The 144,179-nt window shown below is 40.6% G+C and overlaps 2 protein-coding genes and 2 pseudogenes across 2 annotated transcripts; 3 read left to right on the top strand and 1 right to left on the bottom strand.

The window, feature by feature from the left end:
* Positions 1-34,976: 34,976 nt before the first annotated feature.
* LOC149180947 (uncharacterized) lies at positions 34,977-84,203 on the bottom strand (annotated as a pseudogene).
* Positions 84,204-93,495: 9,292 nt separating this feature from the next.
* Positions 93,496-127,053, top strand: LOC149180946 (zinc finger CCCH domain-containing protein 48 pseudogene; annotated as a pseudogene).
* Positions 127,054-127,693: 640 nt separating this feature from the next.
* Positions 127,694-133,089, top strand: LOC149180945 (zinc finger CCCH domain-containing protein 17-like). Its single transcript, XM_089414041.1, has 4 exons — positions 127,694-127,778; positions 127,900-127,962; positions 128,449-128,534; positions 132,013-133,089. The coding sequence occupies exons 1-4, from the start codon at positions 127,694-127,696 to the stop codon at positions 133,087-133,089; spliced, it is 1,311 nt and encodes a 436-aa protein (XP_089270167.1).
* A 430-nt stretch (positions 133,090-133,519) lies between these two features.
* On the top strand, positions 133,520-139,002 carry LOC149180944 (zinc finger CCCH domain-containing protein 48-like). Its single transcript, XM_089414040.1, has 5 exons — positions 133,520-133,604; positions 133,726-133,788; positions 134,275-134,360; positions 137,837-138,709; positions 138,865-139,002. Exons 1-5 carry the CDS (start codon positions 133,520-133,522, stop codon positions 139,000-139,002), a joined length of 1,245 nt encoding a protein of 414 aa, XP_089270166.1.
* Positions 139,003-144,179: the final 5,177 nt, after the last annotated feature.

The raw sequence follows: 144,179 nt of genomic DNA, 5'->3' as shown, positions 1-144,179 counted from the left end.
CTGCCCATGGGACATAAGAGAGTGCAAGTGTATGAAGAGAAATCCATGGACATATCATGGTGTTGTGCGACACTGTATGGAGCTTTGAAGCATAAGCACACTATTGACTGTGACGTGAAAGCAAATGAAAGAAAGAAAGACAACTTGTGCCGTGCACGTGTTCTTGCAATGTAATATTCCTCCAATGCATGAGAGATAGGATCATGCAGTTCGAGTGGAGGAAGCATGATCTATGTGTGATATTGATCTTCCATGCATATAGATGAGTGATGAGGAGCCTTGGGTGATTGAACAATTTCTTGATCGGAAGTGAGGCTAACCACAAGAGAGCGAGGGCTGACATAACCATCAACTCGAGCTAAAGTGCCTCGACAGTCTTGTGTGTTTCAACTTCATCGTTAGATAGATCATCATAAATTGGTGGCTTCAAAAAATCCACTGCGATAGAAACCTGATCGTGATCGAATATGGGAGTAAATGGATCATGATAGCCATGATTAGAAAAATCAATGATTTGATCAGCATCCACGTGATCAGATGAATCAAATAGAGGGGTAGATGAAAAGAGAACAAACTCATCCTCTGTGTTTCCAGAAATTGCAGATGAAAGGTCAAGTGGATTTTCAATGAATAAATTATCCTCTCCATTGTCGAATGATGGACCAACATCCGGTGTGTCCTAAGAGTGATCAACAATGGGTGCATCCGTGGATGCAGATACACATGCAAAATCATGGATGGCAGGTTCACCAAATATGTGAGGGAAGAAAGAAGGAGGCTCGGATAGAAGGGAGTCATTCTTTGCCGAGTGTTGATTCTCAAGCTCACACCCATACTCTTCATGAAGGAAAACGCATGTTGGTTGTGCAACACCAAGTCCGTCAATGGCTTGTTCCTCATTCACAACAAGTGTAGAGTCCGGAATGGAAGAACACAGGACAATATCATCCAAAGGAATAACTGAGTGCGAAGATGGAGTTTGTGCAACAGGCTGCACATGACAACTCGAAGGACTCACAACCAAATTTACATGAAAATTAAGTGAAGTGATGTTGAGAGGATGCATAAGTTGAACAGGTTTGTGAGCCTGATCCTCAACACCACTTTGCAGTAGTGGATTTTTTTGATGAGGGGATGGCGAATAGTCACTCGTGACAGTGACCTCATCTGCATGAGATTGCACAATTCCCTCACTAAAGAAGGTTGAGCAAGGTTTGATTTCAAACTTCTTCATGGGACAAGAAGATTTCTTAATGCAATACTCGAATCGGTCCCAAAGATAGACAAATTTCATCTGGCTCCTCCGAGCTTGAAACTGCAAGTCACTGAAGTGCTTCCAAAAATCCATAATCGATTCATGCAGAGCCTTCCGTTGTTGTAGCAATTTTTCGTCAAGCTGGTCTGGATCAAAATGATAGAAAGTGTCTTCAATGAGATCATAGAAGTGATCAAGTGAGTGCATGTTGTCAGCTGATAGGATGAACAAGCATCAAAGTAGAGATTCACGAAGTGTGTATGTAAGAAGTAAGCTGGCCTCTTCGTCAGACAACCCATCTTCCTAATGAAGCCTGGAAAGAAAGACATCTAGGCACTCATGCCAGGCCACGTCGCCTTCACCATCATACATTTAAGTAGACAAGTGATCAAAAAACTCCCTCGTGATGGTGAAATCTTCATGATTCGAAAAACATCGCAGAGGGAGAAGAGTGCAAGAATACATGAAATATAAGCAAAGGTTCAAAACCGGATGAGAGTACATGGCTTGTCATCTAGCCCTCCTTATAGTGCCATAAATGTTGATGGTACTGGACCTGAAAACATGCCAGGGGATCTCCCCAATAAGAAGTCCCAATTAGACCTCAGATCATTTGTTGTAGGAGTCCCAACAGTGGGTTGTATGGTAATGCCTTCACCGTGATCTCACATAGAGACAAGTAAGATAACTCTATTGGTAGCAAGGGTGTGACAGCTGTAGTGAGTCAAAGAAGGTGGATGAGAGGTTCTAACACATGGGGGTTGACGTAAGTGCACCCCTTGGCAACTTTTAATAGTACTCAACTTGGAAGGGAACACACGAGTAAAGATAAATCACAACATGGAAAGCAAGTTAGCAGGCCATCCAAGGTGATGGTTAAACCAACATCACATTTAAGAAATATTCATACATACTTATATAGAATATTCCATACATGCATGCATAAGCAAACCAATATATATAATTTAGAGTAAACTAGATAACATAAAATACAATACAACATATGCATGAAATGTGCTAGCTCTTATTCTATAAGGAAGTGTAAGTTCCAGTCATACAATACATCCATGTCCAACAACTAGTTCCAATAATGAAACGTTACAACCACATCTGCCTGCTCCTCCAAAGAGATGTACTAGCTCTGCGTAGTGGAGAAGCCAAGGCTCATTAAAATACTCTCCAAGCTCTCTCCAAGATAGTCTTATCGGAAGCTTGGCTGACCAAAATCCTTTCCAATAAGTTATGAGGTTCTATTTATAGCAAAGGGTGGGGTGACCCTTGACATCCCCCTTTGTGACAATTCATCTACCCTCATGACTCTTCATCTACTCTATGACTATTCCATCCAACTATTGACACTTGAACTTCCACTTGACACGATGTTACATTACAATGCAAATGTGCTCATGTGAGAAAAAATTGCTTGAGCAAGCCATGAAAACCATGCAAGACATCACTCACACTCGGCCCGTTGTGGTGAGACCAACTCTTTGACATGCTTGTGACGGTGAAGGTGGTGAGTTGAGCGAAGCTTGGTCATCCGTGATGGTGTGCATGCACCCCATTATGACATCTTGCTGAAGATAACTCTTTCCCTATTGTATCCGGGTGCATTGGTGTGGTTGCTTCATCCAACTCATCTACTAGCATGCACATGGTCTTCTTGGTGCAACCAAATTAGCAGCACACTAATGCATAGCGTTGGTGTTGATCTTCCAGTGTGTGCTGGTGGTCATGTACACCAACTGTCAACTACATGCTTAGCTCAAGTCGGACATCCTTCTTGTCTTCACCTTGGTGAGTGTGTTCAATGGGTTGGATCGCATGCGTGCGCACAATGACATGCATGCTGCTGAATCCCTTGCATGTGATCAACAACATTGCTCACCATGTTTGCTCCATGCCAGTTGATGGGATGGATCTATAACTTGTATGGGAACAGTTTCATCTATGAGTGCATGTTGCGCCCCTTGTTGTTCTTGTTCCTGCTGCAACTCATTCGCTTGTCTGTGCAGCTCATGTTCTTCCTTGAGTTGTTACTTCGGCACATGCAACTCCTTCCTTGTTCCATTCTCTATCTTCGTGTGATTGTGCCATCACCTCATAGCCTGAGTCTCCAAAGTTTCTTTCATCATCAGTGGATCTACTTGAGCTTGCAACTTTGTTCTGCCTCCGTGTTGTCAACAACCTTCCCCTTACATTCGTTGTATCTGGTATGCTGCCTTCAACTACTGTTCATGATGCTACTCATTGTGATGTTGCTGCCATCGTATCTTGATGTCCTTGTCTACAAACAACTTGATGTTTTCGTGAGTAGGCAAGCTCATAGACACTTGATCGATTGCATCCCCAATTATGATCTAAATAGTATCTTCAACTTTGCTCTCCTGGAAACAATTGTACCTGTGTTGTTGAGAGGTAGATGAACACCTGCAATACCTGGAGACATGGAAACACTAATGGCAAGCAATCTATCAATCGAAAACCAAAATGAACTTGAGAATTGACTTGCAACATACTTGTGTGACTGATCATCAAGGTCGCGCAATTTCCGCTGGAAGGTCTGGATACTAGCAACCAAGAGTGCGGAAGGGACAATCTGGGCTATAATTGCTAGAACTTTGCAATGTACATTCCAGGCTGGTTATTGATTGCTAGGATTGCACAATGCGTGGTCTCAGCTGGAAATGGTTGCAAGCTCAGTGACTGCATTACGCAATTTTCTGGGCCAGTAGTCACTGTCCCTCATAATCATGCAATGAAAGACTGTAGGGTAGACACTAGGTAGAAATGGGCATTTCCTGAGAGGAAGACAGAGCCTTCCCTCTGAGGATTGCGCAATGTTGTCTTTGTGAGCTGGAGTCTGGGCCAAGGCTGCCTAGACTCGTCGATGGGCAACTAAAAGCCAAAGTGAATGCGGATGCATGGTGATGTTGAGTGTAAGCATAAGTCAATGATCATGCATGCAAACAATGAATGAAAGATTCAGAAAATGGAACATCATGCATGTGAGTGAGGCAAGTTTTCGAATCAGCAGCCATTCATGAAAAATAGTTTCATACATGCGACAACTGTGAGATGTTAATGAAAACTGAAATGGTTCTTGTACAAGCTAGTATATATAAAAAAGACAAGAATCACTCATTGAAATCATGCAAACAACGTTCATACGATATGAAACAAAAAAAGTGCCAAAATTGCAACAGAAGACATGGAAAGCAGGCTTACCCCAAAACAACTGAGATGAATGTGCCGACAGCTCCTAGATGTGATGTGGGATGTTAGAGATGCAAGGATGATGTGAGGAATGAGATCTGTAGTGTCCAGTTGATGAGCTTTGATAAAATCGAGGTTGTAACACACATGCCACAAATCTAGGGAAAGCGACACTTAGTGGGAGGTTACTAAAATGATCCTTGCATGTAACCTCCAACTGCCAAATATAGATTCCTAAAACAAGGGATGCCTTTGCATGTTGCCTTGCGAAAAGAAGTTGATGCATGCAAGTGTGTTTTCCTCAGTCCCAGAGGGAACCAGTGAACTCAGCTACACATGCAAGAGGTTTCTCAACTATTGGGAGAAAATGTGCATTTCTGGCTGGGAGCTGGTCTGGCTACTCGGAATATTTGCTCAATTTCTGGGTAGACGAGTTGACTGCTGCCCATACTTGCATAAATTCTAGGTTGAGCAACCTAGCTAGGAAGGATTGGGCAATTTTTTGGGTGAAGCTTGCTCAAAATAATTGCGCAATTATGGGGCCCACCTGGCTACCAGTCAGGATTGTGCAATTTCTGGAGGGAAAGTTGGTTTCCCTCCAGATTTGCGCAAATTCTTGAAGGAGATTCTCATTTTGCTACTGGACCAAGTCCAGATGAACAACCTTTGAGGGGAATGCATCAAGGTTTGATCGACGAGCTGTCTTTCTGCAAGAAAATCACTAGAGCTTCGGTACTTAAGGAAGCAAGACATGTTCTTGTGAAGGCTTGTAAGGAGGCTCCGAGACGAAGCTAAGGAAGAATTTTGGAGGGTGGTTTTAGCTGCTACAACATGGTCCAAAAAGTGTGATTTCCCCGAAAAATAAGCCAGTAACTTTGTTTTTGGGTTTTTCTGAGTTTTTCCTGCATTTTCTAGGGTTATTCCAAGAGCACTGTACTTAGTTGTTTGACCACTGTCCCAACCTATTTCGGGCCTAAATATGCTTTGTTTCTCTTGTCGAAGAAGGATCAAGCCCTTAAGGTTTCATTCCTCTTCCACCTTTGGCCATTTTCATTAGGGTTCGATCATTTTCCCTAGGTTTTTCACCCTTAATCCTATCTTTTGCAACATTTTTCCCTCTACTTTATTGTTGTTTGTTGCATCATTTCCAGTAGCATAGAGTCATTAGATCCTAGTCACACTGACACTTAGACCTTCTGGCCCTTTCTAGTGTGTTTTGAGTCAGTTTTTCCACCATTCAGTCTCCTTGTTTGTAAACCTAGTTTGGGTGGGGTTGTGTGCATAATTTATTGTTTATTTACAATTCATTATTTCTGTTTATTTACATTTTTCAACAATTTTTTCTTTTTTTCATACAATCAATTGGGACAAATTAAAATTGACACACATTTTGACACACAAGCACACCTAAAGCGAAGGGCACTTAGTTTACACTGCTAAGCCAAGACATAAACTTAATTTATCAATCTCCCTGACAAGAGACAACAATATTTTGTTTATTACCCTTCACCATTTCCGTATCGACAGTGTCTTGCCATCATAGTGCCACCAAGGCATCGTTTGTGGAGACTCCAAGGTCTTCACCCCCAATTTTCTCTTGGACATATCACTCCTCCCAATAGGGTCTAAGTGCATCCTTCCCTGAGTCCCCATACCGACTCTTCTCTTGGTCTATCTGATTCCTCATCTGATTTCGTGTCTTCCCTCCCACCTATAGTAATTATGTATGGTGCTAATGCAAGCGAGGGAAACCCACCAACTAGTGGCTCTGTTCCTACTTCTGTAGTCCCATCTAGTAAAACTTCCACACGAACCATTCCGACATCTCCTCTGCTTCCTTTTATGGCTGGGTTAAGCCTTCTAGATTTGAACTAGTTCATAAATGACCCCATACACCATGATGCTAGTTGGCTAGCTATGCCAACTAAGATTCCCTTCGATATTCCCAAGTTTTAGGGTAATTCTAAAGAGGACCCCACTAACCATGTCCGATCCTTCCACATGTGGTGTTCGTCCAACTCTATAACTGATGACTTTGTTCGTCTTTAGTTATTCCAACGCACGCTCACTAGAGATGCTGCAAAGTGGTATGTCCACCAACCTTTTGCTTCCCATTCCACTTTTGTGACTCTGGCTCAAGCGTTCCTTTCATATTTCCAGTTACCTCTTCGATATGACACTGGTAACGAATTATTCACCACATTCCATCAAACTTCTATCAACCACCTTTTTTATCATTTCCAAGAATGGGGTGGAAGGAGGACCACGTGTCATGCTCCTACATTTGAAGATCATGTTTATCTTGACTGGTTTATTAGGTCACTCTTAGGCCCCATATGAAAAGATGTCGCATCTCATTTTCCTCAATTAGAGGAAGAAGCTCTCCAGGTTTCCCTAAAATATGACCTGATTTATGCCTAATCTAGTTATGTTTATACCATCTTGCCGGATCTCCCTAGACTTAGTGGTGCCAACGCACTGAGGGAATCTCATACCATCGATGGTATCATTGGATCCATTTCCCATCAATTTCCATATTCCCAATCGAGCTATTGCTATCCTCAGGGGGGGACCAGTTCCTCCAACACCTATCCCCCTCCCCCCAACAACATGTATTCAAGACAAATCACATCATATGCATTCACCCAACTGCATCAGCAGATGCCCAGGCTAGCTATTGCTCAACCTATTTACCAAATCATTGCCCCTTCCCTCTCTTACACTTATGCACCATTGAGCGTTCCAGCCCCTCAGGAATTAGCGCTATAACCTCCCACACCTCCTCAACCTCTGCCACAACAACCACCTCCCCCATAGGGGAAACTGTATGCTCAACAGGGTGCAACTAATTCCCCCAATTTGAATAAAAAGAATAAGGGGAAAGGTAACTAGAACCAAGAAACATAGGCTAGCAAAGGTAACCATGGTAATCGACCTAATATACCATAGGGGAACTAGCCTTGTGTATGTTCTGGTGTGCATGGCCATTATACTCATGAGTGTCCCATCTTACCCCAGATGTGCCAAATGTGCAAAGCCCAAGAAACATCTAGAGGCTCATAGCCAACATAGTAGCCTCTTAATCCTACCCCAAACCAACTAGCCATGCTCGCGAATCCTTTCCCCCAATAAGGATTTATTGCTACCCAACCTCAACAAGGTTAGGCCGCCCATCCACCTAAGCAATCTAGTCACAGTGACTACCAGATTCTTACGATGAACTTTAATGGGGTCAACACCTCTAATATCAACCTCCAAACTCAGTCGTGTCAGTATGACAAGCCATCAACTTTGTCTGCAGTCAAGCCCAAAAACGAAGAGTCCTCTGAGTCCATTATGGCACCCAGTGGTTCATTATAAATCCCTCCACCAAAAGAAGAGGTCATTCTGAAGATCCCAAAAGGACCATTATGTCGTAATGCTACTTCTAACTCGAACTGCCCATACTTACAGTATAGTAGATGACTTGGTGCAATCTCCTATTGCCATGTCGATGATGGAAGTTCTCCAGTCATGCCCATCTCAGAATAAATCTCTACTAAGTGCTTTGGGTGCAATCGATCCTTCAGATGATCATTTGATTGTCTTCCCTATTGATACGTCAGATCATCCACCATTACCTCCATTTGTTGCTTTCCAAATACTAGTTAGAGTACACAATGCTATCATTCAACGGTGTATTATTGATGAAGGTGCATCCACATGCATGATGTCCATGAATGTTTGGAAACAACTCAAGTCACTCAAGCTATCCCCATCCACCATCACTTTGCGTGCTTGGGATGGTCACCCTTCATAGCCCCTCGGCATGTACCACAACTATCCTATCATAGTTCCTGACAAGATTGTTTGCGTTGACATAGTGGTTATCGATGCCCCTTTATATTACAACATTCTATTGGGTCATAGGTACATTTATGCAATGTTATTTGTGGCATCTACATTTTTTCGTATGATGTCCTTTCCCCATAATTGAAATATCGTTACAGTCGATCAACTAACATATTACAAGCCAATGTCTCAGTCATCACCTGATTCAATCATATCATCAATGACCGATAAACAAACAGTCGAGCCCCTCACCAGTCTCTTTCCTGGAGTCTACAAATATTCTTGCTTACTTGGTGCATTCCCTAGTCCCCCCCTCTCATCTTTCATCCCAATTCATCGAGTGTTTGCATGTCACAAGAATCTTGGGCTTCCCGTAAGAAATCTATTATGCCTTGCCAATAACCAGCTCCACTGCATATTGTTGTTGTGCCCTCAACATCTGGATCCATCCATCAAGAACCTCCTCCTTCTGTGGGTGCCTCTCCTCTGTTCGCACTAGGAACTATCCCTCTATGTCTTAACCATACAGGAACTGTTTTGCCGAGACACTATCTAGCAGGACAAATACCTTTCTTGTTTCCTCCACCTAGAATCATTTATGTTCTTGTTATGGCTACGTTGAGTCTTTTTAACATGACCTTGGGGATCCAAGTCACATACATCGATCCCCCTGCTAACACTATGCCTAGTCAGCTAAGACAATATCACACTTTGTCCTCAGTTCAACCGGTCCCCACAACCCCCGCCTTTGCTTCAGTTCCACAGCAACCTCAACAGGATTCCACTCCTATTGCAAAAGCATCTAGCGAGGGGGGGAAATCCAAAAAGAAGGAAGCTAAGGATAAATCTCCCCAAGAAACTCGAGCTCCCAAGCCTCCAAAGTCAACACCTCTATGTGCGTTGTGTGATGTTGTTGGGCATGCCACCAATAAATGTCTTGAACTTCCTCACCTAACCCCCTTGGTCAATGAAACATTTCCTGAACCTAACATACCTAAGGTCCAAATTACATTACCTAATATAGCTAATAAACTTAAATCGTTTTGTACAAATCACCCATGTTCTTTGTGCGATAATTATGACCACTATTCTCATTATTTCCCTCATCTCAATGAATTTTTCAATTGCCTCTATGTGCTTTGTGACTTTGAGGCCACTCGTAGTGGATCATATACTCCTCTACCTGTGGGTTCTGGTACCACGAGTACACTAGAACAGGTGGATTTTGACATAACCATTATGATCGTTGCCCCCAATGTCAAGATGATAGATTCTATAGTCCAGACCCTTTACTTGCATCATCAATGAGATCCTCGCAGGAAAACCTCTCAGAGGTTCCCTTACATTCTTCGATTGAACCATCCTCATCAAATTGTGAGGTCTCAACATCAGTGGATCTTCCATCTACTAGATCCTCTTCTACCACCCCAAACATTGCATAAGTGAACCTTCTTTCTTAGGATGATGCACTAGGTAGTTCCAGAAAATCATGTAGTCTCTTTTCCTCTATTCCCCCCATCTTCCACTCCGATGAGGACATCATGGAATCCATGAATACACCTGATAACCCTTGGGATGATATGCACCATCGTGTGTACTTCCTTCCATATTTTTGAACTTAGAAGTTTGCCCCGCATTTTACTTGTGATAATCAACGACGTATCCAATACCATGCCCATCGCTATCTTGTCATAGGCGATGAAGTTTATTTTCGTGGTGTTAATTGTATTATTCATCATTATCTCACTCATCCTGAAGCAGAGCAAATCCTTAATGGTTGTCACAGTGGTGCTTGTGGTGGTGACTTGTTCGGTATGAACATTGCCCAAAAATCATGCACGCTGGTTACTTTTGGCCTACTCTATTCAATGATTGTATTGAGGTAGTCAGACACTATCCCTATTTCCAGCATTTTTCCCCAAAGGAAAGAGCCCCTTTGGCTCCCCTCCATCCTGTCATCGCAACTGGTCCTTTCTACAAATGGGTCATTGATTTTATGGAGTGTTGATCGCCATCAGCTAATAACCACAAGTATATTATTGTGGAAGTCGATTATTTTACCAAATGGGCTGAGGCCATGCCTACATTCAAGAATATGGTAGCTGCCATAGCCCTATTTTTCTTTAACTATGTTATCACTCGATTCGAGGTTTGGAAACAATTCTTCCTTGACCATGGTCGACATTTCGAAGATGAGGTTTGGCACGAGCTATCCTCTCTATTGTGTTTTGAGCACGAGTATTCATCATCTTACTACCCCCACGGTAATGGACAAGTTGAAGTTATCAACAAAATCCTTAAAACTATGATTCAACGAATGGTGAACAAGCAAAAAACCAACTGGCACCTTATGCTCTTCCCAGCTCTATGAGCCTATAGAACTTCTGTTAAAACCTCCATAGGGTTTACTCCTTTCCACCTTGTTTTTGGTGAGGAGGCAATCTTACCGATTGAGTGTGAAATCCCTTCCCTACACCTAGATTTTGAACTTATCACTAACACCCAACCATTAGAATAGAGACTTATCATGCTTGAACATGCCTCTGAGGATCGTCGTGTTGCATTGCAAAGCATAGAAGTGGTAAATAAGTGCACCAAAGCTCAATATGATCAAAAATTCCACCCTCATACATTTCACAAAGGTGATCTTGTTCTTATGTATGACCAGGCCCATGATGTCCAGGGGCATGGGAAGTTAGAATTGTTATGGCTAGGACCTTACATCATTCATAAGGACTTGGGTAAGGGGGCATATCTTCTAGAGGATTTCGAAGGCCAACTTCTTCCTAATCGTCGCAATGAAATCTACCTCAAGAAATGTTACCTATAGGATTAATTTTCATGTAGTTATTTCTACCATGCATTTAGGTAGCCTGCATTCACTTATTTGTTTCCTTTTGTACCTTTCAGATGGATCCATCATCCACACTGTATAATGGCTATGCCAATGGTGCAAGTCGCTTCTCCAAGAATCTAGTCTTGGCATCTTGGGCCATTTTTACCCCCTTGGATACGTTAGTTCACTATAACGAGGTTTGCATTGGTTCTACCACCAATAATCAAGCTGAATATGATGTAGAAATAGGTTTGTTATTCGATGACCTTGTTGATCGCATCCTTCATCTTCATGTTCATTTAGATTCCTTGCTAATTTTCATGCAATTGAATCGTGTGTATCGTGTGCATAACCAAGTCCTTTTTAGAAAATATCTATGAGTTAAGCTTTTGGTATGAGAATTTGATTCCATTACATTAAGCATATTCCTGGAGCCCAAAATAGCTAAGTGGATACTGTTAGCCCTGAGGTGCAATGCTGCTATTTTCAAGGCTAAAGGAGGGAAAGGGTTTGCTCTGCTGTCGTGGATAAGACCTCATATGGTCCATCACTTCACTTTTCTCACTCATCCACTCTCATCCACTCTCATCTATGTTCATTCATGTCCTAACCCAACCCTCACATCATAACAAAACCCACTTTCGCCATGACCCTACATAAATTAACCCATTTTTTCCCCAAAAACCTTACCTTTATGCCCATATGCGCCCCTTTAAATGTTTGTCGAGGTCATCATGTACCTCCGTGTCCCCTCACCGTCGATCTTCCCACTGATCGGATGGTCTATGCTTCACCTAACCAACATAAGATGCTTGATCAATCATCGCCATTAGATCATTCCCACCAGATCTAATGGCTATCACGCATATCGCTCAGGCAACAAGCGAGAGGGATACCCACCCGATAAAAGTGGTTTCCTCTATCTCCTCTACTGCTACATGGTGCTCGATGAATGGAATCGGGCAGGCTCCGACCCTCACCACTTACCGCCCGATGGAAACCATTTCCACTTGGGTAAAACCACTCCTGGGCGTTATCCTTCATGCACCTCCTCCGCCTGATAGTCGTCCGATCTACCCATCCAAGATTTGACGACTTAGACTTATTCCGCTCTCGCCACGACTCAAGCCTTCAGCGATCGATCTCCTTCGTCCATTCCTCCTGATCTAACAGCCCTTGTTCATGATCGCCACAGTTCGTCCTCCGCTACCCAACCAACGTCCTGACCATCGATCCATCTCATCCAATGGCCCATATGCCTCCATACCCTTCTTCCCATCAGTCACCCTGTGAGGAAAGTTGCTGGCTCTGTCAATGTTTGTTACAATCTAACAGTTGAACTATCGTAATGGAAAGCATGGCCGAAAGGGGAAAAGCAACCACACGATGCAGCCGAACCAATAGAAATGGTCATGGAACACCATTGGGATGAGCGAGCCACCTGACAGCGCGTCAAAATTACCAAAATTTGGTTATTGTGTCTGTTAGGAAAAGAGACCTTTGAGCTATTGTTTGCCTAGTATGGCATCAAGTAGTTAGATGACAGAGGGGATATATTAAGATGCCTCGAGCCTTAGAGAATTTGAGAGCAATGTAAAAGCCTATAAATAGCTGAAAGTTAGAAGAAACAAGGGTTCAAATTTTGGAGACTGTGGATACTTTGTTCCTCTCAACGTCTCATCTTCATTCAAGTAATACAAGCTTATTTTGTTGTTACATGTTCAATTGCCATCTTCTCCTCTGTTCTAAACTTGCACTTGAATAGGTTATTCATGTTTTCTTCTGTGTCTAATGCAAGATAACTGTCATCTTATCTCTATGTTGATAAATTACATTTGCAAGCTTCATTTGCTTTCTGTAGCTAGCCATTCATATATGTTTATGTATGCATCTGCTAGTATATTCAGTATTCTCCATCTATCCATTAAATCTATAAACTATTGAGCATTAGTGGTCTAAAACCTTGTCATGTTGAGGGTGTCCATGCATGTCTGGAGTGAAAATAGAGTTGAAACAATCATCTGACTTGATCCAAACCTTAATCCATTTCAATAGTTCAAAGAACAATATTGAAGATTTATATGTTACTAGGCATCTCCGAGCTACAACCTAGGAGATTTTCCTGGAGTGATAACATAATTGGCACCGTTGCTAAGGAGAGGAGGCTGAAGCTCAACTTCCCTGGGGAACGACACAGATCCAGCTTTGATTATAGACAAAGTTTGGATACTATTTGGGTTGTAATCATCTATCTGGAAACTCTACTGGAGGACGAACCTCTTGGCAACTCCACTCCATAGTTCTGGCTCAGTTTGGGAGGCATACTCGGAGAAATCCTCAGAAGCCATGAGTTGGCCCAGTACCTAACCCTAAAAAAATCATCAAAGAAAGAAAGGCGTTGCAGAAACGAGCACCAGGTTCAAGTAGTTCTAAACAATATCCTATATCTTTTCAAGAAAATTCTGTAATAGAGCAAATACATGTTGAGAGTATAGCATCTAATACTAGTAGTGATGAAAAAATCTCAGAGATTCATAAAGATCCTTATTCTTTAGGCTCTTCTTTTGTTTTAATCCCAAAAGAAACCTCACCTCCTATCCATCAAACTCCTCTAGTCCTATCAGTCACTCCTCAACCCCCTGTCATTCAGACTTCCAGTACCCTTATAGCCACCATAGCTATGGCAGCACCTACCAAAATGGAAAGAATCATAGCTGCTAGGTATGGACCCCTAGTACTACCCACTCCTTTGAATGCCATGCCTACTGGAGAATATCAGAAGTACATGCCTAAGTTCACTGGGACTGAAGGTGTTACAGTTGAGGAACATCTTGAATCATTCTATAGCTATGTTGATAACCTAAACATTAGCAAAGATGATATATGGATGAGAGTCTTTGTCCAAAGTCTAGATGGAGAGGTTAGAAAATGGTTCAGAGAACTAACCCCAAGGTCTATAGCAGATATTGAGGCTTTAGATGATGTATTCCCAAAGCATTGGGGGGATAAGAAGGATCTACTCTACTACCACACAGAGTTTGGGAACTTAAAGAGGGAAAATGGTGAGTTGTTGTCTGATTTTAATAAGAGGTTTAACACATGTATAGCAAGATACCAGCTGAAGTAAATCCCACCACTACCTCTTCTAAACTCACCTATGCCAGTGCCTTTGATTCTAACTTCTGTCTATTGTTGAGGGAGAGATGATGTGCTACCTTGGCTGATATGTAGGATGCAGCCTTGGAAGTAGAATCAAACATCATGGCTGCAAAGAAGCTCAAGGGGAATGTTGATAGAAGGAGACAGAGGGGCAAACCTTTCTCATCTTCAGATCCCAAGATAGATAAAATGAACAAGATGATAGAGTCATTAGCCTTTGAAATCTACAAATTAAAGGTTGAGCAGCACCTCGGGAAAGGAAGAGTTCCTAATACCTTTACCCCTAGAAATCCAAATCCATATAGAAGAGCTAATGAGCAGTTCCAAATTTTGTAAAGAAGTAAAGATCCCAATGAAGACCAAAGGGTGAGGACCCCTTTCCAGAATGTAATCATGGAAGAAGAGAAATTTGAAGAAGATGAGGAGATACATTGTCTGGAAGACAAAGGAAGTGCCTCTTTTTTTACCTTAGCTGCCTATGAAAAATCATTATTCAATGACCAGATCAGCCAACAGTGGGATGGTGGGGTTGTTCTGCAAGATGATGATCGACACAGATATGATCTGAGGTCGAAGATGAATAATGCAAAGGAAACTCCTGTTCAGAAAGCTGTTGTCCCTGCAATACAACAAGCTAATAAGCAGAAATGACCAGCAGTTGATCCCATAATCCTCAAAGCTCCAGATCACAAGGTAAGAGGCCTTGTCAAGTCTCCTTCTCCTTTTAGTTTTGAATCATAAATCTAGAAGCTAAGAATACCTATACCTCTGATGGAACTAGTGAAGAATAAGTCCTTCAAGAAATCTATCCTCGAGGCACTTGAGCCTAAAGCCATACAAGCCTCCACTGACTATGTAAATCTGTAAGATGACAAACTAGCTATTGTTCTCAGCCCAATGATTGAAAATTATGTTGATAGCTCCCCATCATTCTATATCTCTCTGACTATTCATGAAAAAATCCTTCATAATTGCCTTCTGGACACTGGAGCTAGCCATAATCTAATGCCAAAGGTTTTCATGGATGGATTGGGTCTTGACATTACCAAGCCTTATCATGACCTGCTTTCTTTTGACTCTAGAAAAGTGAAATGTCTGGAATTAATCAAAGACCTAGCCATCACCTTGTCTCAACTTCCCATGAAGAGCATGATGATGGATACTGTGGTAGTAGATGTACCCCCCAAGTTTGGCATGCTACTTTCTAGAGGTTGAATCAAGAGATTAGGTGGAACATTGCAAAATGATTTGTCCTATGCTATTGTCCTAATTTTTGGAGGTGAGAGTAGGAGATTATACAGAGAAGCTTAGTTGGCTTATATCATCAGTGATGAAAGGAATCCCACTAATCATCCCATCTATGCTTTCGACACTAATTTTGGAGCCTATATTCTTTAGATGGAAGAATCCCAGTTGGCCTCCATGCAGCTTAGGAAACCGGTTTTCCAGATCACAGAGGAAGAAGGCCCACAGATTTGGGACATGTTCTTTGATGGAGCTTTCTCTAAGGAAGCTGAAGGGGCAAGTGTAGTCCTTGTGTCCCCCACACAAGAATGCATTCATTTATCTTTCAAGTTAACTTTTCACATCACAAATAACATAGTAGAGTACGAAGCCTTGATATTGGGCTTAAACACTGCTAAAGAAATCGGCATCAAAGGTGTGAAGGTGTTTGGAGATGCAGACCTTATCATTCAACAGGTGAACAAAACTTTCCAAGCAAAGAATCCAAGGCTGAAAGCATACAGAGGTGAGGTATGGAAGCTCAAGGGTTCTTTTAATAGTTTTAGCATTTCTTACATCCCTGGAATGAAGAACCACCTTGTTGATTCCCTTGTTGTGTCTGCTAGCACGTTTATTCCTCCTTTGCCTCCTAGATTAACTTATGAAGTTCAGGTGAAATATAGACCATCTCTGCCTGACAATGCCAAATACTGGAAATTTTTTGAAGATGATGATGAAATTAATAGGTTTTTACAAGTCATTGATGAATTTTCTGAAATGCACATTGACCAAGAAAACGAAACCATTAAAGAATGCAACCAATCCAAGCTAAAGGACTGGTGCATTGTTCAACTGCCTAGTAACCATATACCCAAAGGATTGGTGCCTCTAGAGAAGCTATTTTATCATAATGATATACCTTATAAGCCTACCGAAAAAGAAAATGAGTCTGCAGTTCATAGACATAATGTAGGGAGTCCAGCCCATCCAAAGTACATAAATATGTCCACTCACTTGTCTGCTGCCCAAAGTTCCGAGTATTGCACCCTGATAAAACAATTTGCTGATATTTCTTCTTGGGAGTACTTAAGACCTATGACACAAACATCATTCGGCATAATATTCCACTAGAAAAGAACGCCATCCCTTTTAAGCAGAAATTAAGACCTATCAACCCTCTCTTATTGCCTTTGATTGAAAAAGAAATAAAGAAGCTGTTGGATGCCAAGATCATAGTTTCGCTAAGGTATTCAAAGTGGATAGCTAACCTTGTAGTAGTAAGAAAGAAGAATGGAGAAATCAGGCTTTGTGTTGACTTCAAGAATCTGAACAAATGCTCTAAAAAAGACAACTACCCCCTGCCTAAGATGGAACACTTGCTGCAAAAAGTTTTAGGGGCTAGAGTCATGTCTTTCTTAGATGGATTTTTAGGGTACAATAAGATTATTGTACATCTAGAAGATCAGGAAAATACCTCCTTTACTATTCCTTGGGGCACTTTCATGTACTCCAAGATGCCTTTTGGACTGATGAATGTGGGGGCTACTTTTCAGAGGGCCATGGACATAGCCTTTATGGGAGAGAAGGACAAGTTTGTCCTTAATTACCTTGATGACATAACAGTGTTTTCCAGCAGTCACAAGGACCATTTGCAGCACTTGAAGAAGGTGTTTCTAAAGTGTAGATAGTTCGAAATTTCTATGAACCCAAAGAAGTCACAGTTTGCTCTAGAAGAAGTCAAACTTCTAGGACATATTGTTTCTGCTGAAGGTGTGAAGATTGATCAACAAGATTTCAAGCAATTCAGAAATTGTCCATCCTAAGGTCAAAAAGGGATATTAATCTTTCCTGGGTAAGATTAACTTTGTAAGGAGGTTCATTCCAAACTTTGCAGAGCTAGTGAAGCACATCACTTCCATGCTAAAGAAAGGATCAGAAATAAAATGGACAGATGTTGCAAGAAGCTCTTTTGAAGCCATCAACCAATCTATCATGGAAGCTCCCACTCTAATCAGCCCAGATTACACCAAGGAGTTTTATATCTTCTCTTTTGCCTCTTATGATACACCTGCAGCAGTTTGATTGTAGAAAAATGGTGAAGGTGTAGAGCACCCTGTGGCCTTTTTCAACAAAATTATGAGGGATGTTGAACTAAGGTATGACCTTATTGAAAAATAATATTATTCTCTCATAAAATCTTTAAAGGCATTCATAATTTATATCCTACATTCCAAAGTGATTAGTATGTACCTTCAGCCTCAGTAAAAGATATCCTAACTCAGCTAGATATTGATGGAAAGAGAGCTAAATGGATTGCAAAATTCATAGAGTCCAACATAGAGGTGAAGCCCACCAAGCTTGTCAAAGGCTAGGGCTTGGCTAAGCTTATGGCTGAGGAAAATTGCAGTTTGCTAGACATCAATTGCATGGGTCCAAATTCAAGTGGTGAGTAGACAATGGAAGCAACAGAAGAACAAGAGAAGAATCAGCCTTTGGCTGAAAATCTAGCCACCTGTGAATGGTATTCCACTGTAATTCATTTTTTACGGAAGCTAGAAGTCCCTCTAGGGCTTAGCTCAAGTCAAGCTCTGGCCATTAAGCTCAGATCAACCAAATCTTGCATTAATAAAAACCTAATTTATTGGAGAGACCCATCAGGTATCCTCTTGAGATGTCTAGACAAAGCACAAACTGTGGAAGTTATGCACCAGTTCCATTCTAGCATCTGTTGAGGGCATCATTATTAGAAAACCACAGCCCAAAAGATATTGAGAGTTGGGTATTATTGGTCTACTCTATTCTCTGATGTGTTTTCTTTTGTGAGGTCTTGTGACAAATGTCAGAGGTTTGCAGGAAGACAACAACTAAAATCTCTGCCCTTGAAGCTAGTACATGCCAATGGTCCCTTCCAGCAGTGGGGCTTGGACTTTATAGGCAAGATCAATCCACATTCCAATGGCCAGCACAAATGGATCTTGGTATCCACTTATTATTTTACGAAATGGATTGAGGCTATACCCACTAGAAATTCTAATCATCATGTTGTCATAAAGTTCTTGAGTGAGAATATTTTCACTAGATTTAGCTGCCCAACCAAGCTAGTCACTGATAATTCAACAACTTTCAGGGAAAAAGAATTGGTGGACATGTGTGAATCCATGGGCATTCAATTGTGCATTCTACCTCCTATTATCCTCAAGGCAATGACCTAGCAGAATCATCTAACAAGAGTCTTGTAAGGATAATCAAAAAACTATTGGAGGACAACAAAAAGAGCTGGGATTCCAAGAAGTTTGCACTATGGGCCGACAAGGTTACCAACAAGAAGTTCATAGGAAATTCTCCATTTAAGTTGGTTTATGGTGTTGATGTTGTTTTTCCTATCTAGCTGATTCTCCCTGTGGCCAAATTCTTGAAAGAAGAATAGGATGAAGAGAATGACATGGCAAGGAGAATGAGTAACTTGGTTGAATTACAGTAGATCAGATAACAACTGGTTGAGAAGTCAAGAATTCATCAGAAAAAGATCAAGGAAACCTTTGATAGGAAAGCAAAGATGGACAGTTTTCAGGTTGGTGACTGGGTTCTCAAATGGGACGCATTGAAGGAAAAGAACGACAACCATGGTAAATTTGATGCCTTATGGATAGGACAATTTGTCATTGCTCAAGTTCAGATGAACAATACTTTCATTCTACACAGTTTGGAAGGGGAAGGTGTTTTTGATGGCTCAGTCAATGGGTGGTTTTTGAAACTTTACTTCATATGAGGCTTTAAGGCCTTAATATTGTAATAGGTTTTTTAGTTTTTGTTTTTATGCAAATAAAATCCATGCCCAATGAAACAGTAGGAGAAAAGTTTGTTTGGGCTGTCACTAGAAAGGTAGTAGTCTGCAGTTTTGGAAATCTCACAAGGAGGCTTTCATCCCCAGAAGGAGCTAGTGTTAGCCATGAGGTGCAACGCTACTATTTTCAAGGCTAAAGGAGGGAAAGGGTCTGCTCTGCTGTCATGGAGAAGTCCTCATATGGTCCATCACTTCACTTTTCTCAATCATCCACTCTCATCTACATTCATTCATGTCCTAACCCAACCCTCACATCATAACAAAACACACTTTCACCTTGACCTTACGTAAATTAACCCATTTTTCCCCAAAAACCTTACCTTTCTTCCCATATGCGCCCCTTTAGATGTTTCTCGAGATAATCTCGTACCTCTGTGTCCCCTTGCCGTCAATCTTCCCACTGATCGGACGGTCCGCGCTTCACCCGACCGACGTAAGATGCTCGATCAATCATCGTTGTTAAATCATCCCCACCAGATCTAATGGCTATCATGCGTATTTCTTGGGAAACAAGCGAGAGGGATACCCACTCGATAAAGGTCGTTTCCTCTCTCTCCTCCGCTGCTACATGGCACCCGATGAATGGAATCGGGCGAGCTCTAACTTTTACCACTTACCGCCCGATGACCGCCTGATGGAAACCATTTCTGCTTGGGTAAAACGTCTCCTCGGCATTATTTCGTTCACCTCCTCCACCCGATAGTTGTCTGATCTACCCATCCAAGATCTGACGACTCGGACTTATTCCTCTCCCACCATGACTCAAGCCTTCAGCGATTGATCTACTTCATCCATTCCTTCCGATCTAACAGCCCTCATTCACGATCACCACAGTTCGTCCTCCACCACCTGACCAACATCTTGACTATCGATCCGTCTCATCCAATGGTCCATATGCCTCCATACCCCACTTCCCATCAGTCACCCTGTGAGGAAAGTTGTTGGCTCTATTAGTGTTTGTGACAGTGGGATAGTTTAACTGTAATAACGGAAAGCATGGCTGAAAGGGGAAAAACAACCACATGATGTAGCTGAACCAATAGAAAATGGAATGGCGCTGGCACGAACAAGCCACCTAATAGTGTGGCGAAATTACTAGAATTTGGTTACTGCATCTATTAGGAAAAGATACCTCTGAGCTCATGTTTTCCTAGTTATGGCATCAAGTAGTTAGATGACAGAGGGGATAGATTAAGACACCTCGAGCCTCAGAGTGTTCGAGAGCACTGTAAAAGCCTATAAATAGCTGAAAGTTAGAAGAAACAAGGGTTCAACTTTTGGAGACTGTGGATACTCTGTTCCTCTTAGCATCTCATCTTCATTCCAGTAATACAAGCTTCTTGAGTTGTTACCTGTTCAATTTCCATCTTCTCCTCTGTTCTAATCTTGCACTTGACTAGGTTATTCATGTTTTCTTCTGTGTCTAATAGATAATTGTCATCTTATCTATGCGTTGATAAATTAGATTTGCAAGCTTCATTTACTTTCTGTAGCTAGCCATTCATATATGTTTATGTATGCATCTGCTGGTACAGTCAGTATTCTCCATCTATCCATTCAATCTATAAACTATTGAGCATTAGTGGTCTAAAGCCTTGTCAAGCTGAGGGTGTTCATGCATGTCTGGAGTGAAAAAAAAGTTGAAATAGTCATCTGACTTGATCCAAACCTTAATCCATTCCAATAGTTCAGAGAACAATATTGAAGATTTATATGTTACCAAGCATCTCCAAGCTACAACCTAGGAGAGTTTCCTGGAGTGATAACAGATACCATTGCAAATAATATTCTAGATTGGAATTTATCACATGTATTCCATAGAAGACAACCATAACCAAAATAAATGGCAAACCATAATCGTCATATAAAAGAAGCATAATCACATTATGTATGAACATATCCAAAATACAAGTGTTTGGAGTCTACTACTCTAAATACATCATACATGCCTGGCCTGCCATCGTGATGCACTGCATGAGCCCTCGCCACTCTTAGGGAAGATCAGTAAACTCATTTGTATACCAATCTCCTAGTTCGTGCCATCCATGCTCATAAACTCTAGTCATGACCACATCACATCTATGATGGAGGTCATCAAGTAAAGCCTTGTAGTCAGGAACCTCGTGTGATGATGATGCACTCTAATCTGCATCCTCGAGTATTGCAGCACGTTCAGTATATCCTGTCGGTTTCACTGGTGCTATATATTCATACCACATATTTTAAACTTAGTACCATATACACGTTCTAAAAATATGAAATGAAACAAAATATAGCAATTTAACATTTACTATCTCAGCCCCATGCTCATCCAGGTGGAAGTGGTAAGTCACGATCACCCTGATAGTTCATACCACTGTATGGAAAATCATCTATGTATAGTAGCATCTAATCCCAATGTGACAAAAACTCTTGGAACACTTGTCTGATCCCCCCCTCCTCCTCCTCTAAGGAGTTTCTATCCTTAGCGGCGCATCCTGGGCTCCTCTTGGCCGCAATCACGGATCTGTACATGATGGCATATAGTAGGGATCTTCTCAAAGAATAATGAACATAGTATTCTACCAAACGCATAGTCATCGATCACCTGCCACCTTCATAGTGTCAGTTTTTGTTTCACCAACGACATCATCATATGGGCCCACCCATAGTAGGTCCCCGCAGCACACTCTCTACCATCATGATCTCCCCCCTAGTGATGTGATGGAATTCTTGGCTTCCCAGAATCCACAGTGTTGTTGTGGCAATAGCTCATGTCTCTAGTCTCTCTATATCAATAATCGAGATGGTCGTGTCCTTAACACGAACACCCCGTTGACAATGGAGATCCACAAACTCTGAGTTGTTCCTCCCACAAGGAAACATCAGATGTACATCCCCCACTACCCCCAGGGTGGAGTTCGGTCAGGAAATATATGCTTTGGTATGTCAACTCAATCTTGTTCCCCTGCACTGTAAATACCTCGCTGTCTAGATCCCAATAGCTCACGATCCTTAACAGCAAGGGCTCGCGTGTCCTCATTAGTGGGTTCTCCAACAACTTGAGAACTTCTTAATGAGCCAACGCCCCTCGCACCACATGATTCCCCTAAATGTCGGAATGAAGGGCATCCAAATCTTGTTCATGTCAGTTGATCATGAGCTCTACCATATCTACATTACACCATTAAGTATTGTCAATTTAGAGACAAAATCACTCCACTTCACAACTCTGCCCTTACAACTTACCCAACTAAGAGACCATTGTCCTTCTCGGCTCCACATCACAACTTTCTTCCCAGAACCTATGATCTCTCAGGTTTTCCACTATTTCCTATAAGCCAAAGCACACTTATGGGCCTAAAAAGTGCGATTTGGCTAAGAATATGAGAACGGGTGTCCGAGTGAGATATGGGGCCCTAAACTGAAAATTTAATCTGTTGGAATTAAAGAGACAAGTAAGACAACCTACCTAAAATTTGTAGATATTAATTCTATTGGTCATTTTGTCCGTTATGATCTCCACAAGATTTAGGGCTTTCTCCTCCTCTCCAAATTCACCACAACTCACTTAGCAAATGAATTAAATTGGAGGGAAAAATCGCCTTTCTAGGAAAACCCACAATTGTTCTGTCACACATTGCAACCAAACCGTAGCTCTATTTGATGAACCAAAAACACCATTTGGAAGATATCACTCAGTACTCTAATGGATTTCTTTTAGTTTTTAGTAATTTGATACTTTTCTAGGAAACCATTCTTTCAATGAAGCATCACTTTACCGCCTCTTAAAATTGAATTTCTTCATATGAGTCAGTTCTACTTTGGGACCACTTTCCCTTGGAACTTGTCATCTCAAGTGTCGATTTTAGTCATGAGTAACCATCATTCACTCATTTTTTCATGGTACCCTTGGGCATATTCTGTGTAGCAACACCATCGAGTCACCCTCGTTCAGAGCATCCACGATGAGTCACCCTTGTATCCATGGAGTCTATTTCAAGTCCCATTGTGTCCCATTATAGTTTTTCATCCATCATTACATCTGATTCATCTCATGTTGTCCATTTTTCGCCTCCAGTCATACCATCCACCATCCCCTCTGGAGTTGAGTCAGTCTCTTCCAGGTCAACCATGCACTTTATGCTTTGACAAGGGAAGTCATATGTTTGTCCCTCAATCCCCACCCCCTTATCATTCTTGGTGTCAGTCCATCAGTCACATTATTATTTTTCCTCGTGCCTTAGTTGAGTATTCTCATTGTGTCACCTATGATGGGTCGTATTAAGTCAACATCAGCACATTCATTCCATAAGAATGGCCTTGAGGGTGGTGTAACTTGTTTCCAGCTTCCATTCTTGTTCGATGCCTCAGATTAAGAAAAGGGAATCCTTATTTCCCTTTGAATTGATTGCTTCCCATGTTTGTGATGCATACACTTGATGCCCCAGTGATGTAGCAAATTGTACTAGTGATTCCCAGGTGTGTGTGAGATGTTTCAGAACTCATGAGGGGGTGTCCCTTAAAAAACCCCCCCACATGCCTAGATGACCTTAGATTATCCTACAACCTCAGATGAAGTTTCATAGATTTGATGGGTTCGGTTCCAGCCAGTTGCAGCACTAATAACTGCATATCTCCTCCAGATGATCCATTCAGTTTTCTAGAGCCCTTTCCTGTTTAGCGGCGCTTCATTGGTTGTTACACCTCCCCTCCCACCCATTTCAGAGGGAAAGGCATTATGTCTCATGTACTCAAATGTTAGCGTATTCAGTCTTGGCTAATGTCTTTTCCAGGAGCATTATGTATATGGGATGCCTTATATTATTTTTTGGCCCATTAATGCCAGCATGTCATTACCATTTATCATGTACTTTATTGCTTAGTTTCATTTTTTCTAGGCGCATCATTATTCTTTGTACTGAGTTATCTTGGTAGCTATAGGTATGCCTCCCCTGCCTCACTGAGATTAGGTACCACAACATCAAAGGAGACTTACATCAGTTAGTTTGTCTCCCCCCCCCAGTTCTTGTCCTCTCTTGCTTCAGCCCCATTGATCTCTCATTCTCTTTGACTTCCCTTCAATGTCTAGTGATTGTGTTCTTACAATGTACTTCGGTCATATATTTTTCTCCTAACACTCGTACGTTTGGGGGCAATCTGTTATCCCCAAAAAATTGGTCATCTAACCATATCTAACTAGATGGATCGAAATACACATATAAGACCAATTTTACCATAAGCAAAATTTCTTTCACCATAAAAAATTACTTGATAAACCACATTTATTAAGTTATTTCTGGTTAAACACAGGAGGAATACTTAAATAAATCATTATTTATTTAATGTTCCTCTAGGAATAATTAATTAAATCATTGTTTAACTAATATTCCTTGTCATATTTGACCCAATCATGAGAAATAATTAGATAAACCATTATTTATCTTATTTTTGTCGAGGAATAATTAATTAATCATTATTTAGTTATTATTCGATGTTAAATTTGACTAAATCACCTAGGAATAATTAAACAAACCATTATTTGTTTATTATTCTTTAACTACATTTTTGAAATAATAAATAAATCATTTAATTATTTGTTATTTCTAAATACAAGTATTTTACCAAATTAAATACTTTTTCCCTCCAACAAAATATAATAAAATATTCCAAGTGGTTAGGTCTAGAATTTGGTTAATAATATTTTATTATTTTCCATTATTCGAGAATAACCTAATATTTTGTTAGAAAATGAAGGGTTTTACATTGATTATTCACTTTTTATTATTTTCATTATTGCACTCACTATTGTAGATCTGATTGTTATCACCACCACTTTCCATTTCTTTTCATTCTTGAGTTCTCATTTGACCTCTACACACATTTTTTCTGGGTTTATACATTGTAGAGAGGAGAGACTCTACCAAGACGAAGCATTGAGGACAACCAAAAACCCATCCCATTTGAGGTCGACTTGTAACATTTTACCTATTCCTTTCACTAGGTGTTACATAATAAAATTACAATTTCATATTCTTGTCTTGTCCATTGGTCATTTTGGAGTTATTATTCACTATAGTTCTTATTTCTTTTTGCTGTATAACTACTTTTGTTGCATAGATTTGGAAGTTTGCAGGTTTTATTTCTTATATCTGTTGCAGATCTAAAGGGTTCTATAATCATTTCTATTGTTAGGGTTCTTTAATGTCCACAACTTAACGTGTTCTCTTTTCATACACTCTCAATAAGAATAAACTATAACACATGACACATCATTAGCATAAGCTAGTCACCATAACTTTGGTCTATCTGATACATGGGATACATATTAGTCTTGGTTCACCATCATTCTAGTTGGTACCTGACACATGGTGAATCCCCAAAGGCCACAATCTATATGAGTAATTATGGGGTTAATGCTCACGAAATTGATATTGGAAGGCCACACTATATCTAAGTAATTCTAGTCCTCTAGTACCATTCTTCCTAATCTTGGCCAATATACGTGACTCACAAAGAAGTATGTCCTTTACGAGACCATTCTCTCTAATTCTAGTCAACATATACGACACAAGAAGATTTTCAGCCAACATTGAGAAAAACATTCTCAACAAGTCCAAATTTTTTCCTAAAGTATATACATAGACTTCACCTTGGGACAAAGGATTTACCAACAATCTTCTATATTGTAAAGTAATATTGAAGTCACTCTACTTCTTTATGTACTATGTCTCGGTATTGAATCTCATGGTGCTTCAACCTAACATCATGGCCATCACCTGCACATGATCAAGGCAATCCTGCAAGTAACCTCTGAAACCATACTACTTCTCAACATACCAATCTAGCTACAATATACTTGGCCACTATAATACAGAGTAAAAAAAATGTCTACTTCAAGCTCATAGTCATAATGGAGCCTAGATTGAAACAATATCCTAATGAAATATTTATGTCTCCAACACTCTTGATATAATATGAATATGTAGCAGTACTTCAAAATCTCAAAACATAACTGGCTTTCCCATGACCAACTATACCATGATGATACACGAACCCTTCTACCAGGTCTATCACCATAGTTTCTTCCCTATTATCTTGACTAAGTGCTCCCTCTCACACTAAGACATATCTTGTTGTCGTAATTTTGTTTGGTCCCTCAACCACTGCAAACTTTCAACATATAAACTATCTAGCTAGATAATGTCAATGACAATCCATAATTTCGAACTTAGAGATCAACTCTCTTTGAAGCTAGTACGAGGCTCTCTAACTTCTACTAGAGGCAATTCTTTTTTCCACAAATACTCCCTCTAACATAAGTCCTTTAACTTTCATCAGAGACAAAACACAAGATATGAACCAAACTTAGCATGTCTACTTGAAATATCCTTCTTGTTAACTTGTGCCCTTGATCTTTAGCTTTGCTAGTAAGCAAAGATTGACTCGGTTCCTTGCATAGGCTTAGATGTGATCTTAAACTTCCTTGCTTCACTAAGAATCTTACACCATGTTGAAAAATAAATGGATACAAGCACTATTGCTAAACTATGGTGATTACTTGTGAATATATTACACTTGTTTTATCTTCATCAAGCAATCACACTTCAGAAATTCAACCAATAACCATGAAAGGAAAGTAGAGATCATAATATTAAAAAACTTGGGATATAATTAGATTTCCTTTGCGATACATCACATTATTAAGATTTGGTCAACATTTTGAGGCATCAATGTGATTCATCCCGATGACAAAGGTAAAAAATTCAATCAATCTAGAAGTTTAAATAATAGAGATGCATTTGGTTCCAAAGTTAGCTATTAGGAATTAGCTGTTAAAAATTAGTTGTTGAATTAATAAATTTATATCCTTATTATTTTTATCATCATTTTGTTTTATTTTATTTTATTTTTATTTGTAGCTTAAAATAATCTTGACTTAAATTCAATTAAATAAAATTAATGGTAAAGGAACAAATAATATGTATTTATAAATGTATATTAATAATTAAAAATACGTTTAATATATATATATATATATATAGTGTTTAAACTAAGATTAATATTAATCAACAATTAGTTTTAAATGTTATTATATTAAAATATTGGATAATATTATAATATGAAAGTCAGAAAGGATATATATGTTAAGGAGTTGTCTTTAGTGCGACCTTTTGGACTTTCTGGTGCCGGAATTCGGCGAAACAATTTGAGGTGAAATATTGATTTGTGCTATTTAATCTATTTTTTTGAGTGTATATAAGGATTCAACACCCTTAAAAACCCTAGGGCACTTCAATTGTGTAAGTTTTACCCTTCAAGCTTGTGATTTCAATAAATTCCTGTAAGATTTTAGATAAATTAGACCAGAAAAACCCATTGGAAAAGCTTCCAAAAAGTCTCACTAAAGAAAAATCGTATATGTTGATATAAAAGAATAAATCATAGCTAATATTGAATTAAATTAAATTAAATTAATATTAATGGAATAAAGAAAATATATTTATAAACATATATTAACAAAAATAAAAAAATAGAAAAGTTTAATATATATTGTTTTAACAAATAGTTTTTAAAATAAGATTAATATTAGTTAATAATTAGTTTTAAATGTTATTATATTAAAACATTAAATAATATTATAATAGGAAAGTTAAGAATATATATGTTAATTTAAAATAATAAATAATAAATAAATAGATAATAATAATAATAACGAAATTACGAAGAGAGGGAAGGGATCCAACTTCTACTTAACTTGCAACCATCTTCCGAGTTAAGATTAATTGCGTTCTTGTCAATTTCAATGTCCTCTCCAAGCTTCCTATGATGGAAGTGATCAACCCTAGCAATGACCCGAGAATCCTCAAAGCAGACATGGTGTTTGGATTTCACCATATGTTCAGCTAAAGATGAGGAACTAAGTATATGTGAGATCATGTGTGTAAGAGAGAGAGATGCATGAGTGATAAGTGAACATATAAAGCGCAAATTTTCAAGTGAATTTTATACCCAAGATACCCAAGAGACATGTCTCTTTGTAAATTAGATCACGTCTCTTTTCAAATTAAATTCTTCTAAGTATACACATTTATGTTTTTACTCATATTTGTTAAATTGTTGAACACTTTAATAATGGTGGGAAATAACTCATGGTAATTATATTTATTTACATCTTATTCCTATCATGTCTTTTAGGCAAATACTTGACTGCTTAAATTATGGTGGGAAATAACAAGTGGTAAATATGTTATTCACGTGAGTATGAGCTATTTTCAAGGATTTTAATTTTAGGTGGATTTGTTGATTTCTTTTCTTTTAATTTTATTTCGTGTTTTTAAATAGTATTATAAATACATCAAGGATTATGAAGATTGACCATAGCTACATTCTTCAACACCTAGAACCCTAACCTCTGATGGAAAATTTTATTGTGATTAATGAATAACTCCACTATGAATTAGCGGGGAATTACATAGTAACCAACAAAAATTTCAGGTTGTCTTCTTGAATCCTTCCACTTATGTGATTTTAGCAATTTGTTTCTAAAATTCACCTGCTGGTCCACAATTTTTGGAGCTTGTAACTTAATTTAATCCCTTTTTACTCTCGGTTTCTATGGATCTCTCCTCAAATTGAATGATCCTTCCACTTCCATTTCTACAAGTTATGTAAAACATTTGGTGAACAACCTGCAACTCTTCCTGTAAGGATATTTTGTGCCATGCAAGCCCAACATTGCAACTTTGGCTTTGATACCAACTTGTAACATCCTTGATCTCATGCTAGGTGACTTCATATAATACCCACAACCAACAATTACAAAATTTTAGTGGAAATACAATTCTCTTATACAAACAAACGTATCTCAGTTCACTATTAGGCTCCCTATAATGGCACCAGCTCACAGCTAGCTAATTAATTATGCCAATTAGGGACATCATGCCTAGTGGCCCTTGATGACAACCCTGGATTATCCAATTTCTTTTAACTTGTTAATATCAACATTTCCATGACCATTGGTTATTCCTAGAAATAACCTTCAAATTATATGTTTTGGTAATGAAATTCATAACTAAGGGCATAATTAATTCCATGCTCAACAATAAAACAATAATTGTTCATGCAATTAAATTGGGTTATACAAAGAGGAATAAATTCATGCACAAAAATTAAATTATGTATCAATATCCCATAAATAGGATTTACAAGCAATACACATGAATCATAGTTAAATGAAAATAGAACACTTATATGAAAAGGATGACTAACAACATACATTAAATGTTCCACCAAGCCATAGACCACATGGTACATAAACTCTCAACCATGGGTCACCCTCGAGCTCGGGCCTCAACTCCATGGGAAATAATCTGTACATTGAGTACCAAACATCAACATTGGCCAAGACAAACCCAGTTGTCTCGAACTCCAACCACAAGCTCACATTGCTTGCAAGTTGTGCCCAAGTGATATATTCCTTCTCTATACCCAATAGTCCCTCAGTGATGCCACTAGCTTTTAGGGTGCCTTACAGCTAGCTAGGGATGGTATCAGCCTTACGACTTCCAACGACTCTTAATGTTATCCAAAACTTCCACATACCCTTCCAGGACAAACCAAATAACTCCCAGTCAATTAGAAATCCCAAAACTCCAGACTCACCGATTGGTCACCAAACTAAGTCAGACCAAAACTCCAGGGATGCGAAAGTGAATCACTAATTCCACTCTCTAGCCATAATCCCCAAACTCCAAATCTCACAAAAAAATGTATTCGTAAGAAACTAACTCCATGCCTTCCTACATGAGTGTGAGCCCCCTTTCATAGGAAAAATATTCACTTTATAAATGCACGACCTCTCTTTCCACATGGCACATTCTAAAGCCACATGGGCTTCAGTGCCTTTTCACCAAAATCATCATGCCTTATTTTGCCAAATGGCACCTTCTAAAGCTACATGGGCTTAGTTCCTTTTCACTAAAATCATCACACCAATATTATTTCCCTTATTCCATGGAGTTTCATGCCCCCCATACTCCTTTTCGTGGAGTTGTTTTGCAACCAACTTATTTTATTAATATATGTACATATTTTACATCACGATTACAATACAAGGCTCCCCAGCTTCAAATCCTTTAGAGGCATATATTCTTGGGTACACTTGCCCCAAAAACTAATAAACATATTTACATGGCATGCTGGCCTCAAAATAAACCTTGGCTCACTAACCTATTTATCTCATGTTTTTAGCTCACTAACCTAAATAGCATATGTAAATGTTTTTACATCACTGACGTAATGGAGGGGTATTACATTGTTTATGGCTCTTCTTATGCAACTTTCTTAACTCGGAAGAATGCCAAAAATGTAGAGGTTCCAATATCTTTCACGAGTTTAGCATTGCATGGAGGAGAGTTAGAATATTTTAACATTGATAAAAAACCATTTTCCATATATAAGGCAGTAAAGTACTTTCTTCCTTTTCTGTTAAAGGTTCACACTAAAATTTTTCCGCCTGATCCTATTGTTAGAAATATTTTGGTACAAATATACCTAGGACAAAATTGAGAAAACTAGATAACTACGCTTCATGAATATGACATGGAGATCAAACCTTCCAAGATTTTTTTTGGAAAAGGATTATGTAAGTTGTCAACAAAGCCTCAACTCTCTCGATATAATTAGGAAGAAGGTTGGTATTATGAGTATGAGGATAGTCTCCAAGAAGTTCTTTTATGGTAAAATTATGGAAATGACAACTTAAACTATATATTTTTGGGCTCAATGTAGGCCCTAAATGGTCGAATTGGCCCCATGATAAAGAGGTGTGACTTTTGGTCAAAAAGTCACACATTTGACAAATATAAAAACAGAAGTTGGCCTTCACATTTGGACCAATTCGAATCACACACATTATTCTATTTTATGATCCACACATGTTAAGTCAAGTGGAAATATGAAGGTTGACCAAAAAAAAAAAAAAACTATCATTTGACCAATTTTGACCTAATCTGTTTGATAAAAGATCTGTTGTGTTTGATTGAGAGTTTGACTGAATTTGAGCACAGAAAAGGGGGAAGTTTGACCACACTACAAGACTGAGCTAACCTCGTGCAGAAATTTTTAATTGTTGACCAGCATTGAACAACACTAATTTCTTTCATTTTTGAGGTTTGACCACTATTGACTAGTTGACATTTGACCGGGTTTAAGTAATATCTTGGACTTGGATTTGTGGCATAGATTTCTAGAATTCTCTTGGATTTGTAAATATTGCTAAAGAACAATTTCTAAAAATAAAAGTTTCTAGATTTTTCTGAAGGCTAGGTTTTCGGAGGATAAATTTGTGGTCTCTATTGTGCTTGGATGTCTCTTTATAATCATATTGTTTTCATTGCATTACTCTTGATATTTTCTGTGTAAAATTGCTTAACGATATATGTGACATAAGATAACTAAATTGAAAATCATTGGAAAGTAATTATCAAATTACAAAATTAGTTTCTATTGTTTATTATTGTAGAAAATTTAACAATCACAAGGTAGAGACATGAGGGAGACACTGCATACACACAAAAAATAGTATATTGTTTTGAGAAAGGGCCTATTATCATTTATAGGGTTGCCACAAAGAGATCCCACAACAAAAAAGGGAGTCATTCTCTATGTCATTCTCTATCAAATAATTCCTCATTACATCCCCTCCCCTTTGTTAGTATGCTTAATCAACAAATTAATTTAGCATTCATCATGTCTGAGAAGGGTTTATTCAACCTTCTACTAAAAGTCACATTCTTAAAACCCTCATGCATTCTATTTTCTTTCCACAAATTTTTCTCTAATTCCACTTCCACCACTTCTACGTCTCTTGTACAACACACAATCACCATTGACAACTTTTGTCCCTCCCCTTGAGTCAATTCGAAAACCTCTAGAACGTATACATCATCCATACCCATGAAGTAGTTTTATACTCCCATTCTTCCTTTTCATCAGAATTGATAGTTAGTAATCTGACTACCAATCTATATATCTAAAATAGTATTGTACCACTCCTTTTCTTTCTCATAACTATTGAGTATAATCCCATTCTTCCTTTTCATTAGTATTGATAGTTAGTAATCCAACTACTAATATTTACCTCTAAATAAATATTGTACGACTCCTTTTCTTTCTCATAACTATTGAGAAATAGCATAGATATCAGTGTGTAGCGTGTTGTCCAGGTGCACAGCGAGGGCTCTATGTGTGCAACAAGGGACAATTTTTTCCAGTGAGGGCTATGGAATCACAATTTTATGCAAAGGAGAGGGGGTAGTTTGATGCTAGGATGGTAGATAGGTGCAAATGAGTGATGAAAGTGATCAGCATATGAAATTCTTGAGAGAGTGGAAATAACCCTAGACACACTAGTCAATGATCAAATTTTTATTTGAAGACTCACTCAAATGACAAAAAGTTGACTTAATACCCTAAGAAAACTTTGTAAGAGCATATTTGATCATTTTTGATAGGTTGAATTAGCTGACACTAACATTGGATCCAACTGGGGATGGCAGCTCCTTATGAGGTGTCAAGAACACCATAGACCAATTATCCTTGCCTATTGTGCATGAAGTCAAAATGCAAAGACTAAACTCAAACTAAAAACGAACTGAAAAACTGACTCAAAAACTGACTTTATGACTTTTTTTTAACAAAAAGAAAATAGCAGTTGACCATAGAAGCCTTATGGCCTTCTCCTCAGGCTTCAAACTTCTGATGATAATTACAAACCTGCTGAACATGTCTATACAATCATGTGAAATGATCCCTCCAGTGTAACCAATCAAACAAATGGCTACCTATTTGAATTTTTCTTGTATTTTTCTTGTATTTTCCTTGAGCAGATAGAAAAAACAAAAGCTAGGCCACTCCAAGTGTCCACTGAACATGTTTACATGATCCGTAAACATAATAAAAATCATCTCCCTTGATGACTACAACAACTTGACAAAAGGATCCTGAAACTCGTGAATGACTACCTTTTCTTGATGATCAACAATGAGACAAGAATATTCTTCCCTTTTAGACATTGGTTGTTTTATAAAATGAAGTTTGTCATTCTCAAGAGAAACAGATGTAGACTGCAAATTTTTGGATGAACTTTGTAATGAGACTCCTCCTAAACAAGACAATGAAGCCAGTTGCCTGATCAAATTCGTGTCATCGAAGCTCATAATTAACTAATGAAGAAGGAATTTGAATACAGATATGATCCAAAACATTAGCTATTGGATCAAGGAGAGCTTGAGAGGATTGTTGCAACTTGTCATACATTAGTTCCAATGAGGCTACATGGTTTTCTATAAACTCTTCATGTTCCACATTTTCAGCTGCATTTCCAAAATGAATGTTGCTTGGTAATGGACTGAAAAAAGGTTCTATGTTACAAACAATATTCTCAACAACTTCAGGAAAAGGTTGCCAACTACTATTAACTTGATTATTTGCTTCCTTGGTAACCTTATAGTTTTCTCTTATTCTTTCAAATGAAGAGAAACACAAAGGTAAGGAGTCTTGGTCAATAATTTCATGATCCTCTCCATGCTCTCTATCAAAGCTAAAAGATTTCTTAATTAAAACTTCCTCACCCTTGTTTTAAAAAAAAACTAAAGGAGGATCACTAAGACTGCAAAACCCATCCAAATAATTAGATATCAAATCATTCAAAATCAAACAAGGTTGTTGCCATTTTAAACTAGCTTTAGACTACTTCTCTGCTTTAGTGAGTTTATAATTTTCCTTTATAAATTCAAATGCAACATTATATAGAGGTAAATATTTACCGTCATCCATTTCATCACTCTCGTTGTGTTCATTATCCAAACTATAAAATATCTTACCTAATTCATAACTTTCATCAAACTCCTCCTCTTTGTCATAAACCACATGTGCAAGCTGACTATCTTCCTTAAAGTGTTGAAAACATGCCACTGGTTTCTCATCAAAATCATCATCATATCCTCGTACTTAGGCAAATCAGGTTCTGGAGAAATGTCATCAAACATGTTAGCCTCACTCTCACATTAAAAACAATTCTAAGTCCAAATAATTAAATTAATTAATATCATGAAAGTTAGGATTTAATCCTACCTTTCTAGATTGAGTTTGTTCCTCATGATTAGGAGTTAGTTTAGGCGTAGTTGGTTGAGAAATTCTCTCCAACTAGTTAGGCTCAGATTAGTGTGTTGTTGAGATATTTTCTCAACCATAGTGTCCAAGATAGATGTACTATCTTGAGACCAACTTCCTCATGTATTTATTTGTACTATTATCATTCTTTGTACATTGGGTTTATTAATAATGAGAATGTGAGGAATGTTGTAAGGCTGATGTCTTTTCCACCATGTGAGTTTTTCTATATGTTTCATATTTATTTTATGAGTGAGTGTGTTTTATTAGGTGGTTTAGTTTTCTTCAATTGGTATCAGAGCATAAATGGTTCTTAAGGCCTGACTGGCTCCATGGTAATCTTCCATGGAAACCTATTAATTATATTATGATCATGGGAGTGGAATCAAAAGGGAAGACATTGTTTACATTCATATTTCACGCAATTTGTTGGAGAACTGGTAGCATGCAGATATTTAATTTTCACCGGCACATTGATGGTATCTAAAATTCATGCCATCCGTCAAGCTCAATATCTCAGTGTCAGAAATCTTTTGCACATCCATCTCAACATACGCTGGAATTTTGTCAAGAATGGTCTTATAATGCATTGTCTCGGTGTTCATCTCAGCATTCTATGACTGGTTCGTCTCAAAAATTGTTTCTAGATCTACAAAATTCATGTTCATCTTGGCATTCTGTGACTGATTAGTCTCAAAAAGTGTTTCAAGATCTACAAGATTAGTCACAGGATTCATTGTTTCAATTCTCAACTCAAGATTTTGTTGTGGATCTTTCTCGAAAATTGTTTCCAAATTCATCTTAGAATTCCTCTACAGACACTCAAGACTGGTCTAAGGATCCACTGCATCAGTATTTTTTACGGATTCATCTCATAATTAGTTTCATGGTTCAAATTAGGATTCACCTAAAGATGATCATGATTGATATCACCATTCTTTGATTGATTCCCATTGTTGTCCTCAATATTAGCCATATGTTTTTCATCATCGCCCCCAACATTCATCTTAGGGCTCTCAGAATCCATCTCGTTACAGATCTCAGGATCAAAAATAGGTCCTAGAAAATCTCCTTCCAAACTTCCCAGTGCTTGGAATACTCGGCGTTGTTCAAGCCATTTGATAGCAAGTATCTTAAATCTTATCTTTCCACCTTTCTCCACATTTGAACTTTGCTTATTTCTAAAAATAAGATTCTTTCCTAGTATAAATTCAAAATCTGTCATTTTTTGAGATGGTATAAAAACCTCAACCATTGCTGTCTGCAAGATAATAAATAGTTGAAGAGAGTTGAGTAGAGAGCACAAGAAGGGGGCTCATGATTAAGAAAAGCGAAGCCACGATATTAATTCTGAGAAGCACTACAAAACCCATGAATGCATCGAGGAATTACAATGTGAAAATGGCAATGTCAAAGTCAACATTGTTGAGAACAGTGTGAGACCTGTGAGTAGTGTGGAAAGCCAGCAACATGAACCAATCTGATCTGATCTTCGCACATAGATCTTCGTCTAGAGAAGATCAACTCACCTGTGATGTCCAAGGGAGAAATGACTGAAATTTGACAAAAATCCAAATGTAATCGGTATTTTATGGAACCAGCTTTCGTTTAAAAAAAGTGAACCAGCATTTGCGTGGAGTTTATGGTGAGCATGGAGTTCAAAGCTCAACAAATTGGTTGATTACTTGCCGTCTTCTTAAGGTTATTTATGCCTCCTCTCATTTTTTCTCTCCAACGAAAATACTTGCATAAAGTACAACTTTATATTTTTATATGCATAAGACTTTTGAAAACAAATGTCAATTCACTTTTTTGTTTAATGGAAGTTTAGAAGGGGATGAGTTTCAAGTTTTTTTCATAGATCATTTTAAAAGGAAACGTTACATCACTTTAGAGTGTTTTCTTAAAGTTCAAAATTTAATGGGATGAATGTAAAAGCATTTTTATAGGGATCATAAAATAATGATTTTGGAGGAATAAGGTGGATTATAAAAATCTTTTTTTAGGTATTTTGAAATATGCAGCGATAAGGTGTGACTTATAAATCTTTGGAGCGATAAGGTTGTAACTCGTGGTTTGAAAAATTCCTTTTATTTTTGAAGTCAAGATACTTAAAAAATTTGTGAGCTTGGCATTCTCATTGTTGGAGAAATTTCATTCATGATTTTGTGAAAGTGAAGGTTGATGTAATTCACTATTTAAACAAAAACATATCTTTTTTGTGGTGTTTGTGTCCTAGATTCGCTCGGAATTGAATAAGGGGATCTTAGGTACACCATGTGTATGTTTGTGATGGCACGTGATTCTTGATATTATTTTTGTTTTGTGTCTAGTTTTGACACTAACCTTCATGTGGTATCTTTCTAATATGGTACACATGTAGCAAACAACAAATTAGTGAATTGCATGCACATAATCAATTCCATTCAAGCTTATGTAATCAGGCAAACTGCAAGCAATCAAGAAGAAACAATACATAATCAAGTTGTCAATGAAATTTCTACATCAACATCCAATCAAGCTGTCATCTACATGAACAATTTTTGCAGCAATTCAGCAACAATTTTTTGGAAATTACACTTGCACCATTTTCTAATAAGCTCAATACAAAACTGTAACTTGCAAATCATAATTTGTAAGTTGGATTGTAATCAAAGCAAAATTAAGTAAATTTTAAGGGTGCATTCTCGTTCAAACCGACACCCATGCTTTGAATTGATAGGGAATCAATTAAACCCAATGAATCCTTTGTTTTTTAACTGAGTCATTCAAATAATTGTAATAATTTCTCTTGGGTGCATTTTCGATAGTATTAGACACCCTTCTTTTTATCAATAAAGAGTTTAAGTTCAAGCAAGCGAAAATATCACAACATCAAGCGAGCCTAAAAATGATTCAAACCAATCATCAAGCGAGTGTGAAAACAAGCAAGTGTGAGTTCAAACAATCAATTGTTAAAACAAGTTTAAGCGAGCGTGCAACAATCAATCAAACATCAAGCGAGTAAGTTCTACAAATCCAGCAAGTATTAAAAGCAAGTGACCGTGAGTTCAACAAGTTCACATGGCGAAAAGCATTCATTTGTTAAAGATTCTTAACAATTTGATCCTCTCAACTGCTAAAGACATGGTACAAATAAGGAAAGAAATTCTTGTTGATATTTCAATGAATCTACAACAAGCACATGAAACAATTGAGTTCCTTCAACTGGAGTTATAACTTTAAAGAGATGAGTTGTAACAGAAGAGTGATGTTTCCAAGTCTTTCATCCATAAAAATGAAGATAAAGATGTTAATTCCAAGTCACTGATCCAACCAACTTCAAGTGTCGACGTTGTCCCTGATCTAGTTCAACTTTCTTCCAAACCAATCATCAAGTCATGGGAAAAAATTCAAAGTAACCAAAATTGACAAGGCTTAGGATATGTCAAAGATGATGCCAACTTGCATATCCTAGATTATTCAAGGCCCATTAAGTTTGTCAGTGTAGGGTTTCTTGATCAAATAACATCAACAAGCCATGAGACAGTTGCAGAGAAACATAAGTACATGCAAACTGAAGTTGTAGTGAAACCAAACTGCCTTCATTGTCAAAGAACCGGTCATCTGGAAGATTAGTGTTTTGATCTCCATCCTTGTCACCATTTTTGCAAGTCAAATTGTTCATCAGCACAATGCAACAAACAACAAAAATCAAGCAGATTGAAGATCGGTTATTCATGGATTGATCCCTTGGAATGGTCATCCACAGTCAAAAGATTGTATAAGTTTTACAATCGAATTCACTCACACATATTGTAGCCAAAACGAAGATGGTACTCTCATGTAGTTGAATGGGGGAGTACACCAGTGAAACACTCCTACACCTGAAGGGGGGGGAGTTAAAAAACAATTTGATGAAGATTGTCTCTCCTTTCAGCTGACAAAGGGGGAAAATGTCAATGAAATTGAAAAAACATGAACATTGAAAAAGAAAATTGTGTTTGTTCATGTTGATCTATAAATCCATTTTCAGTACTATCCACAAATGAATACATAATACAACCATTGTTTGATCTATGTAACTAGAATGAGTAGGATAATGGTTGGGGTCAACAACATCTTCTTCTTCAGAAATAATAGGGACATGGTGTTTTTGAAAAGAAAAAGTTCATCTGTCATGATGATCTTCTGCATCATTTCTTCCATTGTGCTTACCAAAATTTTGAGCTTCAAATTTGAAGATGTTAGATGTTCCTTCTCTATGTTCTCCCTCACTTCTTCTTTCAACTTTGACCTTTTGACAAACAGATTAGCTTCCACATCTATTGCATTGTCTTGCATTTCTTCGAGTGTGGTAGTGTTCCTTTCTCTCAATTGAAATGTGATTTCCAGATCAAAGGTTTCCAGGTAGTGTAAGAGAGCTAAATTGGGTGGCAGTTTGATATCATTAGGGATTGAATGGTATACATGATTGAACATGGCTGAAAATGTTTGCATTTTTTCTCCTTGTTACACAGTATTTTGTCACTGACCCTGCATCCCCTGATCCCGGGTAGAGTCGGTCCCTGAATGGAATATGTTTTGTGTAATACATCAACATATGTGTCCATATCTTCCACATCACTCAAGAAGATCAACCATGCTCATTAATCTTGAAGTTGATCCCTTTTTACCTATGTCTCAATATTTTCGCATGACATCAGTGTTTTGTTTGCAACGATGGACCAAAGTGAACCAAAACCTCGCGACACCTTCGCAAGAGTACATCTGTTCTCTGCGACAATCAGATTTTAGGGATCGTAGCAACTCATCATTATCCTGCTTCCGACGATAGCTCTGAATGCATTGTTACCTCGCGATGTCTTCTCCAAGTCTTAGTGATTGACTCGCGACGACCCAGATATGGTGAATTAGCTCAAATAAAATGCTTCAAGGTGGTTCTGGAACTAGTTGTTGGGTCAAGGAAGTTTGTCTTTCCTCCTTTGAAATGGTGGTTCCGCATTTTGAGTAACCTCCCATGAGGATAAGCTTCCTCTCCCTCATTTATGGAGGCTCCTCCTCTTATAAAAGAATCCTCCATTGCTATGATCAGCCAGTGTTTTTGGTATTTTGCAAATTAGCTAGTTTTGGTGTGAGATTGATAGTTTGCAGTGTGAATTGTTGATAGTCTAGCAATTGGTTGTGGATTTCCTTAGCCTTATATTAGTGCTTTTGGGTGAGAGAGAGAGTCATCATCCTTTTTGGGAGACCTTTTGAGAGTGAATGCTTGTACAGACATACTAACTGGACCCTTCAAGGAAGCTTGCGACGTCAAGGCATGGTTGTGAGCTTTACTTTTGCTCATATTAATACAACCAATGGTTGTTTCCTATATCTTGTATGAAATATATGTGATAGCTTATGGTTCCTTGACTCTGTAAGTAAATAGTTCATTGTTGTGCTCTATTATGTGTTTCGTTGTTCTCTTATGTTGTTTCAGGTGAATCACTCATTAAGGAGAAGCAAACGGTAGTTGGAGCAACGTAACGAAGACTGCATCGAACACCGAAATATGGTAGGCTCTTTCAACAATGACTATTTAAGGAATTAGCTGTTTTATTTGTCTTGCTATGACCAGACCCACTCTCGAGCTAGAGGGGTTGCCTCTGTCCACAAAGGGAACTTTACCTACATCACAAGTTGGCAACTTCACTAGGGAGTCCTTTGTGTGTTGTCTCTTGTTTTGCTCTTGATTTGTTTGTGATTGAATCACATAGTATCTCTTTGTTTTGGGACTAAACCATCAGTGTTCTGGATCACTTGAGTAGCTCTGGTATTACACCTTATTGGCTGAGTGACAAGCCTGGTCTCTTTCAGTTGCTTTTGCCTTGTTTTCCTTGTCTGTTGAGCTCGTTGTTGTTTAATTCTTAACAGTTGCAATGAATCGACCCTATCCTCTTTGACCAAGCTGTACGTCATGGATATCTCGTCATAAAGTTGTGACAATTGCTGAAATTGTACCATCGCCGAAGATAGGTGTACTCTTGCGAAAAATTCGCTCTGTTGCTAACATCATCCTTGCGACAACCGAGGTGGACTTTTTGCTCAAAAAACCTCTTCAAATTCTGGTCTAAAACATGAAATTTCATGTAAACTTGATGAAAAAGCAGAGATATGGATGGGGTATTTACCTGGAGGAAGCACGAGGAGCAATGGACCATTGAATTCCCAAAATTGTTCGTTCAATTTCACAGGTACACAATGTTTAAAGTTTTTTTACCACAATGAAAAACACAAAGTGAATTGTTTTTACCCTAATGCCTCTATTATAGCCTTTTTGTTCAAAATTGAGGGTTTTCTAGGGTTTTGAATTAGGGCTTTTGAGCGTTAGTCGTGTATTTTTGTGAAACAGGTCTTATGATTGTGTTTTTGTTTGTGTGTAGTGACAGGTGTTCTAAGCGCTAGTGATGATCGATGCTGAATTATATACTCAAGCAGTACCGAAGACCCTTTTCGAGTCAACTTTAAGCTCTCTTCTGACTCTCGAAATATGAAAGAATTGTCGAGCCCTTTTTGTTTCAACTTCATTAATGGTTATAAAATGTCATGTCCCCAATAATTTTTTTACTTTTTTTGTGCTAGAGGCACTATTTACGAAAAGTACTTCTTGACTGCAATGGTCAAGCGGTTCTCTTGAGTATCATTTTCTACCTTTTCGAGCTTGAGAGACACAAACTTATGAAAAGGGCCCATCTAGAGTTTTCTTTTCCATGTCTTTTTCAAACTCTCTAAACATGAAAAAGACTCTGAGTTTTACCTATGTCAGACTCATTAAAACCAGATGACATTATAATCGTCGCCATGATGAGACCTGAGCTTCTCCTCCCTAGGAATCGTTAAAATTTCACTAGGTTGGATTTTTCCAAAAGACAAACTTATATTGCAAGCATACGCTATCCCCTTCAAGCTTCTGTTTCAAAAATAATTGGGGTACTCACGAGCAATGGTGGGGGATAAATTTGGAAATATTGTGTTGATTACCTACGGTAGCTTGTTGCTCTTGAACATCGACACCTTTGTTGCTTCTCACTAGGTTTGGGACATCCTCACTTCATCATTGGCCTTCTGGGGTTTGTGTTCTTCATTTTTCCTCATTCCATTCAATCCTTGCTATCTCCATATGACCTTTGATCCTTTGGTACCAAAATGCTACCACATTCTAGAGTCATGTCGCTGATATGTTCAAGCGCTTAATCCTTCTACAGTTTGCACCCTTACATACTCCTCTAATTCTCTATTTCATCCATCTACATCTTGTTCCTTTTTCTCATGTTGTTGATGTGGGAAACATTATGGCCCTTCTGCGACGGATCGCTTCTTGTCGACATCGAATCATTATCCATGAAGTTGATCTAGAGACTCCTTTCGGGTACCTTGGAGCTTGCATGCCTCAATGGCAAGTTCTTCACATTCAACGATAGAATTGCATTATTGGTCTTCGATCAGGTGATTCCACAAGTGTTTGACTCCAGATCATTCTTCACACTTTGTGGATTGTACTAGCAGTACCTTGAGAAACATTGACATTACTGGTGGTTTCTCTCGTACTTGTTAACGGTTCACATCATTGGCCAGTAATCAAGTGATTTTCTAGTATGTTCAACTTCAACACATTTATTCGCATATTAGAAATTGTACCATGATCGGGTTGGCTTCAAGACCCCAGACTCAGATTCCATAAGTTCGGGTTGCCTGGATTGGTTCGTGATTGCATGCGACCATACCTGAGTCTTTCTGGATCGCTACGACCATACCTGTATTTTCATATGGTATTTTTGACTGGATTGCTACCTCCATACCACAAGCGAGTTCTATTTGTCTTTTGGATGTCTACGCCGATACCTTGACTACATGTATTTTTTTCACTCTCAGAGATATTAGTTGTACTTGCATCTGCAGGTTCTCTGCAATGGTGTTCTAGTTTAGTTATGGTTTTGTAAAGAATTTCACCCCTCCCACTCTCACAGCCTTCATGCTTTAGGGGGCATCTGTTACACAGTATTTTGTCAATGACCCCGCATCCCCTGATCCCATGTAGAGTCTATCCCTGAATGGCATCTGTTTTGTGCCATACATCAACATATGTGTCCATATCTTCAACATCACTCAAGAAGATCAACCATGCTCATTAATCCTAAATTTGACCCCTTTTTACCTATGTCTCAAGATCATCGCAAGACATTAGTGTTTCGTCTGCGACGATGCACCAAAGTGAACCAAAACCTTGTGACACTGTCGCAAGAGTACATTTGTTATCTGCAACGGTCGGATTTTAGGGATCATCGCAATTCATCAGTATCTTGCTTCTGACGATAGCTCTGAATACATTGTTACCTCGCGATGTTGTCTCAGAGTCTTAGGGGTGATTTGGAACTAGTTGTTGGGTCAAAGAAGTTCACCTCTCCTCCTTTGAAATGGTGGTTCCGCCTTTTGAGTAACCTCCCATGAAGATAAGCTTCCTCTCCCTCATTTATAGAGGCTCCTCCTCTTATAAAAGCATCCTCCATTGCTATGATCAGCTAGTTTTCTGGTATTGTGCAAATTAGCTAGTTTTGGTGTGAGATTGATAGTTTGTAGTGTGAATTGCTGATAGTCTAGCAATTGGTTGTGGATTTCCTTAGCCTTATATTAGTGCTTTTGGGTGAGAGAGAGAGTCATCATCCTTTTTGGGAGACCTTTTGAGAGTGAATGCTTGTAGAGACATACTGACTAGACCCTTCAAGGAAGCTTGTGACGTCAAGGCATGGTTGTAAGCTTTACTTTTGCTCATATTAATACAACCAATGGTTGTTTCCTATATCTTGTATGAAATATATGTGATAGCTTATGGTTCCTTGAATCTATAAGTAAATATTTCATTGTTGTGTTCCATTATGTGTTTCGTTTTTCTCTTATGTTGTTTCAGGTGAACTCATCAAGGAGAAGTAAACGGTAGCTGGAGCAATGTAATGAAGACTGCATCAAACATTGGAATAATGTAGGCTCTTTCAACAATGACTATTTAAGGAATTAGCTGTTGTATTTGTCTTGCTGTGACTAGACCCACTCTAGGGATATAGGGGTTGCCTCTGTCTCCAGAGGGAACTTTACCTAGATCACACTCTTGGTTGTCTTTCCAATTGATAATATTCTTCTAAAATCAGAAAAAGATTCCTCTTGATCACCCATCTATCAAGGAAGACATTCATAGAATGATTAAAATTGAAAATTCTTGCAGTTGGCAAGTTTTTGAACCATTTCTTAGCTTCACCTTGAAAATATAAAGTAAAAATATTGATACGGACATCATCTTCTTCAACCTCAAAAGGTCGAGAAATTTTTCAAAACTCTGAATCTATTTTTCAGCAATGATGTTACCATATTCTCCATCAAGCCTAGGGAGATATTTGTAGTAATTTTCAGGGAAATCATGGAGTATATGAGGCAATATGAGTGGTTTGTATATATCTAGAATTTTACAAGGTGTAGGAGTATGTACAGAAGTTATAGGATAGTCTTGATCCCTTGATGATCATCAAGCTAGAGATGGTCATCATAATATTCAGAAGAAGTGTCTTGATCAAGATCAAAGGCGTACGGAGAATTTGTATTCATAATATTCAAATGGAAGGAATCAAATGCGGGTCTGAGATATTTTCTCAAATACAGTATACTCTGGAAAACCTTCTTGACATTCTCAGGAAAAGAGAAGAAATAATTTACAATAAAGAACATGAAGTCTTGGATGAAAATCTAGCTTAAATACCTAATTTTCCGATATTGTCCTTTCATGCTTATGTTGGTAAGGTTCATCCTCCAATGGAGTCTTTGAATTAAATTTGAAATTGATTTGCAGTCACAAGGTGAATGATTTCAACCTTCCTATGTCTAACCATTGTCCACCATTACCAATTAGATCTGATCCTTGTAATTCTTTCATAGGGAAGATATGATCTTACATTCCCCAGCAACGATGCCAAAATGTTATTGTCCACAATGCCCTAGGTTGAGAGGAATCGATAGAGCTAACCACAAACCAAGCTTTCAGTTTAGTAGCTAGCCCTACCAAACCAGAGAGGGATCTCTCTATGAGATTACAACCAAAGAATTGAATGGAATATAAAATGATTTTAGGCTAGATAGCTAGGCTCAGGTAGGTTCTGGAAAATTTATATTTTTGTTGCTGGATAAGGAGGAAAAACCAGGTAGCTAGGTCAACAGGATCAAAGGGTTACAACAACAAAGATATAAAGGATAAATGTAGAAATACTTTTGTGATGGATCTTAGGCTTTTCAGTGTGGTGTAGTGTTCATAAGAAGCTAAAGGTATTAATGAGCATGAAACATGAATTCATTAAGAAAAAAAGAAAGTAACACATAATGATTTTTCCATTAAAACAAAGCTTTATGTAAAGAATTATGTTTCTAAATTGTAAGGAAAACCATTGAAGAATTGATAAATGGAAGATAAGATGAATATATTTCATATAAAGTGATAACAGAGAAAAAACAACATCACAATCTTACTACACATGAATTCCTAGATAATAGTTGCAAACTGTATCGTTTGATTTCCATAAAATATCCAAATACAAGCAACAATAGTTCTCTTCTCTCAAATCCAACCCATTCTATGACTGAGAAACTAATACATAAAGAACAAAACAACATCTCTCATCTCTCAAGGGTCGAGTCCATGACTCTAGGAACTATTCCATGAGGTGTTCTAACGAAACCCTAATGTTTAGGGAAGTTAAAAACAACTTCTACAATTAATTTTGACTCCAACCTCTCTCATAAATGATTCCAGATTTACATCAAAACAATTTACAAAGACTATGCACCCACTATTACATCATATTTACAATAATATTACTCCATTACATCATTTACATCACCCTTTTGACTTTTACCAAAGTCGAACTAGGAATTACAAAAAATTACAGAGTGAAACTTTTATAGAAGCCTTGAGCTGTTGGAGGCCATTTTTGGGTGCCTTTGTGAATTCCAAATCTAGATTTGAAGCCTAATATGGAAATATAGGAGAGTTTGGATGTGTTTAGAGTATTTTTGCACTCACAATGGCCCATTTTTGGCTGTGATATGAACATTCTCCCAAGGTGTCTCCAGGTGCACTGTGAAATGGAAAAAGAGGTGCAGAATGGTGATTTTTGGCCTCTTTTTTGCAAATTTCTCCAAAACTGAGGGATGGCCCAGGAAAGTGGGAAAATGGGTTTTTAGAGGGGGTCATAAGCTTTCCAAAAGTGCTTATTTTCCATCATTTGGAGCCCTGAGGAAGAAGCACAGTGTGAGCTCGTTGCGCTCCTAGACAAAAATTGCCAAAAATTACAAGTCTACACTAGTCTGCATCAATACACAAACTTTTCTCCAAATCCTCACAAAATTTGTCTAGAGATGCTTGATGAGGCATGTTATGCAATCATCAATTCATCTGAAAGAAAATCTAACTTACCCTTCTCCTCTTGGCTGATTAGTGTTTCATCTAGTTTGGCCTTCAGCTCCTCGATTTTTCCCTTGCAAAGTTGATTGTCCTTGTGGTAGTGGATGGGCATTTTCCTTTGCAACTTGTTATCCCTATTGGACTTGTAAAGGATATTCTCAAGATGAAAATTGACTTTATCAAACCAAAACTCCTTGCCCTCATTTATTTCCATGGAAATCCTCTCTTCAAAGGTCAATTCTTCCATTGGTGGCATTTGTTCTCTTTCCCTTTGAAGTGCCTTCCTAAGATCCATTGTCGTTGGTCTCTTCCTTGCCACATGTCCTTCATGCTGCTCAATTTCCTCATGGTCCACCACTTCCTTTCCTTTCATCTCTTGCTTCTTGGCCTTGAATTTCTCTTTCTCCATGACTAGTTATTTTGTCTTAAGTTTACTGTTTTCTTGCCCAAAGATGAAATGATGAATTTGGCCCTTGCCAAATTGTCCTCGAGCTCCATGATTTGAGAATCCTTCTATTTTATTACTTGTTTTAGGTTTTGATTTTCATCTTGTGCCTCCAATTCAACTAGGTCAAAGTTATGCTCAATGGGCTCCTCATCATGCAAAGAAGCCTCATGATCTGATGGTAATCCATGTTTTGTTGATGAAGTAGGCTTGGCACCTTCCTCAATTTGAGGAGAAAACATAAGCCTTCTGCCTCTTTGATATGTCTTGATCACCTCAGGCCTAGGTTCTTTGCAAACCTCATCATGTTTTCTTGATGATCCTACCTCCATGGGATGTGCTGATATGGTTTGGTGGTGGCTTGTTGAAGTGGTTATATGCATTTTCAAGGCTGCGTCAGTGAAGGTACCCCATGTCATGTTCTTCTCTTCCAAATGATGGAGTACTATAACCTTTATCAGGCTATGGTGAAAGAGGCTGGGGTAATGCTCTTTTGCTTTCAATTGCACCCTTTCAGAAATTTTGGTTAGACTCCTATACAAGTAGTTGCACAAATTGAGAGACTTGGCAGTTGTAAAGTGCATGAGTAGCCTTATGTGGTATTGATATAACCTGGAAAATATCCCCTCACATATGAAGAACTTCATGACAACCTTCATCAATGGTGCATATCTCTCAAACAAGTATCTGAATGGGAAAACATCTGAGTGAGCTCCTTTGTATTGTGATTAGAAGTAGGGTTTTTACTCTTCTAGGTCTAGGTTCATGCCTTTGAACCAATTTTCACCATGGTTTGGTATGCCTGTAGCTTGCGAAATGGAATCCATTGAAAACATGAAATCAGTCCCTGCAATGATGATCTTGTCTTCCTTCAAGGTGAGGGAAAATATACTTCTGAGATGCTCATGGTAACCTACTTCTTGCACTCTTTGAAAAAACCCTAAACAATTGTCATCTTCAAATAATTTCATGACAAATGGGGAGGAGGTGATTTAATTGCAATTAGAGGGCTCAAACCTAAATATATTCCCCCCTTGTTGTACATTCTCTCCTCTGATGGTGATGAGTCAGGCTCCATACTTCAAATCCTAGGTGAAAGGCAAGAAAAAATAGTCAAATGTACTGCTGTTAGGGAATGAGGTGGTATGATGGACTTAGGAGTTGCCTAAATTTTTGAGGAAATTTAGGAGGGTAGGGGATGATGTCAATGAATAGGGGAAGAAGGAATTTTGGGAAATGAGTGAGGGGAGGGAGTGGAAAAGGAAAAAATACAGGTCTACCCTACAAAGAGATAGGGTAGACTAGAGTTTAGAGTAAAATCATAGAAAATGAAGGGAAAATACTTTGTGATGGATGGAGATGGTGTATTAGATGCAAATAGAGGTGTAGGGATAAGGAATCTAGGGTTTAGGGAAACAATTCATAATTTGAAGATCAAAACCATGAAAATCATGTAAATCCTAGGAGAAGAAGTATTTGATCAATTTCTTGACATATGAGGCAATGGAGGTCATGAAAATGATTAAATTCACCTGTTATAGAACTTGGAGGATGAAACGTCTGAAGAGGAGCTTTGAAAAATGGATTTTGGTGATCAAACACCAATTTTGGACAAGTATGCCCCGTGTGTAGAAAAGGTATCCTGTGCGTAACATGCTATTCAGGTGCACAACGAGGGCTCTCTGTGTGTAGAGAGGACCAATTTTTTCCAGTGAGGGCTATCGAATCATAACTTTTTACAAAAGAGAGAGGGGAGCCCGATGCTAGGATGGTAGATAGGTGCAAATGAGTGATGAAAGTGAAAGACATATGAAATTATTGATAGAGTGGAAATAACGCTAGACACACTAATCAGTGATCGAATTTTTATTTGAAGGCGCAATAAAATGACAAAAATTTGACTTGACACCCTAACAACACTTTGTAAGAGCATATTTGATCACTGGTGACAGGCTGACCTAAATGACACTAACACGAGATAGAGAGGGGACACAAAGACAAAGAGGGGTAGAGAAAATGATTCTAAAGGAGGTCATCCAATTTAGGAGAGTTATCTAGAGGAGGGTCGAGTTTCCTCATTAAGGTTGTGTAGTGTTGGCACAAAATCTTTAGAGGAAAAGTTTGATTTTTTCAGTCAGAGGGTCAACTCAGTTGCTGGAGATTGTAAAAATTTCTAGAGAGGGCCAACAAATCATTCTCAAAGGTAAAATTGGGCAGACAGCTTGATCCATTGTATTTTCTAGGTAGAGTGTACCAGTCTTTGCATAGGAGCGATGCAAAGGACGACGAAGGGGTTCGTGGAGCCCAATATTTTCATGTTTTAGAGCTAGATTAATGTTGGGAGAGACAAAATTTGTCTCACTAGTTTTTGTGGCTAGATTCTTCTATAGAGGATTGTCATTTTGGGCATCCATTTGTACTCATAATTTTCTCACTACTACATAATAAAAAAACCCTAAATTGTTGCACTGGTTTTCCCATTTTGGGTTTTTCCAGGGACTTTTGTCCAAAAGAAATGGTGTTATATTTTTGTGTGTGCGTATTAATATTTTCTCAGTTTCCAGTTTATCTTCCACAATATTTTTATTTGTGAAGATTGAAACGTGATTAATTCATTGTTTTCATATCAATAAATTGCTAAATTAATTTACATTTAGAAGAATTAATTCCAATTATGGCAATAAAACTTTTAGTAGTGAAATTTTCAAATGGTATCAAAGAAAATTTTATCACACAAGGAAGGTCAGATTTGGAAGAAGAAAAATATATTTACAAAGGGAGCAGTAGGATGAATTTTCTAGGGTTGTGCAATGCCTAGCTAGGGAATGTGAATTGTTGGGCAGTTTGATTTTTCAGTGCAGTGTTGCAGAAAAATTCAGTTTTCCAGATTAAGTGATCCTAGCAAGTCGAGTGAGCACCATTAACTCAAATTTTTGTTGAGTATATTTCTTGTTTGGATGCAGAAGGGTTTTGTAACAATTGTTGGAGTAGAATCAACATCAAGTGGAAGAAAAAGTGCACAAACAAAGGAATATTTCTCTTAAAGGGTTTCTAGTTCATAAATCCAATAGTTTCAGTTGCAGCAAGTAGTAGTAGTAGGTACATTTTATCACTCCAAAAGGGAGTGCGAATAGTATAGCTAGTAGTTGAGTGGGTGAAAGAGGGATATTTCCATTCCAATTTTAAAGATGGCCACAACTAAGCTTAGAGATCAGGATTGGTTAGAGTGAGCTTATAACTATCTCATATGGAAGCCCAGGATGTCCTTCCTGTTAGATGAACATGGCCTGAAAACCTTTGCACAAAGTATTGTGGCAGTACCAACCGATGCAGATCACCGAAAAGAGTACAATAAAGAAATTCCCAATGAAAAGTGGATGATATTGGATGGTTTTTGGAACCATATAGTCTCACATATTTCTAGAAAGAACAACACCAAGGAGATGTGGGATGGTCTCGCATAGCTATACCAAAATCCTTCTAAGTAGCAGAAGATGTTCCTGAAAGAGAAGCTAAGAAACATTAGGTTGTATAAGGGTGAAGGAATTGATCCCTTTCTCACCAGAATTTAGAAAATTCAGAATCAACTTACATTCATGGGACAGGTGCCTCAAGACACTTAACTTGTGCGTTTGGCATTGAAAAATGTCTCATAGGATTGTTAGATCTTCATCCAAGGCATCTTGGGTAGAGATACTCTGCTTACGTGGGATAGGATGTGGTTAGACCTATTGTAGGAGGAGATAAGGTGATCACTTGTGAATATGTCCCTGCAAGGAAGAAGTAGTAATGGATTCAAAGGTGAGGAGGAAAAGAACGTGCCCCTTGCATCAAAAGGTCTCAATCAGGGACAAGGTAGGTAGGGGGAGAAGAAGAGAGAGAAGGGCCTATCTAAGGTCTTGTTATTTAGGTGTGGTAAGTTTGGCCACTATAGTACTGTGTCCTCAAAGGAAGAAGGATAAGCAAGAGAAGAAGGAATAGGTAGGAAAATCCATAGAGATAGAAAAATTGTCCCCCAGGTTGGAGGAAGACTTCATCTGTTTTCCACTATACCTCCAATAGTGAGGTGGGGTGATATGGAGTTATAGTCTGAGATTTGTGTAGAGGTTTGGGAGGGTCATGTTGAGGAATTCATGATATGGATTTTTATAATGGATCATTACCTTGTTATAGGGTGCCACAGTATTTAGTAGTAGGTGGATCTATGTTAGTTTATGTAGCCAGGTCCAAAGTGACAATTGCAGACTAGTGGTAGTGAGATACTAAGGAGAAAATTGTAGATTTGATAGCAAAGAAGAAGGCTAAGTGAAAAGTCAACAAAAGTGTAAAGTTATCAGTGGATAGTGCAGAGTCTAGTAGCAATTAGATGCTCAGGAGACAGATGCAGTATAGAGACACAATTGATTTAATATTTTATATGCTTCTAAGTTGCAGTATTTATAGTAGCAACAACAACAGTTGAGAGGAAGTTGCAGTGTAGATGCAGAGTCGGAATTTGTATACCAGTGTCAATAGCAGGACATACGTAACATTAGTGTTTTGCAGTGGTTCGTGGGTAGTGGAAGGAAGTCATAGTGGCCAAACATCAACGACGTGTATGGAGGATTATGCAGAGATAGGGCATTGTAGCAGTATGCCACTAGAACACCTTCCTCAGTAAGAGGAAGTGTTATTTTTTGTAGCATAAGATGGTGTTCTACTCTTGATAGTTGTCAGAGAGGGTAAGAAACACTAGGACTCTAGAACCTAGAATATATTTCAAGAAAAACCATCTAGGAATCCCTTAATTAAGTTAATTAAGAAGTAATTAAATTTTCCTTAAGTATAACATATGGAAAAAGATTAATTAACAACAATTAATTGAGGAAGGTGAGATTTCTTTAGAAACAAACTCAAATTGACTAGGAAATAATCTTAGCCATTGATTAAGTTTTAATCTTGGTCATTGGAGTCCCAACTAGAGATTATAAGAAAAAGTTGATGGGTAAATGGAAGAACTCACTCGAAATAAATTTCCTTAGGCAACTTGATTTTTTAAAAAGCAACAACATTTTGTCGAAAGAGTTGAAGCCATAGAGGGGACATAGAGACAGAGAGGGTTAGAAACAACGAGCCTAGAGGAATTCTTCCAATTCTGGAGAGTTATATATAGGAGGGTCGGGTTTCCTCAATTAGGTTTCATAGTGATGACGCAAAAGCTTTAGAGGAAAAGTTTGATTTTTCTAGATAGAGGGTTGATTCAATTGCTGGAGACCAATAGAATTTATGGAGAGGGCGAGTAAGTCATTCTCATAGGTTGAATTAGGCATATAACTTGTTCAATTGCAGTTTCTAGGCAGGGCATACCATTTCTTGTGCAAAAATGAAGCAATAGTTTGTGGAGCCCAATATTTTATATTTTTGGAGCTAGATCAGTGTCAGATGAGACAAAATTTGTATCACTGCATTTTGTGTCCAGTTTATTCTATAGAAGATTTCTAGTTTGGGGATCCACTTGTACTCAAACTTTTTTCACTGCTGCTTAGTAATAAAAACCCTAAGCTCTGGCACATGTTTTCCCGCATTGGGTTTTTCTGGGGACTTTTGTCCAAAAACATTAGTTTTATACTTTTTTGTGTGTACCATTATTTTCTCATTTTCCAGTTTATCTTCTGCAACATTTTTATTTTTGAAAATTTTGGTGTGATTAATTCATTATTTCTAGCAATAAATTGGTAAATTAATTTACATGTAGAAGAATTAATTCCAATTGTTGAAACAAAAATTTTGTTAGTGAAATGTTTACAAGAAACCCATGTCCCAAACCCAAAGGCCTTTCTCTAGGCCATGATACTAAGGAGGTACCCACTCCATGAGTGTTCAAGCCTCAGAGACCATTCCTTTCAAGAATATATGTCCCTCATGTTATCTCAACAACAATCTGGTTCATGCTCCCCTTGTCACCAACAGTCCAAACCCTACCCCTTGTTGTCCAAAAATTAATAGTCTAGGACAAGCTCCTATTATTACCAACATTCTAGGTCATACCCCTATTGTCCATCAATAAACAGTTTGGGCCATGCTCGTGTTTCCATTAATATTCTAAGCCATAGCCCTCTTATCCATCCATCAATAGTCTAGAAAGCCCCTGTTGTCACTAAAATCCTGAGCCATACCCCTTTTATCCATCCATCAACAATCTGGGCCAAAATCTCATTATCACCAACTGTCCAAGTCATAGCCATGTTGTCCATCCATCAAAAATATCGACAAAGCTCTTATTGTCACCCATAGTCAGAGCCATTCCCCTATTGTCCACTCATCAATAGTCAGAGCCAAGCTCCTATTCTCACCAATATTATGAGCCATAACCCTATTTTCCATCCATCAATAGTTTGATCCATGCTCTTTTTGTCATCAACAATTTGAGCCTTAGCTCTATTAGAACCAACAGTCTGAGCCATGCCCCTGTTGTCTGCCCATAAACAGTCCTAGCCAAGCTCATGTTGTCACCAATAGTCTATGCCATACCCTTGTTTTCCATCTATCAATAGTTCGAGTCAAGCTCTTATTGTCACCAATTGTCTAAGTTATACCCCTATTGTCCATCAGTCAAAAATCTGGGCCAAGCTCTTGTCGTCACCAACAATTTGAACCATTGCACTATTTTCCACTCATTAACATTTTGGGCCAAGCTCATGTTGTCACCGATAGTATGAGCCATGCCCCTATTGATTACACATCAATGTTCCTTCGCATTAATAGAGGAGTTCTCCATTAATCCGAGCTTGTCTATGAAGTATACAAACTTCACTCGAGACATGGGTTACGTGAGAATTGTTTGTCATCTACTCATCAGTGGAGATATACTAGAGCCTCGTCGCTCTGTTTTGTACCAAAACATGAATGTAGTGGTACTTGATATCAATATGTTTCGACCTAGCATGAGAATTTGACTGTCACAAAATATCATGGTTAATTCCAACACTTGCTCAAAAACCTATCAAGTGATTTATGAATCCAAATTTATTCACATCAAACTGCACAAGTTGCCATGTATTTAACTTAAGCAGTACTATTTGCCATGGAATACTATTTCCTACTAATCCAATAAACCATTGTTGAGCCCAATCAAAAACATCTACTAGATGTACTCTTTCCATCGATGACATTTTCATCCCAATTAGAGTCAAAGTGTTTTAGTAGCCTAAGCTCATTATCTGTCACATACTTCAAACAATAATTAGTAGTAACACAAGAGTATCCAATTATCATACTTTGGCTTCATCTCATTTAATGTATTTGCTACAAAGAAAATATCCAGACCAAGTTCATTAAAGAACCAACCAATTTCCTATCATCATCAAACTTTTTCAAAGAAGATTTCATCAGACTTCATCAATTCAAGGTCACTTTTAGTGTCCAACTCCTTCTCAATCTGAGACATATTCTATTGTGATCATTTCGAGCTCCCTCTAAAGCTAACATAAATCATATACCCCTTCCTTGTTACACCATATTATACTTAATCCACATGAGTCCGTAAGAGCCTTCTTAAATTCAGAGACTTCTTCAAAGTCTTCTGAACTGGACCAAAACATTATCTCCATCCTACTAGGATAATATTCTATTCTCTCATCTCTAGTCACAAATAAGAATATTTCCGATTTTCTTACCTTCCTACTAGCTCTTAAGCTTACATATTCAAATATCAATTCTAGAATAGATCCTTTTGTCATGGGCTTTGTATCATTCATCCATTTCTTCTCCCTCTATCCCTAGAGCCATGTAACTTTGGTATATCAGAATATTATGATCCAACTCTGAGCTTATCTTAGGATTATAAGAGATCATCTATGTATAGTTCAAACAATATTACAATGATGATGGATAACACTCACTCCAATGTTTCAAGAAGTCATCAATATTGAAACTTAATTCTCCCATTACAGTATTCTACGTATGGAAACCTTTAACAACCTTGACTTTCATTGTAAATACATATAGAATTTGGATTACAAGTATCCAGGCATCTGGAAGACCTTTATAGACATATTCAATGATGTTAAAAAGTATTCCATGTTATGATCTCCTAATGGTCACTTCAAGATCCTCGGCCTTGGAAAAGGAAATATTTATACTCAGGACTAAGAATAATCTTCTCCAATGAATCAACCTTATAGAGACATTAATTGAATCACAACAATATTAATCACCAAAAAAATAGTATTTTCAGGTTATCATAAAAGATGTTCGACCTTAAGATAGAATAAAATTCACTCTAAGACTAAGGTTAAATTTGAGTTTCTTGACATATATAGTTGCTCTTTAGACTTCAAATTTTTAGCAATTTTGTATTGTGCTCACAAATACTTCCAAATTTTCCATAATTTTGAGATTGAAGAAAAATTGTTTGTTAACATAAATTTCTTCTTATAAAATGTTGTAAAAAATCTAAGTGCCATATGCCAACAATTGTGACATATGATACATCTATAACATCAATCAATTACCATAGGTGAAAAGATATTTGGCACATCGTAAATCAGCAACATCAACAGGCTACAATAATCTTCATCGTTACCTCTAACAGATGGTGCATTTTCACCATAATTCTGGTCGGTACTCCTCACACATGATTTTATCACCAAAAATTAGTCATATAACCATATCTAACTAGATGTATCGAAATACACCATGTAAGACCAATTTTATCATAAGTAAAATTGCTTTCATCGTAAGAAATTACTTGATAAACCACAATTATTAAGTTATTTCTGGTTAAACCCATGAGGAATACTTAAATAAATCATTATTTATTTAATTTTCCTCTAGGAATAATTAATTAAAACATTGTTTAACAAATATTCCTTGCCATATATGACCCAATCGCGAGAAATAATTACATAAATCATTATTTTTCTTATTTTTCTCTAGGAATAATTAATTAATCATTATTTAGTTATTATTCCATGTTAAATTTGACTAAATCACCTAGGAATAATTAAACAAACCATTATTTGTTTATTATTCTTTAACTACATTTTTGAAATAATAAATAAATCATTTATTTATTTATTATTTCTAAATAAAAGTATTTGACGAAATTAAATACTTTTTCCCTCCAACAAAATATAATAAAATATTCCAAGTGGTTAGGTCTAGAATTTGGTTGATAATATTTTATTATTTTCCATTATTCAAGAATAACCTAATATTTTGTTAGAAAATGAAGGGTTTTACATTCATTCTTCACTTTCGATTATTTTCATTGTTGTACTCATTGTTGTAGCTCTGAATATTATTACTATCGCTTTCCATTTCTTTTTATTCTTGAGTTCCCATTTGTGCTCTACACACATTTTATTGGGTTTATACATTGTAGAGAGGAGAGACTCTACCAAGCTGAAGCATTGAGGATAGCCGAGAACCCATCCCATTTGAGCGGGACTGGTAACATTTTACCTATTCCTTTCATGAGGTGTTACATAATAAAATTACAATTTCATATTCATGTCTTGTCCATTGGTCATTTTGGAGTTATTATTTGCTATAGTTATTATTTATTTTTGTTGTATAACTACTTTTGCTGCATAGATCTAGAATTTTGCAAGTTTTATTTCTTATATCTATTGCAGATCTAAAGGGTTACACCGCCATTTCTATTGTTAGGGTTATTTATCATCCATAGCTTAATGTGTTCTCTTTTCGTACACCTTACATAAGAATACACTATAACAAATGGCGACTCCACTGTAGTGATTCAAAAACCTGGATGATCATCATTTTCTGCTATTAAGGTTTTTCTATTTTTAATCTCTTAATGTTATTATCAAGATTTTTAACCCTAAAACACTCAAAACTCTAACTTCTGAGTGTTTTCTAGCCTTTTTACGTGACCATTTGCCTGAGAACCAAGGAACATAACTCGCACTTTTGAGACCCAAACCTATAATCTAGAGGTCTAGAGTGCACTTGTTGGCCCAAAAAGTGCGATCTCCCTGGAAAATAGGTCAGTACCTGCAATTTTGGGTTTTTCTGAGTTTTATCTGCAATTGTTTGGGTTTTTGCCGAGAGCACTATACTGGGTTGTTTGACCGTTGTCCCAACCTGTTTCAGGCCTAGATATGCTTTGTTTCTCTTGTTGAATAAGTATCAAGCCCTCAAGGTTTCATTCCTCTTCCACCTTTATAGGAAGAGTCAAGTTGAGTAGGTAGTATGAGATTTTCATTGCTTTCAACCATTATTTATAGATTTGAGTCATCATTCTATTAGATCTTTAAGATAGGTTGTTTTTCATCCAAAACTCCCTTTTGAGTCTTGTTTTTCCATTTGCCTTAGGGTTCCATCATTTTCCCTAGGTTTTTCACCCTTAATCATATCTTTTGCAGTGCTTTTCCTTTTGGCTTATTGTTGTTTGTTTTATCATTTCCAACAGCATAGAGTCATTAGATCCCAGTCACACCGACACTTAGACCTTGTGGCCCTTTCTAGTGTGTTTTGAGTCAGTTTTCCCACCATTTAATCTCCTTGTTTGTCAACCTAGTTTGGATGGGGTTGTATGCATAATTTACTGTTCATTATGTCAGTTTATTTACAGTTTTCAACACATTTTTCTTTTTTCAAACAATCAACTGGGCTTAATTAAAATTAACACACATTTTGACACACACAAGCACACTTTAAGTGAAGGGCGTTTGGTTTACACTGCCAAGCCAAGACATAAACTTAATTAATCAATCTCCCTCATAAGAGACAACAATATTTTGTTTATGATCCTTCACCATGTCCGTGTCGCCAGTTTCTTGCCATCATAGTGCCACCAAGGCATCTTTTGTGGAGACTCCAAGGTCTTCAGCCCTGATTTCCACTTGGACATATCACTCCTCCCCATAGGGTCTGAGTGCGTCCTTCCCTGAGTCCCCATACTGACTCTTCTTCTGGTCTATCTGATTCCTCATCTGATTTCGAGTATTCCCTCCTATTTATACTAATCATGTTTGGTTCTAATGCAAGCAGGGGAAGCCCACCAGCTAGTGGCTCTAGTCCTACTCCTATAGTCACATCTTGTAAAATTTCCATAGAAACCATTCCAGCAAATCCTTTGCTTGCTTTTATGGCTAGGTTAAGCCTTTTGGATTTCAACTAGTTGATAAATGACAACGTACACCATGATGCTAGTTGGTCAGCTATGCCAACTAAGCTTCCCTCCGATATTCCCAAGTTTGAGGGTAATTCTAGAGAGGACCCCACTAACCATGTTTTATCCTTCCACATGTGGTGTTTGTCCAACTCTATAACTGATGACTCCATTCATCTTCGGTTATTTCAATGCACGCTCACTATAGATGTTGCAAAGTGGTATGTCGACCAACCTTTTGCTTCCCATTCCACTTTTGTGACTCTGGCTCAAGCGTTCCTTCCACATTTCCAGTTACCTCTCTGATATGACAATGGTACCGAATTATTAACCACATTCCATCAAACTTCTGCCACCCACCTTTCTGACCATGTCCAAGAATGGCATAGAAGGAGGAGAATGTGTCATGCTCCTACATTTGAAGGTCATGTTTATCTTGATTGATCTATTAGGTTGCTCTTAGTCCCCAAGATGTCGCATCTCATTTTCCTCAATGAGAGGAAGAAGCTCTCCAGGTTTCCCTAAAATATGACCTGATTTATGCCTAATTCAGTTATGTTTATACCATCTTGTTAGATCTCCGTAGACCTGGTGGTTCCAACACATTGGGGGCATCTCATACCATCGATGGTATCATTGGATCCATTTCCCATCGTTCACCATATTCCCAACCAAGCTATGGCTATCCTCAGGGGGGGACCAGTTCCTCCAACACCTATCGCCCTCCCCCGAAAAATGTGTATTTAGGACAAATCACGTCATATACATTCACCCAACTTCATCAATGAATGCCAGGGCTAGTTGTTGCTCAACCTGTTTACCAAACCACTGCACCTTCCCCCTCTTACACTTATGCACCGCTGAGCACTCTAGCCCATCAGGCATTAGCATCGCAGCCTCCCATGCCTCCTCAACCTCTACCACAACAGCCACCTCCCCCACATGGGATACTCTATGCTCAATAGGGTGAAACTAATCCCCCCAATTCAAAGAAAAAGAATAAGGGGAAAGGTAACCAGAACCAACAAACATAGGGTAGCCATGTTAACCACGGTGATCACCCTAATATACCCTAGGCGAACTAGCCTACCACCAACAACCAACAACAGGGCGATTAGTCCAAACAAGCCAAGGTAATTCATATGAATAAGACTTATGCATGTTATGGTGTGCATGGCCATTATACTCATGAGTGTCCCCTCTTACCGCAGATTCGCCAAATGTGGGAAGCCCAAGCAACATCTAGAGGCTCATAGTTGACACAATAGCCTCTTAATCCTGCACCAAACCTACTGGTCGTGCTCACAAATCCTTTCCCCCAACAAGGATTTATCACTGCCTAACCTCAATAAGTTCAAGCCGCCCCTCCACCTCAACAATCTCATCACAATGACTACCAGATTCTTATGATGAACTTTAATGGGATTATCACCTCTGATATCAACCTCCAAACTCGATCGCATCAGTATGACAAGCCATCAACTTCATCTGCATTCGAACCTAGATCTGAAGAGTCCTCTGAGTCCATTACGACACCTAATGGTTCCTTATAGATACCTCTGCCAAAAGCAGAGGTCATTCCCAAGATCCAAAAAGGACCATTACACTGTAATGCTGCTTCTATCTGAACCACCTAAACTTACATTATAGTAGATGACTTGGTGCAATCTCCTACTACCATGTCAATGATGGAAGTTCTCCAGTCATGCCCATCTTAGAAGAAATCTCTATTAAATTCTCTGGGTGCAGTCGACCCTTCAGATGATCATTTGATTGCCTTCTTTGTTGATAAGTGAGATCATCCACCATTACCTCCATTTATTGCTTTCCAAATACCAATCAGAGTACACAATGCTATCATTCAATGGTGTATTAGTGACGAAGGTGCATCCACATGTGTGATGTCTGTGAATGTTTAGAAACAACTCAATTCACCCAAGCTATCCCCATCCACCGTCACTTTGCATACTTGGGATGGTCACCCTTCACAGCCCCTTGACATGTACCATACCCTCCTATCAAAGTTTCCAACAAGATTGTTTGTGCCGACATAGACTTTATTGACGCCCCTTTAGATTACAACATTCTATTGGGTCATAGGTACATTTATGCAATGTTAGTTGTGGCATCTACACTTTTCCGTAAGATGTCATTTCCCCATAATGGAAATATCATTGCAGTCAATCAATTAACATATTACGAGCCAATGTCTCATTCATCACCTGATTCCATCATATCATCAATGATTGATAAACAAATAGTTGAGTCCCTCACCAGTCTCTCACTAGGAGTCTACAAATATTCTGCCTTACTTGGTGCATTCCCTAGTCCCCGCCCCCCCACATCTTTGACCCCAAATCATCAAGTGTTTGCATGTTACAAGCATCTCAGACCGCCCATAAGAAATTTTCTATGCTTGGCCAACAACCAACTCCACTTCATCCTGTTGTTACGCCCTCAACATCTAGATCCACCCATCAAGAACCTCCTCCTTCTATGGGTGCCTCTCCTCCGTTCCCACTAGGAACTAGCCCTCTAGGTATTAACCATCAAGGAACCATTCTGCCGGGACACTATCCAATAGGTCAGATACCTTTCTTGTTTCCTCCACCTAGAATATTTTATGTTCCTGTTATGGCTACGTTGAGTCTTCTTATACTGACCTTAGGGATCCCATTTAGGTACATCGATCCCCTTGTTAACACTCTACCTTGTCAGCTAAGATGATATCACGCTTTGTCCCCCGTTCAACTAGTCCCCATGACCCCCACCTCTACTTTAGTTCCACAACAATCTCAACAGGATTCCACTCATGTTGTGAAATCATTTGGTGAGGGGGACAAAGGCAAAAAGAATGAACCTAAGGATAAATCTCCCCAAGCAACTTGAGCTCCCAAGCCTCCAAAGTTGACACCTTTGTGCGCTTTGTGTGATGTTTTTGGGAATGCCAGCAATAACTGTCCTGAACTTCATCACCTCAAACCCTTGGTCAACGAAACATTTCCTGAACCTAACATACATGAGGTCCAAGTGACCTTACCTAATCCAACTAAGAAACTTAAATCATTGCGTACAAATCACCCATGTGCTTTGTACGATCATTACGACCACTATTCTAATTGTTTCACTCATCTCAACAAATTTTACAATTTCCTCTATTTGCTTCGCGACTTTGAGGCCACTCATAGTGGGTCATCTACTCCTCTACCTGTGAGTTCTCATGCCACTAGTATACTAGAACAGGGAGATTCTTACCTAACCATTGTGATCATTGTCGACGATGTTGAGATGAAAGATTCTATGATCCAGATCCTTTACCTATCATCATCCATGAGATCCTCGCAGGAAACCCTCTCAAATGTTCCCTTGCATTCTTTAGTTGAACCATCCTCATCAAACTATTGGGTCTCAACATCGGTAGATCTTCCATCTAGTAGATCTTCATCTACCACCCCAGACATTGTGTATGTGAACCATCTTTCTCAATATGATGCACCAGGTAGTTTCACCACATCATGTAGTCTCTTTTCCTCCAGTCCCCCCATCTTCCATTCTAATGAGGACATCATGGAATCCATGACTACCCATGATTACCCTTGGGATGATATGCACCATCGTGCGTAATTTCTTCAATATTTGTGAACCGAGAAATTTTCCCCCGATCTTAATTGTGATAATCGACAACATATCTAATACCAGGCCCCTCACTATCTTCTAATCGACGATGAAATTTATCATTATGGTGTTAATTATATCCTTTTTCATTGTCTCACTCATCCTAAAGCAGAGGAAATCCTTAATGGTTGTCACGGTGGTGCTTGTGGTGGTCACCTCTCCTATATGGCCATTGCCCAGAAAATCATGCACGCTGGTAAATTTTGGCCTTCTCTCCTCCGTTATTGCATTGAGGCAATCAGACACTATCCCAATTGCCAGAATTTTTCCCCAAAGGAGAGAGCCCCTCTTGCTTCCCTCCACCATGTCATCACAGATGATGCTTTCTGCAAATGGGTCGTTGATTTTATGGAGTGTCGATCGCCATCCGCTAATAACCATAAGTATATTATCGCGGCAGTCAATTATTTTACCAAATGGGCCAAGTCCATGCCTACATTGAACAATACAGTATCTATCGCATCCCTCTTTTTCTTAAACCATGTTATCACTCGATTCGGGGTTCCGAAACAAGTGGTCTATGACCATGTCCAACATTTTGAAGATGAGGATTGGTGCAAGCTATCCTCTCTACTGCGTTTTGAGCACCAATATTCATCATCTTACTATCCCCAGGGTAAGGGACAAGTTGAAGTTGTTAACAAAATCCTTAAAATTATGCTTCAATGGATGGTGAACAAGAAAAAAAACAACTGGCACTTTATGCTCTTCCCAACTCTATGGGCCTATAGAACTTCTGTTAAAACCTCCACAGGGTTTACTCCTTTCCACCTTGTTTTTGATGAGGAGGCAATCTTACCAATTGAGTGTGAAATCCCTTCCCTACACCTAGATGTTGAAATTATCACTGACACCCAACCATTAGAACAAAGACTTATCATGCTTGAGTGTGCCTCTAAGGACCGTCGTGTTGCACTACAAACCATAGAAGTGGCCAAGAAGCACACCAAAGCTCAATATGATCGAAAATTCCACCCTTGTAAATTTCACGAAGGTGATCTTGTTCTTATGTATGACCAAGCCTATGATGTCTTGGGGCATGGGATGTTCAAATCATTATGGCTAGGACCTTACATCATTCATAAGGACTTGGGTAAGGGGGCATGTCTTCTAGAGGATTTCGAAGGCCAACTTCTTCCTAATCCTCGCAATGCACTCTACCTCAAGAAAATTTACCTATAACATTAATTTGCGTGTAGTTATTTCTACCATGGATTAAGGTAGCTACCATTCTCTTATTTTTTGTCTTTTGCACCTTTTAGATGGATCCATCATCCACATTGTGTATTGGCTATGCCGATGGTGTGAGTCACTTCTCCATGAATCTAGCCTCAGCAGCTTGGGCCGTTTTTACCCCCTTTCGTATGTTGGTTCACTGTAACGATGTGTGCATTGGTTCTGCCATCAATAATTAGGTTGAATATGATGTAGTGATAGGTTTGTTAGTCAATGCCCTTTCTAATCGCATCCTTGATCTTCATGTTTGTTTAGATTCCTTGCTACTTGTCATGCAATTTAATGGTGTGTATCATGTGCATAACCAAGTCCTTTTTAGAAAATATCTACGAGTTAAGCTTTTGGTACGTGAATTTGATTCAATTACATTAAGCCATGTTCCTAGAGCCCAAAATAGCTATGTGGATACCATTGCAAATAATATTATAGATTGGCATTTATCACATGTATTCCACAGAAGATGACCATAACCAAAATAAATGGAAAACCACAATCGTCACATAAAAGATGCATAATCACATTATGTATCGACATATCCAAAATACAAGTGTTTGGAGTCTACTACTCTAAATACATCCTACATGCCCATAGCATGTTATCAAAACAAAACCTAGTGGTCCCACATGTCCCTGTTCCTAATCACTATTTATAGGATCCCAAGCCAATGGCTTTGCTCCCCCTGCTCGTAGATCCCGCACTACCTGTCCTACCATCGCCATGCACCACATGAGTCCTCGCCACTCTTAGGGAGGACTGGTAAACTCATTTGCATATCGATCTCCTAGTCCATGCCATCTGCGCTCATAAACTATGTTCAGGACCACATCACATCTATGATGGAGGTCATCAAGTAGAGCCTTATAGTCAGGACCCTAGTGTGATGATGACGCACTCTGATCTGCATCCCCAGGTGCTGTGGATTGTCCATTATATCTTGTTGTTTTCATCGATGCTATATCTGCATACCACATATTTTAAACTCAGTACCATATACACATTCTTAAAATATGAAATGAACCAAAATATAGCAACTTAACATTTACCATCTGGGAACCATGCTCATCCGAGTGGAAGTGGTAAGTCATGATCACCTTGATAGTTCATACCACTGTATGGAAAATCATCTATGTATAGTGGCATTTGATCCCAATGTGAGAAAAAGTCAGGTCAGAACACTCATCCTATCCCCCCTCCTCCTCCTCTAAGAAGTAGTTGTTCCTAGTGGCGCATCTTGGGCTCCTGTGGGTCCCCATCATGGATTTGTACATGAGGGTGGATAGTAGGGATCTTCTCAAAGAAGAATGCACATAGTATTGTACCAAAGGCATAGTCATCATTCACCTACCACCTGCATAGTGTCATTTGTCGTTTCACTGACGATAGTATCATCTAGGCCCACCCATAGTAGGTCACTACAGCACACTCTCTATCAACATCATCTGCCCCCCAGTGATGTGATGGAATGCATGGTTTCCCAAAACCCTCAGTGCTACTGTGGCGATATCCCGTGTCTCTAGTCTCTATATATCACTAATCGGGATGGTCATGCCCTGAACATAAACACCCAATGAACAATGGTGATCCATGAACTCTGAGATGTTCCTCCCACAAGGAAACACCAGATGTATATCCCCCACTGCCCCTAGGGGGATTCTGGTCAAGAAATATATGTCCTAGTATGTCAACTCAATCTTGTTCTCCTACACTATAAAGACCTCCTGATCTTGATCCTAGTATCTCATGATCCTCGACAGCAAGGGCTCACCCGCCCTCATTAGTGGTTTCTCCAACAACTTGAGAACCCCATAATGATCCAATGCCCCTTGCACCACATGATTCCCCTGAATCTCGAAACGAAGGGCATCCAAATCTTGTTCATGCTAGTTGATCGTGAGCTCTCCCATATCTACATTACATCATTAATTATTTTCAATTTAGAGAAAAAATCACTCAACTTCACAGCTCTACCCTTACAACTCACCTAGCCAATAGACCATTATCCTTCTTAGCTCCACATTGCAATATTCTTCCTAGAACCTATGGTCTCTCAAGTTTTCCACTATTTCCTGCAAGCCCAGAGTGCACTTCTAGGACCAAAAACTGCAATTCGGCTAAGAGGATGAGCAAGGGTGTCCTAGTCAACTATGGGACCCTAAACTGAAAATTTAATCCTTTGGAATTGAAGAGACAAGTAATACCACCTACCTGAAATTCGTAGATCTCGATTTCATCTGTCAGTTTGTCCGCTATCATCTCCATAATATATAGGGCCTTCTACTCCACTCCAAATTTACCACAACTCACCTAGCAAATGAATTAAATTGGAGGGAAAAATCCCTTTTCTAGGAAAACCCACAGTTGTTTTGTCACACATTGCGAGCAGACCGTAGCTCTGTTTGATGAACCATCAACACAATTGGAAATGTTACACCCCTATATTGGTGGTAGTCTTTCAAATGCTCATAGGAAAGTGTGGCACCACCACCCAATTTCTTTTCAATAATACTTTCAAGTGTGGACTACGCCAAACATTCCATAGTTTATTTTTCACTTTCTAAGCATTTAACATTCATAACACAGTGGAAAAATTAATTTAATCTTCTTTCATCATCATTATCATTTACAACATATGCACAACGGATACAAACTTCAATGGGATGGGAAACTCCCTAATGAGTCTGCCCACAATGGTAATAATAATATTCTATAAATAACATACATTTATAGCCTTTGTGAGGGAACACCAAACTTCACTTCAACAATTTTGTCAAACAAAAAAATTCAGCCTGCACCATTCAACAGTGCCTAACTCGTCATTCAGGGGTGCCCAGCCCTGCCGATTTGGGTCACCCAGCTGGTCAGGCAGAGGCACCCAGCCCTAGGCTTCCCTCCGCACTAACTCATCACAATAACTGGTTAGCTACAAGTTTGACCCGTTCGACTCTTTGATTGGATTTTCCTTTGGTGTGTCACCCTTCCAGTGCCTGTTCGCAGCTCCACCCAACTCCTCGGAGCTTCACTTGCACCTCCGAATAGCCTTACCATAGCCTAACCACACCAGCTCATCGTTTCGGGAAGACATGCCCCTGTCATGTAGCGACACCCTATGAACTCGCCTGTTCAATTTTCCCGTGGGCACACTGCCCACTTGGTTCGCCCGCCTGACTCACCTTGGCTGCACTACCCATTGTTCCAACCAACTCGCAGCCTGTCTAATTGCTAGATGTTTTCCCACCTGTACACCTACATCTTGCCCTCCTGTTGCAGCTCACCCACCTACTACAGCTCGCCCTCCTGCTGACCTGTGGTCCACCCACCTGCTGTGGTGCGACCACCCACTCGAACTACGACTTGTCTGCCTATTCGGCCTTCACGCTATTCTATTTCTCCTTAGGTTAGTGCTTCGATCTAGAGCCGCTTACACCTCACCTAGCTCTTTCACCCACTCTGTAGCTTGCTCACCAACATCTGAACTCGTACTTAGAATGCTCGAACTTTGAATGATGCCTTCTCCTCTTGCATGGCATCCTCTACTTATATGCTTATCCAAAGATATAACATGGTTTGGCGTATCCAGTCAGACCTCTCAATTTAGCCAACTGACCCACACTTTATGTTGGCTCACCCATGTCACCACCTCGCTGGGTCCACATTCCCAACTTCGCACATATAAGCTCACCATTGCAAAGTTCACACAATTAGCCAAATTTTGGCTTTTCGACTCTCCGTTGGGTCATCACAACTCATGTCCCATGTGCCTTTCACCGAATGCCCCAACTCATTGCAACACCAACTCATCTCATCGTCGCAACAAATGTCACAATCGACTCGCCCGCTCACTGACTCGTCGCACCATCTCGTCGCCTACTGACTCATTGCACACCAGCTCATTGCATTTAAATGAGAGCGCGCTCACCCAACTCATCGCACATCACATCCATGGCTCATGGGCTTGACATACTCCCCCACTCATGGCTCATGAGCTTAACATACTCCCCCACTCTAAATGGTTTTCATGCTCGACAACACCATCATACGACATCGCAAAGTGTCGCTAGCTCCAATATCCAAAATTTCCATGCTGCCCACCTTTGCTCTGCCATCAAAAAAACCATAAAGATTCATGTCTCCATGAGTAGGAAAGTATCATCCATCCATGATCATCAACCACATCCGTCGCAGCTCCACATGCTACCCCATTGTGGAAGGCTAGTCCCTCCAACTCAAGCTACATGCTATCACTACAAGACATATCATTTCGACGCCATCATGTATCTTCATCATCTGAACCGCTACCATGATACTCCAACCTGACTCTAACATATGTCAGTACACTGATATCCCCCATGACTCAAACTAGTTGCATAGCTAATCCAATTGTCATGCTCAAACCATGAGAATGCGTCTCCTCATGCCATCATCAGTCGTTTCCCTCAACATCCTATCACAAAATCAACTCAATCAATAATCCATCCCATCTCCATCAAAATGTAAGTAAACCATGCCCAAGTCCATGAAGTAATCTCCATCTAATCTGCAACATGTTGTCCATGATGTTGGTGTCAATGTGTTGCAAATCATCTGCATATCCCAACATCACCATCAATATATATATATAAGATCCATCTCCTCAAAATGAAGAGATCCTCTCATCAAACTAACTCTTAATGTGACAAATCCAGGTGCATGAAGATACCTCCAACATATCTATAATGTGCCATAACTCAAGTTTGCCAAAGAAACAAGTATACGCCTATCTTATCATCCATGTGCTTCCCATGATCATAGACCAATAAGATCTCATGTATCAAAAGTGGTCAAGTCTCGGCTCAACCCACGCCCAAGTGTTTCCACCAAGGCATCATCATCACTGCAACTCTATCAACTCCAAAGTGTCTCATCTCAATCCTCCACATCACGTCACTCTCCCAAGCACACCCATAAATGTGCTCAAGAGTATGCACCCCATATTGCATCAAATTCACTAACCTCGACTCCTCAATGCATTAGATCCTCCATGTCAACTATAATATGAAGTCTACAATCGCATGTGATCATGAGCTCCATGAATCATCTCCAACCAACATCTCAGCAAGCATACATTTCTCGATCTCAGAGGTCCCTGCAAGATGCCTCAACTCTCCATGTAGTAGAAATGCTCCATAGTCTGCCCACAAATCCAACCAGCCCATGGTCTTTTTGTACAAAGTGCAGAACATCTCCATCGGCTCATAAGTAAAGTATCTCCATGTCACATCAGCAAATATATCTGCACAACATCACTACTTTGGCACTCCACATTGGATACCCATAAGTGACATCTCTACAAGTGCTCCCACACAATGTCCCTGCATAAGACTACCATGCTCCATCTGTCACACGGAATCAGTCAAAAGTGAGGACACAACCGACCTTCCTAGAAGTCTAAGACATTCTAATGACAAACAAAACAAACTGGAGCTATCCTTCTCTAAACATGCATTATGATATGAGAAATCAAGTGTTTCGTTCTTACCTTTGTCCAAACACTGTTGTAGAAGTCCAAGCTTTATTGATCTGGATGAGCTCCTCCTTTTCTCCAAAACCTGCAATCACCAACATTCAAACAATTAAATAGCACCTGATTATAACATAAAACAAAGCATATTCAACATATAGACCAAGGAGTACATGAAATAACCCATAAACAACAAGTTATTGAGAAGAATGGACCAATTTGCATTAAAGGTAATCAAAAGGAACCATTACAACCTGAGCCTTGGTGTTGTGCAAGCTCCTTCCAGGTTCCACAAGAGTCTTCCTCTACTTTGACAAAGCTCACCCACTTCCAAATAGAACAAGCAAAGATGGCAATCTCTCCTCACAAGCTTCTAAATGGGAGTCCTAATTCCTGCAGCATTTACCCTTAGAAAATGTATAGCTTCAACCTCTCCTCCTTCTGGCCCAATGCCTGTATTTATAGTACTCAAGAGGAGGTTAATCAGGTCCACCATCAATGGGATAGTCCCCTCTTTGGATGGGATCACTCCCTTATTGATGGGATAAGTTCCTCTTTGATAGGAGTGCATGAACCATCTGGAGGCGCCCAATACACGTCGAACAATCTTCTAGAATGCTCTAGAAATGACCACAAGTAACTTTTTAAAGATGAAACTTGCGCATTCTAACTTTTACAGGGGGACGCACCTGTCCCTTTACATACAGAGCGTCTTTGGACGCAGCTTTTGTGAACATTGGGAGTGTCCCCGCAGGTAAGTTTGAGAGAACCTGCGTCCCCAGAGATAAATACATTTATACAAGACTTTCTCTCTTTTTGGATTTTGACATGGAGAGCAGAGGCATAAGACTTGCCTAAGAGGGTAGCATGACTGTTGATTGAGCCATACTAACTGTAAATAGTCATGGTGACATTTTTTAGTGTAACAGATTGCCCCCTAAAGTGCGAAGCCTGGAATAGATTAGGGTTTGTAATATCTAGGAAGGGTGAAGCGCTTTATCATTTCAAGGATTATCCCGTGGAGAGCCTGGTCGGAACCTGCAATTTTCAACACAAAATACATGTATAAGATTATATCATCACTGAGGTAGGCATTCCCATACTCAGATCAAACTTTAACTAACATACTAACTACTCTGATATAGGAATGATCTTGCAGTACATCACAATCATAGACTTTTGTAGACACAGTATGGACGCAGCCATCTGTTTATGATTAGTCTACTTAGATAATGAATACAAAACTCCTCGCAGCCTGGATGGTGGAAACTAGATCCAGGGTCTTCATCTCTACTTCCCGAATTGGTACGATTCTAGCCATGCGAATAAATGAGTTGATGTCGAACATGGTAGAAACCACTTGATTACCAGTCAATGATGTAAACTGTTAACAAGCGTGAGAGAGACCACCAGTAATGTCAATGGTTCTCAAAGTACCCAGTACAATCCATGAGATGTGAATGAATGAGTTGATGTCGAACATTTCACGGAATCCTTCGATCGAAAGTCAATGATGTAAACTGACGTCAAAGGCGAGAAACCTGCCATTGATGCATGCAGACTTCAAGGTACTGATGATTTCTAAGTCATCTCTCTAGATAATGTGCTGATGTCGATAGAAAGCGACCCGTTGCAGGCAAGCCCGCAACACGAAATCATTGTTCAAGTTGAAGAAATGTTGCTGTAAGGACTGACTCAGGGATGGTCAAATGGATGACAAGTATTTTGCAGATGAAAGTTTTGCTTGCAGACCTCTTGAACACATAACGACACGACAGATGGCTTGGTGACGAATAACTCAAAGTTAATCCCCGGAACCCGGTTAAATACTTTCAAAGTGGTTTGATCAACTGTGAGGTAAAAGATTTCCCAACCCAGGTGAATGAAAAGTGTCGTGTTCAAGAGTGGTAATAAAGTTTCTTCTGAGACAAAAGGTAACAAACAGATTCATTCTTCTCTCTTTTCCCCCACCATTTCTGGCAAGTACCTCTTTATTTTTAACAAGCTTGAGGAGGATAACATGTGCTTGATTATAAGCTCATCCTTCGGATGAGTCCAACCTAGTTTTGATTCGAACCCTAGGAAGGAGTGGTTCGTTCCTGTTTGTAATTGAACAGGTCCTTTACTGTGAAATGTTTAACGAGCCCAGTATAGGAGAAACTCAGTGTTTTTCAATTTTAGAGAGTCTGAAAAACTTAAGAAGACTCCAAGTTGAACTTTTTCGTAGATTTGTGTCCCTCAAGCCCGAAAAAGTATAAAATAATACCTGGGGGAACCGCTTGATCTTGCGACCAAGGAGTACTTTCATAATTAGTGCCACTGACCTGAAAAGTAAAAAGGATCAAGGACACGTCGTTTTATTTCCGTATCGAGTTTGAAACGACAAAAACCCGGCAATCTTTTCCTGATTTTACGGTCAGAAAAGAGCTATAAGGGGACCGTCTTTTAATTCCGTTTTAACGAGTGTAAAAGAAACGCTCGGCAATCTTTTCATATTTTAGGAGTCAGAAAAGGGCTTAAAAGATGACTCTGATATTTTGTTTGTGAAAAAATGACAATTTTCCCTCTAAGTCCCTTTGTCCTGCACAAAAGCGACACATTACTCATACCTGTTTAAGATAGGCAAAAATACATCGAAAAACATCTTTCCATGGTGAAAAATGAACAAATTCATCCAAAAAACCTATAAAAAGACTTTTTACCATGTCATTTTTACCGTTTGACTGTTGAGGTTGAAAAAGGAGCTTTTGACAAGAAACTTCCCGTGGTCGCTGCGGAAAATCCGACCGTCAGAATCGAACGCCGTCTCTTCCAGGTATTTTACAACATCCTACTCTTCATTTCTATCCGATTAAAATTGTTTTTTAGGTTTTAGTTTTGTTTTTTGGGAGGGTTTAGGTTTCAAAATGCGCTCCTCGGTGGACGCAAGTGCCCTTCGGGTGACCTGCGTCCCCCGACTTTTTCCTATACAGGAAAATGGTCGGGGGACGCAGCCCACCTTCAGGCCAGCTGCGTCCCGACGCCCTGTGTTACAAACGCGGGGTGCGTCCTCCGTGGAACGCGGAAATTGAAACCCCAATCCTCACAAATAACCATTCAAAATTTCCCAAATTAATTCTAATCATCATTTCTTGGTGTGTAGGGCACTCACCATGTTGGATTGGAGAGAAAGAGAGCACAAAGAGGTTGATGAAGCTGCAATAGAACACCAACCTTCCCTGGATGCCCTAAAAGCATGCGGGTTATACAAATACTGGGCCATACCGGGCATGAGGGCTCAGGTAAGATTCTTAGAATGGCTGGTTGAGAGATGGAACGTTCAAGAGCAATGCTTTTACATAGGAGGGCACCAGCTCGAGATAGAGCCCTCGGATGTATACTTTCTCACTGGCTTGCCAAACAGAGGCGAGCAACTCAATCTAGCCGGGACTAGGCCGGGTGGCCAATCCCTTGTTAGTCTCCGGGAAGAGTGGTGCACACCTGGGGCACACCATTCGAAAGGCGTGGAGATCAAACACATCTCTCTGCGTGAACTCAAAGTTATTGCTTTCACGGTTACCAGAATTTGCGGCGCGGCCGCTTTGCACATTGCTTCTGGGTCCCAAATGCGGATGGCAATTGACTGTTACCAAGGCACCATTTTCAACTGGTGTGATGCTGTGTCGGCTAATATGAAGAGCCAACTGACTAAGGCAAAGAAAGGACGACTGAAAACTTTTGGATATGGGCCTTTAGTCGTGAGCTTTGCCTTAGAGAGAGTTCCGATGCTGATCCCTCAGCAACTCACTGTTGATATCTTGGGTCCTCGGGAGCCAAAGCTGGTACGATGGGTTGCGGTGATGGCCCGGCATCCTGACGAGGGCGCGGCAGTTGTTCGATTTTCTGATAGTTACTTTCACTGGTTGGAGGACCAGGTTTTCTCGATCCAGGACTTTCCGTACGCCGGAGTAGATTTTCGACATGATCCGGACATGGTTCTTCCACAGGGAGAACAATGGGATGACAGAGGTACTTTATTTTTCACGAGTTTTCAAATTATGTATTTTTTTTTTTTTTTTTTATATATATCGTCTCAAAACTGACAGTAAAATTTTCAAAATGCAGATGTTGGTCCACAGCGTCCAGCCAACCTCCGGCCTTTTGAGAGGAGACATCCAGCTGCACCGGTACCGGCCCCACAGGACGCGGCTGCAGAAGTACTAGCTGAGTTGGAGCATGATCTAGAGCGTCTGACGGCAGATATGCCTGAGACTACTATGGATGACATTCCTATCAGGCTTCAGCGCTTCGTAGTCGCAGTCCCTGGACCGTTTAGGAGATTTTTGCGTAAGGTAGCCCGTGCAGTGGTGTCGTATAGGGAGCACCACCAGTGATTGGCTAGTCACTTTGTAGACACATGTGACATTTTTGACTTTTTGTACTCTATCATTTTTGCCGATCATAAGGTGTTTTTCAACCTATGATCGAAGACGATGTATATTTTTTGACACACTCCTATCTATATATATATCACTATTACCGGCTTATCTTGTTTAACATGTATGATGAAATGTTTTTAAATTTACTTGCATGATTATCGTAAATGTCTGTCCAACATTCGAGAAGCAATTGCATCTGCTAATGTATTTAAAGACCTTGGAATATGCTGATATTCAATGTAATCAAATTCACGTTCCAAGAGACGCACTCTCAAAAACAACCTTAATAACACAGGATTTCTAATGGCATAAACTCTATTAAGCTGTAATACAACAAGTTCAGAATCTAACCTCACTATCAAACGTCGAATTCCAAATGAAATAGATTCGGATAATAATTCAACCACTGCACTGTATTCTGCAATGTTGTTCGTTGTTTGACCGAGGCTTACCCCATGCATAGAAACTAACTCGTCAGAGGGCGAATAGATAACCCAAGCTGCGGAAGAGATATTCCGTGTACTACGACAAGCACCATCAGCAAATCCAATGTATGTTTGGAGAGGCGTCGACATCTGCAATATCAAGAGTAAAACCAAGATAAGCCAGAATAACGACGAAAAACACACTCACTAAGCTAAGCACACTGACTAACTAACAATCATACTAGCTAGAAAGAAAACCTAACCTAACTAAAAATTCTCCATACCCACCATTTAAGCATAATACCTCTTTAGGTAAAGTCCATTTCTGGGTTTACCCAAAGAGTCCCCATCAAAATCTACCAGCTCATAAGCCCCTTTTGCTAGCTTTCGCTTTACAATATAGGGTCCATGCCACATAGGAACGAATTTTCCAGCACCTAGCTTATCGTTAGCTTGATCATATAAAAGCACTAGGTCTCCCTCCGAAAAACTTCGAGGGGTCACATTTCTATCATACTGAGCTTTCATTCGCTTCGCGTGAGTCTCGATTGCCAATGCAGCGTCACGTCGAGTCTCATCTAATTTAGCTAAGTACAATAAACGTTTCTCCTCTTCGGAAGTAGCTGGAAGTAATTCGACAGCCATTTGAAGTGATGGGATTTCACATTCAATGGGTAACACTGCTTCCAAGCCATAAACTAGCTGGAAAGGAGTGAACCCTGTTGAGGTTTTCACTGAGGTTCGGTATGCCCATAGCGCCGAAAATAACATGTTGTGCCAATTCGACCGATGAATACCAATGGTTCGTCGGATCATGATAACTAGAACTTTGTTGATAGACTCAACCAAACCGTTGGCTTGCGGATAATAAGGAGTAGAGCTGTCATGGCGCAAACCAAGCTGGCTTGTAAGTTCAGTCATCATGGTGTTTCGAAAATGGCTCCCATGGTCAGTAATGATTGCTTGTGGGACACCAAACCTAGTTATTATATGATTGAATATGAAAACTGCAGCTGTTTTGCCGCTTGCGTCGAATGTAGGCATCGCCTCGGCCCATTTAGTGAAATAATCAACCGCGAGGATGATATACGCATGCCCCCCGGCCGAGTGAGGGTTACAAGTAATAAAGTCGATACCCCATTTGGCGAATGGACCAACGGCAATTATAGGGTGGAGAGGAGCAGGTGGTGCGCGCATCTTTCGATCAAACACTTGACAGTTGTGGCACTTCTGGACTGCAATGATACAATCTTTAAACATAGATGGCCAGAAGTAACCAGCGCGCAACACCTTCTGAGCTGTGGCATACCCAGACATATGACCGCCACATGCTCCAGAGTGACAATCATTCAAAACTCTCTCAGCCTCTTCGTGAGTTAGACAACGTCGAAAAACTAAGTCTGCCCCCCGGCGATAAAGTGTATCTCCAATAATTTTGTATTGCTGGGATTGAAACCGAATTTTTCGACGTTCCGCTTTGGAAGCTTCAGGCCGAAAGGTTTGGGTTTGGAGATAGATGATTATATCCCCGTACCACGGATCTACAGTACTGATAAGAAACAAAGATTCGTCCGCAATGGACTCTTCTGCCACAGTCTCTGTGTCAGCACTCGGGAAATCACACATCAATTCCGCAAAAACTAAGGATTTCTTAGACTTGGACTTCTCGAACTCCAAGTCGAACTCTTGCAGGATAACGATCCATTTAGAGTACTTGCCCCCTAGCAATTGTTTTGTCAAAATGTAAATCATAGGGTTGCAATCCGAAATAACTGTAGTTTTACGGAGAAGAATGTAGTGACGAAAACGCTGGACAGCTTGAACGGCTGCCAGGGCCAATTTCTCCACATGCGAATATTTTAACTCAGTGGGATTTAAGGTCCTACTGAGATAATATATCACATGTTCCGCTCCGAATTCATCTTCTTGAACTAACACCATTCCAATGGTGGAATGCGAAGCTGCGAGGTATAAGAAGTAGTCCTGGTTGTAGTTGGGAGGATGCAACAACGGTGCATGGGTCAACGCGTGTTTAAGTGCATCAAAAGATTGTTGGGCAATCTCGTCCCAAAAGAATTGAACGTTCTGTTTCAACAACCGTGTAAAACCTTTAGTGACCTCGGCGTAGTTTGGGATGAATCGGCGTAAAAAGTTCGCTTTCCCTTGCAAACTTTGGAGTTGGCGCAAACTCGAAGGAGGAGGCAATTTGATGATAGCCTTGACTTTCGAGGGATCGACGCGAATGCCAGCTTTAATCCCAACAATCGACCTGTTTCTATACAGAAAACACACTTGTGGGGATTCAACCGAATTCGATAATGCCTACACCTCATAAAGATTGCTCGTAGGTGGACAAGGTGATCAGCTCGACGTAAAGAATGAGCAGGCAAATCATCGAGATACGGTTGCACAATGTGCTTGATGTCATGAAATGCATAAGACATCGCCCGTTGAAAAGTGGCCCCGGCATTCTTAAGCCCAAAAGGTAATTTGCAATAAGCAAATGTCCCCCATGGACAAATGAATGCCGTTTTTGGTTGGTCGGCAGGTAGAATATTGATTTGATTATAGCCCGAAAAACCATCCATGAAGGAAAACATTTCACTTCCGGCACAATCATCAATAATTTGATCGATATAAGGCGTAGGATAGTTGTCTTTTGGACAAGCTCGATTGATATCCCTATAGTCGATACAGATTCTTATTGTTCCTTGTTTCTTATTGACCGGAACAATATTCGATACCCAATCCGTTAACGGGATCGGATAAATGAAACCTGCTTTCAACAGCTTTTCGACTTCTGCTTTAATCGCAGCCGCTTTTCGAGGGTGAATCTGACGCAACCGTTGCCGGACGGGTTTAGCATCCGGGTAGGTATTTATTTCATGAACAACAATGGCAGGATCGATTCCCGGCATTTCCTCGTAAGACCAGGCAAACACATCGCGGAATTCTTGGAATAGGGCCTTGTAAGTTTGGATTTCTTCTTTGTACATGCGGCACCTATATGAATGTTCTCCTCAATTCCGGGCTTCACTGAAATATCAATGGGAATAGTACGAGAAATATTCCCTAAATTCAACTCTGAATCAGAATGTTTCGTTGGATCCTGAGCGTCTTTGACATATTCAGCGGTAAAGATAGATGAAAAATCATTTTCAAATGCATCATCCTTAGGTAAAAACGAAGATCTGTGATGGAGATCTTCCCATGGTAGATCGTCTACACTTAGGATTTCGCGAAGTTGTTCGTCAGATGACACGACTTCGGGAAACGCTATCCGTTCTAAGGGTGAGGTGAAAAGTGACTCTTCACTGACCACATTCATTTGGTCGACTTCGGTTGAATGAAAGTCGGTAAAAGACATGAGAGCTTCATAAGCAATTTCATATGGACTCAAGGGCATAGCATTACCGAATGAGTCTATCTCAGAGTCAGATGGGACAACCAAGGATCATCATAAATAATGTTTTCTGATGTAATCATATGAATTGTTGCAAACGAAGGTTCTACGCTGAGTGGAGGGAGAGGAAAAGTTCCCAGTAAACCGGAATCCTTAACTAAACCTACACCAACGTCCCTATAAGGGATTGTCGTCTTACCGACATGCTGGATACTCTCTGAAGAGGCTGGGTCGGATGAAAAGTATGTCAGCTGATCAATAGTCACGATCTTACCGTTATGTGGAAACTTAATTACTCTGAAGACCGATGAAACGACCGCTGTCATAGCATATGACCAACTTCGACCCAAAAGAAGGTTGTAGTCTAGAGGGGCATCAACCACTTCCACATCCAGACTAACGGTTTTACCTTCTACCCCTATAGGCAATTCCTGTAGAATACCAAACGGACGGAACCCACGGCCATCAAAGGCCTTAAGGATGGTGGGGGATTGGTTCAACGAAGGAGAACCAAGGGATCTCCAACATTGAATCGACATAATACACGTAGAAGCTCCCTCATCAATCACAGTCCTATGAATAGGCCTGTTTTTGACTATCACTGGAATTTGGAAAGCCATTTGATGGGGGAGACGCGGTGTACTATTTTCTAGATCGAAGATCATTAGATTCGGATCCTGAACATCAACAGCTCCTATAGCCGACAAAAGCAATTTTCGTTGTGCTGGACATGATTGCAGCACTTCTAACGCCGACATTGCTGAGGGTGAAACAGCTAAGTCCTCAACAATGTTGTAATTCTGGGCCGCTCTCGCATGTGGATTGAAAGCAGACCTTCGAAGTACACCCTTGGCGGGCGGTTTAATTACTAAGTCTGGGTTAGGTTTCTCGATCTGTAGTGGATCGGAACCAGGAGCTGAGGTTGATGGGTTAGAGTGAGAAGATTCTGCTTCCTTACCATCAACAGGATTCTTACTACCATAATCTTGCGATCGAGTCGCAATCCTCACATGAGACATCATCAAAATGGGTTCTTCACTGGCATTCGAGGAAGAACCTATCATCTTATTCTCCTGCTCCGGAAATGGATTTTTTAACACAGCAGGAGTGGGAGAACCTTTGACTATTTTCACTACCTCGGCCCGATGAGGGCAATCTCTCGTAAAATGATCCTCTTCACAAATAAGACAAGGATATCGAGGTTTGCGCTTTTCGTCATTGGTTTCCGACTTTTCTGTTTTCTCCTTCGGAGCCTTGTCTGCTTTAGCCTTCTTCTTTCCTTTCTTCTTTCCACCGTTTTTTGATTTGGCCGTAGATGACTCTACAGCGTGAATATCGGCGGTAAGTTCAGGAGAAGACTCTCCTGTCGGAGAATCAGGCAAAGTGATAATTGGAGTAGTTGAAGCCTTGGAAGACTTCTTCTTGCTCTTTGTATTCACGATACCAATCATACCATCAGCGGCATGAGATCCCGAAGGAGCAGCAGCGATTTGATTCGACTTTGGAAGATCCGGAATCTTCTCGTGTAATGTACCCGACTGAGTGTAAACTAAGTCAAGGTATTGTGCCTGAGCAATGACTTGCTCCTCAGTAACTACTCCGGCCTTAGCTACATCTTCAGTAATCCTTGGTAATAATGATTTAACAAACCATTCAGCTAAGATTTGGTCCGGGATAAAAACTTTCACTAGCCTTCTTCGACGTCTCCACTCATGAATGTGATCAGAAATATACGTGGAGGTTGATTGTTTTAGTGAAGTTAATAACTCCGTTCCGTTATCGTATCTGACTGGTAATGGAAAGTGAGTTAAGAACGAGGTAGCTAACTGGCTAAAGTTGTAAAAAGAGGCCCGTGGTAACTCAATGTACCACTTGGCCGCGAGACCAATGAGTGTACGCTGGAAAAGACGTAAGCGGATCGAATCATCCGAGATAGAATTTGAAGCACACCAGAGGTGGTAAGTCATCACGTGATTGGACGGATCCTCTCCAGACTTACCTTCGAACTTGGGTATATCGCTGGGCAACTTATTTGGCATTGGCGGCCAGAACGGAAGATATTGAATTGGATCGTTCGTTAGGCGCGTCAAGTCTGGTAAATCCAAAGTTGCGATAAACGGTAACTGCCGGTTAGGATCTCTAAAACTCTGGGTCACAATACCAGCCCCAGGAGGAGGATATCCAGGATAACTAGGAACAGGAGTCGCATTTGGGATATTATATCCTCCTGGAAAACCAGGATTAACCGGACCGTACTGGGGTTGTTGAGGTTGTTGATAAGTGTACCCAGGATACGGTTGATACTGGTAAACCGGTTGTTGGACAGCTTGCCCAGGTTGATACTGTCCCTGGTACGGAGGTTGAACAAATTGAGGTTGAGTAGTGACAACCGTACTTATACCAGGCTGGCCTACAGGCATCTGGACCGTGGTTTGAATCGTAGATCCAGACAACGGTACAGATGTCTGAGGAGTGGTTACAGAGACAGTAGAAACCGGAGCCGTCGATACTCCAGAAGTAAGTATGGTAGATGTGGCGGTAGTTGCAGCAGCCGTTTGAGATGGAGTACTAGGTGCAATTGGCGGCTGAGTAACTACCGAAGTTACAGGGTTTGAACACTTGACTGGACAGGTTGCGGTTGCTGGGGTGGACCAGAAACTACAGGTTGTCCAGCTTGAGGTACCGACTGTATACTTGGCTGCAACATCTGTTGACCCTGTGAAGGATCCCACACTAACATTCCAGGGTATTGACCCATAACAGGTTGAGGATACTGAGATCCATAGCCGGATTGAGGATAGGATTGATAATTGTAAGGTGTAGTTCCCATACCTTGACCATATGATTGACCTTGAGGTGGTTGATAACCTTGACCTGAGTATTGACCTTGAGGTTGATAACCTTGAGGTAAATACGGGTACTGGGGTTGACCTTGACCTTGAGGTTGGTATCCTTGAGGTTGATACCCTTGGGGTTGATACCCTTGGGGTTGCCATCCTTGAGGTTGCCATCCTTGAGGTTGATATTGATACTGAGGTTGACCTTGGGGTACATATTGAGGCTGGGGTTGACCTTGAGGTATGTATTGCCCCATAGGAGCGTACTGACCTTGAGGTTGCCCCCCAGACACGAATGACGTACCTTGAGGTTGCCCCCCAGGCATTAACGAAGGCTGCCCCCCAGGCGGTAATTGGCCACCTTGAGGTTGGGAAACGGGAACTGAACCTGACATCATGTAAATGTCTCCTACACCCAATGGTACATTACCACTGTTTCCAACTAATAACCCATGATCAACGGGTTGAGGAGATGCTCCCGCAAAGGTACCAGAAAGAGATTGATACCCAGTAGGAACAGAAGGACCGCCATGTAAAAAAGATTCAGGACTTTGTGTAAACACGGACGACTGACCAGACATATTTACAGGAGTATGAATACCTCCAGGTGGAAAAGGAGTACGAGGTGTAGAAAAACCTAGCCCAAAGTTGTCTAAATAATTTGTTAACGAAAGGTACCAAGTAGTACTTCTAGGAGGACTGTAAAAGATAGATTCACGCTCCCTTAGATCAAGGGTAATTTGATCTTCAGGATCAGAGACGCCTATTTCTTCCTCTGGAACAAGTTCTTCAATAGCAATCAAACCAACAGGAAGATTTAGGTGATAATTCTTTCTATTCTCGGTGAATCAGGAACACTAGGAGTCGGAGTAACAGGTTCGGATATTTCTGGTTCTTCGCCTGTATCACTAGCAGACGAAAAACTACCAACAAGCTCAGAAACTGTAACAGCTTCGGGATTATAACCTGTCTCTAAACTTTGGTAATCTGGATGGACCACCAAGGAAGATTCTCCTTCTTCAGGTGAACCTACTCTACTGCCACTAGGAGGAGTTACAAGGACCTTTAAACCTTCTAAATGACTGGACTCGTCTTGAGGAGGTTCACCCCTAAGTCTACGGGATCTTCTCAACAATTCGGCCACAGAAACAACTTCAGGAGACTGGCCCCGCAATCTACGGGACTGTCTCGGTAATTCCGCCACAGCTAAAAACTTTTAACTACTACACACGAAAACAAAATAAAATTTCAAATCAAACCACCTAAAGTCTCTAAAGAACCAAACAAATTTGAATCACACGCCTAAAGAATCTAGGGCGTCAAACCAAACACAAACAGTAGTCTTCCGGACCAAAAGCGCTAGTTGGTGATGAAGCCCAACCTCGCTGGATTCAGTACAGAAATGGCGGGTGGAACAGTTACCCCGGCAACCTGCTTAATGAATAGACTGGACCAAGTTCCTCCACTTTAACCGTCTCGAGTGAAGTGAACCCCCCAGAAAATCCAAGTGAGTATAACCGACGTCTGCTCCAGGTACAGTGGGACCTTCCCTCCACCGTCACCTCGGTAGAATCCTAAAGATAATGGCCACTAAGGTTACCAACCGCAACAAATGCACCTGGGGGAACAGTCTAAACTCCGACAGCACGCAAGGGCAGAGTAGCAAGCTCAATCCCCTTACCGGCTCCTTGACAATAATCCAAGGTTTACCGACAAGTGACCCCTGGCTCCTCGACAATGGTTAATCCGAGGTTTACCGTTTGTAATACGTACTGTCTGGTGTCGTTCCCAACGAGGGGGGAATGATCCCCTCACTTGTTCGGACACGAGCTGGTGCTTCTCCTTTAAGAGGAGCTTTCCCAAAGTACAAGTGAGACAATTGGATTTATTCTATCACAAGATAAACTACTTGTTTGGTTTTGTTGTCTTGGAGAGTTAATTACTCACCTACTCCAAGACACTAGCCTGATCTAAATTGGTGCTTCAGAGCCCTAGTAAATAAAAGTTACTATTTCAATTTTACTTTAAGCGTTACTTTTATGGTTGTTCTTTAAAGTCACAAGGTAGTGGAAGTGAAACCAATGGTGTGTAGACTCGACTCCAACCACTACAAAGATGCACCTAAGATGATTTACGCTACTTTCCTTTTTCAATGAAATTCTTAACTAAGAGAGTTGAGAGAATGCAAATTTTAGAGAAAACAACTTCCTTAGAAAAGACAATCAAAGAAACAATTCTCTTTTTCTTTTCAAGCACACAAACATGACCACTCTTTACTTGCACGAAAAACTCTTTTTCTTTCAAAACTTTCAAAGCTACTTGAAACAAGACTTTTAAAGAAGATGTTTTTGTATTTTTCTTTTAATAAAGCAAATAAATCTAATTTAACAAAAATCAATCTTAACAACTATTAAAATCTACGAAAATTCACTCACAAGCAAACTAAAAGGCAAATTTACTCTAAGCAAACTTAACGAGGCCAAAACCTACAAAGATGTTTCTAGGTTGTTTTACTTGACCAAAATCAAATCAAGGACCAGTTATTGCAGAATCAAGAGCTGATCAAAACAAAACTCAAATCTTTTTGTAAAATGGAATTCAAGACTTAATCAACAAGCACTTTGAAATTTGACCAAAGAGACAACTCAACAGGTTGGTTGCTCACACGGGTAGACTTACGACAGATCCGACTCTTAGAAGGTTGACCAAACCAGAGAGATCTAAGGCTTGACAACTTCCACCATTAAAGTCACTACAGGATCTACTCAAAAAATCAAACCCTAGGCTTAAATTTCAATGAAATCCACTAAAACACTTAATGCTATGAAAACAAGTTCAGGTGAAGATTCTTGGAAAGGGACTAATGAATCTGGGCAGAAAAAACTAAGAAACAACAAAATCTAAGAGTCAAAAAGCAAAAAATGGAGTTTTCTCAAATTTTAGCAGGGGGACGCAGGCAACCCGTTAACACAGGTGCGGACCCGCTCTGTGCACACAACAAAAGTGCGTCCAGGGACGCACTGTGCAGCACTCAGAGGGTGCGTCCTACTGAAAAACTCAAGAAAATGAAAAATAAAACTAATCCTAAGCTAACCCACCCAGAGACAGAATCACAGAGCCAAAACCAGAAAAATAAACCAATTTTCTCAAAGCAAAGTTCATACAAAAGAAAAGACTCTTCTCATTAACGGTTTCCCCAGCGGAGTCGCCAATTTGTCACACGGAATCAGTCAAAAGTGCGGACACAACCGACCTTCCTAGAAGTCTAAGACATTCTAATGACAAACAAAACAAACTGGAGCTATCCTTCTCTAAACATGCATTATGATATGAGAAATCAAGTGTTTCGTTCTTACCTTTGTCCAAACGCTGTTGTAGAAGTCCAAGCTTTATTGATCTTGATGAGCTCCTCCTTTTCTCCAAAACCTGCAATCACCAACAGTCAAACAATTAAATAGCACCTGATTATAACATAAAACAAAGCATATTCAACATATAGACCAAGGAGTACATGAAATAACCCATAAACAACAAGTTATTGAGAAGAATGGACCAATTTGCATTAAAGGTAATCAAAAGGAACCATTACAACCTGAGCCTTGGTGTTGTGCAAGCTCCTTCCAGGGTCCACAAGAGTCTTCCTCTACTTTGACAAAGCTCACCCACTTCCAAATAGAACAAGCAAAGATGGCAATCTCTCCTCACAAGCTTCTAAATGGGAGTCCTAATTCCTGCAGCATTTACCCTTAGAAAATGTATAGCTTCAACCTCTCCTCCTTCTGGCCCAATGCCTGTATTTATAGTACTCAAGAGGAGGTTAATCAGGTCCACCATCAATGGGATAGTCCCCTCTTTGGATGGGATCACTCCCTTATTGATGGGATAAGTTCCTCTTTGATAGGAGTGCATGAACCATCTGGAGGCGCCCAATACACGTCGAACAACCTTCTAGAATGCTCTAGAAATGACCACAAGTAACTTTTTAAAGATGAAACTTGTGAATTCTAACTTTTACAGGGGGACGCACCTGTCCCTTTACATACAGAGCGTCTTTGGACGCAGCTTTTGTGAACATTGGGAGCGTCCCCGCAGGTAAGTTTGAGAGAACCTGCGCCCCCAGAGATAAATACATTTATACAAGACTTTCTCTCTTTTTGGAGTTTGACATGGAGAGCAGAGGCATAAGACTTGCCTAAGAGGGTAGCATGACTGTTGATTGAGCCATACTAACTGTAAATAGTCATGGTGACATTTTTTAGTGTAACACCATCTATCCAACTTGATTTCCATGACTCAAGCTGCCCATGTTGTCCAACTAGGTAGACCCATCACAACGTCAGTCATCTTCATCCAAGTCTCAATCTAGTTCAGTGCACTCAGTCACCCAAACCATATATATCATCAAGTCAAATCACATAGGTCACTTCCATCATAGCCCCCCCACTGAAGGTTACACCAAGACTACCTCTTGGTCTCGACCATGAAGAATTTCACCAAAGTGTCATCAAAACCCAAGTGTGTGCCCTTCTCCAATCTATCCACGAGTCATGCCAGGCACTTAGCCAATTTCTCCATATGGCTAAAGAATGACCCATTCCTCTACAATGATCATCACATTCCTCCCTTGTCATGGGCATCTGCACCTTTTTCCATAAGGTCACAATCATACCCAACAAGCTCTGCAACAATCAATGTTCCTTGCTTCTCCATACAAGGTCTCATCATAGACATCCATGGTAAGATTGTCCATTGCATAGACAAACTGACTTTGTCCTTCCCTGCATATGGACCATCCTCCAAAAGCTCCAATGAAACACAAGTAGTAATAGGAATACATACTTCATCATGATGCTCCTCCATGTGAGTATCCTCATCCATCAATGTCTGCAAAATGCACGATCCTGGTCCAACTTGAGCAATTCTGAGTTCTTCCTCCATCATTGTCATATCTGTAACATCTTCATACATCAAGACTTCCTCTTCTTCATCATCGCAATCTGCAGCTACATCCTGCTCCATTGCCCAACCAAGTCGAAGAAGTTTGCCTTCAACATTTATTTCCAAGACTTTAAGTTCATCTCGAATCAATGGGTTCTCTTCTTTCATCCACTTCAACCTGTATAAGATCAGCAAGAGCCTCCCTTGGCATTCTTCCAAACTTCCCATGTCTTGTCGTTCAAATTGGACCAAGCACAATGCTTCACCCCTGCTAAACTTGTCACAAAGTGTAACACTTCTTCAAATATTCAACAAAGCCCTATGGAAAGTTAGGAGGCTCTGATACTCGTTGTCACGCCCCTATCTTGGCGGTAGTCTTTAAATCACTCATAGGAAAGTGCAACACCACCACCCGATTTCTTTTCAACAATACTTTCAAGTGTGGACAATGCCTAACATTCCATACATAGTTTATTTTTCACTTTCTAAGAAATTAACATTCATAACACAACGACAACATTCATTTAATCTTCTTTCATCATCATTATCATTTACAACATATGCACATCAGATACAATATTTAATAGGAGGGGAAACTCCCTGAATATGAGTCTGCCCACAATGATAATAATAATCTTTTATAAATAACATACATTTAAAGCCTTTGTGAGGGAACCCCAAACTTCCCTTCAAAAATTCTATCAAAGAGCACAATTCAGCCTGCACTGTTTAGCAGTGCCTGAATGATCATTTAGGGGTGCCCATCCCTTCCGGATTGGGTCGCCCAACTCGTCAGGCAGAGACACCCAACCCCAGGCTGCCCTCTGCACTAACTTGTCACAATAACTGGTTACCTGCAAGTTCAACCTGTTCAGCTTGTCGCCCTTCTAGCACCTATCCGCAGCTCCACCCAACTCCTTGGAACTTCAACCGCACCTCCGAATAGCCTTACTGCAGCCTAACTGCACCAGCTCATAATTTCAGGCACGTGTGCCCCTATCGTGCAGCGACGCCCTCCAAAATCACCCGTTTATCTTTGTCGTGGGTGCACTACCCACCTGGTTCACACACCCAGCTTGCCCTGGGCACACCGCCCACCATTCCAACCAACACGTATCTTGTCCACCCGCCGGATGTTCGCCTACCCACAGACCTACAACTCGCTCACCTGCTGCGACTCACCTGCCTGCCACAGTGCAACCACGCACCTGAACCACAACCTATCTACTTGCTCAGCCTTCATGCTATTTCATTTCTCCTCATCTTGGTGCTTCAGTCTAGAACCACTTGCACCTTGCCTAGATCATTCGCCCACTCCTTAGCTTGCTCACCAACATCTGAACTCTCACTTAGAATGCTTAAACTTTGAATGATGCCTTCTCCTCTTCCATGGCATCCTCTACTTATATGCCCATCCAAGGATATAACGTGGGTCGGCCTACCCAAGCCGGCCTCTTAATTCGGCCAACTCGCCCACACTTTACGTCAACTCGCCCATGTCGCCGCCCCGCCGGGTCCACATGCCCAACTTCGCACCGTATAAGCTCACCATCACAAAGTTCGCACACTTAGCTAAATTTTGGTTTTTCGACTCTTTGTTGGCTCGTCATAACTCATGTCTCGGGTGCCTCTAATCGACCGCCCCAACTTGTAGCAACACCAACTCGTCCCATCATCGCAACAAGCATTGCAACTAACTCACTCGCTCATGACTCTCGCCTACCGACTCTTCACACATGAGCTCGTCGCGTTTAACCGAGAGCGCCCTCACCCAACTCATCGTACATTGCATCTGCGACTCGTGGGCTTGATAGGAAAGATCTCACCGAGCACTCTAATGGGTTTCTTTTAGTTTTTAGTAATTTGATACTTCACCAGGAATCCATTCTTTCTTGGAAGCGTCACTTTACTGCCTCCTAAAAGTGAATTTCTTCTTATGAGTTTCTTGTACTTTGGGACCACTTTCCCTTGGCACTTGTCGTCTCAAGTGACGATTTTTGTCATGAGTAACCATCGTTCACTCCTATTTTCATGGTCCCCCTAGGCCTACTCTGTGTGGAAACATCATCGAGTGACCCTCGTTTAGAGAATCCGCAATGAGTCACCCTTGTATCCATGGAGTTTTTTTCGAGTCCCATTGTGTCCCATTACAGTCTTTCATCCATCATTACATCTTATTCATCTCGTGTTGTCCATTTTTCGCCTCCAATCATACTATCCACCATACCCTCTAGAGTTTAGTCAGTCGCTGCCAAGTCAACCATGCACTTTATGCTTTGACAAGGTAAGTTGTATGTTTGTCCCTTAGTGCCCATCCCCCTTATTATTCCTGGTGTGATTCCATTAGACACATTACTATTTTCCCTCTTGCCTTAGTTGAGTATTTTGATGGCCTCACCTCTGGCGGGCCCTATTCTGTCGACATTAGCACATTCATTCTAGAAGAACAACCTAGAGGGTGTTGTACCTTGGTTCCAACTTCCATTCTTGTTCGGTGCCTCACATCAAGAAAATGGAATCCTTATTACCCTTTGAATTGACTACTTCCCATGTTCGCGATGCATACACTTGATGCCCCAATGATGCAGCAGATTGTACTAGTGATTCTCGGGTGTGAGTGAGATGTTTCAGACCTCATGAGGGGGTTTCCCTTCAAGTAGCGCCCCACATGCCTAGATGACCTGAGATTATCCTATAGCCTCTGAAGACGAAGTTTCGCAGATTTGATGGGTTCGGTTCCAGCTGCTTGCAGCACTCATAACTGCATATCTCCTCCAGATGATCCATTTAGTTTTCCAGAGCCCTTTCCTATTTAGCAGGACTTCTTTGGTTGTTACACCCACCCTCCCACCCATTTTAGAGGGTGGGACATTATGTCTCATGTACTCAAATGTTATTGTATTTAGTCTTGGCTCATGCTTTTTCCAAGCGCATTATGTATATGTGATGTCTTATATTATTTTCAGGCCCATTGATGCCATCATGTCATGTACCATTTATCATGTACTTTATTTCTCAGTTTCATTTTTCTGGGCACATCGTTATTCTTTTTATTGAGTTATCCCAACGACGATAGGTATGCCTCCCCTCCCTCACTGAGATCAGGTACCACAACATCATAGGAGACTTACATCAGCTAGTTTGTCTCGCCCCCTTAGTTCTTGTCCTCTCTTGCCTTAGCCCCATTGATCACTGTCTCTCTCTCTCTCTCTCTCTCTCTCTCTCTCTCTCTCTCTCTCTCTCTTTGACTCCCCTTCAATGTTTGATGATTGTCTTCTTACAACGTACTTCAGTCATATGTATTTCTCCTAACACTCGTACATTGTAGGGAAATTTGTTATCACCAAAAATTGGTCATCTAACCATATCTAAGTAGATGGATTCAAATACACATGTAAGACCAACTTTACCATAAGTAAAATTTTTTTCACCATAAGAAATTACTTGATAAACCAAATTTATTAAGTTATTTCTGGTTGAACCCATGAGGAATAATTAAATAAATCGTTATTTATTTAATTTTCCTCTAAGAATAATTAATTAAACCATTGTTTAACTAATATTCCTTGTCATATTTGATCCAATCACCAAAAATAATTAGATAAATCATTATTTTTCTTATTTTTCTCTAGGAATAATTAATTAATCATTATTTAGTTATTATTCGATGTTAAATTTGACTAAATCACCTAGGAATAATTAAACAAACCATTATTTGTTTATTACTTTTTAGCTACATTTTTAAAATAATAAATAAACCGTTTATTTTTTTATTATTTGTAAATAAAAATATTTGACCAAATTAAATATTGTTTCCCTCCAACAAAATATAATAAAATATTCCAAGTGGTTAGGTCTAGAATTTGGTGAATAGTATTTTATTATATTCCATTATTCGAAAATAACCTAATATTTTGTTAGAAAATGAAGGGTTTTACATTTGTTCTTGAGTTTTGATTATTTTCATTATTTCACTCACTGTTGCATCTCTCATTGTTATCATTATCACTTTCCATTTCTTTTCATTCTTGAGTTCCCATTTGAGCTTTACACACATTTTGATGGGTTTATACATTGTCAAGAGGAGAGACTCTACCAAGCTGAAGCATTGAGGACAACCAAAAACCCATGCCATTTGAGGGGGACTCATAACATTTTACATATTCCTTTCACCAGGTGTTACATAATAAAATTACAATTTCATATTCCTGTCTTGTCCATTGGTCCTTTTGGAGTTATTATTCGCTATAGTTCTTATTTCTTTCTGCTGTATAATTGATTTTGTTGCATAGATTTGGAAGTTTGTAGGTTTTATTTCTTATATCTATTGTAGATCTAAAGGGTTGTACAACCATTTCTATTATTAGGGTTATTTATCATGCACATCTTAACGTGTTCTCTTTTCGTACACTCTTGATAAGAATACACTATAACACATAACACATCACTAGCATAAACTAGTCACCATAATTTTGGTCTATCTGATACATGGGATACATACTAGTCTTCGTTCACCATCATTCTCGTTGGTACCTAACACATGGTGAATCCCCAAAGGGTACAATCTATCTCAGTAATTATGGGGCTAATGCTAATGAACTTGATGTTGGAAGGCCACACTCTATTTAAGTAATTCTAGTTATCTAGTACCATTCTTCCTAATTTTGGCCAATACACGTGACACACAAAGAAGTATGTCCTTTATGAGACCATTCTCCCTAATTTTGGTCAACATATGCGACACAAGAAGAATGTCATCCCACATTGAGAAACATTCTCAACAAGTCCAAACTTATTCCTAAAGTATATACATAGAATTCACCTTGGGACAAAGGATTTACCAACAATCTTCTATATTGTAAAGTAATACTAAAGCCACTCTACTTCTTGATGTACCATGTCTCAGTACTGAATATCATGGTTCTTCAACCTATCCTCATGGTCATCACCTACACATGATCAAGGCAATCCTGCAAGTAACCTCTGAAGCCATACTACTTCTCAACTTAACAATCTAGCTACAATATACTTTGCCACTATAATACATAGTGAAAAAAATGTCTACTTCAAGCTCATAGTCATAATGGAGCCTAGATTGAAATAATATCCTAATGAACTCTTTATGTCTCCAACACCCTTGATCTAATATGAATATGTAGTTGTAATTCAAAATCTCAAAACATAACTAGCTTTCGCATGACCAATTGTACCATGATGGTACACGAACCCTTTTACTAGGTCTATCACCACAGCTTCTTCCCTATTATCGTGACTAAGTGCTCCCTCTCACACTAAGACATATCTTGTTGTCGTAATTTTTTTTCTCCCGCAACCACTGCAACCTTTTAGCATATAAACTATCCAGCTAGGAAATGTCAACAGAAATCCATAATTTCGAACTTATAGATCAACTCTCTTTGAAGCTATTATGAGGCTCTCTAACTTCTACTCGACGCAATTGTTTTTCCACAACTACTCCCTCTAACATAAGTCCTTTAACTTTCATCAGAGAAAAAACACATGAGATGAATGAAGCCTAGCATGTCTACTTGAAATATCCTTCTTTTTAACTTATGCCCTCGATCTTTAGCTTTGCTAGTAAGCAAAGACTGACTCAGTTCCTTGCATAGGCTTAGATGTGATCTTCAACTTCCTTGCTTCACTATGGATCTGACATTGTGTTGAAAAATAAATGGATACAAGCACTATTTTAGAACTATGGTAATTACTTGTGAATATATTACAGTCCTTTTATCTTCATCAAGCAATCACACTTTACAAATTCAACCAATAACCTTCAAAGGGAAGTAGATATCATAATATTCAAAAACTTGGGATATAATTAGATTTCCTTTGGAATTCATCACATTATTAATATTTGGTCAACATTTCAAAGCATCTAATGTGATTCATCCTAAGGACAATGGTAAAAAATTCAATCAATTGAAAATTTTAAATAGTAGAGATGCATCTGGTTCCAAAGTTAACCATTAGGAATTAGTTGTTAGGAATTAGCCGTTAAAAATTAGTCGTTGAATTAATAAATTTATATATTCAGTATTTTTATCATCATTTTGTTTTATTTTATTTAATTTTTATTTGTAACTTAAAATAATATTGACTTAAATTAAATTAAATTAAATTAATGGTAAGGGAATAAAGAATATATATTTATAAATGCATATTAATAATTAAAAATAATTTTAATATATTTTTTATTTCTTATAAATAGTATATAAAATAAGATTAATATTAATCAACAATTAGTTTCAAACATTATTATATTAAAATATTGGATAATATTATAATAGGAAAGTCAAAAAGGATATATATGTTAAGGCGTTGTCTTTAGTGTGACTTTTTGGACTTTCTGGTGCCAAAATTCGATGGAAAACTTTGAGGTGATATCTTGATTTGTGTTATTTAAACTAGTTTTTAGAGTGTATATATGGATTCAGCGCCCTGAAAAGCCCCTAGGGCACTTCAATTGTGCAGGGTTTACCCTTCAAACTTGTGATTTCAATCAATTCCTCTCGGATTTTAGATAAATTAGACTAGAAAAACCCACGAGAAAAGTTTCGAAAAAGTCTCACTAAAGATAAGTCATATCTGTTAATATAAAAGAATAAATCATAACTAATATTGAATTAAATTAATATTAATGGAATAAAGAAAATATATTTATAAATGTGTATTAACAAAAATAAAAAAATAAAAAATAAAAGGTTTAATATATTTTTTTAACAAACAGTTTTTAAAAGAAGATTAATATTAGTCAATAATTAGTTTTAAATGTTATTATATTAAAATATTGAAACATATTATAATATGAAAGTCATATATATATATATAGATATGTTAATTTAAAAGAATAAATAATAAATAAATAGATAAAATAATAATAATAGAATTAGGAAGAGAGGGAAGGGATCCTACTCCTACTTAACTTCCAACCATCATCTGAGCTACGCTTAATTGTGTTCTTTTCAATTTCAATGTCCTCTCCAAGCTTCCTATGATGGAAATGATCAACGGTAGTGATGACTCGAGAATCCTCAATGCAAACATGGTGTTTGGATTTCACCACGTGTTCAGCTAAAGATGAGGAACTTGGTATATGTGAGATCATGTGTGTAAGAGACATAGATGCGTGAGTGATAAGTTAACATATAAAATGAGAAGTTTCAAGTGCATTTTATGCCCAAGATAGCCAAGAGACATGTCTCTTTGTAAGTTAGATAACATCTCTTTGTAAATTAAATTCTACTAAGTCTAGACATTTATGTTTTTACTCATATTTGTTAAATTGTTGAAGAACACGTAAATAATGGTGGGAAATAACTCATGGTAAGTACATTTATTTACATCTTATTCCTATAATGTCTTTTATGGAAATACTTGACTACTTAAATTATGGTGGGAAATAATGAACGGTGAATATGTTATTCATGTGAGTATGAGCTATTTTCAAGGATTTTAATTTTAGGTGGATTTATTGATATCTTTTCTTTTAATTTTCTTTCTTGTTTTTGAATATTATTATAAATACATAAGGATTGTGAAGATCAACCATAGCTACATTCTTCAACACCTAGAACCTTGACCTCCGACATAAAATTTTATAGTGATTAATGAATAATTACACTGTGAATTAGTGGGGAATTACACAGTAACCAACAAAAATTCCAGGTTGTCTTCTTGAATCCTTCCACTTATGTGATTTTAGCAATTTGTTGCTAAAACTCAACCCCCCGGTCTGCAATATTTTTGAGCCTATAACTGAGTTTAATCCCTTTTTACTCTTGGTTTCTATAGATCCCACCTCAAATTGAATGATCCTTCCACTTCCATTTCTACAAGTTATGCAAAAATAGTTGGTGAACAACCTCCAACTCTTTCTCGTAAGGATATTTTGCACCATGCAAGCCCAACATTGCAACTTTGGCTCCGATACAGACTTGTAACATCCTCAGCCTCATGCTAGGTGACTTCATGTAATACCCACAACCAACAATTACAAAAATTTAGTGGAAATACAATGCTCTTATACAAACAAACATATCTCAATTCACTATTAGGCTCCCTATAATGGCACCAGCTCATAGCTAGCTAATTAATTATGCCAATTAGGGACGTCATGCCTAGTGGCCCTTGATGACAATCGTGGATTATCCAATTTCTTTTAACTTGTTAATATCAACATTGCCATGACCATTAGTTATTCCTAGAAATAACCTTCAAATTACATGTTTTTTGTAATGAAATGCATAACTAAGCACATAATTAATTCCATGCTCAACAATAAAACAATAATTGTTCATGAAATTAAATTGCGTTATACTCACAGGAATAAATTCATGCACAACAATTAAATTATGTATCAATATCCCATAAATAGGCTTTACAAGCAATACATATGAATCATAGTTAAATGAAAATAGAACACTTATCTGAAAAGGGTGAATAACTACATACCTTCAATGTTCCACCAAGCCATCCACCACATGGTACATAAACTCTCAACGGCGGGTCACCAATAGTCTCTACATTGAGTACCAAACATCAACACTAGACAAGACAACCCCAATAGCCTCGGCCTCCAACCACAAGCTCACATTCTGTGCGGGTTGCACCCAAGTGATACATTACTTCTCTACACCTAGTAGTCCCTCGGTGATGCCACCATCTTTTAGGGTGCCTTACATCTAGCTAGGGATGGTATTGGCTTTGCGACTTCCAATGACTCTTAATGTTCTCGAGTGCTTCCAGATACACTTCTAGGCCAAACCAAATAACTCCCAGTCAATTACAGATCCCAAAACTCCAGACTCACTGATTGGTCACCAAATTAAGTCAGACCAAAACTCCATGGATGCCAAAGTTAATCCACTAACTCCACTCTCTAGCCATAACCCCCAACCTCCAAATCTCACAAAAAAATGCATTCATAAGAAACTAACTCCATGCCTTCCTACATGAGTGTGAGCAGCCTTTCATAGGAAAAATATTCACTTTATAAATGCACAAGCTTCTCTTGTCACATGGCACCTTCTAAAGCCACATGGGCTTTAGTGCCTTTTCACCAAAATCATCACGCCTTATTTTTCCAAATGGCACCTTCTAAAGCTACATGGGCTTAGTGCCTTTTCACAAATCATCACACAAGTATTGTTTCCCTTATTCCATGGAGTTTGATGCCCCCCATACTCTTTTTCGTGGAGTTGTTTCGCAACCACCTTATTTTATTAATATATGTACATATTTTACATCATGATTACAATACAAGGCTCCCTAGCTTCAAAACCTTTAGAGGTATATATTGTTGGGCACCCTTTCCCCAAAAATATATAAAAACCTTTAGAGGCATATATTCTTGGGCACACTTGCCCCAAAAATATATAAACATATTTACATGGCATGCAGGCCTCAAAATAAACCTTGGCTTACTAAGCTATTTATCAAGTGTGTCTAGCTCACTAGCCTAAATAGCATATGTAAATGTTTTTACATCACTGAGGTAATGGAGGGGTATTACATTGCTTATGGCTCTTCTTATGCAACTTTCTTAACTCGGAAGAATGTCGAAAATGTAGAGGTTCCAATTTCTTGTGAGTTTGGCATTGCATGGAGGAGAGTTAGAAAATTTTAACATTGATAAAAAACCATTTTCCATATATATGGCAGTAAAGTACTTTGTTCCTTTTCTCTTAAAGGTTCACACTAAAATTATTATGCCTCATCCTATTGTTAGAAATATTTTGGTACAAATATACCGAGGACAAAAATGACCAAACTAGATAACTACACTTCAAGAATATGACATGGAGATCATTTTTGGAAAAGGATTGTGTAAGTTGTCAACAAAGCCTCAACACTGTCAATATAATCAGGAAGAAGGCTGGTATTATGAGTATGACGATAGTCTCCAAGAAGTTTTCTATGTTAAGACTATGGAAATGACAATTAAAACTATGTATTTTTGGGCTCAATGTAGGCCCCAAATGGTCGAGTTGGCCTAGCCATAAAGAGGTGTGACTTTTGGTCAAAAATTCATATATTTGACAAATATAAAAACAAAAGTTGACCTTCATATTTGGACCAATTCGAATCACACAAATTATTCTATTTTATGATCCACAATTGTGAAGTCAAGAGGAAATATGAAGGTTGACCAAAAAAAATAAAAAATCTATCATTTGACTGAGTTTGATCTACTCTGTTTGATCAAAAAATTGTAGTGTTTGAGGGAAAGTGAGACTGAATTTGAGCACAGAAAGGAGGCAAGTTTGACCACAGTGTAGGCAGAAATTTTAAATTGTTGACCAGCATTCAACAACATTAATTTGTCTCATTTTTTGAGGTTTGACCAGTATTGACTAGGTGACATTTGACCGGGTTTAAAAAATATCTTGGACTTGGATTTGTGGCATAGATTTCTAGAATTCTGTTCGATTTGTAAATATTGCCACAAAAAAATTTCTCCTTAAAAGAAAAGTTTTTGTATTTTTCTAAAAGTTAGGTTTTCTTAGGATAAATTTGTGGTCTCTATTGTGCTTCGATGTCTCTTTATAATCATATTGTTTTCATTTCATTACTCTTAAGATTTTCTGTGTAAACTTGCTTAACAATATAAGTGACATAAGATAACTAAATTGAAAATCAATGGAAAGTAATTAGTAAATTATAAAATTAGTTTCTATTGTTTATTGTACAAAATTTAACAATCACGAGGTAGAGACACTAGGGAAACACTGCATACACACACAAAAATAGTATATTGTTTTGAGCAAGGGCCTATTATCATTTATAGGGTTGACACAAAGAGATCCCACCACAAAAAAAGAGTCATTCTCTATGTAATTCTCTATCAAATAATTCCTGGGTACCTCCCCTCCCCTTTGTCAATAAACTTAATCAACAAATTAATTTACCACTCATCATGTGTGAGAAGGTTTTTTTGGACCTTCTACTAAAAGTCACATTCTTAAAACCCTCATGCATTCTATTTTCTTTCCACATTTTTTTCTCTAATTCCACTTGCACCACTTCTCAGTCTCTTATACAATACAAAACCACCACTCACAACTTTTTGTCTCTCCCCTTGAGTTAATTAAAAGCCTCTAAAATAAATACATCATCCATACCCCTGAAATAATTTTACACTCCCATTCTTCCTTTTCATCAAAATTGATAATTAGTAATCCAACGACCACTACAGCTCTAAAACAGTATCGTACCACTCCCTTTCTTTCTCATAACTATTGAGTATACTCCCATTCTTACTTTTCATTAGTATTGATCATTTAAACCCAACTACCAATCTATAGCTCTAAAGCAGTATTGTACCACTTCTTTTCTTTCTCATAACTATTGAGAAATAACATAGATATCAGTGCAAGATTTTCTCTCTTCATCCGCTTTCGACAATACATTAAAATAAAATTTAACAGCATATCTCTCCTGAGTAATTCTAACCATACAAATCATAATTATGATTACGAAATAGAGGACTACAATAAAAGAAAGTTGACCTTCTCACAAAATAGCACCATTAGTTGTATCCCCATTCCTAAGAGATATTGATGCAGATGCAACAGAAGTTTCACTACAAGGAGGGGAGCCAACTGAATAAACACTTGGTGAAGCACACTATTCAGATCCGTGGCAGCGCTAGTGCCAATTACTCATAATGGCATGGTCGGTCAGTCATCGTTTAGCACCTCAAACAAACTATTTCCTCTCATTACATTTTTCAGAAGTTATTTCATTTTACAAATCCTTTTGTCTGCCTTTTATGGGAGAATTTGTCTCCTCGTTGGTAAGGTAAGCATTGTGGAGGTAAATCCTCTCTGCGGACAGAGACGATCCCTACTAGCCCAGACCGGGTCTAGCAACAATCACACAATGCTATCACGCAAGTTCCTAATTGCAAATAAAAGGTGGATGGTGAGAACCTACTTGGATTCCAACGCTAGTGTTCATCGAAGAGATGTCGCCCTCGTTCCTTTGCCTCGGTCGGTCACGATCCCCACGATCTCCGTGATTGGACACCTACACATGCAAAGAACAACATGAAAACAAGCATAAAATCTAGTAGATGCAATTATATATCAGTCAGAAAAGATATAACTCAACATCAAACATAAGACAATGAGAGTTGAACCATAATGATAGTCGTCTATTATTAATAAATAACAAAGAAGAATACAACCATTGTTCTGATGTCAAATCCTCCTTTGGCTGGGTAGTCAGCTACACAAGTCTTACAAAGCTTGTTGGGATGAGGAACAAGCCTCTCTCTCTTTGGGTGACAAGAATCTCCTTACTTAGATTTGGCCTTATGGGTGCAAATAAGGCTCTTGCATCTTCAAACTCTCTATCACTATGCTGGGACTAGAACTATTGTAACTCTAACTAGCTTGCTCAAGGCATAAAGGCAAGCTTTTATAGATAGAGAGGAAAGAGATAGGATCAACCACATTATTCATGGGATTGGCTGTATCACTTGGAAACTTCCATGAAAGGTGGCAAACCACTTTCCCTTCTATGGAGATTCGAAGCCAAACCATCCTCGCTCAACATAGATTCAGTTGGTGAATGGGCTTGAAGAGAACCTTCGGGAGTTTGGTGGTTGAAAACTTTACTCAATTCAGTTGGCGCGAGTGCGAATCTGAGACAGAGTGCCAATAGCGTGCCCTTTTTAGAGGATTTCCCTCACTGGCACAGGCAATGAACTGAGGACCCACGCTAATGCAAAAAGAGTTGTTTTCATGGAGATTTTTTATGAGCCCCAATTTTTGGTACAATTTGGGCTCATTTGGCCTACTTGCTCTGCTCAAACCATTCATTTTTTATTGCTTATGCATTCATTTCTTGGTTTATTCGTGTTGTTTGTAGGAAGAAGGGTAGTCATTCTATCTACATGACTAATGCATGATGCTTTCAGGTTTTTGGCATTAAAAGGGAGAAAAGACCACGAGAAAGGAGACAAGGAGACAATAAGGTGGCACTGCTGGTTTTTAGGAGAGGATGTCCACAGTCTTGGGGACCTTCCTCGTGATTCCCACCATAGCTCCGAGCTCCAACCAATCTCCCCCACCGATCTTAGAGGCAGCCAACTGTTCTACAGGAACCACAGTTACAACTGTCCTACAGGAACAACAGTTATAACTGTTCTACAGGATCAGCAGTTTAACCTTCAGTTGGACAGCTGAGCTCCACAAATCAAGGACACATGTTGGATGATCATTTTGCATAAATACTGAGGCTGTAGCCTTGGATAGGAGCTTTTTGAACTTTTGCATTACTCTTGTCATTGGGAAGTACGAGCTACAGCTCGGTGTTTGTTCCTTTTGTAAGCCAGTTTTGGCATGATATCAGATGTTTGGTTATGAATAAAGGAGGCAGATTTTGATCTCATTCTAGGTTTCTAAGGGAGCTATAGCTCTCAGGTTAGGGCCCAACCTGAGAGCAATAGATCTCCTCGGTGTTGTAATGTTATTTGCATTTCGTTCCAGCACTTTGAGTCTTTACTTTGACATGCAATCTGAATTTACAGTCTGTTAATTTAGTCTTTTTCATGAGGTTGAATAGGATTAGTTTATGGTGAATTTGCTTTCAGTTGCTTAGATTCGATAGGAGGATAGTTATAATTTATTGGAGCTCTAGAAAAAGGTTGTTAAGGCTCACTGCCATCTCTCTTAGGGATTGGGGTGCAGTTCATAACCAACCACCAAAAAGAAACACAGTTCTTCTCACTTCCATGCAAGCTGCAACATAGACATTTTCGTTGACGATCCATCCATGCACTTTTGATATTGAACCATACTCCTACATTCCACTTCCATGCACGAGTTTCATTTCTTGGTTTTCCATTGTTGTTCATATGTTTCATGGCACAGTTATCATAGGTTAATGAATTCTCGTTTTTGGTGCATAAGTCATTTGTTTCATTTACGTTGCTCCATATCACTCCACTTCCTTCTTCTTCTTCTTGATCTCTCCTAAAGCCCTACTTGGCCTCTGTCCAGCTCATTTCCTTCCAGCTCTCCCATTATTCACGTAGCTTCATTTACTTAACCTTTCGTGATCCCATCCTTCCAGCCATCAACCCACTACATGCACTCTTCCTCCATCTGATTTCTTTGCTCCTGAGCCATCTCCAGCTCCATCTCCATCTCACCTATCCTCCCACACCACTCCAACACTTCACCATATTCCAAAACTTCCACGGTCAAACATCCTGTAGAATTGCACAGACTTCCTGTAGAATCCCTGAGTTTCCTGTAGGATCCCCTGCAGACTTCCTGTAGAAGCCTGCAAACTCGGTTGCTGAGCATCCGAACGTGGTAGACTTCTGTGGACTAATGCTAGAGACCCTCTGGGACCTCCCCTAGCCATCCCGACCTTTCCCATGCTTTCCTTCCATTCAAACCGCTCCTGCACAACCAAACCCTAATCAAAAGCATCATCACAATAAATCCAACCACTTAATGAAAAAATACAAAAACATGTCTTTTCAAATGCAAGTAGCTTAGATGCATGTATTTCAGCTCACTACAAGTAATGGCATTAGTGGTAGTAGTTTCATTCACAGTTTTGCATTGTAAGGGTCTAGCTAGTCAAATTAGGGTTTACTAGGGTTTTCATGCTTTATTGGCTTTCAGTTTCTTTCTGCAATTAGACTAGTATCCTTTGAGTTAGCTTTCGTCCATCATTCATAAAGCTTCTTCTGTGAGCATATAGAAGTTGGCTTGAGCCCTAGCGGACTTGTGCCGGCTGACCAAGTGACAGCTGCGACAAGAGCTAGTACTTGTGCATACAGCACCGTCGCTTCCAAGTTTGTACGAACTACCGGGTTGATAAAATTAGAGATAGGAAGCTCCAGGAGTTGTAGCATTATTGCTACAATACTGGAGCCCACCATCTTTTTGGCGTCGTTGCCGGGGAAGCGTCAGAGTATTAGTAATTGTTGCTTTTCTTCTACTTTCTTACTCTTGCCTTCTGCTAAGTAGTTTACTTCATTTCCATTCTGCAAAAGTAGCATAGATATTTCCTGCTTTCATAGATTAGCATTTCCTGCTTTCATAGATTAGCATTTCCTGCTTTCATAGACTAGCATTTCCTGCTTTCATAGATTAGCATTTCCTTTCTGCAAGCGTAGACTAGCATTTCCATTCTTGCAATTTCATTTGAGCAAAGTAGAATAGTTCTTTCCTGCTTTCAGTTTAATTCTGCATCTTTCATAGTTAGTATAGATCAATCTGTCTCAGTTTTGCAGGTACCAAAGAAAAGCAAAGCAAAAACAATCAAAAGAGAAAGAAAGTCTGTTCCATTTCATGCCTCGTAGGAACCGAGATAGATCAGGCAAATTCCTACCAAACACCCCCACCACATCACTGAGTCACCCTTCTCTCTTCTTTGGTGACAGTGACCCAGAGGAACCTATAGGTGAACATCCTGAGATATACAAAGATCCTATAGTAGAAGAAGAGTTAGAGACCACTCCATCTGAAGCTATGGCTGAGAATAGAAGAGAAGATGAGAGAATAGAAGGTGCCTTCCCCATCCGAGAGACCAATGGAGAGATGAAAATGAAGAACATTAGCCCCTCCGCCTTACCTCACTTCCATGGGCTGACCACTGAAGATCCGGATACATTCCTGTTTGAGTTTGCTGTCCTTTGTAGAACCTATGACTATACTGAAGATGAGCAAAAGCTGAAACTTTTCCCTTCCACTCTTAAGGATGCAACATTACGCTGGTTCATGGGCTTACCTGGGAATAGTATCACCACTTGGGCTCAGATGCAGCAAGCTTTCAATACTAAGTACCAGGATTACTGTAGGTCCAAGGAAACAAAGGGGGAAATCTTTCGGATGACCATGGGAAACGATGAGTCCTTAGAGGATTATGAGGAGAGGTTCCAACTAAGCTATAAGCGGGCCAGGTGCACACTTGACCCTCAATCCCTCAAGTTGGTCCTGCTCCGAGGAGTCCCTGAAGACCTCTTAGATACCCTTCACATGTTAGCTAGGGGGGACATTTACCAACTGCCTTATGAGGACATCAAGACTGTGTTTAGAAACCACTCCAGGGCAGCTCGAAAACGAGGTAGAGGAAACCACCTCTCAACTAGTGTCCCTTTCTCCAAACATGAGCTCACAAATCAATTAGAGGACCTTAAGAGTGAGGTGAGACAAACCATTGCCATGCAGCTTGACACATTTAGGATTCAGCAAAAGAAATAAGAAGCTGAGAGAGCCTTGGTTGTCTTCTGCCCTAGGTGCACAAGGAGACACCCTAAGAACGAATGTCCATTGCATTCGGTTGAAGTGTGTTTCGTTTGTGAGGAGGACCATCCCACAAATCAGTGTCGAACCTTACCTGGGTTTAAATCCATGTACCAAGGGGCAGAAGCTCCCACTGAACCTCTCTATTACCTCAACCAAAGGAGGCCACAAGGATCTAGACCTTATCAGCAGGGGATGCAAGGGGCATCTCAAGCTTATTACAGCCCCAACCAATCGACTCCTATGCCTTCCTGGGGTCCCCCTGCTCATCCTTCATGGTCCATGCCTCCTCCATGGTCTTATCCACCTCAGTACCCCACTCAACCTACTTCTCATTCATATCACTCACATGCCCAGCCAAAGCCTCAATGGAATGCACCTCAGACAGGGTGGAGGCCACAATACAACACTCCTCCTGCCATCTTGCCTCCACCACCAGTTCAACCTCAGCCATTACCTCCTGCTCCTCCAAGGCAACCTCAAATGCCTGCTCAACCGAACCCGAACCCCAACAACAGACAGGCCCAGCAGGTATACACTGGGGAGACCTCATGTCCTACCTATGCTGTGGAGATCCAGGAGATCAATCTTCGATCTGGAAAGACTCTACCAGAACGCCAACCTCCTCCCCCAGAGGATGAGGAAGATAAACAGGAAAGTGAACCAAAAGCTATTCCACCCTTTCCTGAGAGACTAACAACCACCACACAACCCAACCCAGAGGAGGATGAGCTTCTGGGTGAGCTCAAGCAGTTGTGTGTAAAAATACCACTTCTCCAAGCCATCAAGGATGTGCCAATAGACAACAAACTGGTTAAGGAGAAGTGTTTCAAACACCCAGGCAGACGGAAGAAAGATGCCTCAACTATCAATGTCATAGGACAACTGTCTGACCTTATGTTAGGACAAGTCATCTGCCCAAAGTAACTAGATCCTGGAAGTCCTGTAGTAGATGTTCACATCAATGGCACCATTATACCTCACACCTTGATTGATCTGGGGGCTGCCATTAATGTGATGACCAGGGATACCATGCTTAAACTTAATCTTCAGGGTTCCTTGAGGAAGACCTCGACAATACTCCAATTAGCAGATCGCTCCACCGTGACTCCCGAAGGGATTGTGGAGGATGTCTTGGTATCTATTGACTCTTGGGAATACCTTGCAGACTTCCTGGTTCTACAACCAAAGGCAAAGCTTACTGGATATCCTCTCATTTTGGGAAGGCCTTGGTTAGCTACTGCAGATGCTTACATAAGTTTTCGTGCAGGAAACATGACCATCAAAAATGGTCCCATGTCCAAGCAGCTAGTCCTATACCCTCCTGCCCAACCCTCCTTAGAGCATGACTTACCACTCTGGTTGGAAGAAGGAGAGGAAGACGAGGTGTACTCAGCACCTCTGTGCACTTTAGATACCACTAGAAGAGACCCCCCAACCGAGGATGACTTGATCGAGACCTTGATCCAGAATCCACCTTCCAGTGCACTACCCTTAGAGAAATTAGTGGAGGATGCCCAAGCCAGCACCTTAGTGGATCTTTGTACAACCAACCCTGTTACTCCCAGAGTCAAGAATGTGGAGTTCGGCCCTGAGAAAGCATTGAAGATCAGCTCCTCCCTATCTCCTTCCCAAGAAAAGGAGTTGTGTAGTCTGTTGGCCAACCACCTAGATGCTTTTGCTTGGAGCTATAAGGAAATGAAAGGAGTCCATCCTTCGGTCTGTACCCATCATATATACATCAAAGAGGATTGTAAACCGGTTAGGCAACCTCAGAGGAGAATGAATCCAGCCCTTAAGGACATTGTCAAGGAAGAATTGCAAAAACTGTTGGATGTCGGGTTCATCTACCCCATCTCAGATAGTGAATGGTTGTCCCCTCTAGTGTTGGTTCCCAAGAAAAATGGGAAATGGAGAATCTGTGTGGACTACCGAGAACTGAACAAAGCTACCAAGAAGGACCATTTCCCTCTACCTTTCATAGATCAAGTGTTGGATGGACTGGCAGGAAAGAAGTTCTTCTCTTTCCTGGATGGGTTTAGCGGGTACAACCAAATCTAAATCAGCCCGGAAGACCAAGATAAGACCACCTTCACTTGTCCTTGGGGTACCTTCGCCTACCAAGTCCTTCCCTTTGGGCTATGCAATGCTCCTGCTACCTTCCAGAGAGCTGTCTTGAGCATCTTCTCGGAGCTGGTCCATGATGCAGTAGAAATCTATATGGATGACTTTACTCCTTATGGGGCCAACTTCCAAGAAGCATTGTCCAACCTGGGAAAAGTCCTAAACAAATGCACCGAGATGAACTTGTCCCTTAGTCCTGAAAAATGTGAATTCCTAATGACTGAAGGGACCGTGCTAGGCCATACCATTTCTTGCCAAGGGTTGCAGGTGGATCCTAACAAAATTGCTCTCATCAAGAGGGTTCCACCTCCTCAAAAGGTAAGGGATGTCCGGAGTTTCTTGGGATTAGCAGGATACTACCGGAGATTCATTAAAGATTTCAGCAAGCTAGCCTCGCCATTGTTTGGCCTGTTGGCAAAAGATGTGGAGTTTAATTGGACTGACGATTGTCAGAGGGCTTTAAATGAATTAAAGGACAAGTTGGTGTCAGTACAATCCTGAGAGGTCCAAACTGGGCCCTACCTTTCCACATCCACACTGATGCCTCGAACAAAGCCATAGGTGCAGCTTTAGGACAAGTTGAGCAAAAACTTCCATATGCCATTTACTTTGTTAGCAAAAACTTGTCCAAAGCTGAGCTGAATTACACTGTAACCGAGAAAGAATTCTTGGCTGTGGTCCATGCACTGAACAAGTTCCGACATTATATTACTGGTTACCAGACCTTTGTACATACTGACCATGCTGCAATTAGATATTTAATGAATAAACCAGATGTGAATGCTCATATTATTAGATGGTTACTTTTATTGCAGCAGTTTGATTTGACCATTGTTGACAAACCGTGTAGAGAAAATGTTGTTGCTGACTTTTTATCTAGATTGGATTTGTCTGCAGATGAGGATGGAACAGTGGACGACCAGATGCCCGATGAAAATCTGTTTGCTATTTCAGTACTCTCTCCATGGTTTGCTGATATAGCAAACTATCTTGTTTCAGCACAGTTCCCTCCACACCTATCTTCCAGAGAGAAGAGCAGAATCATCAGAAAAAGTGCCTCATTTACTTGGATCGGGGGCAATCTGTTCAAGCTTGGCCCCGATCAAATCTTAAGGCGTTGTGTAAGGGAGGAGGAAGTCTTTGATATCCTCCTCACTTGTCATGATGGGCCTTGTGGAGGACATTTTGCAGCAAAGAGAACTGCCTTCAAAATCCTGCAGGCAGGCTACTATTGGCCCACACTTCATCAAGATGTCAGAAGACATGTTAGTCAGTGTGACCAATGCCAAAGAATGGGGAAACCGACCCAAAGGGATGAGATGCCTCTCCAACCTCAAGTGACTCTTGCGCCATTTGAGAAGTGGGGCATGGACTTTCTGGGCCCAATCAACCCCTCTTCGAGGCAAAGGACTTACATCATTGTGTGTACTGACTATTTGACAAAGTGGGCAGAGACCAAAGCAATCAAAGCAGCAACAGAAGAAAAGGTGGCCGAGTTCCTAAGAGAAAACATCTTCTATAAGTTTGGCTATCCAAGAGAGCTGGTCACTGATCAAGGGAGCCAGTTCACCTCCAACCTGGTTGAAGATCTACTAGCTCATCACAAGATCAACTATAGGACTTCCACCCCTTATCACCCTCAAGAAAATGGGCAGGTGGAAGTCACCAATAGAGCATTAGAAGGGATCTTGACTAAGGTGGTGAGCAGCAGCAGAAAGGACTGGGCAGATCGCCTGGTTGAAGCCACATGGGCTTACAATACCACTTGGAAGACCACCACCGGCTTCACACCGTATGAGCTGGTCTATGGGAAGAGGGCTTTGCTGTCCATTGAGTTTGAATACAACACTTTGAGGATGGCAGCTCAGCTGGACCTAGATCTCAGCCATGCACAACAAGAAAGGCTACTGCAGCTGAATGGCCTGGATGAGCACCGAATGCAGGCCCTCCTTCACTCAGAAGTGGTTCAACTTTAGAGAAAGGTGTGGCATGACCAACATCTCCATGACAAGCAATTTCAGCCGGGAGATTGGGCTTTGTTGTATGACTCTAGATACAAAGATTTCAAGGGGAATCTGAGAACCAGATGGCTAGGACCATATGCAGTGGAAAAATGCCATGACAATGGATCTGTCCTCATTCGAACCATTGATGAGGAAGCCATTCCCATGCTTGTCAATGAGCATCGTTTGAAGGTCTACAGGAGACCTCTCTCAAGACAAGAGTTCATCAAAACTATGGAGAAATCTGTATTGGTCCTAGAGAGAGGTTCTACCTCTGCTTCTGGCATACCCTGAGGGATATGAAAAAAAAAAAAGAAAAAAAAAAAAGAAAAAAATGAAAAAAAAAAAGAAAGAATAATAAAGATCCTTGGGTGAAAACCTCTCTGAGGCGCCCAAGGCAGGTGGTAGGGGTGAAAACCTCATTGAGGCGCCCCTATTGTCTTTCAAAAAAAAAAAAAAAGAGAAAAGGTTTGAAAAAGATCCTTGAGTGAAAACCTCTCTGAGGCGCTCAGGGCAGATGGCACGGGTGAAAACCTCTTTGAGGCGCCCCTGTTATCTTTCAAAAAAAAAAAGAAAAAAAAGAGAAAAAAAGAAAAAAAAACAATAAGCAAAATATGGTAAAATTGCATGCAGGTTGCAGATGTTCTATGGAGGAGAGGAAGCCTTCAACTCAAAGCCAAGGGTCTTTATCATGCTGTCAAGGGACCTTACCAGCACCTCCTCCAAGGGTACCCATGTTTTTTCAAGGTATGTGCAATTTTATCATGGTTTGAATCCTCTACAGGAAGATGCAGTCTTTCTACAGGAAGGCGCGGATTTTCTACAGGAAAGTACAGACTTTCTACAGGAAGGCCGAACTTTCTACAGGAAGCTCTGTGTTCTACAAGAAACTTCATGTAGAAGTTTGGGACGGCCCAGAATTCATCTTAAAAGGAGATTTAGCGACTATGGATTGGTTTGGATGCATGCAAGCCTTTGTTGGCACCCTTGCACATTGCTGTCACCTTGCTCCACCATCCTTGTCGACATGCAACCAAGTTCCCTGCACCAACAAAGAAGATCGATGAGTTCTCGCGGGAAAAGCCATTTTCGAAGATAAACAAATGCTGAGATCTCATACCACAGGCATCAGAAGCTCCGGGGACGTGATTGAAAGGCCAGATCCTCCGTCGTGCAGCATGCACCCAAAGAGGAAGAACTGTTACGAGACACCTCACGGGAATCCTGTAACAGTTCAACCTGCTCGAGTGGATACCATTCACAGCACTGCCATCTGCAACGAAACGCGGGCGCATGCAACCAAAGCATCCACTCCATCGTCGGCAGCCTGTAACCACGAGCCTCCGGGTCTGTGTAATTCGCATGCAGCAGGTAGATCCATTCACCATTGTCCAAGAACTGGAAAAATCGTGTGCAGCCACGCAGGTAAGTGTCTCAACCCTTCCTTCCATCAAATCGCATGAATTTTACTTTGAATTGTTTGCATGGTGTAAAAGTGAATGGTTGAGCGGCCGTATGGCCAGTCAACTGGCCACGTCGGCTAGTTATGGTGTAATTGGATGTTTGGGTGGCGGCCACGACAAAGAGAATGTGCGGCACGCACGTGAGAACACTCCCGTCGGAAGCAAGAGTTTAACAGGAAAAGGTGGCGGCAAATCTGTGGGAATGGATGCGGCAGCAAGTGAATACGCAGGCGAATGATGGATGACGTCGCCCAACGGTCCGGCGGGGACAGCTCACCCCCCGCGCCACGGATTGCACCGATTCAAAATCTAATCGGCTAGATCATGCGCATGCATTTATCAACCACCACTTCAAACTCGAGTGGCTATTCTGATCTCCTCTGCGCTTTGATACGCCGAGCTGTTGGCTACCAGAACACTGGTGAAGCACACCTCGAGCGTAGGCTGACTACAGTCCTCCCCGAAAATTGCGCACTGCTCCTACAGGAACACAGTTTCTACAGGAACGCAGTTGTATAGGAACGCAGTTCTACAGGAACGCAGTCTCTACAGGAACGCAGTCTTCTACAGGGAAGCGGGTGCCTCACGAAAAAAGGTGGCCAATTAAAGAGGTAACCCTGAACTCTTCATGCAACTGGTTAGTAAGAGTGGCAAGACCATCGTCCACAGTCTGGTCATAAAGATATCGGTGAAATTGTTGTTTGCTGTGCCTATGCTATCGTTCTACAGGATGTCAGTATAAGTAGACTGTGTTAAATTTTGTGGATTATGTGCATGCTCTATCTTAATAGACCAAATCTCTTTCGCATTTGCCACCTTTAATTAAAACAGCCGTGTTCATCATGCCGGGTGGATTTATAAGACGGGAACCCACTGATTCAGCCAAATTGAGGGAAAACCCGGCAGTGGTAGAGCTCTTTACATGAGCACAGTGGATGTCTTTTTGTGATAAGCTGCAGGGCTACGATGATGAAGTGGACGAAGAATTCTTGCAGGCTCTGAAGCCAAAATCCCAAACACTGGCCACGGTAAACTTCAGAGGTCTAAGCCTCAAGCTCACCCCGGAACATATCAGTCGGATCACAGAACTTCCTATGGGTTTGCCGTGGGATAAGGAAGAAAGAAAGCTAAGCCAGCAGGCAAAGAAAGAATTCTTTCCACCTGAGGAAGAATTCTCGGAGGACAAAAATGGGGTGCGAAGAACGAGCCTGTTGCCACCTTGGAATGAAGTCAGTTTGCAAATCATGAACTATATCACTTGTGAAGGCCGTTTCAGCATCGTGTATGCATATCACTTTCGGCTGCTCACTGAATTGAGGCACCGAATTGATCTTCCTGTAGAACAAAAACTGAGCATCCCTTATTTCCTATTGCAGTCCCTAATGGAGTGTGCCACAAAGCTGAAAGAGGGCATACCAGATCAGATAGCCCACCATGGGTTGATCAAGCTTCTTGTGGAGGATGCGCTGCACTCATATAAGGTCCCCCTCTCATGGGAATCTTTCTGGAATTTGACAAAAGATGGGGACATTAAAATGTTGATCGAAGAAACAGGTTCCTCCAGCAGTGAGGAACAAGAAGCAGTGGCCGAGGAACAGAGAGAAGAAGGCCAGAAGACCCCGACCACAGTACAGAAGAGAGAACAAAGGAAGAAGCATGAGGAAAAGGAGGACAAAGAAAAAGGTGGCACACCTATCTTGTCAGCAAGGGAAAAGAGGATGAAGAGAAGAATGGACAAAGCTGAGGTGGTCCACGTCAGCCCAAGTACCTCAACAGCACCTGCAACCAAAGCAAAAAGCAAAACTAAGGCAGGCAAGCAAGCAGAGGTGGAGACACCTGTGTCTACAGGAAAGCAGAAACAGGCTTCTACAGGAAGGCCGAAAACAAAAACAAAGGCTTCTACAGGAAGCCCGAAAATCATTGAGAAACAGGCTCCTACAGGAAGCCTGAAGACAGAGAAAGGGTCTTCTACAGGAAGCCCGAAGATTACCAAAGCAGGGGCTTCTACAGGAAGCCTGGGAGTGGCTAAAGCCGAGGCTTCTACAGGAAGCCCAAAATCGGGAAAGAAAGAATCTTCTACGGGAGGCCCGGAAGTGGGCAAAGCAGGGTCTTCTACAGGAAGCCCAAAATCTGAAAAGGAGGGGCCCTCTACAAGGAGCTCTGAGAGAGAAAAATGCAAGAAAGAGAAGGTTGGTATTCTTGAAAAAGAGGCAGCAGCGGCGCTGGCCGCCCTCAATACACCTCCAAAACCGAAGGAGAAGAGGAAGATGGAGACCCCTCTACCATCTGAAGCCAGGAGAAGCAAGAGGATGACCACGAACAAGCCACAGCCTCCACCCAGCAGCCAAACCATTTTAGGGGATGTCCCTACTTCACCCAGTGCAAGAACCCCCCCTAAAACATCAGCCACCCCTAATAAGGGAAGCCCAAAAATAACTTCCTGGACACGAAAAATAGGCCAATCGCCTTCCGAAGCCCGGCTCAAGGAAATGGGGAAGGGGGAAGAAGCACCACCTTCATCACCACCAGGGGCAGCAAAGGCAGGGCCGCCAAAAATAGGAAAGGAAGCAGCGCCACCCTCGGCAGAAAAGGCAGGGCCGTCAAAAACAGGAAAGGAAAAGCATGATCCGGGCTCTAGTTCTCGGCCAAAGACGAGGAGCCACAGCAAAGTTGTTCAAGGATGAGCAAATAGTTTAGCTGGGGGGTGATGATGAGCCCCAATTTTTGGTACAATTTGGGCTCATTTGGCCTACTTGCTCTGCTCAAACCATTCATTTTTTATTGCTTATGCATTCATTTCTTGGTTTATTCGTGTTGTTTGTAGGAAGAAGGGTAGGCATTCTATCTACGTGACTAATGCATGATGCTTTCAGGTTTTTGGCATTAAAAGGGAGAAAAGACCACGAGAAAGGAGACAAGGAGACAATAAGGTGGCACTGCTGGTTTTTAGGAGAGGATGTCCACAGTCTTGGGGACCTTCCTCGTGATTCCCACCATAGCTCTGAGCTCCAACCAATCTCCCCCACTGAGCTTAGAGGCAGCCAACTGTTCTACAGGAACCGCAGTTACAACTGTCCTACAGGAACAGCAGTTATAACTGTTCTACAGGATCAGCAGTTTAACCTTCAGTTGGACAGCCAAGCTCCACAAATGAAGGACAGCTGTTGGATGATCATTTTGCATAAATACTGAGGCCGTAGCCTTGGATAGGAGCTTTTTGAACTTTTGCATTACTCTTGTAATTGGGAAGTACGAGCTACAGCTCGGTGTTTGTTCCTTTTGTAAGCCAGTTTTGGCATGATATCAGATGTTTGGTTATGAATAAAGGAGGCAGATTTTGATCTCATTCTGAGTTTCTAAGGGAGCTATAGCTCTCAGGTTAGGGCCCAACCTGAGAGCAATAGATCTCCTCGGTGTTGTAATGTTATTTGCATTTCGTTCCAGCACTTTGAGTCTTTACTTTGACATGCAATTTGAATTTACAGTCTGTTAATTTAGTCTTTTTCATGAGGTTGAATAGGATTAGTTTATGGTGAATTTGCTTTCAGTTGCTTAGATTCGATAGGAGGATAGTTATAATTTATTGGAGCTCCAGAAAAAGGTTGTTAAGGCTCACTGCCATCTCTCTTAGGGATTGGGGTGCAGTCCATAACCAACCACCAAAAAGAAACACAGTTCTTCTCACTTCCATGCAAGCTGCAACATAGACATTTTCGTTGAAGATCCATCCATGCACTTTTGATATTGAACCATACTCCTACATTCCACTTCCATGCACGAGTTTCATTTCTTGGTTTTCCATTGCTGTTCATAGGTTTCATGGCACAGTTATCATAGGTTAATGAATTCTCGTTTTTGGTGCATAAGTCATTTGTTTCATTTACGCTGCTCCATATCACTCCACTTCCTTCTTCTTCTTCTTGATCTCTCCTCAAGCCCTACTCGGCCTCTGTCCAGCTCATTTCCTTCCAGCTCTCCCATTATTCACGTAGCTTCATTTACCTAACCTTTCGTGATCCCATCCTTCCAGCCATCAACCCACTGCATGCACTCTTCCTCCATCTGATTTCTCTGCTCCTGAGCCATCACCAGCTCCATCTCCATCTCACCTATCCTCCCACACCACTCCAACACTTCACCATCTTCCAAAACTTCCACGGTCAAACATCCTGTAGAATTGCACAGACTTCCTGTAGAATCCCTGAGTTTCCTGTAGGATCCCCTGCAGACTTCCTGTAGAAGCCTGCAAACTCGGTTGCTGAGCATCCGAACGTGGTAGACTTCTGTGGACTGATGCTAGAGACCCTCTGGGACCTCCCCTAGCCATCCTGACCTTGCCCATGCTTTCCTTCCATTCAAACCGCTCCTGCACAACCAAACCCTAATCAAAAGCATCATCACAATAAATCCAACCACTTAATGAAAAAATACAAAAACATGTCTTTTCAAATGCAAGTAGCTTAGATGCATGTATTTCAGCTCACTACAAGTAATGGCATTAGTGGTAGTAGTTTCATTCACAGTTTTGCATTGTAAGGGTCTAGCTAGTCAAATTAGGGTTTACTAGGGTTTTCATGCTTTATTGGCTTTCAGTTTCTTTCTGCAATTAGACTAGTCTCCTTTGAGTTAGCTTTCGTCCATCATTCGTAAAGCTTCTTCTGTGAGCATATAGAAGTTTGCTTGAGCCCTAGTGGACTTGTGCCAGCTGACCAAGTGATAGCTGTGACAAGAGCTAGTACTTGTGCATACAGCACCGTCACTTCCAAGTTTGTACGAACTACCGGGTTGATAAAATTAGAGATAGGAAGCTCCAGGAGTTGTAGCATTATTGCTACAATACTGGAGCCCACCAATTTTGCAGGAGATGTCTTCAGGGCAAATGAAGCTCATACTTAGAGGAATATGATGCAAGTGGTTTCAAGTCATGTCACTTCTCACAGGTCCCGGAATGAGTCCTCCAGTGTACGGGCGAGGGGTAACAGGGACTGTGACAACCAGTGACAAATTGCTGTGTAACAGATGCCCCCTAAAGCATGAGGCCCGAGAGAGAGAGGGGTGAAATGCTTTACAAGAACATGTGTGACTGAAAACACGGTCGCCGGAGAACCTGCGTAAAGAAGTACAATTGATATCTCAAGTACATGATATATGTGTGGTATGGGCGCAGCCATCCATAATAGAGTACATAAGAATCTAGATCCAAGGCATGGACGCAGCCATCCAGAGAGGATCAGAAAACAGACTTAGGCATGGTCGCAGCCATCCAGTGAATGAGTCATGTAATAATCATAATAAGCTACAAATCACAGCCTAGATTCCAATAGATGAAATCCAGGGTCTTGCGCTCCATCTCGACCCGAACAGAGTACAAGTTCAAACATGCGAATGCATGAGTTGAAGTCGAACATGCATGAACATCGTCTGATTACCAGTCAATAGTGAAAACTGTTAACAGACGCGAGAGGTACCACCAATAATGACAATGGTCCTCAAGGTACTATAGGTACAATCTACGGCGTGTGAATCAATGAGCTAGTGTCGAACACCCACAGAATCATTCGATCGGAGGCCAATGATGAAAACCTCTCGTCAAACACGAAGAACCTGCCATTGAGGCATGCAGGCTCCAAGGCATCGAAGGGAGTCTCTAGATCAACTTCCTAGATAATGAGCTGAAGTTGACAGGAAGTGACCTTGATCAAAGGTGGGCCATAATGTTTCCCACATAAGTGACACAAGACAGAGGAAGAATGTTGTGGTGATGCAAAATTATGTGAGGTATCAGAGGAGGTTGTACTGCTGCAGAGGTCAACTTCTCTTGAACATATCGGTGGCACGATAGTGGATTTGGCAGTACTTGGCATCAAATGAGTAGAGGTCATGGTGACAAGGTAATGAGCAAATGAGAGGCCAAATAGGATAACCCAAACCCACAGAGGCAAGTGTAAAACAAGATGAGATGTTCCCACCCAGACACGAATGCAGACTAGTGCCATGTTCAAGAGCGACATACTGCCGACACGACAATAATTATGGGTCCATTTTCCCCACCATTTCTGGCGAGTACCCCAGTTATTTTTAACAAGCTTGACGGGGATAGCATATGCTTGTGAGCGTCATTATGACGGAATCCGATGTCATTAAGTTTTAACGAGTCTGACAAAGGAAGAACTCGGCGTCTTTTCATGTTTAGAGAGTTTGAAAAGACAGCAAAAAGAAAACTCCAGGGGGGTCCTTTTTCGTAAAGTTGTGTCTCCCGAGCCCGAAAAAGTATAAAACAATGCTCGAAAGAACCGCCTGACCATTACGATCGAGGAGTACTTTTCATATGTAGTGGTATTGATCTGAAAAAGTAAAAAAGCGATCAACATCACGTCGTTTCGTAACCATTAACAAACCAGAAACGAGAAGGGTCCGATGATCTTGTCGATTTTACACGGTCGGAAAAGAGTTTAAAGACGACCGCCTCTTATTTACTTTTAACAAGTCAAGAGGGGTAACCCGGTGATCTTTTCGTTTTTAGCGAGTCAGAAAAGAGTTGAAAGATGACTCTATAGTGACTTTTTCATGTATTTACCGAGTCCGAAAAAAGTATAAAATACAACTCGTTTCACCATCGAAGTTGCAAAAAGGACCTGTCATAGCACCAAAAGCAAGCGTAAAATCCATTTTCGACCAAAAATATATTAAAATATTCAAAAAACAACTTTTTTACCCTAGTTACAAGTCAAAAAGTCTATAAATATGGTGAAAATGTAAAAAACAAAATTACTTTTACCTTTTGCATAGTGGTAGTGGTCCATTTGGGGTGCAAACTTCGAGCAGTGATTACCGCCAATCCGGGCAACCATTTGAGATTCTGCCAGTTCCAGTTAAGAGGCGCTTCCTTTAGCTCCATTTCCATACTTGTTTTATGCATTTTGTTCCTGAATTGAGCCTCGGCAAGGGGGATTTTCAAATTTAGGGTTGCGCCCTATTGGCGCGGGTATCCGGCACGGGTCCGCGCTAATGGAGTGATTTACCCAAAGGTGTCGCGCCATTGGCGTTACTTTTTTAGAAACAGTCGCGCCAACCACGCGACCTAGTTTTTTACTTAAATTTTCCCATCATTTTTGAAATTTGACTGGTTTGCAAGTCTACCAGGGTTTCATTAATGATTTATTCATCCTTGTGGGTGCAGGAAACAAGCAAAAATGGTGGTGGAATGGAAAGAACGGGAGCACGATGCCGTAGATGCCTTAGCCATAGCGGATGAGGGATGCATGAATGCTTTGAGAGACTGTGGTCTCAAGAAATTCTTCCTCACCTCTTATCTGCGAGCTCAACCGGAGCTATTACAGTTCATAGTGGATGCTTGGGATGTTGATGACCAAGTATTCCGCTTACGGGATCAGACCTTAGAGCTGGATGTATCTGATGTGTACTTCATTACTAGGCTATCACGGAGAGGGGCGAGCCCTATTTTGACCGGAAGCAGGCCTTCCGGGGAGAAGATAGGTGAAGTGAAGGCTCGTGTGTGCCCAGAGGCACAATTTGGGAAAAACAGTGCTAAGGTGGATATCGCCACCATCCATGACTTGGCTCTTAGGGTGATACTGTTCACCATCACGCGTGCAGCCGGGGTACAGGTGCCCCATGAGGCAAGCAAGAATCATTTGTTACTAGCGACAGAATGCCTTAGCCCCACCATTTTTTACTGGGCTACAGCGGTGACTACAAATATCAAAAGGCAGCTTACAAAATGTAATCGCGGGGGAGTGAAACAGTTCGGGTATGGCTCGATTGTGGTGTCGTTCTTCTTGGAATGATTGCCACTTTTTCAGTACCAGGGAGCTGTAGTGGCGGACCCATTGCCACGAGAGCCTAGGATGGCTCGCTGGGTAGCATTGATGCCTAGAGGAGGAGGGGGCCAACAGATGTCATGGAGGACTGAGTTCTTCATATGGCTTCGCCGTCAGCTGATCGTGGTAGAGGATTGGCCATACGCGGGAACCAACTTCATGGGGGACCTAGACCTCCCATTGCCAGAGGGGGAGGAGTGGGAAGAGGAGTTAGGTATGATCTTCTCTTTTTGGTGTTTTATGTATTTTCATTTTTATTCTTTTTTCAATACATGCATGTTCTGATGACAATTGTATGTATATGCAGATGTGGGCCCGGAGCGACCAGCCGGCTTGTCTCCTATAGCGCGGAGGGACCAACCTGCAGCTGACCCTCAAGCAAGGGGAGCCGTGGGGGAAGAGCTGGTGCAGAATCTCGAGGGACTTACCCAAGGGATTCCAGGCTATGCTAGATTGGCGGACGTGCCCTTTGCATACCAGAGGCACACAGTGGGGGTGCCAACCCACATCCATCGTCTGTTGAGATGCTTGGTGCGCGCGGTGACGTGCTATCATGAGCACCACCACAAATAGACTCCTAGGCTTTTTTCATGCATATTTTTGAGGGACACGTTCTCCGAGGATGTATCAGGATGAACACGTATTATTTTTTGGGTTTTGTAACGCACGCGGTGCAAACATTATGACACACATATATATATACATATGCCTATGGTTTATTATTGTACTTTTTATGTGCTTGCTTGTATAATGTTTTGATTATAAATTACGCAAATGTCTATCTAACACATGATTGGCCAATGCATCAGATAATGTGTTTAATCGTCGTCGAATATGCTGATATGTGATAAAGCCAAAATTCCTTTCTAACAATTTAACACGTAAGTACAACCTTAAAATGTGACGGTCTCTGATGGAATATCGCCCATTGAGCTGATGGACGACAAGTTGAGAGTCTAGGTTAACAAGCAATGTACGAATACCGAGATTAATTGCCTCGGCTAATAATTCAATAACAGCGCTATATTTAGCAACATTGTTTGTAGTACAGCCTAAACAGACACCTTGAAGATCTATCAACTCACCGTGAGGATCGTAGATCACCCACGCCGCAGAGGACAAATTATGAGTGCTGCGGCAGGCACCATCAGCGAAACCAATGTAAGGTGCACCCGACATCTGCACAAGAAGCAAAAAGACACAATAAGGGGCAATCACGCTTTCACACCAAACTGAAAACATGAAAACTCACACACATACACACACGTATGTACAAGTCGAAGTGCATGAATCATGCATAGTACTTTTTCAAGTACAGCCCATTGCGGGGCTTATCAAGAGGATTCCCTTCGTAGTCAACTAGCTCGTACGCCCCTTTCTGCAATACTCTCTTTACAATGTAAGGGCCTAGCCACATGGGCTCGAGTTTGCCTGCCCCCAACTTGTCATTTTCTTGGTCGTATAGCAGGACAAGGTCTCCCTCAACAAAGGAATGAGGATGAATGGTATGGTCAAAATGAGTTTTGACTCTCTTCTTTCGAGCTTCGATGGCTAGAGAGGCTAGGCGACGGGTCTTGTCCAACCGTTCTAGATAAAGAAGCTATTCCTCCACCGGAGTGGCGTTGGGAAGAAACTCAACGGCTATTTTCAACGAAGGAATTTCACATTCGATAGGAAGGGTAGCCTCTAGTCCATAAACTAATTGAAATGGAGTGAAACCGGTGGCATCCTTCACAGAGGTCCGGTAGGCCCATAAGGCGGGAAACAACATCAGATGCCAATTAGACTTATGCATGTCAACAGTACGTTGAAGCATCGTAACCAGAATCTTGTTCACGGCTTCAACTTGGTCGTTAGACTGAGGATAGTACGGGGTCGAACTATCATGCCGTAAGCCTAGTTGGGTTGTCAATTTAGTCATCATGTGATTACGGAAATGCTTTCCGTGATCTGTGACGATGGCCTGTGGAACTCCGAACCGCGTAATAACATGATTGAACAAAAACTGCGCCGCTGTATGACCGTCTTCAGTTAATGTGGGCATCGCCTCGGCCCATTTTGTAAAGTAATCGATGGCAACGATAATAAACCCATGCCCCCTGGCCGAGCGAGGCTTACAGGTTGTATAATCAATGCCCCATTTTGCAAAAGGGCCTACAGTCACTACAGGGTGCAGCGGGGCCGGTGGCACACGCATCTTCCGCTGGTATATCTGGCATGCATGACATGAGCGGACAACAAGAATGCAATCCTTAAAGATGGAGGGCCAGAAATAGCCAGCGCGAAGGATTTTTTGAGCTGTGGCATATCCGGACATATGGCCACCACAGGCGCCAGAGTGGCAGTCATTTAGGACTTTCTCAGCCTCCTCGAGGGTAAGACATCGGTGAAGAATGGAGTCAACACCAGGACGGTACAGGGTGTCCCCTATGATCCGATAGGGTTGAGATTGATGGCGGATCCACCGCCGAGCATCTTTGGATACAGCGGGGCGGAAAGAGGACGTTTGTAGATAAACAATAATATCCCCGTACCAGGGATCAAGGGTGCTGATCAGAAAAAGAGTTTCGTCCGGGATATGATCCTCCAAAAGAGAGGGTGCAGAAGGAGATGGCAAAGAACAGAGTAACTCAGCAAAGACCAGAGACTTCTTAGACTTGGCAGCAGTAAATTCCAAGTCAAACTTTTGGAGGATTACGATCCATTTCGAGTATTTGCCCCCTAGCAACTGATGCGACAAAATGTACGTCATCGGGTTGCAGTCAGAAATCACGGTCGTGGTGCGCAAGAGGATATAATGTCAGAAATGTTGGACGGCGCAGACAGCTGCCAATGCCAACTTCTCAACGTAAGCGTAGCGAGTTTCCGTATCCAGGAGGTTGCGGTTGAGGTAATAGATGACATGCTCATTGCCGTCATCATCATCCTGCACTAGGACCATGCCGATAGTGGTATCGGCGGTGGCCAGATAGAGAGTATAATCACGATGGTAGTTCGGAGGTCTCAATAATGGAGCAGAGACAAGGAGGCCCTTGAGTCGCTCGAAAGACTCCTGAGCGATAGCGTCCCAATGGAAGGGTGTGTCTCGCTTCAACAAGTGTGTGAAACCCTTAGCCACCTCGACATAATTCGGAATGAATCGTCTGAGGAAATTTGCTTTGCCCTGCAAGCTCTGCAACTGCTACAAAGAAGCAGGGGGAGGAAGATTCAGAATGGCTTCGACTTTGAGGGGATCCAGACGGATGCCTTCTCGGGAGACGATAAACCCGAGTAGTCGGCCTGATTCAATGCAGAAGACACATTTATGAGGATTGAGCCGAATAAGATAGTGTCGACAGCGGAGAAAGATTTCGTGAAGATGGGAAGGATGGTCCTGACGCTTGACTGAATGAGCTGCGAGGTCATCCAGGTACGGCTGTACAATGTGACGAATGTCATGAAAGGCATAGGACATTGCACGTTGGAAGGTAGCGCTGGCGTTCTTTAAACCGAAAGGGAGCTTCTTATAGGCAAAAGTGCCCCAAGGACAGATAAAAGCCATCTTATGTTGATCAGCGGGTGCAATGTTGATCTGGTTATATCCAGAAAAACCGTCCATAAACGAGTAAATTTCGCTTCCTGCACACTCATCAATGAGCTGATCTATGAAGGGTGTAGGGAAGTTATCCTTAGGACAGGCGCGATTGATATCACGGTAATCAACACAGACTCGAATAGTGCCCTGCTTTTTGTTCACAGGGACTATATTAGAAACCCAATCCGTCAGTGGAATGGGGTAAATGAAACCAGCCTTGAGAAGCTTTTCGACTTCTGCTTTGATGGCGGTGGCCTTTTGGGGGTGCACAGGACGTAGGCGCTGACGAACAGGCTTAGCACCTGGATACGTAGGTATCTCGTGCACCACTATACTAGGGTCGATGCCAGGCATCTCTTCATAGGACCAAGAAAAGACATCACGAAATTCGCGAAATAGGTCAGTGTAAAGTTGAACTTCCTCTGGAGTGCAAGTGACTCCAATATGAATGTGCTCGACAATCCCTGGTTTCACAGAGATGTCGATGGGTTGAGTTTGCGTAATGTTTCCCATATTGCCCTCAGAAGATACTTGGTAGATTTGAATAGGTGTTTGAAGGGGTGAGGATGGGATACACGAAGCAAACCGTTCGAGACATGCGATCATTTCCTGATGGGCAGGGAGAAATGAGGAACGGTGGTGGTGATCTGACCAAGGGGGTTCCTCAAGAGACATGGTCTCTATGATGGCTTCATCAGAAGGAAATATTTCCTTTAATGGACCCGAAGTAGCATCATCTCCAAGCCAACGGAAATGAACATATGAATCGAGAACACCACTCGGAAGAGCAGGTTCAGGAGGGGGAGCCGATGCAGCAACGATTTCGACGTAGTTGAGCTCGGCAGGACTCAACGACATCATATCACCCCAGGATTCTATCTGATTAGCGGGAGGAAGGACCCACGGATCAAAACGCACGGAAATCATGTTAATAGGGGTGAGATTCGGAGGTGGAAGTGGAAATACACCCATAAGAGCGGGATCCTTAAAGAGTCCGACTCCCACACTCTCGAATGGTTTAGAGGTATGCTCCACGAACGGCACATTACCTTCGGAAGAAGAGGCGAAGAAGGAGAGCTGGTCCACCGTGACAATCTTCCCTTGATGAGGGAAATGAATGACACGGAAAAGGGAGGAAGCCACGGCTTGCATGGCGTATGTCCATCTACATCCGAGGAGGAGGTTGTAGGTAAGATTGGTGTCGACAACTTCGACCTCCACTTCTACCGTCTTCCCTTCCAAGGAGATGGGCAAGCGTTGGAGGATACCGTAAGGATGGGACTCTCTTCCATCAAAGGCTTCTAACGTCGTAGGAGACTGGCTCAATGTTGGAGAACCAATAGCTTTCCAGCAAGCAACAGACATGATGCAAGTTGAGGCACCTTCATCAATGACTGTACGATGAATCGTTTTACCATTGATGATGACCTGTATAAGGAAAGCGGTTTGGTGAGGCAGTCTCGGTGTATAGCCCTCGAGATCAAAAGAGATCAGATCCGAGTCAGCAGGGTCTATGCCACCGATGGCCAATAGCAAGGACTTCCTCCGGGAGGGGCAGCTCTGGAGGACTTCTAGAGCGGACATAGTAGACAGAGCCTAGGCTAAGTCCTCAACAATGCTGTAGTGCTGAGCAGCACGAGCATTCGGGTTGTAAGAAGACTTCCGGAGTACACCTTTTGAAGGGGGTTGGATCGTCGTCTCAATGCTGGGTCGTTCGATGTGGAGCAGACCAGAATTGGATGGAGGAGCGCCGGAGGGGACCTCCGGCTCTTTCCCGGCATGAGATGGATATTCTTTCGCTCGAGTAGTGACATGGATGGGAAACGTCCCAGCCATGAAGACTTGAGAGCCGAATGAAGAAGAGGGTTGCAATGGATTTGCCACCATTTGAGTTTGCTGAGAAGGGAAAGGTTCTTTAAGCACAGCGGGAGTCCCAGGAGCACCTTTCAATAATCGACTAACTTCGGACCGTCTGGGGCAGTCTTTAGTGTAGTGATCCTCATTACAGATAAGACAAGGATACTTAGGTTTATGTTTGGCTCCTTCCTCGGGTGGAGGTTTAGGGGAGTCCTGTTTGGGTTGTTCAGATTTATTCTTGGCTTTCCCTTTCTTTTTCCCTTTCGAGGATTTATCTGCCATGGTGGACTGAATGGCGTTTACCTCGGAGGTACTTCTAGAATTACAATGACCCTGAGAAGCATTTCCATTAGAAGCATTATGTTTTTGCTTCCCAGGGTTCGCAGATGATTTCTTTGAAGATGCGTTTACAGAGCCAATAACTCCATCAATAGATGGTTTTGGCGGAGCTTTGGATGTTCCGGGTCTCAGGGCGTCTAGCAAATAATCATATAAAGTACCTGACTGAGAATATACCAAGTCAAGGTACTGAGCACGCGCAATAGCTTGCTCTTCAGTTACACAAGCTCCCATGGCGATGTCTCGTGCAATTGCAGGGACAAAGGAAGTCGTGAACCAATCGGTCAGGAGCTGATCAGGAATCCAGAATTTGATCAAGCGACGACGCCATCTCCATTCATGTATATGATCGGATATATGCGTGGCCGTGTCCTGTTTGAGAGACGTAAGGAGATGTGTCCCTGTCTCATACCGAATGGGTAACTGAAAATGAGTTAGGAATGCCATAGCCAGCGAGTTGAAGTCTTGAAATGTTCCACGATTCAACTCAATATACCACTTAGCGGCCGAGCCGGTGAGAGTCCTTTGGAAGAGGCGGAGCCGGATGGAGTCATCAAGCCATGAGTTGGATGAGCACCAAAGATGATAGGTCATGACATGGGCTTGAGGGTCCTCACCAGCTTTGCCATCGAATTTCGGGCAATCACCGGGTATCTTAGTTGGAACTGGTGGCCAATATGGATTATGAAGAATGGGATCATTCGTCAACTTGGACACATCTAGAAGTTCCAACGTCGCTAAGAAAGGCAACTGAGGATTAAAGGACATTTGTGGCTGTGGAAGAGAGGTAGTACCAGGGTTCCAACCAGGTGGTGGTTGCCCCCATGGACTTTGTCCGGATGGGCCTGGCCCATAAGGGTTCTGCCCATAGGGATTTTGTCCATAGGGGTTCTGTCCATATGGATTCTGTCCATAAGGATTCTGTCCATATGCAGACAGTTGACCCTGGGTCTGCCCCCCAGCACCCCATGGATTAGCAACTTGACCTGCAGGTGCAACATACTGTTGCTGATAATTCTGGTAAGGGGTCACCTGCATTTGTTGATAATTTTGATAAGGGGTAAATTGAGTTTGTCCCTAGGGTTGCTGGTAGCCATACGTTTGTTGAGCTCCATACTGAGCCTGATAAGAAGGGTGCGCTTGGTAAGAATGTTGGGGTCATGGCCCACCTTGCATTTTATAACCAATTTGAGTTTGGGGCCCAGAGGGATGTCCTTGAACAGGTTGAGCTTGGACCATCTGGCCGGACAGTTGGTCTAGTTGGGTTTGGGACGGACCCGTTTGCCCAGAAGGATGAGCTTGCTGGGTACCAGGTTGTCCCTGAGCAACCGAGGGTTGTCCTTGCGGAACAGATGGTTGAGCGGGCTGGACGGCCGGTTGACCTTGAGGTTGGCCAGCCTGTCTAGAAGGATGACTAAGCTAGGCAGTGGGTTGGCCTTGCTGTATAGAAAGCTGACCCGTTTGCCCAGAAGGATGACTAGGCTGAGCAGTGGGTTGGCCTTGTTGTATATAAGGCTGCCCCCCTTGCCCAGAAGGATACCCCTCTTGGACGGCCGGTTGACCTTGTGGAATATAAGTTTGTCTAGCTTTTCCAGAGGGTTAACCCTGCTGGATACCAGGTTGGCCTTGTTGGATGTAAGGTTGTCCTGGTTGTCGAGACGGGTAACCTTGCTAGGTACCAGGTCGCCCCGGATAACCAGAAGGTTGACTCAGATAAGTAAACCATGGACCACCAGCGGCCGAAGGTTGTCCCTGATAGGGTTGTCCTTGTGGGCCCCCAGATTGTCCTGGGTAAGGCTGGCCATAATATTGCTGCCCTTGGGGGGTTTGCACATAAGATGGCTGGCCTTGGTTAGGTAGTCCTTGAAGCTGTGCAGGCATTGCTTGGCCTCCATGGAAAGAGTTGGTACTAGGGTTCCAAGCAATGGATAACGGTACCGAAACCTCAACAAAAGGTTGAGTAGGCAAGGGTTGAGAAAGTTGAAGGTATTGACCAGTAGAATCGTAATAAAAGAGTGGACCTTGCGCGTTCGGATCCTGAACAGCTTGTCCATAGGAATCATATGGCCCCCCTCCTGGAATGGGACCAGAAGAGGGTGGAGCACTTTGTGCAGGGTGGACGACTCTAGGTGAGAGTGCTGGCTGGCCATTACTCACTTGACCGTGAGGGGGACTAGTACCAGTGTGCAAGGATGAAGACGTTGTTACGGCACTAACAACCGGAGTTGAATGCGCTACACAAACAGTTGGATTCGTCGGAACTGAAGTGACAGGTGTAGTGTGGACTTGTGAAACAAAAGATCCCGTGGTGGGAGTGATATGGGGATCCCACATAGTCGAAGCGGGAGTCCTGGCACTTACCCTATCCCTCAACGACTGATAGCGTGGGGGGAGCGGAGAAGTAGCTGGGATGGGAGTGTCGATATTTGACAACACAGGTGTCTCACTCACTCTAGGAGATGTCTCATCCATGTGAGAGGTAGACATTGGAGACGAAACACCAGGGGGGGTAAAAGGAATATCGTCCTCGTCAGGCTCCCAGATGGGGTTCCAATGAATTTCGTAACCTTCGTTGTCCGGAGCGCGAGAGTTGATCGGTTGGATACTCGGGATAACAGGAAGGGTATCACTTACAACCGGTATCTTAGGAGCAGCGGAAGACGGAGACCCTTGATCACTTGGAACGGGAGTCGACGGTTCAGCCAGGATGACAAACTTCAAACGAGACCTAAGGGAGTCTAACGATAAAGGACCCTACTCAAACTAACGCACACAAGATCTAACCAGGTAATGTTTATCGTGGCCAAATGAATTTTAAGACGCAAGGACACAACTTGACCTTTTCATGTTTTAAGAGTCGAGAAAAGGACAAAAAGCTGACTCTAGTCGCCTTCGAATGTTTTGTGAGCCTGAAGTGACAAACTGCTCAAGTGAGCCTTTTCTTTTAAGGAGTCTGAAAAGGATCAAAAGTGACTACTCTGGAGAACTAGGCAAAAGGGTTTACCAAACAAATCCGTAAAACTGCATATACACCTTGGCAATCATATGAAAACCAAGGACTTCCCGTACGACAGTCAATCTTCCCGAATGCTGTGTTCGGTGCGTTACAGCTTGTAAGGCGGCAGACACGGCTTCCTATGGATAAAGGATGATAACCTAGTGGGGTCTCCCCTATATACGCGACGGTACATGAGAGCTCAAGTCCGTGCTAGACCACTATCGAGTCACAAAAGGAGGAATCACCCAACCGTAGTGTGAAACAACAGTGACTAGGTTTAACGAAGCCGGAGCACGTCTCTAGCCTAGACCTCTAATTAGTGAACGTTATGTTCCAATGCATTTTTAAGTTCATTCAGTTCATTTTATGGTTGATCTTTAGTTAAGTTTCAGTTTCCAGGCCCTACCGTATGTGTTCTCTCACAATTCCCTAAATTCAAGCTATATGCCAAAGAATATCATTTCGTTCGATGAATACTAACTACGAGAGAGTTGAGAATTTCTCAAACAAAATGACCACAATCAAGAAGCATTCTAATGTAGCTAATGACAAATAAACGAAAACTTTTCTTTGTTTTAAATCACTCAATCAATGAAAAGCTTCTAATTTCAATTAACTAATGCAATGCAAAAGAGATTATTCGTTTTTCTTTTCAATGGCAAAGTGCACTAAACAAATTTTGAGAGACAGTAACACCGAGCAAAAGATCAATTTCACTCAACGAAAACACAATCTAATCCCCAAAACACCAAAATAGTGCTTCAAACCAAAAAGAAAACACAAAGACCTCTATGAGCTATGTGATCTAAGCCCAAACAAAGCCAAGTGAAACCCAAGCGAAAAAGAAACAAATCACTTGAAAAAAGCTTTGACAACTACCGAGCAAATGCAAAAGGTAATCACAAAGTCGACTGGACGATCAAAGAACCCAAGACTCCTACGGAAGGCTCGATGCACCAAGCCACTAGATGCCCTAGGGCTAAAAGGTGTAATCGATAGAAAAAGGCAAACACCCGAAGGATGAAGGTCTAAAACCAGTCAAACTAGGATCAAACACACTCCAGTAATTGAAAAAGACACAGCAAGACACAAAATCCAAGCTCAAAGGGCTTAAGGACAAGCAAACTGAAAAGTTGATAAGACTGGCGCGACTGTCAGGCTGCAACTCGCGCTTTTATAGGATTGGCGTGGGTTGTCTTTGAGCAACTTGTGCCAATAGCATGACTGTAAGGCTAAAAAGCGCGCTAATCAAGTTTGCTAAATCAGAAACAAAAGCAAGCGACCCAGGGCTTGAAGACAGTATCTAGGCAAACCAAGAAGCAAGAAACAACAAGAAATCCAACCCAGAAAGCTATTAAAGCAATCAAAGCAAGAAAAACCAAAGAGACAAGACAAACTCCAAGTTGTTTAGTCCGTAAACCAAACCAGAGATTGACTGAAGTGGCGTTGATCTACTTCGCTAATGCAAAACAATAGCGTTTCGAAGGCTACCTGGCCATACTTCAGGCTCTGTCTAAAGTTTACAAATCAAACAATAAGATCTCCCCAGCGGAGTTGCCAAATTGTTGTGGAGGTAAATCCTCTCTGTGGAAAGAGATGATCCCTACTAGCCCAGACCGGGTCTAGCAACAATCACACAATGCTATCACGCAAGTTCCTAATTGCAAATAAAAGGTGGATGGTGAGAACCTACTTGGATTCCAACGCTAGTGTTCGTCGAAGAGATGTCGCCCTCGTTCCTTTGCCTCAGCCGGTCACGATCCCCACGATCTCCGTGATTGGACACTTGCACATGCAAAGAACAACATGAAAACAAGCATAAAATCTAGTAGATGCAATTATATATCAGTCAGAAAAGATATAACTCAACATCAAACATAAGACAATGAGAGTGGAACCATAATGATAGTCATCTATTATTAATAAATAACAAAGAAGAATACAACCATTGTTCTGACGTCAAATCCTCCTTTGGCTCGGTAGTCAGCTACACAAGTCTTGCAAAGCTTGTTGGGATGAGGAACAAGCCTATCTCTCTTTGGGTGACAAGAATCTCCTTACTTAGATTTGGCCTTATGGGTGCAAAGAAGGCTCTTGCAGCTTCAAACTCTCTATCACTATGCTGGGACTAGAACTATTGTAACTCTAACTAGCTTGCTCAAGGCATAAAGGCAAGCTTTTATAGATAGAGAGGAAAGAGATAGGATCAACCACATTATTCATGGGATTGGCTTTATCACTTGGAAACTTTCATGAAATGTGGCAAACCACTTTCCCTTCTATGGAGATTCGAAGCCAAACCATCCTCGCTCAACATAGATTCAGTTGGTGAATGGGTTTGAAGAGAACCTTCGAGAGTTTGGTGGTTGAAAACTTTACTCAATTCGGTCGGCGCAAGTGCGACTCTGAGAAAGAGTGCCAACAGCGCGCCCTTTTTAGAGGATTTCCCTCATTGGCGCGGGCAGTGCACTGAGGACCCGCGCTAATGCAAAAAGAGCTGTTTTCATGGAGATTTTGCAGGAGATGTCTTCAGGACAAATGAAGCTCATACTTAGAGGAATATGATGCAAGTGGTTTCAGGTCATGTCACTTCTCACAGGTCCCGGAATGAGTCCTCCAGTGTACGAGCGAGTACGAGCGAGGGGTAACAGGGACGGTGACAACCGGTGACAAATTGCTGTGTAACAGTAAGCATGACGTGTCAATCTCCTATTAGCAGTCCACACCTCAGCCTCCACAACATTAATCTTAGGTCACTGAGAACAGCGAATATTTTAGATAGTAATCCCAGGTAGTCTGTGCCTGTTAATCCAACCAATTTTCCAAATGAAGGAAAAATGAAAGGGTTCAACCCTGCCAAAATTTATAGTATTGGATAACTATCGTTATAGGTCACACCCAAGCATGCCGACACATGTTTATTCTCATCATCTGAATAATGTTCAGAAACATTCAGCCGTCCACATGGCATGCTGCCATACTAAAATACGCCTGGCAATTCCATAATTTCTGTTATCACTGAAAATGATGTTGTCACAATTTTTCTAGATTAGCTTAAAGATTGGGTGTTTTCGCAGCGCCTAAATTATTTTAGCAGTTTCGCAGCGCTGCCTGTTTGCGTGGTTTCGTAGCGTGCTACGAAATTGGGAATTGGTTCAAGTTCTAAGTGAAGGTCCAAATCCTAGCATGCCTATTGTATAGAGTTTTGTTTCCCTCCAGGAATGTTGATGAGAGCAGTGACAGTGTGTCCAAGGAGGCACCCTATGATGATGCAGCTATTGTGGGATTGGCATCAAGTACATTAATGGAGTTATCTTTGAATTCTGGCTCATGGGTGATTTATCTCCTACAAAGAAGAATCCCTCCCCTGGTTACTCTGGTGACATTGAAGTGCAATCAGAAGATCAGTCAAAGCCAGTGGAGGGGATTGATGCAAATTTACATTTACTATCAAAATTTCATCTAAGATTTTAATTGATACAACTGGAGATAGTGCGCCATTTAAGGAATGGTTAGACATATTTCTGGATGACACTAGTTCAAACTTTTAAAGTGTGTTAGCTGAGGAGGACACAATTCACACACAGGTTGATGCTATGCCAGACACTCCAAGGATGCAATGTGAATCTGTTTTTCTTTATATGATAGTCTTGTCTTTATGTGGCTCGAACTGATATTTGAAGTGGACTATTGATTTCTTTGTGCACCTGTAACAAAAAGGATAAAGCATGCCGTTATTGGCTTGCAGGCAATTGCAAGTATGCAAAAGACGACTGCAGATATCTGCAATCCCATTTTATTGGAGGTTCCGATGTCACTTTCATGACTAAGCTGGTTGGCCACGATAACAAGCCTATTCGAGGAATTGCTTTTCTTTCGCATTTAGGCTCTGCCAAACTCTATTCTGTTGGCCGACATAATAAGCTTATAGCCTGGGACTGCCATACAGGACAGGGAACAAATATCCCCTTAGGCGACGACAGTGGAGTTGGATGCCTTCTAAGTGAAGGTCCGTGGCTTTTTGTCGGCCTTCGTAATGCCGTCAAGGCTTTGAATACCGTCAACTTGACAAAGCTATTATTAGATAGCCCTAATGGACAAGTGCATGCTCTGGCGATCGCTGATCAAATGATTTTGGCTGGAACACATGATGGCACCATTTTAGCATGGAAGTTTAATCCTACAACCAATACATTTGACCCTGCAACTTCCCTCACAGGGCATATGTTGCCTGTTGTCTCATTAGTCTCACAGAAAGACGAACTTTACTCTGCCTCTATGGACCACACAATAAAAGTTTGGGACCTGGAAGCTTTTCAATGTATCCAAACCTTGAGAAATCACACATCAGTTGTAATGTCTCTTCTTTGTTGGGACCAATTTCTCTTGTCGTGTTCTTTGGATGGCACAGTGAAGGTTTGGGCTGCTACATCAACTATAGCTCTTGAAGAGATTTACACTCGTATTGAAGAACATGGTGTTCTTGCGCTGTGCATAATGAATGATGAACAAGCCAAACCTATTTTGCTTTGTTCATGCAATGATAAGAGTGTGCGCCTTTATGACTTGCCATCGTTTCATGAATGAGGTAGAGTATTCTCAAGAAATGAAGTGCGAGCACTTCAGATTGGACCTGGTGGATTATTTTTCACTGGTGATGGAATGGAGCATATCATGGTACCGGTGAATGAGGGAGGTCGAGAGCACCATAAGACGGTTATTGAAGTTGGAGCCCGAATCAAATCCAGTTTGCCATTATTGTCGATATTCAGAAATACAGAATTCGTGGTCTCTTAGAAGGCGGCGCATTTGATCATGAGGTGCTGTTGGATGCTCTATATTGCCATGGGGAATGCGCATTAACTGTTCGACAATTTCAGTCTTAGAATTTTCTTTATCGAAATGTAGTGATTAACCGCCAAATGTCAAGTGGCTTTTATGAGGGTTTGATTGCCACAAGGTCGCCACTATTATTGACACCCGGATTGAGATGTGGCGCTTCAGATGGCCATATACATTAGCAAAATCACCAGAATCACAACGACAACTGGAAAGGGAGATTATAAAGTAGATTTTAATAGCTGATGGAGTGAAAGGAGACATTCAAGGGCTAGTATTTATGCGTGATTCGAAAACAACGGGGGATATGAAGATTTCTGTTTCCATTATCATGTTTCGGTTTCTGTTATTGTGTTTTTGGGTTGCCTGAGGCGCGCAGAGAGCATCAATGTCAGATTTGCATAATAGTGCCCGGAAGGAGAAGGTTCAGAGTATATCTCAGAGTTCAAATTACAACAGCAAGGGTTTCAATTGTAGATTGAATTGCGCAGAAGATGTGAATTTAAAAGTATCCTGAACATGTTGGCGGTACTGAGGAGGATCCAGAATGTATTATATGTTGATATTTTTACATCTTTCTGTTGTTGTGTGCAGTTAACACCAGGTGCTTTTGTCTGTCTACAACATACAAGAATGACTTTGTGAAATGCAACCCAGGTCAGCAGTGTCTTCTGTATCGTTATACTATGGCAGAGATAGAAGAATTGTTTGTGAGGAAGATGAAAATTTGCTGAACGATACAACATTTTGAAGGATAGGAGGGATCGAAGCTCAATGGGTTTTAGTTTCAACAGAATCCCAATTGCCAGCCAGAGAGGGGATAGTCTGCTAGATAAAAAGTGTAAAATTGGGTAGCTGAACTTCATACATGTTTCATATCTGTGAAACGAAACTGAGATTTTTCAGAACCACCCTTCCAGTTTTAACACTCTAGTTTCTAACTAGATGCAACTTGGATGTTTGATGCACGGTTGTGAGCAGCATTCAATATCATTTTGTGCACTCGGACTCCAAAGATTTATGCTAAAATAATTGGACTAGATATTGGATGGTTCTTATAAGATCACCAGGGTTGATAGCTTAGAACAGAATGCTTCATAATTTTCTTGTGAATGCTTAATTTATTTGTGATCATTCCAACAGCATTAGCTGGAGTATTTGACATTTTGAAGATGGCCCCTGGTTGCAATAATGTTAATACAGTGTTATTGGTTCAGTCAACTTCTCAGGTTGCAGAGATCCGATTTGAAGTTGCACCACAACATCAAAACAATAAAGGAGGTCATAGTGACTCAAATCATAGTCAAAGTAACCAGAGAAAACACAGATTCTCAAGCAGATCATTTACCAACTCAAGATTTATTTGCTACGGAACAAATAGAGGTTATCTACAGCAGTTTCGTAGCGCGCTACGAAACTGCTGTAGGTGATAATTTAAAGTGCAGAGCAGCTAGTCTAACACGGTGAGCGGGAGTTGAGGAAGAGGAATAGCTGTCTATCAAAGACCACCTCCAGCACATCATAAATCTGGCATTACTCCATACTTGGGGTCATTAAAGGATTTGGGAGCAGGCTGCTATATTTTAGGAGAATGTTGGGAGACAAAAGGCCGACAAACAGGAACAGCTCCCTATATTTCAGGGCGATGGAAAACATATTATGTTAAGGGCCAACAAACAACTGCAGACACCTTTTCAGCTCATAAAGTTTCCAGCTCATTTGAAAGGTGTGGTGATATGCGGTGTTTGGGAAGAATTAAAGAACAGCAGACTTGTTTTTAAATGATGAAGAGGAATGGAAGACAGGGGACCGTGGATATAGGATGATTAATTTTATCAATTAATAGGCTGTCTTACAGCTAGCATCCGAGACCAGCTTGCTCGGTGAATGCTCCCTTAACATATCTTAGCCATAATGGAAATCATACAGCTGTCCAGCATCCAAGAAAGCATCAAGCCTGCGAGGAGAAAAGAATTAGTGTTTTAGTTTGATTAGGGCTTTATGTAATTACAGCCCAGCATGTTTGTAATTAATGCATTAGTTAGTAGCATGTAGGAGTAGTTAATAGGGTTTTCGAGCTCCCTCTAGAAAGGGAGGAATGTATTCATATAAATAGAAAAAGTTAGAATGTAGAAAGGGTTGGATACTTAATAGAAAAACAGTGTTGTTTTGGGCCATTGGAAGACCTTTTTTGACAGTAATAGTAAAACAGAGTTATTCTCTTCTCAAGATTCTCGAAGGATTGTCATGATCAAATGTAGTGATGATGTGTGGTACTTTATGTTATTTTATGGTTTTGTTGTATGCAATCACTCAGAATTCATAAATATATGCTCTGACTTCCTGTGTATACAGCAAGCTATGTTTTGGTGAAATATGTTTGACATGTAATGCTAAGAGCCTTGATTTCTATGAGGTCACTGTGTTTTCCTTGTTTACTTGATATTATAGACTCCATAGCCCAATGAGAGCTAGTTTGATGTGTTTCCAACCAGTTATGCTTTCATAAGTAAATAAAGAGTTAGCCATCTAGTGTTTGAAGGATTTTGTCAAGAGTTGTGAGAGAGCCCTCTCTGATTAGGAAGGCTAATTCCTAATCTAAAGTATGGTCTGAAACAGTTACATGAGACCTTGCTTGGTTGCAGTCCCTAGTACTGGTTTTGTGATAACATTTTGGTGCGTCTGCCGGGAGCTTAAGATTGAATTTCTGAAGGTAGCAGGAGTTCAAATGATTTTCAAGGCTGCAAAACTACCTTGGCGACTCCATTGTTGAAGAATTCAAGGTTTATACATTCATGGTGATTCCACTGGAGCTATGAAAGACCCAGAAGCTGCCATTATTTGTTCAAGGTATGCATGTATAGATTTCTCAGGACTTCATGGTTTCCCAAACCATTTTCCCAAGGATGTTTATTTTCTAAAGAATGGTCCAAAATACAACGGAGAAGATTTGAGTTTAACCTTGGATCATATCTCAGATTTTTGTCATTTTGCACAGCTTCTTAGAATTAAACATGAAGATGTTTGCATAAGGTTATTTTATGATTCTTTCCAAGGGAAATGCAAACAGTGGGTTGAATGCTTGCCTGCCAAGTCCATTAAGTCATTGCCAGACTTTTGGCTTTTGTTCTTGGAGGAATGGATAGATAGGCCAGAGGTGGAAGTAAAATCTCCTTCAGTTGAAGGTTTTAAACAGTGGAATGATGATCATAATAAAGAAGAAACAAATGAATCATTTTCTTTGTCCCTGTCCTCATATCTGGAATCTTTTGACTGCAAGTCAGAGGATAAGATGAAATTTTTTGATGAATTTTCCAAAGACATTGAGAAAGAAATTGAAGGTTTAGAAGGACAAATTCAGGAATATAATTTTCATGATCATGATCATTATTCTCAGAAATATTTTATGGCTGAGCGCAAGGAGACTATGCTAGTTCCCCTCTCTTTTACGTTTGAGGAACTGAACACTGTGGTTGAAGATCAGTTTGCACAGCTGGAAAGTGTCGTGGAAGGACAAGCTGATCATGTGTTTTGGGATCCTATAGCTGATTACATGGAAGAGTTTTATTCTCCAGTGTTTCAGCTTACCTATGAAGATCAGAGACAGTTTTAGTGGCAGCGGTCATTACATTATCACATTGGCTCTGAAATCCGATGCAGTCAAAGACATTTTCAGTGGCAGCTGTCATCTCACTATCACATTGGCGCTGAACTTTGGGACAGGCAAAGAAGTCAAATGTCAGATAAAGCAAATGACTGGCTGCATTGGAAGTTTCATATTGATTGAGCTGAGGAAAGTTTAAATGGTTAGGGTAGGTAGGTAGGTAAATTGCAAATAAGCTCAAGGTTGGCTGAGCATTTATTTTTCAGTAGCATTAGTTTCTTTCTCCTACAGTCATGCTTGTCAAGCAAATTTCTGTTTGTTACAAATGGGTAAGGCACTGGAGCTGCGTGTCCTTAGCACACCACAAGGGCACACTATCCCTAGTGGAGCCACTGTTATCACTGAAAATGATGTTGTCACAATTTTTCTAGATTAGCTTAAAGATTGGGTGTTTTCGCAGCGCCTGAATTATTTTAGCAGTTTCGCAGCGCTGCCTGTTTGCGTGGTTTCGTAGCGTGCTACGAAATTGGGAATTGGTTCGAGTTCTAAGTGAAGGTCCAAATCCTAGCATGCCTATTGTATAGAGTTTTGTTTCCCTCCAGGAATGTTGATGAGAGCAGTGACAGTGTGTCCAAGGAGGCACCCTATGATGATGCAGCTATTGTGGGATTGGCATCAAGTACATTAATGGAGTTATCTCTGAATTCTGGCTCATGGGTGATTTATCTCCTACAAAGAAGAATCCCTCCCCTGGTTACTCTGGTGACATTGAAGTGCAATCAGAAGATCAGTCAAAGCCAGTGGAGGGGATTGATGCAAATTTACATTTACTATCAAAATTTCATCTAAGATTTTAATTGATACAACTGGAGATAGTGCGCCATTTAAGGAATGGTTAGACATATTTCTGGATGACACTAGTTCAAACTTTTAAAGTGTGTTAGCTGAGGAGGACACAATTCACACACAGGTTGATGCTATGCCAGACACTCCAAGGATGCAATGTGAATCTGTTTTTCTTTATATGATAGTCTTGTCTTTATGTGGCTCGAACTGATATTTGAAGTGGACTATTGATTTCTTTGTGCACCTGTAACAAAAAGGATAAAGCATGCCGTTATTGGCTTGCAGGCAATTGCAAGTATGCAAAAGACGACTGCAGATATCTGCAATCCCATTTTATTGGAGGTTCCGATGTCACTTTCATGACTAAGCTGGTTGGCCACGATAACAAGCCTATTCGAGGAATTGCTTTTCTTTCGCATTTAGGCTCTGCCAAACTCTATTCTGTTGGCCGACATAATAAGCTTATAGCCTGGGACTGCCATACAGGACAGGGAACAAATATCCCCTTAGGCGACGACAGTGGAGTTGGATGCCTTCTAAGTGAAGGTCCGTGGCTTTTTGTCGGCCTTCGTAATGCCGTCAAGGCTTTGAATACCGTCAACTTGACAGAGCTATTATTAGACAGCCCTAATGGACAAGTGCATGCTCTGGCGATCGCTGATCAAATGATTTTGGCTGGAACACATGATGGCACCATTTTAGCATGGAAGTTTAATCCTACAACCAATACATTTGACCCTGCAACTTCCCTCACAGGGCATATGTTGCCTGTTGTCTCATTAGTCTCACAGAAAGACAAACTTTACTCTGCCTCTATGGACCACACAATAAAAGTTTGGGACCTGGAAACTTTTCAATGTATCCAAACCTTGAGAAATCACACATCAGTTGTAATGTCTCTTCTTTGTTGGGACCAATTTCTCTTGTCGTGTTCTTTGGATGGCACAGTGAAGGTTTGGGCTGCTACATCAACTATAGCTCTTGAAGAGATTTACACTCGTATTGAAGAACATGGTGTTCTTGCGCTGTGCATAATGAATGATGAACAAGCCAAACCTATTTTGCTTTGTTCATGCAATGATAAGAGTGTGCGCCTTTATGACTTGCCATCGTTTCATGAACGAGGTAGAGTATTCTCAAGAAATGAAGTGCGAGCACTTCAGATTGGACCTGGTGGATTATTTTTCACTGGTGATGGAATGGAGCATATCATGGTACCGGTGAATGAGGGAGGTCGAGAGCACCATAAGACGGTTATTGAAGTTGGAGCCCGAATCAAATCCAGTTTGGCATTATTGTCGATATTCAGAAATACAGAATTCGTGGTCTCTTAGAAGGCGGCGCATTTGATCATGAGGTGCTGTTGGATGCTCTATATTGCCATGGGGAATGCGCATTAACTGTTTGACAATTTCAGTCTTAGAATTTTCTTTATCGAAATGTAGTGATTAACCGCCAAATGTCAAGTGGCTTTTATGAGGGTTTGATTGCCACAAGGTCGCCACTATTATTGACACCCGGATTGAGATGTGGCGCTTGAGATGGCCATATACATTAGCAAAATCACCAGAATCACAATGACAACTGGAAAGGGAGATTATAAAGTAGATTTTAATAGCTGATGGAGTGAAAGGAGACATTCAAGGGCTAGTATTTATGCGTGATTCGAAAACAACGGGGGATATGAAGATTTCTGTTTCCATTATCATGTTTCGGTTTCTGTTATTGTGTTTTTGGGTTGCCTGAGGCGCGCAGAGAGCATCAATGTCAGATTTGCATAATAGTGCCCGGAAGGAGAAGGTTCAGAGTATATCTCAGAGTTCAAATTACAACAGCAAGGGTTTCAATTGTAGATTGAATTGCGCAGAAGATGTGAATTTAAAAGTATCCTGAACATGTTGGCGGTACTGAGGAGGATCCAGAATGTATTATATGTTGATATTTTTACATCTTTCTGTTGTTGTGTGCAGTTAACACCAGTTGCTTTTGTCTGTCTACAACATACAAGAATGACTTTGTGAAATGCAACCTAGGTCAGCAGTGTCTTCTGTATCGTTATACTATGGCAGAGATAGAAGAATTGTTTGTGAGGAAGATGAAAATTTGCTGAACGATACAACATTTTGAAGGATAGGAGGGATCGAAGCTCAATGGGTTTTAGTTTCAACAGAATCCCAATTGCCAGCCAGAGAGGGGATAGTCTGCTAGATAAAAAGTGTAAAATTGGGTAGCTGAACTTCATACATGTTTCATATCTGTGAAACGAAACTGAGATTTTTCAGAACCACCCTTCCAGTTTTAACACTCTAGTTTCTAACTAGATGCAACTTGGATGTTTGATGCACGGTTGTGAGCAGCATTCAATATCATTTTGTGCACTCGGACTCCAAAGATTTATGCTAAAATAATTGGACTAGATATTGGATGGTTCTTATAAGATCACCAGGGTTGATAGCTTAGAACAGAATGCTTCATAATTTTCTTGTGAATGCTTAATTTATTTGTGATCATTCCAACAGCATTAGCTGGAGTATTTGACATTTTGAAGATGGCCCCTGGTTGCAATAATGTTAATACAGTGTTATTGGTTCAGTCAACTTCTCAGGTTGCAGAGATCCGATTTGAAGTTGCACCACAGCATCAAAACAATAAAGGAGCTCATAGTGACTCAAATCATAGTCAAAGTAACCAGAGAAAACACAGATTCTCAAGCAGATCATTTACCAACTCAAGATTTATTTTCTACGGAACAAATAGAGGTTATCTACAGCAGTTTCGTAGCGCGCTACGAAACTGCTGTAGGTGATAATTTAAAGTGCAGAGCAGCTAGTCTAACACGGTGAGCGGGAGTTGAGGAAGAGGAACAGCTGTCTATCAAAGACCACCTCCAGCACATCATAAATCTGGCATTACTCCATACTTGGGGTCATTAAAGGATTTGGGAGCAGGCTGCTATATTTTAGGAGAATGTTGGGAGACAAAAGGCCGACAAACAGGAACAGCTCCCTATATTTCAGGGCGATGGAAAACATATTATGTTAAGGGCCAACAAACAACTGCAGACACCTTTTCAGCTCATAAAGTTTCCAGCTCATTTGAAAGGTGTGGTGATATGCGGTGTTTGGGAAGAATTAAAGAACAGCAGACTTGTTTTTAAATGATGAAGAGGAATGGAAGACAGGGGACCGTGGATATAGGATGATTAATTTTATCAATTAATAGGCTGTCTTACAGCTAGCATCCGAGACCAGCTTGCTCGGTGAATGCTCCCTTAACATATCTTAGCCATAATGGAAATCATACAGCTGTCCAGCATCCAAGAAAGCATCAAGCCTGCGAGGAGAAAAGAATTAGTGTTTTAGTTTGATTAGGGCTTTATGTAATTACAGCCCAGCATGTTTGTAATTAATGCATTAGTTAGTAGCATGTAGGAGTAGTTAATAGGGTTTTCGAGCTCCCTCTAGAAAGGGAGGAATGTATTCATATAAATAGAAAAAGTTAGAATGTAGAAAGGGTTGGATACTTAATAGAAAAACAGTGTTGTTTTGGGCCATTGGAAGACCTTTTTTGACAGTAATAGTAAAACAGAGTTATTCTCTTCTCAAGATTCTCGAAGGATTGTCATGATCAAATGTAGTGATGATGTGTGGTACTTTATGTTATTTTATGGTTTTGTTGTATGCAATCACTCAGAATTCATAAATATATGCTCTGACTTCCTGTGTATACAACAAGCTATGTTTTGGTGAAATATGTTTGACATGTAATGCTAAGAGCCTTGATTTCTATGAGGTCACTGTGTTTTCCTTATTTACTTGATATTATAGACTCCATAGCCCAATGAGAGCTAGTTTGATGTGTTTCCAACCAGTTATGCTTTCATAAGTAAATAAAGAGTTAGCCATCTAGTGTTTGAAGGATTTTGTCAAGAGTTGTGAGAGAGCCCTCTCTGATTAGGAAGGCTAATTCCTAATCTAAAGTATGGTCTGAAACAGTTACATGAGACCTTGCTTGGTTGCAGTCCCTAGTACTGGTTTTGTGATAACATTTTGGTGCGTCTGCCGGGAGCTTAAGATTGAATTTCTGAAGGTAGCAGGAGTTCAAATGATTTTCAAGGCTGCAAAACTACCTTGGCGACTCCATTGTTGAAGAATTCAAGGTTTATACATTCATGGTGATTCCACTAGAGCTATGAAAGACCCAGAAGCTGCCATTATTTGTTCAAGGTATGCATGTATAGATTTCTCAGGACTTCATGGTTTCCCAAACCATTTTCCCAAGGATGTTTATTTTCTAAAGAATGGTCCAAAATACAACGGAGAAGATTTGAGTTTAACCTTGGATCATATCTCAGATTTTTGTCATTTTGCACAGCTTCTTAGAATTAAACATGAAGATGTTTGCATAAGGTTATTTTATGATTCTTTCCAAGGGAAATGCAAACAGTGGGTTGAATGCTTGCCTGCCAAGTCCATTAAGTCATTGCCAGACTTTTGGCTTTTGTTCTTGGAGGAATGGATAGATAGGCCAGAGGTGGAAGTAAAATCTCCTTCAGTTGAAGGTTTTAAACAGTGGAATGATGATCATAATAAAGAAGAAACAAATGAATCATTTTCTTTGTCCCTGTCCTCATATCTGGAATCTTTTGACTGCAAGTCAGAGGATAAGATGAAATTTTTTGATGAATTTTCCAAAGACATTGAGAAAGAAATTGAAGGTTTAGAAGGACAAATTCAGGAATATAATTTTCATGATCATGATCATTATTCTCAGAAATATTTTATGGCTGAGCGCAAGGAGACTATGCTGGTTCCCCTCTCTTTTACGTTTGAGGAACTGAACACTGTGGTTGAAGATCAGTTTGCACAGCTGGAAAGTGTCGTGGAAGGACAAGCTGATCATGTGTTTTGGGATCCTATAGCTGATTACATGGAAGAGTTTTATTCTCCAGTGTTTCAGCTTACCTATGAAGATCAGAGACAGTTTTAGTGGCAGCGGTCATTACATTATCACATTGGCTCTGAAATCCGATGCAGTCAAAGACATTTTCAGTGGCAGCTGTCATCTCACTATCACATTGGCGCTGAACTTCGGGACAGGCAAAGAAGTCAAATGTCAGATAAAGCAAATGACTGGCTGCATTGGAAGTTTCATATTGATTGAGCTGAGGAAAGTTTAAATGGTTAGGGTAGGTAGGTAGGTAAATTGCAAATAAGCTCAAGGTTGGCTGAGCATTTATTTTTCAGTAGCATTAGTTTCTTTCTCCTACAGTCATGCTTGTCAAGCAAATTTCTGTTTGTTACAAATGGGTAAGGCACTGGAGCTGCGTGTTCTTAGCGCACCACAAGGGCACACTATCCCTAGTGGAGCCACTGTTATCACTGAAAATGATGTTGTCACAATTTTTCTAGATTAGCTTAAAGATTGGGTGTTTTCGCAGCGCCTGAATTATTTTAGCAGTTTCGCAGCGCTGCCTGTTTGCGTGGTTTCGTAGCGTGCTACGAAATTGGGAATTGGTTCGAGTTCTAAGTGAAGGTCCAAATCCTAGCATGCCTATTGTATAGAGTTTTGTTTCCCTCCAGGAATGTTGATGAGAGCAGTGACAGTGTGTCCAAGGAGGCACCCTATGATGATGCAGCTATTGTGGGATTGGCATCAAGTACATTAATGGAGTTATCTCTGAATTCTGGCTCATGGGTGATTTATCTCCTACAAAGAAGAATCCCCCCTGGTTACTCTGGTGACATTGAAGTGCAATCAGAAGATCAGTCAAAGCCAGTGGAGGGGATTGATGCAAATTTACATTTACTATCAAAATTTCATCTAAGATTTTAATTGATACAACTGGAGATAGTGCGCCATTTAAGGAATGGTTAGACATATTTCTGGATGACACTAGTTCAAACTTTTAAAGTGTGTTAGCTGAGGAGGACACAATTCACACACAGGTTGATGCTATGCCAGACACTCCAAGGATGCAATGTGAATCTGTTTTTCTTTATATGATAGTCTTGTCTTTATGTGGCTCGAACTGATATTTGAAGTGGACTATTGATTTCTTTGTGCACCTGTAACAAAAAGGATAAAGCATGCCGTTATTGGCTTGCAGGCAATTGCAAGTATGCAAAAGACGACTGCAGATATCTGCAATCCCATTTTATTGGAGGTTCCGATGTCACTTTCATGACTAAGCTGGTTGGCCACGATAACAAGCCTATTCGAGGAATTGCTTTTCTTTCGCATTTAGGCTCTGCCAAACTCTATTCTGTTGGCCGACATAATAAGCTTATAGCCTGGGACTGCCATACAGGACAGGGAACAAATATCCCCTTAGGCGACGACAGTGGAGTTGGATGCCTTCTAAGTGAAGGTCCGTGGCTTTTTGTCGGCCTTCGTAATGCCGTCAAGGCTTTGAATACCGTCAACTTGACAGAGCTATTATTAGACAGCCCTAATGGACAAGTGCATGCTCTGGCGATCGCTGATCAAATGATTTTGGCTGGAACACATGATGGCACCATTTTAGCATGGAAGTTTAATCCTACAACCAATACATTTGACCCTGCAACTTCCCTCACAGGGCATATGTTGCCTGTTGTCTCATTAGTCTCACAGAAAGACAAACTTTACTCTGCCTCTATGGACCACACAATAAAAGTTTGGGACCTGGAAACTTTTCAATGTATCCAAACCTTGAGAAATCACACATCAGTTGTAATGTCTCTTCTTTGTTGGGACCAATTTCTCTTGTCGTGTTCTTTGGATGGCACAGTGAAGGTTTGGGCTGCTACATCAACTATAGCTCTTGAAGAGATTTACACTCGTATTGAAGAACATGGTGTTCTTGCGCTGTGCATAATGAATGATGAACAAGCCAAACCTATTTTGCTTTGTTCATGCAATGATAAGAGTGTGCGCCTTTATGACTTGCCATCGTTTCATGAACGAGGTAGAGTATTCTCAAGAAATGAAGTGCGAGCACTTTAGATTGGACCTGGTGGATTATTTTTCACTGGTGATGGAATGGAGCATATCATGGTACCGGTGAATGAGGGAGGTCGAGAGCACCATAAGACGGTTATTGAAGTTGGAGCCCGAATCAAATCCAGTTTGGCATTATTGTCGATATTCAGAAATACAGAATTCGTGGTCTCTTAGAAGGCGGCGCATTTGATCATGAGGTGCTGTTGGATGCTCTATATTGCCATGGGGAATGCGCATTAACTGTTCGACAATTTCAGTCTTAGAATTTTCTTTATCGAAATGTAGTGATTAACCGCCAAATGTCAAGTGGCTTTTATGAGGGTTTGATTGCCACAAGGTCGCCACTATTATTGACACCCGGATTGAGATGTGGCGCTTGAGATGGCCATATACATTAGCAAAATCACCAGAATCACAACGACAACTGGAAAGGGAGATTATAAAGTAGATTTTAATAGCTGATGGAGTGAAAGGAGACATTCAAGGGCTAGTATTTATGCGTGATTCGAAAACAACGGGGGATATGAAGATTTCTGTTTCCATTATCATGTTTCGGTTTCTGTTATTGTGTTTTTGGGTTGCCTGAGGCGCGCAGAGAGCATCAATGTCAGATTTGCATAATAGTGCCCGGAAGGAGAAGGTTCAGAGTATATCTCAGAGTTCAAATTACAACAGCAAGGGTTTCAATTGTAGATTGAATTGCGCAGAAGATGTGAATTTAAAAGTATCCTGAACATGTTGGCGGTACTGAGGAGGATCCAGAATGTATTATATGTTGATATTTTTACATCTTTCTATTGTTGTGTGCAGTTAACACCAGGTGCTTTTGTCTGTCTACAACATACAAGAATGACTTTGTGAATGCAACCCAGGTCAGCAGTGTCTTCTGTATCGTTATACCATGGCAGAGATAGAAGAATTGTTTTGTGTGGAAGATGAAAATTTGCTGAACGATACAACATTTTGAAGGATAGGAGGGATCGAAGCTCAATTGGTTTTAGTTTCAACAGAATCCCAATTGCCAGCCAGAGAGGGGATAGTCTGCTAGATAAAAAGTGTAAAATTGGGTAGCTGAACTTCATACATGTTTCATATCTGTGAAGCGAAACTGAGATTTTACAGAACCACCCTTCCAGTTTTAACACTCTAGTTTCTAACTAGATGCAACTTGGATGTTTGATGCACGGTTGTGAGCAGCATTCAATATCATTTTGTGCACTCGGACTCCAAAGATTTATGCTAAAATAATTGGACTAGATATTGGATGGTTCTTATAAGATCACCAGGGTTGATAGCTTAGAACAGAATGCTTCATAATTTTCTTGTGAATGCTTAATTTATTTGTGATCATTCCAACAGCATTAGCTGGAGTATTTGACATTTTGAAGATGGCCCCTGGTTGCAATAATGTTAATACAGTGTTATTGGTTCAGTCAACTTCTCAGGTTGCAGAGATCCGATTTGAAGTTGCACCACAGCATCAAAACAATAAAGGAGCTCATAGTGACTCAAATCATAGTCAAAGTAACCAGAGAAAACACAGATTCTCAAGCAGATCATTTACCAACTCAAGATTTATTTGCTACGGAACAAATAGAGGTTATCTACAGCAGTTTCGTAGCGCGCTACGAAACTGCTGTAGGTGATAATTTAAAGTGCAGAGCAGCTAGTCTAACACGGTGAGCGGGAGTTGAGGAAGAGGAACAGCTGTCTATCAAAGACCACCTCCAGCACATCATAAATCTGGCATTACTCCATACTTGGGGTCATTAAAGGATTTGGGAGCAGGCTGCTATATTTTAGGAGAATGTTGGGAGACAAAAGGCCGACAAACAGGAACAGCTCCCTATATTTCAGGGCGATGGAAAACATATTATGTTAAGGGCCAACAAACAACTGCAGACACCTTTTCAGCTCATAAAGTTTCCAGCTCATTTGAAAGGTGTGGTGATATGCGGTGTTTGGGAAGAATTAAAGAACAGCAGACTTGTTTTTAAATGATGAAGAGGAATGGAAGACAGGGGACCGTGGATATAGGATGATTAATTTTATCAATTAATAGGCTGTCTTACAGCTAGCATCCGAGACCAGCTTGCTCGGTGAATGCTCCCTTAACATATCTTAGCCATAATGGAAATCATACAGCTGTCCAGCATCCAAGAAAGCATCAAGCCTGCGAGGAGAAAAGAATTAGTGTTTTAGTTTGATTAGGGCTTTATGTAATTACAGCCCAGCATGTTTGTAATTAATGCATTAGTTAGTAGCATGTAGGAGTAGTTAATAGGGTTTTCGAGCTCCCTCTAGAAAGGGAGGAATGTATTCATATAAATAGAAAAAGTTAGAATGTAGAAAGGGTTGGATACTTAATAGAAAAACAGTGTTGTTTTGGGCCATTGGAAGACCTTTTTTGACAGTAATAGTAAAACAGAGTTATTCTCTTCTCAAGATTCTCGAAGGATTGTCATGATCAAATGTAGTGATGATGTGTGGTACTTTATGTTATTTTATGGTTTTGTTGTATGCAATCACTCAGAATTCATAAATATATGCTCTGACTTCCTGTGTATACAGCAAGCTATGTTTTGGTGAAATATGTTTGACATGTAATGCTAAGAGCCTTGATTTCTATGAGGTCACTGTGTTTTCCTTATTTACTTGATATTATAGACTCCATAGCCCAATGAGAGCTAGTTTGATGTGTTTCCAACCAGTTATGCTTTCATAAGTAAATAAAGAGTTAGCCATCTAGTGTTTGAAGGATTTTGTCAAGAGTTGTGAGAGAGCCCTCTCTGATTAGGAAGGCTAATTCCTAATCTAAAGTATGGTCTGAAACAGTTACATGAGACCTTGCTTGGTTGCAGTCCCTAGTACTGGTTTTGTGATAACAATTTCCTCGATTAACTTATTAAGAAGGATTGCTTCGAGTTTGGCATCATTTTACTGGTCATTTATTGTGTTATGAAACCAGCTCAAGAAAAGATAGAAAAGAAAGATCAACGCCTTAGAATTCAGCCTCTTCGAGGGGGCAACCTCCTTTACATTACATAAATGAACAATTCTTGGATGATACAAATGAAAAGACCTCCTTTCTATATATAGGAGTCTAAGGGGTTATAACATAATCAGAGCCGACATAACAATAATAATGTAAGGGCATAATAATAACAATAGTGGGCTTCTATGGGGCACAATAGTAACAATATGGGCACTACATGGGTACATCAATATAATAAGTGGGTTATACTAATAAAAATAAGGGGTTACACTAGTAGTATAGGGGCGTAACATGCCCCTCTCCTTCAAAAAGCGTTGTCCTCAACGCTTGAGTAGTTCTTGATGCTTCTATATAAAATTCTTGTCCTCCCATGTGGAATATTCGGCGGGTAAGTTCTTCCACTTGATGAGATACACTGAAATTGATTGATTTCGTAGCTGTCGGGTTCTTGTTTCTGTGACTGCTCCAGGTTCCAATATGATTTTTCCTTCCTCTTCAATTTCTGGCAATATTGCTTGAATTGGGATCTTTTGCAACTTTTGAATAAGCGGCCATACTTCTTCGTTCTTCTTCCATTCATCCGTTGCTTCGTTTATCCAATTTGGTTGGATAATATAAATAGCACAAAACAATGCTTCCACATCCTCATCCTTGAAGCGTCTTCCCATTCGGTAAGGTCGCCATTTTTTAAGTGCATGTAGTATTGCCAACATTTCCTTCTCATAAATAGCTTGCTTGAGATGTAGCAGTAAAAATACCCAATCAAAACATTTTTCACTACGATGTTGATCTACCTGTTGTTTCATTTGATTTTGCACCGAAGTGGCGTTATCCTTTAAAAGTTGGAGAACTTGCTGTTGATGCTCGATATGATCTTTCTCTGCTTGAACCTTTTTCTTCTTGATATGTCCTTCTATCTTTTGAGGAGTGGTAATTTCTTCCAGTCCTTTACAAGATATGGTCGGATTCATTTCTTGATGCTCGATGTGATCTTTCACTTCTTGAACATTTTTCTTCTTGATGTGTCCTTCTATCTTGATAGTTTGAGGAGTGGTAATTTCATCCCTTGAATTACAAGATATGGTTGGATTCATTTCTTCTTTCTCGATGTGATCTTTCACTTCTTGCACCTTTTTCTTCTTGATATGTCCTTCTATCTTGAGAGTTTGAGGAGTGGTAATTCTTGCCAATGCTTTACACGATATGTTCTGATTCATTTCTTCTTTCTCTGGGGTGGTGTCCTGACGTATATCCTCTTCTTTTGATGTTTCTTGATCCTTTTCTTCCTCCTCTTCATATTCTATGTAAAATAATTTCTTCTCAGCACACCTATGACCTTTAGTGCATTTGCTATCACAATTGTAACAAAGCCCTTTTTCTCTTTTTTCTTCCAATTGTTGTGGTGTAACCCTTGTAGGTTGTGGAAGGCTGGGAGAAACAACACTTCCATCTTTATAGTTGTGAGGGGTATGCTTCCTGGTTTCCATAATTTTTCTTTCCATTATGTCACAAACCCCTTTTACTCTTTCCAATTGTTGTGGTGTTGCTCTAAAGAAGGTGTTGCCCTTTGTATCCTCATAATGTGTTATCATTTCCTCCGTGAAAATTGACCACGTAACAAGTTTTTTACGAGAACAAAGCCCTTTGTACCATAAAAATTGATCTGGTTCTAAATATGAAGATGCAATACATACCTTTTGTAACAGTTGTACACCATGTATATCAAAATATTGCTCCATCTGAAGTATCCAATTTACCGGATCCTTGCCATCAAACTTCCTCATCTTGCTTTTTTCTTGATTTTAGGAGCTCTACCTTGAAACGACTATAACTCTGTACTTTCGGATCTTTAAGTTTTGAAATTGGGAGCTCTAGTAGCCCTCTGTGTCCTCTTTCCAATGCCACAAGTCTGATCCAAATTGGATTCTCCAAGAAAGAGTTATGCACAATCTCCCGCAGTGACCTGATTATATACTAGTTCCGTAGAGCGAACTTGTATGAAGTTCCACGTGTCACTGTTTCAACCTTTGACTCTGAAAAATATATAAACAGAAACTACAGTCCGTCCTCTTTCTGTACCTTCTTACGAAATTTCAATCCGATGCTCAAAAAGAAAGTTATGACGATTTTCCACAGGTCACCTGTTTTGAGTGTAATTCAGGAGTCTGCAAAAAGACCAACTTCCTCAGATCATATCTCCGAAAATATCGCGCAAAAAGCTCTGAAATTCGGACCCAAGGTTCAGTGTGATTTCTTCTCAAATGGGTTTTTTTTGCGACTTCTGAAACGTCACAGAAAAAACGTTATAGCGAAAATGCCATGATGACCTATTTGGAGCAGCGAAACCCTAGAATCCAAAGCTCTGATACCAAATGTTATGAAACCAGCTCAAGAAAAGATAGAAAAGAAAGATCAACGCCTTAGAATTCAGCCTCTTCGAGGGGG

Source organism: Pinus tabuliformis, chromosome 3_2 (genome assembly GCF_031772625.1).
Source record: "Pinus tabuliformis cultivar Carrire ecotype Pingquan chromosome 3_2, CPIR1, whole genome shotgun sequence".
NCBI lineage: Eukaryota > Viridiplantae > Streptophyta > Pinopsida > Pinales > Pinaceae > Pinus > Pinus tabuliformis.
The sequence above is the reverse complement of the archived record's forward strand: the minus strand, read 5'-3'. Positions and strand labels throughout refer to the sequence as shown.

Coding starts and splice junctions, on each gene's coding strand:
- LOC149180945 (XM_089414041.1), top strand. CDS start 127,694: ATGTCAGATTTGCATAATAGTGCCCGGAAGGAGAAGGTTCAGAGTATA. Junction 127,779..127,899: donor CAACAGCAAGGGTTTCAATT/GTAGATTGAATT, acceptor TGTTGTGTGCAG/TTAACACCAGGTGCTTTTGT. Junction 127,963..128,448: donor CTTTGTGAAATGCAACCCAG/GTCAGCAGTGTC, acceptor TCATTCCAACAG/CATTAGCTGGAGTATTTGAC.
- LOC149180944 (XM_089414040.1), top strand. CDS start 133,520: ATGTCAGATTTGCATAATAGTGCCCGGAAGGAGAAGGTTCAGAGTATA. Junction 133,605..133,725: donor CAACAGCAAGGGTTTCAATT/GTAGATTGAATT, acceptor TGTTGTGTGCAG/TTAACACCAGTTGCTTTTGT. Junction 134,361..137,836: donor TGGTTCAGTCAACTTCTCAG/GTTGCAGAGATC, acceptor TGTAACAAAAAG/GATAAAGCATGCCGTTATTG.